The sequence below is a fragment of the Wyeomyia smithii genome, chromosome 2, assembly GCF_029784165.1.
Source record: "Wyeomyia smithii strain HCP4-BCI-WySm-NY-G18 chromosome 2, ASM2978416v1, whole genome shotgun sequence".
NCBI lineage: Eukaryota > Metazoa > Arthropoda > Insecta > Diptera > Culicidae > Wyeomyia > Wyeomyia smithii.
Genome location: NC_073695.1, coordinates 19858988 through 19971696, shown reverse-complemented (window position 1 = coordinate 19971696; position 112709 = coordinate 19858988). Strand labels below are relative to the sequence as shown.

Sequence of the window (112709 nt, the reverse complement as noted above, 5' to 3'; positions counted from 1 at the left end):
GGTATTTGATAAGCGCTCTTCTTATATCCGGAATAGACCTGGATTTAACAGGGATTAAAGTTCCAAACCTTGAGAATTTATCGACAGCTGAGAGAAATATACACGGCTGTGATATGAAAACGTCCATATGGACAATTTCCAATGGTTTCTTAGGAATAGGCGTCTCCCCTAGTCGGATGCGATAGGGCTTCCTTTCGTATTTCATTTTGTTACACGTCTCACACAAAAGCACATATTTTCTAATTTTTGCTTTCATTCTGGGAAAATAATACCTTCTCAGAATTTCTGCTTGATTTTCTTTGATTCCCCGATGTGAAGTTTCATGGGTTTGTTCAATTAGTAGGTTTTGTTCAACTTCGTCAGGGATATCGATTAATATGCTCCGAGATATTTTTGCTCGAAATATTCTGTATCTACTGAAGTAATCTCTATAGACTTCTTGAACTGAAGTTAACATTGTTTCGGGACACATTATGCAATTTTGTTTTTTTGTATCCATGTAGTCTTTGAATATCTTAATTAGGGCAGGGACTTCGAAGTGAAGTTTAGTTATTGTTCGACGATAAACCTTTGGGAAAACAGTTTCGAATACTTCTGACTCATCCTCTCCTATTTTGAGAATAATTTGGTTATGAAAAAAATTTAATGGTCGCTCAGTACATTCAATGAGGTTCGGCGGACCTGAGTTGGCGGAATACAAGGAATTCTCGTCCGTAGAATCCTCTTCGTTCGCGTTAACCTCGTGGGTAATTCTGGAAAGGGCATCAGCTACCACGTTTTGCTTCCCTGGGCGATGCTTGATTTCGAAATCGTATTCTAGAAGCCTCAATCTCCACTTAACCAACCTGGTGTTAGGCGACTTCAGGTTCAGTGCATAGGTTAGTGGCTGGTGATCTGTATATAAGGTAAATTTCCTTCCAAACAAGTAGGGTCGGAAGTACTGCGTCGCCCAGACAATCGCCAGAAGCTCTTTTTCTATGGCGGAGTACCTCTCTTCGGTCTTAGTTAGTGTTCTAGACGCAAAAGCAACTGGTCTGTCTCTTCCTACACTGCCTTGGGATAGAACTGCTCCGAGGGCAAAATTACTTGCATCTGTGGTTAAGACGAAAGGTAAATTGAAATCAGGATATTGGAGGATGTCGCTTTGCGTGAGCAATTCCTTGCACTTCTCAAAAGTTTTGACGAATACTGGTGTATGCTCGACCACTTCTCCTTTACGTAGTTGAGCTGTAAGGGGCTTAGTAATCTTGGCAAAATCGCGGATAAACCTCCGATAGTATCCCAGAATTCCAAGAAATCCTTTGAGTTCTTTTTGATTTTTTGGCAAGGGCCATTTTTTAATACTTTCAATTTTATCGGGGTTTGGTTTAACACCCTGGTCTGTGACTATGTGGCCTAAAAAAGCGACTTCTTTCTTGAGAAACTCGCATTTGTCAAGTTGTAATTTAAGATTCACCTTTTCAATAGCTTTTAGAATTTTTTCTAAATTCTCTATGTGCTCCTGGAGGGAGGTTGAAAAAACAATAATGTCGTCCATGTAAATTAGACAACATTTTCCAATAAGCTCTCTGAGCACATGGTCCATAACACGCTGGAAGGTAGCCGGTGCGTTCTTAAGACCGAATGGCATACGCAGGTATTCGTATAAGCCATGTTCAACTTGAAATGCAGTTTTCGGTACATCTCTGGGGTTCACTTCAATTTGATGGAAGCCAGAGGCTAGGTCTAATGTACTAAAATATTGGCACTTGCCCAATTTATCCAATATTTCTGTAATATTCGGCAGAGGATATTTATCGTCTACAGTTTTGGCATTCAACTTCCTATAGTCGACGACCAGCCGCCACTTTTGCTTGCCTGATGCATCGGCCTTTTTCGGTACAATCCATATGGGGGAAGCCCACGGCGATGTACTCGGTCTGATGATGCCTTGGCTAAGCATTTTGCTGATTTGTTTCTGCACTTCTTCCTTGTGTATGAAAGGGTATCTATAATTTTTAGTATATATTGGTATTTCATCACAAGTATTTATCGAATGTTTAACGATATTGGTGAAGGAAAGGCTATCGTTTTCTTTATAGAAAACCTTGGGAAATTTTCGGAGTATCTGGATTAATTTAGAGCGTTCCTCTACGTTCAAGTGATCAGATCGCACCTCGTCTTCAATCCGCCAAATTACTTTGGTTGCTTCGGAAGGATATTTAGATGGAAAAGTTACTCTCTCGAAATTGTTTACCTCGGCCAATATGCTTCCATAGTCGATGGTTGCTATTGTGGGTTCCCGGTTCACATTGACAAAAAGCAAGTTCGCTTTACCTTGCTCGATGCTGTATAATCCAGACGGAACAAAAATATTGGGATTAATTCTCAAGTCATTTTCAACGAAGAAATCTCCTGAGTTATCAGGCATAGGGATTTGTTGAATAGTATGTGATGATTCTTGAAAATTCAACTGTAACGTATCGGGAAACTTTTTTTTTAGAGGTATGACGGTGTTGTCCAATATGATACTATTAGTTGATGCGTCCACGATGCATCCTAACTCGTGTAGGGTTTGCATACCAATTAGGCCGTCAAAGAACCTGTGGAATTTGAATAAGTAGAATTTTTGACAGGCAACGTCCTTACATTGTTTAGAAAAAGGGTTGAAGAGTGTGTACTGTTCTATATTGTAAGAGCCAATTAAATTTTTAACTTTCTGAGAGGGACCCAGTCGCACTGATTTTAGGGGTACGAACTCTGGGGAAATATAGTTTTGGTTAGCTCCTGTATCGATCAGAAGCTTAAGCGGAGGACTGGACTTGGAGAGAATCTCCAGGTAAGGAAGAAAACTCATTCTATCTCTTGTTGCTCTAATTCCGGAGGAAAATTTAGCTCTTCTCCGAGATACTCTGGTTTATTTCCTTCTTCTGTGTATTCTTCATGTTGTGGATTAAAATATTCGCAATGCATATTTATTTGTGGGTTATTATTATAATAGTTTGATTTAGTCTGACGAAAATTGGGAGGAAGTGCTTTTTCCTGCTTAATGGGAGGGAACCGTGATCCGGACTGATTATTTGGGTTAAATAATTTCGGTACGGGGACGTTATTAACTGGTGGTTGTTGTTGGAAATATGGCCTATTTGCTACAACTTGACGTCTTGCTGCCCCGTATTGGTTTTGCGTCAAATTTGGTTGATATCGAGCATTACTCGGATTCATATAATTTGATTTCCTGGTCCTTTCTTTTCGTCTCTTGTAAGCATTGTCTTGGTCTAACGCATTCTGATAGGCAGAATACAGGCTGGTAGGTCTACTTGTTCTCGTTAATGACGATATTGAATCGTCCAGTCCGTCGACATAGGCATTTGTTACCATGGTCTCATAAGTTTCCATGATGCTCACCGCACAAGTTTTCAATTTATCATCAAGCATAACTTTCGCTCTAATTTCGGATAATACTGCATCACACTGGTGATAAAAATTTTCTACACTAAGATTTTCCTGTTGCAAATAAGGGATTTTGTTTAAAAGAGTGGATAAGTCTTGTTTGTCTCCAAAACGATCTTTTAATTTCTTTTTAATCGCGTCCCAAGTGCAATCTGTGTTGCTTAATAATAAAGCCTCATTAGCTTTTCCGCTTATTTTGTCCCTAATAACTGATTCCCAAATTGGCAACATTAAAGGAGTTTTGTCTGCCGGCACTAATCGTTTTGCGCACTCGAGTTTTCTCTCTACGGAGTCCAGCCACGCTGGCAATTCTTTTTCGACACCGCTGTATTCCGGGATCATTTTAATCACGTCCGGAATCCTGGTGAGATCGAAATTGTCTCTCGGTTGCGAGACAGGTATTGATCTTTGCGACGCATTCTGCAGCCTTTCGAGTTGCAAAGACTGTTGTTCGACCAGGCGCTCGAGTTCACTTATTTTTTCTGCCATTTCAGACATTTTGCGTGTTAGCATTAACTTTTTTGATGAAATTAAATTTTAGAAAAATTAGAAACTTTCGTTACTATTTCTGGCTGATTTATTTATTCACAACCGCACACGCGCAATTCATACACACTCGGTCTTAATTCTAGCACCGATTAGGGTAAAACTAGTTTTAGTTAAAAAAAAAAAATTACTTACAAAAAGACGATGTTCTCTCGTCTGAGTTGGAGGTAGTGATTGTGTTTGGTGTCGTCTCTACGGGTTTGTCCTCAATCCTTCGATAAACCGTCGATGGCGTCCTTGGCGATTCCGATATTCCCTCGGAGAAGCACTGCTGACAGGAACAAACACACGTGAACGAAATCAAACACAGTTCTTAAACCGACTGCGCCAGTTATAAGCTTGCAACAATTAATGTTCGGATTGACGTGAGGACGACCTGCTACGTTTACGAGTTAAAACAATAATGATTTATTTTACTTATAAAATGCTACACTGCTCGCGATTGTCGTCGTCGCCGTCGTCGTCGTCGTAGCTGTCCAAGGGTCATTATGCCCATTCTGCTAAATCGGCACTCTCGGTGCTATCGCATCGATAGGTAGTACGCTGAGTTCTGCTGCAGAGTGGAAGGTTTTGTTATTGATGATCGCGCCGGGTTGGTTGGCGTGGCAAAGCATTTAACGCAAGAATTACAGGTGGCTTCAACTGTACTTGCTCTCGATACAACTCGCGGAGTGCGAATAATCGTAGCACGTTGTTGTTGTTGTTATTGTTGTTGTTAAACTTCCATCGCAGCCAGGGTTGCTGCGATTTGTTGTTGTTGGGCTTTTAGCTTCTCAATCGCGTTCGTAACTTATATATAAATATATATATATATATATATATATATATATATATATATATATATATATATATATATATATATATATATATATATATATATATATATATATATATATATATATATATATATATATATATATATATATATATATATATATATATATATATATATATATATATATATATATATATATATATATATATATATATATATATATATATATATATATATATATATATATATATATACAGTCGGTGTACGAAAATGGTTGGCAAGCCACCACAGTTCAACAATCTAAATTCCGTATCATCAGATGTATCAAATTTGCCAAAAAAGTGAATCTCAAGGTGATCCAGACCATGACGGCGAAGGTTCCAGGACGGCCTTCATTTGAACCTCTAAAAAGCTTCAATAAGAACTTAAAAAATATTTATAAAGTTTCATAGTGATTTTTTCGAAGTCCGTCTTAATAATTATTTAGGCACTAGAGGGTTAAAGATGAAGAGCTACTATCTATCTAATTGTTCAACATCACTGTTCAAACGCAAATTAGTACCGAATAAGATCTTAATTTTTGGCAAAACACAGATCCAAATAAGTCATTGTTAAAAAAATTAAACTTTCATAACTATTTTATACCTTTTGTCGTTTATATGGAACATAGATAAATAATATGTTTTAACTAGCTTCGGTAGATACTTTACATGGGTATCTTTTACCTCTCAAAAGAAATAAGAAACAAGTGAGTTTTGGGTTTTTATGTTTACTTCGAAACAAATTAGCTCAATGATTGATAAAACATGTTCCGAAAAAAAATCAAATAATTTGATTTCAATTCTACCAGAAAATCGAACTTTTTGATATTGCATTTTAAAATATTGACTAAAGGCGGAAGTGGTATTTAGGGAAACACATCTTCAGTGTTAAGCTTTTGTGTATAGTACGTTTTGTTAATCGCCTTCTGATTTTTTATGTTGTTGTTTGACGTTCCCAGTGAATTTGAAATTAATTTATGTCAAATCTCGTTAATGGGGCAACTAATAAAATATTCAATTGGGTATTAGATTACCCAATAACACAAATTTAAACTACAATAAGGACATTATCATCAATTCAATATCAAAAGTAGCTACCATGGACATTCACGGAGTCGTTTTATTAAACATTAAAGTAAAATCACGTTGCACACCAGCTTTCGACAAATTTCCGGTGCGCTGCAGTTTCGCTCAGCGACAATCACTTCCACATAACGCATCCATTGTCTTTGCTTAATGTTTCCCATCAAAACACTTGTTCAGCAGCAGTAAACAGCATAACGGCATCGTACAGTCGCACCAACATGTACAACAAATGCAGAATAGGTCGCACCTAATTGAGCCACTTAAGCGCCCAGTGTCGAGAAACTCAAACTGCAAATGCGCGCACCCATACACACGGTTATCGTTCTACACACAGATGTAAGCTCGTTATTACTTCCGTTACTCTCCGGTCAGTGTCATCCGGTGGTGTGGCTGAATGGCCCTGAGCGAGATCACTTTGCGTCCCTCGCCGAGCACCTCGCAAATGATGTCGGCAACGATCGCGAAGGCGCCGAGCAAGAACTTGAGCACGCGTCGCAGAACACTCATAGCGTAGCTGACGAATGCGACTAATTTGATCGTCAGTAAAATATGAACTGATACCGACTAAGGCTCTGCTACTGCTGTGATCATTTGGCAGCTACTAAAGAGCTTATTTGTGAATGTGACGAGCTTTTCCAGCATCACTAGTAGAGTGGCTGTTTCCCACAGTAAAATACGCAACATTTACAATGCCTCGCGGTTTTGGTGACAACTTTAGGTTAAATTGAGAAGCGCACACAACGCCGAATAAACTGGATTTCCGAGAGAAATTGCGCACAGATATTCGTACAATCTTGAAGAAAATGTTCAACATCTGTAAAAGAAAAGTAAACATTGTTGTTCTTTTTCAGCCAGGTTCAGAAAATGCTGCTATTTTCTATATTGGTGAGAAAGCCATTGAACCATTCTAGTGTTCAACCGATGCAACATGTAGATGCGTAGAGCGTATACTAGCTGCGCAACTTTCATGAAGTTTGAGATGTTTGGATAGCTGATGTTTGATGTGTAAAGTACAGTTACTACTAATACGTAAATTGCTACCGCCGCGGACCTTGATCATGATATTGACCGTCAAAATATACTATTTACTTTCAATTATTGTGTAGACGTTTAGGTTAGGCTAGTGATATTTGCTCGCTCTATAGACTATTGAGAAAAATATTAAAGCATGCCTCTTTAGTTGAGACAGAAATTGGGATTTAGAATATTTCTATTCAGTATAGATTGTTCTAGATGTTTTAGATCAAATGTTCATTTTTTTAATTCGTCAAATTCTGCACAGAATTTACAGGAGTTCTTTATTGCATAGTATAGGTATCTTAAGGTGGCGCTCAAGCTACTTTGTTCCAGATACAGGGAACGGGGTTCAGATTAAGATTCCTGGGTTTGTATTTTGTGGATTTCGATTGCAAATTTCAAATATTGCTTTTATGAATCAAACGATTCAGAATGATGATGATTACAAATTTTGAAACTTTTGGCTTTCATGTCTCGGATTTCATATCTTGAATTATTACATTCAGATATCAGCTTTTAAATTACTGATCTCCAACTTCAATCAGTAAACAAACAAAAGATTCAAAACTTATTTCCGGGCAATTTACTGGATCTGTTAGAAAATGAGGGATGTGATTCGTCATCATTCCAGCTTTTTTTATTCTTACAGATTTCACACATTATTCTTAGAAAAAAAGTAACTTTTTATTTAGGTACATGTTTTTTTTTTCATATTTTGGCAAAACTGCGAGTTTATACCGTCACTTTTAATGACCGTAGGTTGTTCTAATGTTAAATAGCTAAAAACAATTTCCTGCATATTAAACGGATATTGCGTCAGCTACATGGCGTGTATAAGAACTGTAAATATCCTAAACAGATAAAGTGACATTGATCGAATATCATTCGAAAATGATTCATTTTTATAATTGTTGGTTCGGTTTGGTGTTTGTCTTTATTATTCGATGTTTCTCATAAGCATGAGCATGAGCATGATTGACCTCCCGCGGTTGCTACTCCGTTATTGCCAGATCAGCTGTAATTACACAAAGAACCAACAGATGATGTTTGGGACCAACATGCATCCACAATGTGTAAAAACAGGTGACCTGATATTAGGCAATACCAGCGCCGGCCGCATCCGAATGCAGGTCAAAGAAGGAGTTTGTATAGGAATATGTTGACGTGATACTCGCTTTATTGGAAGCCGAGAACACCTCTGCACTTCCATGAGAAATCACTGGGATGTTGGATAAAGGGGAAGGTATACAGCAGGGTTCGTTTTGGTAAACGATGCGCTAATGTCGGGTTCTTCAGAACAAGTGCCGCGTCTACAAGTTTATTACATCCGCCACGATATTCATAATGTGATTCGAACTTATTTAGTTTGACAATGTAACACCGCAACAATAAAACGTACGCGAGGATACAGGATTTTTGACTAAACCGAGACAACTTAAAATTACCGTATATCTCCTCGTAAGGTGATGCTCTTAATACCTAAAACTATTGCGCGTTGTTGATCCATCTGAAGATAATGCGACCTCATGGAAGGTACCGACGCGGGGGTTGAAATGATATTTATCGACTTAACGAAATCTACTTCGATTTCCGATGTAATAATTTAGATGCAACGCGCGAGCAGTCTCCGACTTAACGTTGTTGAAGATAAAAGAGATATGATGAAATATCTGGGTTCACTTCGCGAAATCACCACAGCCGGAAGTCCATATATCAGCAAAACTCGCCCGGGCTGAAAACGCGTTTACACCGAAGCGTTAAGAACAACCGCTTTAATCCCCCCGGCCGACACATACGCGCAGGAACTCGGCGTTTACGTCGATTATCTCTTAACAATGTACGCCTAATACGCCTAATAAATATGAAAATTGGCAATGTTCCATGCATCCAAAGCCTCAACAATTTAATAAAAGCAAATATACATATAAGCCTGAATATATTTTTAAATTTATTGACAAAGTGCCGAACTAGTCATAAATATAACAAATTATGTAAAACAACTGGTCAAAAGCTAGAACAATCAAAAAATCAAAGCATATGATTCCTGAGAAACACATACTCCAAACTCCACAAACCACACTAACACTTTGTGGACAAAAATAAAACTTGTTACTGAAACCCTGCGGAAAAAAATACCGCGCACACAGTTTCAACGATGAAATCAAAATCTCTCTGTATCTGTTTTCTCACATAAAGTAAAACTAGAAACAAGCATCAAAATATCACTTTACAATACAGACAAGACAAAACGTATACTTAGCTTTCATCTCTTCATTTTCCAGTTGTTTTCATCGTTTTTGGACTTTTCTTTAAATGGAAGTACAGTGGCAACATGCGTGTATGCCTTCACACACTCGTTTAATCCATACAACATTTTATTCGTTGAAAAGAGATAGCACATAAACACTGTAAACGGGGCGATGCATGGTTTTGATCTTATTGGCAAATTTTCACTTCAAGTTTGATTAGATACAAGCCAAATATAATTTGCACTATGCCAATGAATAAATCCCTAATGAGCATTCAATCACTATAAAACTATGTGGAGCAGCTGCTCGAAAAACACTCTCCTTAATGTATGTAATAACACCACACACTCCACACTTTCAAACCGTCGCCAAGACAGCGATAGAAAAAAAAACAAGAAAAAATAAACACTTTGGTGAATCTAAAAAGCAACGCAATAATATTCAATTTTCACAATTAAATTCACTTTTTTCTGTGGAATTTCACACTTTTCGCACTCAGCACATTTCAATAGAACACCTGTATATATGTTTAACAATTCTTTAGGTGTAAAATAACCGAAAATCACCAAACAATGTGATGATTTCAAAGCAGGAACCAGCTGGCCAATCTTGATCACGGCCTCGCACAACCATCCGCGAACTTTTCCAAGAAAAAACAATTTTAAATTTAGAAAATAAACTCACTCCGCGATAACATCTATAACGAACATGCACAACTAAATTAAACAATTTTTTTCCGATATAACATGCGAGCGAAAAATTTTTGCGTCCGATTTCGGTCATGGCTTGCTTCGACCTTCTTTATTATTCGATGTTTCTCATACACAGTAAATATTAATTAACATGTGCGATGAGAAAAAAAGAACGTTTCTGTTAATAAATACTTAGGGACGAGAGGTAAAATATTTGCCTTCTAAATTATCGTTTTATAATAAAAAGCAAACATCTCAAAATATTCGTTACTAACAATGGCACGGTATCAAAGATTATCTCATTTTGGCAACTAGTTTGGCAACATCCCAGGAAGCTGGTTTCCACTGTTGAATGTAGCAGCTGAGTTGTTCGATTGATTTTATAGCAGGAAGCTGAAGATTATACGATCTCGCTTAGAGGTGACTCAAATATTCGTGAGCCATGGTCATAGCTTAAGCTTGACACATTTGAATTTAAAAGGTCGTTCAAAACTTTCGTTTTTTTCTGAAAGCTAGTTTAACTGGAATCAAATCTAGCCTTCGTGTAGGCTGATGGTTGTTGGAAATGCTTTCTCCTGATCTGAAATCACTATCAGCATCGTAACGTTGTTAAAATCGTAACTACAACAAACTATGAATAAATTTTCAAAGGCTTCATGTTCTGCGAATGTGCAAAATTTTGCCGAATTTAATTTATTATATGAGAAACTCATTTATTATTCAAACTGGAGCGAATACAATATCTTTGTGTTCGCATTGGCTTGGGGTGCATGCAGTCGACCCATACCATGAGTTTGGAGGTCTTAGCTGGCGTTCTTCCGTCTTAAAGATCGCTTATGGAACCTATCTTCTCGTATTCTTATCAAATTCGAGGTTTTGGTCCGTTCAGTAATAGAAAATTTTGAATTGTTAGTCGAACTCAATTCCCAAACTTATCAAATACTTCTGATTCTACTGTGTTTTTCGATACATCCATGATAGAAGAAATCGAATCACGGATCATTTACGCGTGCAGCTGATCCGCAAAATTTTTTCCAATACATATAAAAACTTTAACTGTGACAACGTGTCCTATACTAACGGGTCACTGGCAAAATTCTTGGATCAGAGGGGACTGGGAAGGTGGTTACATTCCATTAATTCCAAAGCATCGACGAACCCGTGGTTCAAGGGCTTGGATGTAGGTCGGGATTTCATTTGCGTGATGTCTCGGCTCATGTCCAATGGCTATAGATTTGACGCGCATCTCCTTCGTATTGGTCTCGAGGAAAGAGGCATCTGTGTCTGTGGTGAAGGTTACCACGACCTAGAGCACATTGTTTGGTCATGCCCTGTCTAAATTAGTAGCTTCCCTTCAGGCCGAAAGTAGGAAGCCGGCTGTTCCTGTTCATGATGTTTTGGCGAGCCTTGACCTACCCTACATATCCTTTATATACGTTTTCCTGAAATCCATCCATGCCTAAGTCTAGCTTCCATTCCCTTGCCAATCTTTTTGACAGGCCAAAACTCAAAATTGGTAAATAATTGAAAAAGTTAGAAACATTTCATTTGGGTGGGCACTCGGATACCCTGCGAGCAGTTATGGGGTAAAAAAAAATCAAATCTTTTGACTTCCCTTGCCGCTATAAACAGATGATAATGGAGAATGGTGTATTCCCATTAGTGAGGAGCACTCTCTGAGTTATAGCTGGCTTAGTTGAGGTAAACCTTGTTTTTTAGCGCAATAACGGTTAGAACATTTTGAAATCAATTCGGAAAACGTTTTTGAGTTATACCAGAATCCCTAAGAAAAATAGTTCAGAATCATTTTAGAACAATTCAATGAAGCGTTGTGAAATTAATTTGAAATTACTTTAGATTCATCGACAATTATTTTAGAATTCTCATTGATTCATTTTAAAATCATTTGAGAATCATGTTTAAATTATTTTAAAAGCATTTCTAGAATTATTCTAGAACTGCTCTATAATCTTTCAAAATTATTTCAACACATTTTAGATTCATTGTGGAATCATTTTAGAATCTTTACTTATTTTTTTCGAATTTTTTCGAAATAGTTTCATTTTATAATGAATTTTATAATGGTTGGTTAACGGCTGGGCAATGCGTACCAGCAGTACACCCGTACTAGGTGGCATAAAATAGACCCCAGTGTGGTCCATAGCATAATGCCCAGCAACTCCTATTCCTACCTCCACGTGGTACCGACTGGGATACGAGCAACCAAGGGAAGATCGGTGAACCGGTGGGAACTTGGTCGTATGCTGACAGGGAAAGGGAGTTGTTCTCCTTGGAGAGCAGCTTGCCTGAGCGTCTGTTCCTCAGGTCAGGGGCGGCTCAAACAGCGACTGATCTGGAGCGGACGGCTGAACTATGAAATGCGGTGTCTCGCCAGCTACACCCAAGACGGCAGCCCCGTCGCGAGACTAGGCATCGCAGCCCTAGTAAGGCAGTATGCTGAGAATAAACATACTACGAATAATCCAGAGAATAATAGGAATCGAAACAATCGGCAAACGAAAAAGGACAACGATTGGAAACTTGGTACTTGGAATGTTAGGACTCTGCTCGAACCGGCACGTGCGGGCATCTTGGCCAGAGAGCTACGGAAGGCAAAAGTGGAGGTAGCAGCCATACGAGAGGTGCGTTGGCCTAAAACCGGGGAACGTGAATTCCGGGCGGTCGATCCGACCGCGGGCACTTCTTTCAAGTATCACATCTACTACAGTGGCGGCGGCGGCGGAACGGAGCGTCGGTTTCGAACTACTTGGAAACCAAATGAAGCGCGTTATTAGGTGGAGGCCTATTAATGTCCGTCTATGCGTATTGAGGATCAAGGGCAGATTCTTCAATTACAGCCTTATAAACGTGTACGCGCCAACGACAAACGATAAAACCGATGACGTAAAGGAGGAGTTCTATGAGCTCCTCGAGCAAACGTGCCTACAGCACGATATAAAGATCGTCATCGGAGATACGAACGCACAAGTCGGACGAGAGGAGTTCTTTCGTCCCGTTATTAATAGGGAAAGCCTTCACTCTACCACCAACGACAACGGCTTGAGATTAGTGAACTTCACCGCGGCCAGGGGAATGGCCATCTGTAGTACCCATTTTGCACGTCTGAATATTCGGAAGCACACCTGGAGACACCCCAATGGAGAGGCCTGCTCTCAGATCGACCACATGCTGATCGACGGCCGGCACTTTTCAGACGTCATGGATGTGCGGTTCTTTCGAGGGCCAAACATCGATCACTATCTCGTGGTAGGCAAGATTCGCGCCCGGTTGTCCAATGTATTTAAATCGAGATCGGCGAGAAAGATACATCTAGACATCCAGAGGTTATCAGTGGAAGGAGTTGCTGCAGAGTATACTCGGAAAGTTGATAGACGGATCGGTGAACCAACTGGAGTGGACCTGAACGAGCAGTGGAAGCACATCCATGATGCGGTCAGCAAAACAGCGCGAGAGGTGATAGGCATGACAACGGGAACCACGCGTAGTGGGTGGTTCGATGCTGAGTGCCTAGAGGTGACGGAGGAGAAGAATCGAGTGTAACGCGTCAGATGCGGGAGAAATACCGGGAGGCAAGAGCTGCCGAAAAGAGGCTTCATCACTGTAAGAAACGTGAGCACCACGATCGTGTCCTCGCGGAGGCGGAGAATTGCTTCACCAGGCACGACACGAGGAGCTTCTATAGAACGATCAACGGAATCAGGAACCGGCCATGTGCAATGACATGGAGGGGAACCTGATTACCGATTAATCGCAGGTGGCCAGGCGTTGGAAGCTTCTAAAAAACAACAAAGCCGCTGGAAAGGACGGCTTACCGGCTGAACTTTTCAAAGTTGGGAGCGAGCGGCTGTGTAGTGCAATTCACCAGATTATCCTAAGGGTATGGTCTGAGGAACAACTACCTACGGACTGGTTGGAAGGACTCATATGCCCTATCTACAAGAAGGGACATAGACTCGAGTGTAGTAATTATCGAGGCATTACCCTCCTCAATTCCGCTTACAAAATTCTCTGATCCTCTCGGTGGCGCTCTACGGACATGAATCGTGGACGTGGAAGGAGGCCGATCGACGAGCGCTTGGGGTCTTAGAGCGTAGAATCCTGCGATCAATACTCGGAGGCAAACTAGAGAACGGGGTGTGGCGCAGGTGCATGAATCACGAGCTGCACGAAGTATACAAACACGCTGATATTGTCAAGCTAATGAAACACGGCAGGTTACAGTGGGCTGGCCATGTAGCACTGATGGCAGATGAGCGACCGGCAAAGATAATATTTAGTAGAGAACCGACGCATCCTAAAATCATGCTAGAAAAAATTAGAATCATTAGAGAATGACCTCGAAATCATATTTAAATCATTCTAATTTTTTCATATGAATTTTCGTGTGCACTAGAATATACGGTAAAGTCTCAAAAGTTTATACGAATATTAAAGCGTGTTTGAATTGCACTCGAAATAATTTTAAAATTTCGAACTTTTTATGAATCACGATATTGTTCACAAGTCCTTCAAGAACCATTTTAGAATTTTTCTAGAACTGTTTCAGAATAATTTTAGAATAGTTTTAGAATCAATTCAAGATTGCATTCTCGATGTAACCTATAAGCTATAAAACATTAGCTTGTCTTACATTCACACATTATGTCAAGCAAAAGAGATTGGGTATATGTTTTCATAATATTTTTTGGTCTTTATTGAGCATTGAACAAAATTCCTATTCAAATTTTATTACCATGTTAGTATACTATTATTTCAACTTGGAAACTTTTTAAACTGTTTTAACTTGGCAACCTACATTACTAAACGCGTCTAATGACACCCCCAATTATTGTCTTCTTTTCCGAACGCTAGTTTTCCCATAAATCTATTAATCTTGTGCTGCAATAATTAACTATCACTGGTTAGTTTCAAAGTTTTTCTGAGCCTTTAACGATTGCACTTTAAAAAAGTAGCCTGTATAGAAACATTATGCTTTAATCTCCGAGTCTAGCTGTATAAAAAAGTTGTATATTATTGTCCACCCCATAACATGTTATTGTCAATCGGTTCCATCCAATTGTTTCTATCATTCGTTCACGAATCAGTCCTTCGAAGTCGGAATACATCGTTGTTCCTTAGTTGGTCTTCTTTGCCCGTTTAGTTTGCTTTTTAATAGGGGTATTTGGATAAATGGCGAACAGCGCGAGCTGTATTGCTCCCAGGGCCAGGGCCAACAGATTCTGTACCTATAAGTTCAATGAACAATAATTCAATCACGAGAAACATTGTTTGAAAATAATATTAATGATTAGCAATAATTTATTCATGTTTAAACACGAGAAACAATCGAAACGCTAGTCTATGTACTCACCACGAGAAAATTGCTTCTGAGCACTACCCCGTACAGTAACCACGCAAAGGACACTATCGACCCGGCCAGTATGATTGGGAACGGTAGTCCCTCGGTGCTCTTGTTCCTGATGATTTCTCCCTGCAAAGTTCCGAAACGTTAGAACCCACTTTATACAACTTGCGATTAATCGCAAATACCAAGCCTAACAGCGGCATTCCAACAAGCAGCAACAGCACAGCCGTCAGTATCAGTCCGAATCGAAACTCGACCACCTTCGGATCCTCGTACTGCACATAGGCAATTATTCCGACGGCCACCGCTCCTGCAGCTCCGGTTTGTCCCCAAACCTTCGCTTTGCCGTAACCGGGCGCCGTGTACATGTAGAACGCACAAACGTACACCACATTCAACGCCAGCCCAATGAAGTTTACCTTAATCATGGCGTCATCCTGCAGCATCTGACCGAACTGGATGTTCAGCAGACAAAACACGGCGCCACCGAGAAATGGGCCGGCGGAGAAACCTTCCGTATTTCCCTTCTTTCGGATGTCTTTCACCACAAACACTCCACTAAAGAATTGCAGTACCGTTATGATGGCTGCCGACAAGCCCACGGTGTTTTTGTGCGGTTCAAGTGCCACGGCTAAGGCCTCCATTTTCGTCGCGTTCAAATTGCTTTCCTCGGCACAGTGAGTAGAGAACAAATCAGCGGATCTCCGTGTTGCAGTGCTCTGTGATATTATGTAATTATTTACCTTTGACACTATTCGTGTGTCTAGTTGAAATGAACAATTCAATCAGAAACTAAACAAATTTATTCGAACTGATAAATGACGGAATGTGGAAGCATGGTGTGTGATTGGTGGTACACAAACACGATACGCACCAGGCTAAACTGAAAACCAGCTTTCTCACATCGAACGGATGCCGATGTGGCCGAAAATAAACGTAAACAATCGTAACTGAGCTAGTGGTTGTGCTGCATTTCAATATTTACGAATAGTGTGGGATCACGTGGTAAATCTGGTGAACTTTTTGGGTTGGGAGGGTGGTAGTGGGGTTTTGGGCGGTTGCATATGTTTGGTAACAGGAAGCTTTCGGGCGCCCATGCAGAGTAACGGTTGCTAACGGTTGGCATCATTATTTTTGGGATAAGTAAATCTTTGCGATTTTAATTGAAAATTTAAATTATCTCAAAGTTGTTTTTTCGCTGAAAGTTGGACTACTTTCCTGAATAGAATAGGCAATAATAATAATGTGCAAATAGAATAGTAGAGGGAATTTCACTTATCTCATGTGAATCTTACGAAAAAACGAAGTGAACTATTTTATTCAAGCGACCAATTACATTGAAATTGTATTTCGAATTCCCTACTGATTTAACATCGACTACAAACTGTATAATTTTTATGTTTAGCATATTACACTGATTTATAATATTTGCGTACATAGTTTTATCAGTTAATATTGCAATCAAAATTGCCTCTGCAAGTTAAACATCGCATTTGCGGTACGGAATTCACTAGGAAGTACTGTGTGTTATTATATATGGGAACTATAACGCTTTGTAACGTCAACAATGCGATCGTGCAGACCGACACGGTGAGAAATGTTTTGCTGTAAATCACTATAGTTTTTTTTTTAAGTTTTCATCATTTTTATTTCCTGTACTATTTTCAAAATTTTTATTTTAAATATCAAAAACCGAATGCCTTTTTTATAAAATTAAAAAAATACATCACGTTATTTCTCTTAGTGCTCTCGTCTTTTATTTTGACAGTTTTTCCGTCTTCGTGCTTTTGAGTTGCGTGATTCTGCTGGAGTACCGGGTTATTGTGAAAAAAGTACATTTTCTTTTGAAATAAGCAGTAAAAACAGAAGCATATAGTTTTAAAATGTTAACACGTGCCGGATCCATACTTTCGAGAGGCGGATTATGTGGAAGAATTTGCTTAACTTCTGTAAGTACGATCAACACCCGTTTCATCGTTTGATTTCATAACCACAACATTGTACTCGCATTTACAGGAAACACTTGCTTTGCCTGCTGAAAACCACCGAAATTACCATATCGCTTGCCTGAACGACCATCGTCACATATTGCGTACCAGCCAGACCGTAAGATTGCAGAACAAATTCTTCACTCCTCTGACTGCGTCGGTTTTGGTGAGAAACATCAGCACCAATGACGCAGATAAAAATTTACTGGAAATTATTCCTGAGCCACCGGCGATTCCAGAACCGACGGTGATTCCGGCGGCACCGGAAATATCAGATATAGTCGCAGCTGGTGCAGAACCTACATTCGCTTCGCTTGGCCTAGGAGGCTGGAGTCCTGTGGGGATAGTACAAAACTGCATGGAATTCCTGCACATAAGCTTGGATCTTCCCTGGTGGGGGTGCATCGCCATTGGTACAATTTGTGTGCGAACTTTGTTGTTCCCGCTAGTCATTGCAAGTCAGCGTAACGCTGCCAAAATGAACAACAACATGCCCCAGATGCAGCTTCTGCAGATGAAAATGACTGAGGCCCGGCAGGCCGGTAATGCGATCGATTCCGCTCGTTATGCACAGGAAATGGTTCAGTTTATGAAGGAAAAGAATCTTAACCCGTTGAAGAATATGCTGGTGCCATTGGCACAGGCTCCAATTTTTATTTCGTTTTTCGTGGGATTACGGCAAATGGCGAATGCTCCGGTAGAATCCCTGCGGGATGGAGGACTATTCTGGTTCACGGATTTGACTGTTTGCGATCAGTTCTATGCTTTACCAATTATTACCAGTTTAACTATGTTTCTGACGATCGAGGTAGGAACGGATAGCGCACGGATGTCGGCCCCGAACATGCAGACCGTGAGATATGTTCTGCGCGCGATGCCACTATTCGTTTTTCCTTTCACTATTAACTTCCCAGGAGCTATCCTTTGCTACTGGGTGTGCAGTAATTTCTTCTCACTGATACAAGTTGGTTTCCTGCGAATTCCAGCAGTGAGGGATTATTTCAAGATAGAACGATTGGTTCAGTTCCAGCCGGATGCGTTGCCGATTAAGAAGAAAAAGTTCACTGAAGGTGTCAAGGAGTGTAAGTTTCTTTATTTTTATGAGAATTAGAGAGAGCATAACAGTTTCTGCTTTCAGCTTGGTCAAATATGAAAATTACGCGGGAACTCCAGGAACGAGCACGAATCGACGAAATAACCTTTCAAAAAGCTGGCCGAGGCCCACTGGTTAAAACATACAAGTACGATCCCACTGCTGCTAGACCGGCGACAGGAAACACAATCAACGCTAAGAAGCGGTAATCAAGTATGTAATGTGCGACGCCATTAAACACAAAACTTAACATTTAAATACAATAGTTTATTATTTGGTTATTTATTTGGAACCGCTATGCACTGGTTGATGACCTCAATAAGGTGCGTATTCTCCAACGCGGCTGCCACTCGTTCTTTATCAGCCAGTTGTTTGTTGATGGCATGTTCAGATGCGTGCGTGCCGGGATTTACTTCGACTGATACCTTGAACCGTGGGGGAAGCGCTCTTAGCAGCTTCACTCGAATCGAAAGACCAATAAGAGTGGCCATGCTGCAATGCGGAATAGTAGGTGTGAACAGCACTTTGACCGTGTTGTTCTTATCGTCAACCGTAATGAGGCTCTGTTCAAGTACGTGTAACTCTTCCAACGTTAACGGGTGCTCTGGGTCGCTTATGTTACGAATAAGATCTGAAACAGATCGAAGCGTTAAGTATGCCCACTTTTGAGTTTCACTGCATGGATTTAATTGCTTACCAAATATTTCTCGTTCATCGAAAGGATCTGTAACGTTGTCATCTTCTTCATTTTTGGTAATCTTACGATCGTCGCACTTTTTGTACACGCTTGGGTTTATGTTCTCCAACTCACTCATCCTTGCCTAAAAGTTAAGTTCAGATCGACGTAAAAACTGAAATGAATTTCGCAATCAGCAACAAACAACGCAAACCGAAACAACTCGGTCCACATTTGACGTTTTAATATCATGTGCTTGCATATCGTTACAGCGGTACCGTAAATGTGTTACACTGTTTCATGAAAGCTTCCGAATACAATTTGGACAGCGTTACGAAAATTGCATGCAAGCAAATATTTCCGAGGAAACGCATTGTAGTTTACTCACCCAAATCCGTGATTGTGAAAACCGCAGAAGTTTCGTATTTATATGTAAAATATCGTTTCAACCCCTTTGTAAGCTGTATTTTGAGAATAAAATGTAAATCAATAAGCTAATGAAAATCAGCTGCTAGTAGCAATCATCAAATAACAATCTATGAACTTGTATCAACTGTTTGATGCCGACGAATGGTACTTTATGTTCCTTATTTTCCCCTTTTGATTGGTTATAAAACAATAAAGCCGCTTACCGAGAGGACACCATTTATGTTTTTATTCTGAATCGTATGTCAACACGACAAGAAACTCCTCCGCAGAATATAGGCAACTGGTTCACGATGTCGTGTCCTGTCGTGTCGTGCCGACTGACGCGGAAAAGGTAAAGCTCGATTCTTACCTTGCCGGGTGAATAACAACACTCCCAAACCCAAGTGCATTTTCTGCATCGGCAATGTCGGCGGCCTACAATTGAGCTGTGTGCGGCCAAGTCAAGGGTTATCACGGCGACAACTCAAGGACGGTGAGCTTCCACACTTCCGCCCACCGCCGAGTCTGGTATGTGCATTTGGGGCCATCAATGAATGTTACGGACGGTGGAGTTTTGGATACCGCAAATGGTGAGCAGCTTTTCATTCCAAATTTCGAAACCGTTAGGAGTGCGCGTTAGGTGTGTGATTCCGCTAGGTTGCCTGTTGACTAGTAGAAAAGAAATCGAAGTGGGCCATTGTTTTTAGTTTGGCGTGGAAGTTTTTAAGTGTTTCTCTTTAGATTTTTTTTCGTGAAACTGAATTTAAGTGAATTAAATTTTAAAATTCTAAATCAGTTTAAGAAAGATGCCGGCTCTTAATGTGGGACATATAACCACACCGGAACCCCATTACATTCCAGGGTAAGTTGTAAAACCAAATAATTCAATATGAATACTTACAGTTGTGAATGTCAGGTGTTTTTTCTATATTTTAGTGATACTCCAAACTTATTTCTACTCAGTATTTTTTATGCATAATTAACTCTAAGACTAACGTACAAGTAGATGAAGAAAAAAAACTCTAAGACTAGCATCAGGATATTAACCATCTTGGTGGAATTCATTTTGATTGCGAGAAATTTAGATGTCATTATAGTAACCTTTGAACTCTCTCTAGGCTTTTGTATCAGGACTCAGATAGTGAAAAAGTCAAGAATTTGTTTTCGTTATCATTAACTATTCAGTTTGTTTTTTTTTTTTGTAATAAAATATGTTGACAATGTGTTCGATTTTTGTCTGCAGGAGGTTCTCTTTAATTGTAGGTATACTTTAACGAGACCCTATTTTTCCATACTATAGACCAACCATAGCTTTATAGAATTATTTATAGAAATGGAATACGAAATGATTTCCAACTTCAGCCAGTATTTTGACCTTTCCAATATATGGCACGTAGAACCCTTTCAATTTTTGATTGCATATTCCATAGACGGTAGGCGTCAATGTACGTGCAATCTAATTCTTGTCTTGATTGAAACAAAAAAAATAAATCGAGTTCACTGCAATGCAATAACACCCCCAAACTTATGTGAGGCCATACGTCAATCCTTGCACTTCCGGTTTTTCGACATCTTATCGAATGCGGTTGAACTTGAAAGTGCAATTTTATTGATGCAGTAAAATATTCACTATGTAGGTATTGATCATATCAAACCAGAGAAGGAGGTAAATTGGTGATTTACATGAGCTTAACATGCACAAAAGGTGAAGTTTCCGAGACCAATTTCCTGCTGGACGACGCCGTTGTTCTATTTTCCCACATTAGTTAACACCTACCTGTCTACAATTATATCCGAAAGAGGAATCAAACTTGCGGCATGGTAGCAAGGCCAAACGTACATTACCACCCGCAAACAAAATACGTTTAGATTGAGGGAAACCAACTCTTATGGATCAACGTAATGGGCAACAGATAGTCACGCATTGCAAATAAATGCCATACTTTTGATGTATGCAAATGTGTGAATTTTTGTCAGCATGCAATAAACCTGTCCTGGTTTACCACTTGTATGGTTTCGTTATGATGCTGCAAATACCGTTCACGTGAATTTATGGATGATACATTTTTTTCTATTGTTTCAGTTATACCGGATATTGTCCCCAGCTGATGTATCGAATTGGCAATACGTACTCGTCACTGTCTCACAAGTTGCTACTGGATCCATCAGTGGCTCACTCGGAAAAGTTGATACTATCCAATCGCTCAACCGATGAATATCAGGTCATATCTAAGTCCTCAAATCAATTCAAACCGTAAACAAGAACAAACTTTACGTTTTTTAAAGGTGCACCGTCCAACTCTGAAAGAGATTGATGCCACAGGAACTATCATCCCTCGACATGAAGATGAAGATTTACGTGATACCATCTACCAGAAGCCTCTGATGCCTGGCTACGAAGGATATATCCCGCGAACGCAAAGCAAATTTGGCCGACGGTATGCCGTCGTGACTAGCGAAGGATTGAACGAGTTCGAACGGGATTGGCTGCACACCAGAGCCCAGATGAAGAAACTACGCCATCGGGTGGCACAACCTATATCGACTATTTCTGAATTCAGCTCAGGGGAAAGGATGAAGGTATTACCGGTAGAAGTTTATTATCGCGCACTTTTTATTTTATTTTACAGTTCCATAAAAACGATTACCGTTTCCCGCTGGAGGCCACCAGGCCGGATGCCCTAGGAGTTTGTAAGGAGGTTCCCGTGGAAAATCTGCCACTGCTTCCAGCGCTGCCGTATAGCCAACACACCCCGCCACATTTTATGGAGAATGACAACGAGCAAAAGTATACTAAATTAGGTAATCTAGCATGAGAATCAATTTATTTCTTAACGCTTCCCAAAAAAAGTTCAATAGCCACACAAATTTAAAAAGTTCCAACTAGTGCCATCTGTACCCAATTTCAATCTCGCGTAAACAAATATACACTTTGTGTATAGGAATTCAACTCGTCCTACAACTGTAAAGAGTTCACAATCAAACGTTACGCGAAGAAATTGAAAACGGTAAACAGTTGCATTACTTTACATTGATAATAACGCTACAAAACAGTGTTTGGTCGATAATGACAGCGAATTCCGTGAAAAAAAATACCCCAGATGGTTCACCAGCTGCATCATCCGTTTTGAAATGTCCTACGCGATTCGTCCGTTCCGGTTTTTCAGTGTTTGACAGAGTATGTAATTATTTGCTTTTCCGTTCTACAGGTTACACCGGTCACAAACCGTTTTTGTGGCCACGCTTTGGCGAACCGAACGTAGCGCTTACGAAAAAAGCATTGTGCGACTTTACCAACAGCTATCAACACCGCAGAAGCACCGAATGGGTACCGATTGCCCCTGCAGGCACTGGAACCTGTCAGCCGAGTGCTGCCGTGCATGAGATCTATATGAAAAATATTGGATTGGTGCCTAGCTACAAGGGACACGTACCAGGAGCGATGTTCAGGTCAGTAAAGTGATCAACTGAACTGCTGAGGTCCCCGTCGCGCTGTGGTTAGCGATGTCGGTCGGCTAGTTCTCCCACACGGTTGTGATATCGGGTTCGATTCCCGATCGAGTCGAGGATCTTTTCAAGCTGGAAACTTTCTCGACTCATCACTGAGGCACGGTATATCGTTGTACTTATCCTACTGATGCAAAATGTGCCAAAATAACAATATAATATATAACGAATTCTTTCAACTAATCTAGTTGATCGAGACCGCTATTAGCCCCCGCGATATTGTATTGTCCTGAGGCGAAAATTGAGACTATAATCAAATTGTTTCAAGTTAATTGACTAATATTTATTAAGTTACAGGTTGAACTACTTTTAATAAGATGAGTAGTTATTCCGTATCTTTCCGCGGCGTTAGTAGGAGATTAAGTTTAAATTTACACTATCCTATAGAATATCCGGAATAATTGCCACTTTACTATCCCTGTGCTTGTTCTATTCAACTCCTTGTATTATATATCCGATGCCAATAATCAAAATTGAAAAGTAAACATATTTTTCATCTTTTCAGATATGGCAAAACATTTGGCAATGATAGCAAGAATGCAAAGAAGTGCTTGAAGAAATGCTATGATGATTAAACAAAAGACCGCTCCAAGAGCTGCCATCTGCATAAACGTAGTAATGTTGAGTTTTAATAAAAAACTGACCAGTTATCAAACGTGTTTACTTCTGTGCAGTTCTCTACGTTATTCCATATTGTTTAACACAACTTTCTCCCTCTCTCTCCCTTACTCTCTCTCACTGTCTCTTTTTTTTTTCTCTTTCTCTCTCTCTTTCCCTCTCTCACTGTCTCTGTCTCCCTCTCTCTTTTCGCTTTCTCTCTCTCTCTCTCTTTCTCTTCTAGGTTCTTTAGCGAACTCAAACCTGAATATTGTGCTCCTGTCAATCCAAGCAACCATGCAATTTGTGTAAGATTTCTGAATTTCATAAGATACGAATGCAAAATGAACCATTTATTCGCCGTTGACTTTTCAACCAATGACACCTTCTCCATACAGAATAGACGACGTGATCGCTATCCCGCCTTCTATTTTGTATGGAGAAGACGTCATTACGCCGTGTGTGTATTTAGACACTAATCGAGATTTACCCTGTCTCTTGTCCTTCCCAGATAACATAGTAAATCGCAGCAACCAGTGCATTTGAGGGTAATACGGTGACACTTCATTTTAAAAATTTAACTTTCAAGTTATAAAGCTATTTACCCACGAGAAGTGTCGAAATTTTGTTCGCGTTTTATACTTCCAAGAGAAAAAAAGGAATCTGCGAAGAGAATAGGCAAGCGGTGGAAGAAAATGTTCGTTTCTTACTTTCTGCCTATGAATAACGAAAATGAATAGTAAGTGGAATGTGATCTGCTTATTTTCAAAGTACTCATTACTGATGCACAATTTCCGAAGCACCGAGATGTGGACCTCCACGACTAAAATAAGACAATCCACAGGTGACGTTTTTTTGCTTGTACGTTTGTTATTGTTGCTGGTTTTTCAAGCTGCAAAACCAAAACACGACCAAACCCGAAATCTGTCATAAGTTGAAAATCTGTCATAAGTTGAAAACAGACTGAAATCAGCTGATCGCATCTGTCTCGTGGGTTGCCTTATGAAAATATTTTGATCACCATGAGTAAATAATCAGGATACTGAATATTCATGTGCAGCAAATGCAACTCTCAATGCAGCATTCAAAGATTGTAATGATTCGTATCCGTTACTTTTATTTCACTTGTAAATAACCGAAAAAGCGCAAGAGGTGAAGCCTATATGCAACTAACAGTGCTATGTAAAATAATTATCAGCATTGATAACGGGTTTACAATTTACTAGTGTGCGTAAGTGAAAAATCAGAGGGGATTCACTGCTGTCAAATTTCATATATGTGTGCGTTATCGCACACATTCAATGAAAGTTTTTCGCAACACATTCATGAAAGTTTTTCACGGTTTTTCGAGCTTGATAAAAAAACGTTCCAATTCTAAGTACTAAAAGGTCGAAGCAATGAGCTGCGATGATTTACAGTTTGAAGGAAACAAAAGCAACTCTACACGGGTTTACACATTCACTAGTGTGCGTAGGTCAAAAGTCACTTATCTCTATTGTTCGTATTGTTGATCATTGTCAATTAGGATGGAATTCTTGCGTGGGCCTCTTCACGCATACTAACACATTTCGGAAATACTTCATGAAATAACGTGAATGATTAGGCTTAACTGCAATTATTTATGACTAAACTGCTACTACAGCACCAGAGCATCTGCTATTATCATATTGCACTTTTAAATCTGTCGCAACGCCTTCGAAACTCTACTAAATTGCTGATCTTCACACCACTGATACAACTTGTTAACAAAATTTTATAATTTTTGTAAGCGCCACACCTACAGAACTGGCAACACCGTCAAAAACGCTCCTCTTTATTTTCACCAGCTCTTTAATAATGATATCGATTTCGTATTGTGACAGTGGGGTTATTTCGATCGTTTTAGACAGAACTGTCACAACCTGAAAATTTTCTGCTGAATCCTCAGAAAATTTTTCGTTTAGTCTTTCTAGTGCCATCGGTCGGGTTCGGGTTATATGTTAGTTTGACGGGACCGCCGTAGAAAAAAACCAATCCTACTAGTTTGGGATCTTTATGTCTAGCTTAGGAACATAATTACTATCAGGTTTGTTGAACGTAATATAAGTGGCAGGCTTTCGCAAAAATCTTGCAATTTTGTGTTGCAATCTGTTAAAAAAGAACAAACAAAAACAATACAAGTACAAGGTACGGTTTATGCCCAGTTTGAGGATGATTCATAGCCCTTCCTAAATTGCTGAAAGTTTATCATCAGCTTTTTTCTGCTAACGTGAATGCCGATAGTGTGATTAGTGCGATTTCTTGCGTATAACACCAAGAACAACGCATTTACTGCTACCATGACACATAAAAAGGTTTAAAAAGTGGCATTTGACAGTAAACTTGCTGCTAGAATAAGGTGTGAAATTGAAAAAAAAAAACAGTTTCGTAACAAAAGCAGTAAAGTCAAATCAACAGTGAAACAACTGAAAAAATTAACCCCGCAGCTTCACCTCTCCGACCAACAGCGCTATGACCTCCTTCTTCAATGTTAGCGCCCTAGGAGGCAATCCTTTCTCCACACCAGTCGGACAGCGGATAGGTAAGTGTTTAGATGGGCTAATCAGTGTCCAAATGATATGAATTGTAAAAATAATCCGTCATTGATTCCGCTGATAAGATTTAGGTTTCATTCTCACGTATACTATGGACATAGCGTAACGAGTATTTTTTTCAATTAATTTCTGAAAGGTTGAAGAAAAACAAATTGAATTGATGTTGCTTATGCAAAGAAAACTAATGAACGATAAACATTAGCTTATCGTTTCTGGTTTACCCTATGCATTCACACATTGAGCGGAGAAAGCGGTAAGAAAAAAAAGACTCAGCTCAAGTTTACGCTTTACGGTTTCCCTAGATTTTCATGACTATCGAACTGCAAAAGGAAAAATATAATCCATAGTCGTTCGATCTCCATTGCTACGTATGTAGCCTTTCTTATGCTTCATCTTCATAAATTTATTACTATGATGAGGAATATTATATATTTTATAGTCTTTTTTCAACGTTGAATGACAATGTGTTAAAAAAAATTAATTCTTAAACCGAAGGTTTATTTTCAAAGCGATACTGTGACGTTTTCTCGTTTGGAAAAACAAAAACCTACGCTCATTAGTTGTACGATAAACTCTACTAACTGTACTGTAATTTACTTACGGGTACCGGTGGTTTGTTCCACAACAATAATTCGGATTTCTTTTGCGTGAGTTCTACTTCATAAAATACCGCACAAGCGTTAAGAGAATGAAATTACGATTACGGTGCAACGTTCCAGATCTTTAAATAATTGAAGTGTTATTGTCCGTGCACTACTGACATCTCTAAATATAGAAAGTTCTTCATATTTTAAATTGCCAACGTTTTTCAAATTTGAAAACAGATCGAGGTACTTGGACAAAAAAGTAGATAACGACTTGGTTTGGTGGCATTATCTTATCACCCAACAAAACCGAACTTGCTTCGAAATGATTCACGACTTGTACGGAGTTAGGTTATCAATTTTATCGTTTTTTTTTTCTACCTTTAACAGAACAAGCCACCGATGGCAGCCTGGCATCCGAAAATTGGGCCCTCAATATGGAGATATGTGACATGATCAACGATTCGTCCGACGGAGCCCGTGATGCGATGAAAGCAATTCGCAAGCGGCTGACGCAGAATGCCGGCAAGAATTACACCATAATAATGTATACGTTAACCGTGCTGGAAACGTGCGTGAAAAACTGTGGCAAAGCTTTTCATGTACTTGTTGCCAACAAAGAGTTTATCCAGGAGCTGGTCAAACTGATCGGACCAAAGAATGATCCCCCACCTATCGTTCAGGAGAAAGTACTCAGCCTAATTCAAATTTGGGCAGACGCCTTCCGCTCGCAACCGGATCTGAATGGAGTAGTCCTGGTATACCAAGAATTGAAGAATAAAGGCATCGAATTCCCCCCAACCGATCTGGACTCTCTAGCACCAATATATACACCACAGAGGGTGAAGTTCAACACTCTAACTAATAATGATTTATCGGTTTATAATATCTAAATTATGTTTTTTTTAGAGTGTACCAGACGGTGCTGCCACTGAGAGCAGTATATCCCTTTCACCACATCATATATCTCAAACGCCTAATTCTCCCGCTGTAAGTTGATATATGGCTCAAGTTTGGCTCAGTAAACATTTTTCTATGTTCAGTTACAGATGCCTCCACCGTCGTTGATGTCACAGGAGCAAATCGCCAAATTGCAATCGGAGCTGGATATTGTAACAATGAATATGACCGTTCTAGGTGACATGTTGACAGAGCTCAAACCCGGCAATGAAGATCCATCAGATTATCAGCTGCTAACAGAGCTAGCAACTACTTGTCGGTATGAAAAATTAGTTGTAAATTCCTTAAATACATGATAGCTGATTTATTCCTTCTCTAGAGAAATGCAAAACCGCATTGTGGAGCTGATCGGCAAGGTTAGCCACGATGAGTTAACAGCTGAATTACTGCGACTCAACGACGAACTAAACAACCTTTTTCTGAGGCATGCTCGGTTCGAAAAAAGCCGCGATCCCAAAACGGCAGCTTTGACTACTCCGTCAGCGATTCTGGGTGCAGCTATGGGCGTTCCTCCGTCTGCTAGTGATACAACAAATTCCACCGATAAGAAAGAATCACTGATCGATCTTAGCGACGAAGCCACCGGTGGTGGTACTGCTGCCCTCGGTTCACAGCTGGCTGGCCTTAGTATTGGGAAGGGTGTCACTACCACTTCACAGTTGTCCCAATTGAACAGTGTATCGGCGCAATCAGGAGGAGCAGTTAACACGAAAAAAGTCCTCCCACCAGATGTGGTGTCTGATGAGTTCGATATGCTTGCACAATCGCGGACCGGGTAATGCTAAAACGCAATTGAAGGTCAGCGAGTGTCTTTTCATTGTATCGGTTTGTTTTCCTTTTTAGAGATGGCGTGAAAGATTCTCCAAAGATGGACTTGCTGGGATCAAACAAGGTGACTTCTCTGGTACGTACGGGTGTGGGTATAGCTGTGAATATGATTTTATCCATTGTTTTTACGAGTTTGTGTTTCGTTGTATATTTTGTATTGCGTGTGTTTGTTAATATTAAAAAGAATGGAGGGTAATAACCTGGTACATGGACGGAATAATAGTTAGATACTTTTGACAATAACATTAGATGATTATATCATTCGAAGATTTGAACGTTAATAATTTGAAAATTTAAATGATTCATAATATTTGAAAACAATCAGCAAAGTTGGAAATAATCGCAGTAGTACGCATTGAACGCATTTCAGCAATTTAACATTCTTATGGAGCAAGAAGGTTTTGAACTATGTTGAAATATGATTAATTGCTTATAACGGGTTAGAATCGCTTGAACTTTATTTGTTTATTTATAGGGGAAACACATTTTTTAACACAAACACACAATAAATACACAAACATAGAACATACACTCTACAGAACGAAACATAGGGTGAACCGAGTAGATACCTGTAAATATTCATCATTGCGCTTTTCGTTTTCTACCTTTTTGGTGGCGTATTTCATCACCTGTGCAAAATATATGTCCGCTCTTCTGCCCGATCATGCCTTTCATCTCAACATTACTCGGTTAATCTGACACCTAATATTCAGAATACACGTGACACCGAGTTCGATGAAATGGAGAAATGGCTCGGTAATCCGGTGAGTCAAAATGATTTACGATCGCAAAGCTCTTTGCCTTTGCGCGCTCCGGTAAGTTAATAGGTTTTTTTCATTCACCTCTCGCAGGAAGACATTGACACGGTAGAGCCAACTGAAAATGGTGGTAACGTCGGCGTCGGTGGAGCAGAAGAAAGTCTAACCAGCAAGGAGTTTGAGAAATTCTTAGCAGAGCGAGCGGCAGTTGCCGAGAACCTGCCATCGATCTCCAGCCAGATTGGCAGTGGTAATAACAACGCAACGAAAGATCGCAAGAAAAAAGACGACGACGAAGGATTACTGGCACTCTGAATGATATACGTCAAAGTTTTCACTTTTCTTCAATGGACGGGGCTTATTGTATGTGATAGATGTTTATTTTATTAGCAACTCAGAGATAGGAGACATTTTCAGCAGATATATATTAATTTATTTTCAATGGACATTGTGACGCTGCACAGTAAGGACCCGCCCATTGTAACAGATATATTCCTGCATGGGCCTTAACTGTGGGCAAGCGCCAAACTCTATGCCGTGTATGATGATTGTATTTATATTCTTTACTTTTTACATGTTTTAGTCTAGTGATTATCGTAACAAATTTAACCATTTTTATTTAATAGGCATATATCTATAGTTGTGCTTACTAGTGGTTAAAAGATCAACAAGTATAACTTGCCGCAAGAGAGGAAATTAACGAGAGTTTCTAGCATTTTCTTTATCTTGAACACTACTAGAAACACAAGCTATTGATTTATTGCAACACATAAACAAAAATAAGCTACGATCTATAGTTATTGATTGAACACAAACAAAACTGCTAGTGTAAGCATATTCTAGGCCAAAAAGTCATTCAACCTGTTTAGTCATTTTATTAATGCAAAAAAAGTTGAGAGAACTCAAAAAAAAGGACGTCAAAACAAAAACAACCCAACAATTGGTGTTACTTAAATCATGTTGTTTCTTACGAACCACAGAAAAAAGTTTAGTTTAGTTATTCTCAAAGGAGGATTGAAATATTTTAAACCAAAAACAAATATTCTATTGCTACTTTTCCACCTATTTATGTAAGATCAAGCCATTCTACTTTTTGGTAGCAGTGCAGCCATATTAAGGTCATAAAATTTATAACTTTAAGCTTTAAATCTAGTTTCAATTGTAATAAAAAAAAAGTATAAAATTTGTCAAACGTCATTTTGGTTCTATCTTTTTTTTAAGAATCAAACCTTTTTCATCTGCCTATGGCCAGCATAGACGAATAATTTAAACGATTGTTGACTTCTGTGAAAACCAGAACTGTTTTCATTCGATAAAGTTTCTGCAAATTAAAAAATAGCACCAAAAGCACCAGATATGTTGCGCATTTGTGTCAATATGTTTTAAATGACTCCAGGCGTTTTGGTATAAATTTTTGAAATAGGTTGAAAGAGAGGGTGTATTACTAAATGAATAATTAAATAAATAATAAAAAACCTCACTATAATAAGCTCCGGTGTGTTGTTTATTGTGAGTTACATTGAATATCACAGTTGACCTAAAAGTTATTGCCAATATTCCAAAAAGTTGAGTTTTTTTTTGTTCACACAACATTTATTTGACACGGCACAATACAAATTAATGTTTTACGGAGCCAATTAAATCTAATGCCTTATGGTCTAGAATATCTTATAATCTGAAGGCAAATTCTTTACCCTCGCTGCTGACTACGAGCTGAAACTAAATCTAATACTAAAACTAACATGTTTTTTTTTTGTTTCGCTGTTAAATTGGCACCTTGATGCTCTTCAAGTAGCTATAAACATGTAGCATGTATATTTTTCTGCTTGTTGTGTGGCTTATAAAAAAACACACTGTAACACCATTACGTGCAATTAATAACGAGGGGGGTATACAATTTGTTAATTCATAAAAATTAAATTATCACAATGTAGCATCCATTATATTTCAATCGTTTGAACCCTTCTAATGCATCCACAGGGTGTATCATCGCAAACGTTCGATAGAAACATCGCACGTTGAAATGTCAACAGTGTCAAAACAAATTCGCTTGCCGTATGCAAAATTGGTAGTGTGATTCGCTGGATTCGTGTGAATACGGTGAATACTAAGCCGAGTAAACCCAAAAGGAATTGCGATTAAAGCTAAATACGGATTCTCGCGTCATCTTTGTGCTGATATTAGTGTGCGGAACAGTTCCTCCTCGTGCTCACCAAACTGTTGTATAAGATAAGAATCCACTCCCCCGTGTAGGTATGTGAAATCTGTTTTTTCACGTAATGTTCCAGATGCTCATGATTGAAGTGAATGAATATGTTTCCCTATTCCCATTCTCCTCGTAGACCTGTTTCAAATTTAACGCGTCAGTCGTCAGGCTGAGGCCCAGTAGAGAACAGCTTCAACAGAAAAGGTGGAATTTCGTCGAAGTGTGTGCCTTAGTTGCAGATCTATTAGAATGTCTCTCTCACAATGTACCAGCAAGGTATTCACTACATTTCGAATCAACCAACGGACGTTTGAAATCACAAAGGTATGTTTAGGGTAAAATTTTTATTAAATCAAAGAGTTCACATTTAATAACGTTAGGCCGGTCGCAGAGAAAAACATCTCTGATTGAATCAGAGCTTGTTAACAAAAATAAGCGGTAACCAAATCGACTCGTTTCTAAATTTACACGCACTAAGAGAGAAATTGTTCAATTGACGTGGTTCTTGGTGTGTTATAAGTAGATCGTGTGCGCAAATTTACATGAAGTACTAATCAAAGCACATTAAATTAACTGCTATAAAGTTACAATATATATATGTAAATACAATATATTAAGACTAAGTAATTCACTCATTTAGTTTCCTAATTTGCCATTCCACAGCAGCTGTTTAACGTCATGGTTTTTTTTTTCGCTGGCGCGTGCAGACTATTTTTTGTCGTGCGCTTTTTTATCAATTTAAACCTTTTAGTGTGCGTCAAGGTCATGCATGCAGGAAGTTTGCTTACCTATCTACCGATTTAATCAATCTACAAAGTAAGAACAAAAAATAGAACGAGAATACTTCAGGCCCTTAGACATTCCCGTTTGCATCTGCAGAATTAACTGCGTCATACACCTACCTAGTGATGTGTTTTTTCTCACTAATAAAATTGCACTAGTCTTTCAATAGGCAAGCAGATAGCAAAACTTGTCAGTGTCGGCAACAATAACAACATAGTTGAGCCCGGCCTCTCTGAGTGCAACTAAGCGCACACTACTTGATTGAATAACAAAAACAAATTTGTCGAGCCCTCGTCTTACGTCCCGTCACTGCATATCAACACGCCTCCAGGCAAACCTAACATCTTTTTCTTCCATTGATTTCCCGTGTAGATTTTGTCCTGCCGTTACTCCACCAAAAAGCGATCCAAAATCTATAATAGTGCAGACGAGGCCATTGACGATATACCGAACGGCGCCAAGCTTCTCGTGGGCGGCTTTGGTCTATGCGGAATCCCGGAAAATCTAATTGCAGCATGCGTGAAGAAGGGGGTTAAAGATCTGACTGTGGTGTCCAACAATGCCGGTAAGCACAATGTTACATAAATTGAACGGCTATTACAATATTCATTAGAGGTAAATCGATTGACTGCAACTAAGGCAAGGTTAGTGATAGGGTCAAGAACTGTAAACAGCAGATTTTTTAATGAACCGCATGATACTCACGTGTGGGGTTTTTATTGCTCGCTCATATGGTTTAACGATGGCGTTGCGAAGCGGTCTGCGAGGATGTTTTTGTGTGCGAATTTTAATCGCTATCGCTCTTTTGGTCGAAGTGAAACACCGGTTAGTTTTATGGTGGTTGCCTTAGGAAAGGTATTGAGGTCACACCCGCAGAGAAATAGATTCTATCAACAAACTATGGTTCCAGTTCATAATATTTAATTTTTATAATTTGTGTTTCTTTCAGGCGGTGGTACGTAATTGGCAAAGTTGTCTTTGGCTGGTCTAAATTTATGAGATGGTTTCATTTTTCAAATTATTTTTTTTATGTGTAATCATTGCTTAAGCATCTTCTGGTTAATCGAACCTGTTGAATTCTCTACAAATTCAAAATTTAGGTAACATTAATTTCGACAAATTTGAAGTGATTTCAACGTGTTTATTAATGGTGATGGTCTTTTTATGACCATAGTTTCATGTTCTCATTGTATCAGCGCGAAAAAAGTTTAAATTTCAACAGCATAATTTCGTTTGTGATCATTTTCACGTTGCCAAATAATTGCTTTATTGGTAATGAGCCCTCCTAGTTGAATAGAACAATGCGCCATATGACTGTCGGCAACCATCGTCTGTACATGGGTGCTCGTCGTTGCCATTGAGACTAATATTTGTACCAGTATATGGATCACGTCTGCGCGTGAGCTTCAGTTGTGACATAACTTTGTGTTCTACGCACTTTAACTCACGGAAGAGACAGATTTTTCGAAAAAAAACCACGCTCTACTCCATTATCATCTTTTTGTGGAAATGCCGGGGTTGACACTTAGATCATAAAACTGTGAAAAGTAATATGTTGTTTGGAGACTTTATTATTAGAGATCGCTTTCACTATCATTAAAAATCTGCAGATCTGTGTGCCGATTAGAAATTTATCGCACACGGTAACTTGCCGTGGTATTGTAATGGTTTTTAGTTATCATTAGCTTGTCACTTAAGTCTGGTCATGCCATATGGAACATGCATGATAACAGTATTTAAAAATAATAATCATATGAATGAACCGAAAGGTTCGTCGCACCACCCGGTGTATGCATGATAAGAACTGTTGGAACAAAAAATGGAATCATCTGAATTAGGCGGAAAGATCCACTTCAGCAATCGCTTTAATTTTCTCGGTGTGAATCGCTGAGGCCAAGCGAGCATTATTACATCTACCAGTTTAAACCAGTTGATGAGAGCACGGATTTAGTAGGTGCTAATGAATCTGTAGATCTGCGACAGAAGGCAAAAAATACTGTATATTTGCATGGCAAATATTTGGTACGTCGACCGTTTCGCGGTAGACGTTCGACTTTGTGTGCTAATTAAATAATTTCTGAAACATGGTGTCAAATCACAGATAGGCTGTTCGGTCGAAAGGTTGCATACTAATAAGGGTATGCACCGGTATACAAGGAGAACAAAAATGTGATGATCTCTTATGGGTATGATTAATTACTTCATAGTAAAAAAGGTTTCATTGATTATTCACAAACCTTTCGTCATTGTTATATGCTGAAAATATATTAAGAAAATTCATTTTAGTTACCTGCAGTTGCAAAGTCTTAATAAAATAAGATGTTTAAAGCTCACCAAGAAAACCTAAATCACTATCTTACTAAAAGTCCACAATAAGAAAGAATTAAAAGGTGGTGATACAAATATCTGTGTAAATATTTGAATCACCACCTTTTAATAATTAAAAATTACATGAAATAATTACAAAAAAAAAACAACAAGAATTTAAAAACTGACAAAAATATGCCCAAATTTAACAAGATCACTTTGAGAGTTCAAACAAAATTTCATCTTGATGAATATATTGATGAAATTTGTCTTGTAAGCTTAGCTTAGTTCTTACTGTACATATCAATGGTTGCTACTGCGTTATGACTTCGAGCCACTAAAGATGCACAAAAAATCAACTCAAAGAACAACTGGGAGTGGTCATTCCTCCTAACCATGCATCGTTCAATAACTCAATTTTTATAGGCCAATAAGAACGCCGGACACGTCCTTACGATTAGGTGGGAATATTGTCGGTTTTATGTAATACCGGCACAGCCCAAAATTGTGAAATATCTGAGATTTTAATCCAAAAAAAATTCAGAGCTAGTAGTAGATGTGTCTTTACAATTCTAATCAAAAACATTTTTTAAAGGGCGGTAGAGAGATATTTACTTATATAACTTGTTCATAATATGTACGTAACAGACCCAAACTGGTTAGATAAGAATGGGGAGTCTCGGGATGGGAATCTAAAAAGTGTCAGAAGAATTTTGAACACATTTTTTTCGAAACTATGAAACTATGAGCCGTACCAGTGTTGCACGAAAGCGACGATAGTCTTTGCTTATTATTAACCGAGTGTACCTCTGAATACCTACAAAGACCACGAAAGTTTTTGTCAGTGGGCTAGGTTTAGATCAGTAACAGATTTCACTATGATGAGGGATATGACCATTATTCAATTACAACATATCAATAAAGCTTGATGATTTGGTCACACAAAATGGAACATATCTTCGTCAGAATAACATGTAGGAAAAATCATTTCATTATCATTTCGCAGCTAAATTATTGACCTTTAGAGTATAAATACAGAAAAAAAATATTCGTCTGAGTTTTGAATGACTACGCACTTTTCGTTTTATACCACCATCTTCTGCATAGTGGAACTGTCAACTCAATCCGCCATTTTATTCCACCAACAACAATATCGCACGCTAGCCTGGAGGGCTCATAGTGGTCTCGATCAACTAGATTAGTTGAGAGAGTTTCTAGCACCATGTTGCATGTTGTAGGATAAGTACTAAACGATACACCGTGCCCCAGTGCTGAGTCGGGAAAATTTCCAGCTCGAAGGTCGATCCTCGACCTGATCGGAAATCGAACCCGACATCGGAGAGCTAGCCGAACGACAGCGCTAACCACAGAACCACGGGGACCACTTTTTCTTCCACCATCTGTGTAAATTAGCTGGGTTTTTATTGTTCTGCCACTTTTCTTCAACTTGCTCTTGGCCCAATATTTTACAATTGGACAATTGAATATTTTACAATTGGACGAAAATCTGGGCAATTTGGTTTGGTGGGTTGATAGCTTTTTCTATGATATCAATTCCATTTTCCTTGTACCAATCCATGACTTCCCGGCTGTAGTGGCAGCTGGTCAAATCAGGCTAGAACTTCACCGGACCATCATATCATTGGATAAACGGCAAAGTCCACTTCTGGAGGCACTGTTTCTTGTACACCTGGCCATTCATGGTTGATCCGGTGATGATTTTTTTTTGCCACAGCTGCAGATCCCCTACCACACCATGAGCTTCCGAGTGAACTTGTCAGCAAAAACGAATTTAATTTGTTGGCGTGGAACGACCGCAGGCCTTCACGCCGACAGATTCGTCGAACAGTGCTGTACGGTGCCCAGAACTTCTTAGCCAAATCGCGCAGGGTGATCCCAGGGTTCATCCGTACTGCTCTGCAGACTTTCAAGCTGCTTATTATTCGTTCCACTTCTGCGGTTACTGTGATCAGCGCGGTCCAACGTTAGGCTGATGACATACTGAGGCGTAGAATAAAGCGAAGCTTCGCGCGCGAGAGAAATGGAATAAAAAGAAGCTTTGGGTGAAACTTCCTATGACATAATGGAGCGTCGTCCGCTGAAGAATTTTTTGCTTCTTCACGTTTTACTAAACATAGAGATTTTTCTGTGAATGTGATGTTATATTTATGAAGTGTGTTGTGCTAATAGAGGCAGTAAAAATATAAGAAATAATAATATTTTTTCCCGATTACCCAAAAATTTTTTTACAGAAAACAGTTTCTAACCGAAAATGAATTTTATTTGGCTTTTTTCAATTACCAAACCAAAACAATGCAAATATAACGCAGGTGGCGATGGAAACTTTAGTCTGAACATGGTATTACCGCGTACGTATACGCGCGTCAAAACACTGCTCGTTCTGTTTCGCCGCCTCTACCGACGCGTCGTTGCCGTTCCATTATGACCGTTTCGAACGTCTCACATTGACGTTCTACGAAGCAGATCAGACGCGTTTGCGGCGCTTTTTGCTTCGCTTAGTTTTACGCCTCAGTACGTCATGTGTTCTCGAGGTGACCGAAGACTTGAAGAGCGTCGTAGGAATGGTTCCCGAGACGATGAAACTCGTGCACGACAGTGTTGGTTCGATGATTCGAAAATCTCAGGGAATCTCGCTGGGGAGTGTTTTGAGACTTCCGGTGTCAAAAAATAAACTGAAGTGGTTCGACAAGTTCAGGTGCGACGAACTCTTGCTTCAGTTCGCCCAAGTAGGATTTCGGCAGATGACTTAGGGTGTTGAACGATAGCACATCAGAGATTTGTCGAGTGCTTCGTCCAGGTTTTACCCTTTGGCCTGAATTTTCTTGATCGTCCTTTTGAAGCTGTCAATGAGGCGTTCCGCCTATCGCCACTGTACATCAGAACTCTATGCAACATACAGCGAATCTCGACGTGCGATGAATTGCTGAACCTCTATTGTTCCGGAGTGATACTTGGTATCACCTGGCCAACCCTTCTCCATGAACCCGAAGAGCTTCTCTGCCGTGATACAACATTATGACATACGTCCATTTGATCAGTTTTGCAATACGGCCCAAAAACGAACGGGTTACTCGTCACTTTTGTATTGAAATGCTGCATACGTCATTTTGTTTTCTTGATTTTATGTAACGTACGAATGAGTAACAACTAAAAGAAAGATACCACAAGATTGGTCTTCGAATAAGGAACAATTTGGCATAAGAACCCCATATTTGAATAAATGGCGTGTACGTCAGTCTGCGAGATTACGGCAGTTCTGCAATGTTCGTTCCTAGATGGTCACTTCCGCAATTGTCTTGTACGTGATGGGGAGCTACTCGATTGAATGACAAACTATATGCAGAGGCGTTTGCGGACTCAGTTATTCGAAGTCAAGGGTTATAGTGCGACAGGATCAGCGGCGAGTGAAGGATTTCCTTGAAGCAGCTTTCCGTATCAAGCAGCTGGCCCAGGTACCTAACTTGTCGCATAAAAAATCGACATTTTTTCAATTTGACCGTGAACCTGACCTCTTTAAGAAACTACAGGATACAGCTCAAGTCCTGCCTGTACTCCACGGCGGTGCGGCCGAAGGACGTGCATGTGAAGCCATTGAGCACGGCGTCTATTATCTGTTGAAAGGTGCCGGGTGCGCACTAGGGGTGGGTGAAACGGCTTTTTGCAAGAGCGGCTTTGAACCGCTCACTCACCGTTCCGAACCGACTCATATGAACGGCTCATGGTTCACAATGGTTCACGGGCGTTGACAGTTCGTGTTTTCTCGGTAAACTTCGGGCTCACGCGAACCCATCATTTCTGGTGCGCTCAAAGAACCGTGGCTCTTTTTTGTTAGCCGTTCGTTCTCTCGCTTTTTTCTAAGAACCGGTTAATATGAACGGCTCATGAGCCGTTCGCCCATACCTAGTGCGCATTGGACACCGGGGGAGAGCCGATACAGGTTTTTGTGAGTGTTGATGGCAACGAATTTTCTGCTTTCCTCGTCGAACTCAACTTGCAGGTAAGCATCCGAGTGCTTTTTTTTTTTTTTTATTCTCGCTTATTTTCCGTCGGTCTAGTTCCGCCACTGTTGTTGTGCCAATCACCGACGCCCGGGGAGGCGACTCCACCCAGGACCCTAAATCACGACCCGTTTATTAACGGACCGGCGCCAACGGCTTTACTTCCTCATGCGATGGAAGGCGTGATCCCAGAGATTTTTCGCCTCAGAAAATCTCTCGGTGTCGGCTAGGATTGAATCTAGGCCAGTTGGGTTGGTTGTGAGCGGATCACGCCACCTCACAACCATCGACACCTATGTCGGCGGTGGGATTCGAACCCAAGCGTCGAGCGTGGTTGGCAGAGACGTTACCAACCACGCTAGGCCCCCGCTTTCATCCGAGTGCTTAATGTGGCTAAACATAGTGTAATTCGCCATCTGATTGAATGTATCCTCCAGGGGTGAAAAAGGGTAGTTGTTCGAGCCCGAGTCCAGCTGCATTTCGGTTGGAACTCCGTTGATCACTGCCTCCACACAGCGCTGGTTGCGCTTAACATTATTGACGATCACAATCCTTGTTGCCTGGTAGTTTTCGTTTTTCTGCTTCCTCTTGGATGGCTTCTGATTCTACTTGGATGTGAAACAGGTCCGTACGGCCACAGTCGCGGCGTTTCCAAATTGATCATGATTTTGCACTTCTCTATAATCTTCTCTAGGGTAGTGTCCTGGGTTTCGTTTATTTTTGACCTTAGGTAACCTCAACCGGTACACAAAAATCAGAGCTTTGATTTGCTTGACTTCTTTCAGCTCCTGAAGCTTGAATGAATTCCGCACATGATCGTCTATCTCGACAGGAGTAGGTTATAAAATCTTCATTTTTCTCCTTCGTCATCTGGAGGCACTGGTACCGACGGTGTAAGGTGGATACCGGAGTACTGAAAATGGTTTTTAATTTGGAAACCGTCTCCTCGAAGAAGAATTCTATCGAGAGCTTTGGAACGATGAATGACGTGTATCTTTCGTATACTGTGGGGTTGAGCTTTCGCAGCAGTAGCTGCACCTTCGCGTCGTCGTCGAATTTAAAAGCGTCTTTCTCGAATGGATCCGCATACCTAGCAACGCACACTCGAACGTGGGTGGCGTAAGACGTAACTTTTTCAAGCGGATTTCACGAGAAAACGTCAAACAACCGGCACGGCTTCTTTTACAGCCTCGTCGCCATTTTGTTAAGAAGTGAGGGTGCTTGTAGGCATGTTTTTAAGCTCTCTCTTCGTTTTTTTTTTGTTAATTTCTCCTCCGTTTTCGCGACAAAATTGTTGGAATAGATCTTCAAGTTTGCCCAGAAATTCTTGATGGGACGCAGCTGAGGGACACCACATCGATTTTTAGCAGCTCCATCTCCTCCAACGGTCGCTTCGAGTAGTGAGACGACGCCAAATCTGGCCAGAACACCGTGTCTTCGCCCTTATGGTATTTCTAGATGAACGACGCAACTTCTGGCAGGCACTTCGTACTTTAAATTCCCCCTTACACGGCCAGCCCGGAACGAAAGAAGAGCGGCTTTGACCGCTTTCTCGCTGATTGTCAGCCACAGCCGCACCTTCTTGGGGAACTTGATGTGTGAAATAAATTTCACCTCGGAGCTCACTTCCTTCGTGGGAGATGTGAAATACGAAATACCCTCCCAGTCGTTGCCATCCAGGGTGAGATAGGTCTCGTCGTCCATCACCACTGCCACGTCGCGATTCGCCGGGAAAATCGACTTGACCATCTTATTCAACCGCCGTCGCTACGTCATTGCCTGCAGCTCCGAGACCAGTGGACGGGACTGCCGCTTCCTGACATGTATATTAGAGATGGTCGGGTACGGGTATTTTTACCCGATACCCGTACCCGACAGGTTCGGGTCGTGTTTCGGGTAACACCAACAAATATTTTTCGGGTTCGGGTCGGGTACGGGTAATTTAAAAACCAAGGCTTCGGGTTCGGGTCGGGTACGGGTTTGAAAAATTCTCAACTCGTCGGGTACGGGTAACTCGATTTCCGTGTCAAAGCCGGCTTTCTTTTGAAATTTGAAAAATTGCCTAACCAACTTTTGTTTTATGTAGCGACAGTTTTGTAATTATTACTCGGGTATCAAAAGAAATCAAAAAAATATCTTTTGGTAACAACTTCATCACGGTTGAATGCTGAATAAATCTTTCAAAAAAATTCTATTAAAATTTTTATTAATCTCTCGAAAACAAAATAAAAATTTCAGCAGTTTATATGAATCATACGTATGCGTACAACATAAATAATTGAAATCCCAGATCAATTTTATTATGGGGTAACTAACAGGAAAAATGGAGCCCAAATTCTCCGTACACAGTTACGAATAGATATTATGCTGCGTGATAAAATGGTCAAATTTTTCTATAACAGACGAGCGGACGTAATCAGTGACAGATGCTACGCTGGATTCTAGGTGAACCAATACCAGGGTGGCCACTCAAAACCCGAATCGATTTACATCTCAAAATGCTCTAAGTCACTTCTTGACGTGTTCAGCCTTAATAAAATCAAGAGATATAGTCGCAAAAAATCGAAAAATGCGACGGTTGTTACCTTTCCGAGAGGAGATGTCTACATTTATCTTATAAACAACGCATATTATACTCATTACCGAGAAATTCTAGGCCAAATTAAGTTTGAAGGAATCGTTTTTACCTCAACCAGATAAGATTCAATATATAAAAGGATAATATATAAAAGATTAATATATAAAAGAGTCTTTTCATAACACTTAAAACACGTTACTTCAGCAGCTCACGCATCTCCCCATCAATATCAATTTCGTGTCCTCTCCCGGCAACCTGTACTGTATCGTACATCAAGCGCTGCGCTACAAGTCTGTCCTTTTCCAAATTCATGACTACGCACTCCTTGTTCACGGAGAAACCTCGCTCCAACGTTGCATTGCCATGCGATAGAATCAGAATCTTCTTAATAAACACAGTAAAGTTAGGAAGTTTCTTGCCTGAAGCAGCGCTCTACAAAAAGTATCAAGGAAGTCAGCAATGCCTTCGTCGAATGCATACTCAATAGTTGTGAGTATTCTTGGCGACATCTATCAGCTACAATTCCCGCGAGATTATCGTTGTGAACCATTTGCTCTAGGCAAAATTCGAGCCATTTGAATGCTTCCAAGTTAGCTTCCAAGAGGAAGATGAATAAAAACAAAAACTGTTTTATGCACCGTAAGATATGTCAGCCATCTTTTCCGGGTCACAGGACAAGTCTTTTTTGGTTGAGTATTCGAGGAAACTTACTTAAGAAATTTTGGTCTTGTGATCGGTTCTAGCCTAACTCCGGCCATCATCTCGAGAAACCACATCTGATAATCAGTGTATAAAATGTGCGAGGTAACCAGGTATTTAAAAAAAATAAAATAAAAAAATATCCAAAACGGGTCGGGTACGGGTCGGGTATCGGCAATTTCAGGGCATTTTTCTTTCGGGTACGGGTCGGGTACGGGTAGCTAGAAAAATATTTTTTCGGGTTAGGGTCGGGTACGGGTATTTTAAACAAACCTGACTTCGGGTTCGGGTCGGGTACGGGTTTGAAAATTCTCGATGAGTCGGGTACGGGTAACAAATTTCCCATACCCGACCATCTCTAATGTATATCCATACTTTTTCATTGTTTTACCGCATACACCAACCTCCCGGCCAAGTGCACGTCCTCTTCAGCATCCTTTGAAGCTTCTTGTCGCTCAGGATCGTTGGTCTTTCGGAACCGGACTTTTATTTGATGCTCTCTCTGATCGTTGTCCAATAGTGTCAAGATGTTGTAGATGCCGGAACGGGCATACCCGGCGTCCATAGAGTGGGCGCGTTTTTGACGCGGCGGGATACCGTTCTTTGAACGCGCACTTTCAGAGCTTCACTTTTTCCGCCATCATAATTAGAGTTTGACTGATAGAGCTGTCAATTTTTTTTTTGGCTAACTCATGGGTTACTATGAATGATGATGCATGAGTAGTTCCGTCAGTGCGATTAAAGGTAAACCCATGAAAAATCGGCAATTTTTGTCCATTTTTTTACCGCAAACGTTAGGATGAAATAAGAAGATCACCTGCGACAAAGCGATTTGGAACGTATTGAAAATTTTTGGTCCCTCTTGGAAATACATAAAATCAAAAATATTGTCACCCTATTTTAAGGCTGGCACCCTAATAAGCAAATGAAAATATACGGGTCTTTTTTTCTGGGCACTTGGATTTATTTTTTGTCGTAGGATCGCTGTCTTTACAACAGTATGGTTGATATAGGTATGAATGGTTGCAGAATATTTATTTTAAGAAGTACAATGGAAGTTGTTAACAAGTTATTCGGTAGTACCTTACAATGTTTTGATAAGCTTCTATTTTTATTGTTCTATTGTTCAATACATAAAAATGGCAATATTTTTTTGTCTTTGTAGGGCTTTTCCATTTTTAAGCTGTTTCTTCTGGGTTTTGTGTTGGTGTGTTTTCTTTTTTTAATCTTCTAATAATCTAATAATCTTTGCATATGCTTTTCAAAGATCATCTAAATATTGTCTAGCTGATAGATTTCTTTGATATTATTCCAACATATTTTTTCCAATCTGGTCGGTCAAAATTATCGTATAGGTCTGGGCATCTCTTTCTACACTTTCAATTCAATCCTCAATGACACGACGTTTGTGTTGAGCAGCATTCATCTATATACTTCTACCTTGAGAACATTATGTGCTAGAATTTCTGTATCTTCGTATCAGTTTCTGTGAAATTTATTAACTGTCCGAGGCTCTGCAGCAAATTGACAACTTGACTGGAAATGGCAGAAAATTGTAATGTGTGATTCGAATTCGAATTTGATATACAGGTACTTGAAATTTTTGAAAAATTGATGTTCGGCTGTTTTCACGCATTTGTGAAAGTCTGTTTAAACGTTTTTCAAAATATACCTCGGTCTGGTGGTTTGTCGAGTGGCGGCAGTAACTAGAAATAGTTAATTGTAACTAGACGGTATTATTCCATATTTTCAAAGTACGTACCTGTTTCTTCGGGCACATCAGCATTTCGATTTCGAAAAATGACTGCTGGAAATGCATTAAGCCTACAAGAAGACCCTTCATATCCATTTTAACTGCTCAAAACTATAACCAATTTTCTCGCAACATCCTCGCAATGGAAACTGTGGCTTTTTCAGCACAATTAGTGACAACGCCATAACAATTGACTGCACAACTGCACATTTCAGTAATCTTTTCATTTTTGGCAAGGAATAAATTTTATTTTTAATCCATTGCTATTTAATTACACTTTAGCACTGCAAGAATATGAAACCCAAACATTGGTATGACATAGCACCTTTTCGTAGCAACGGTTGTGTAAATAACATCATAGTAGTTTTACACATGATATAAAAAAATGTAGATGTAGATGCAGAACTATGTTACCATTGCCACACCCTATATAAACCATGCTGTCTATACAAAAACATCTTCTACCATATCTCCGGAACGCCTTGATAGATATTCACCAAACTTGACCTCTTGACAGAAATAAACCCCTCTCACAATTAAACTGGTCAGACGGCTTTTCAGTTGAAACCTCTTTAGGGATATGTAATTGGGGATAATATTGGCTGGTGGCAGCGAGGCTCGGAATAGTAAGCGTAACATGTGTATACCCTTCCTATACACACGAGCGAATCAAAATAATCATATCACTTATCACAAAAGATCTATGTTTCTGGTCGCAGTGACGAGTCCATACAGGAAAAAAATAGTATCCGGTTAGATGACAGCCGCAGGGATTGCGGTGCCGGGGTCGCATCCCAACATTTATGTTTACGATTAGTTACTTGATTATAAAACAGATTCCATTAATTAGTCATGAACCTTTCGTCATTGAAATATGCTAGGGAAATGATAAAAAAAAATTCATTTCAATTACCTGCATTTGCGAATATCACGAAAATGAAAATTCCCAAAATAATGAGATATTCAGAAGTTTTGGAAGCCCATTAGATCAGCAACATTCAACTTCAAAGCCATTTCGGCGGCCAAATAAAAAAAAAATAGCACTTTTTAATAAAATTGCGCAAATCGGGGTTGATCATACGGCTCTATTCAATAAAATCGAGGTGCAAAACATCAGACTTCTAACTACTATCAATTTCAGAATTTTAAACCATATTTCAAGCCTGTTTTAAAAATTCATCTAGGTATCCTGAAACCAATATTCAAATCTAAACGTTACTGTTATATTTCATCAGTTGTCCAATTACTTCTGAATTGGATAGTTTTATGGTTTTCATTTCGTTTGAAGTATCAATTAATAACATATTGCACGAGACTCAGATAACGAATGCAATATGTTCATTTCGATTGGCTTATACAGCTCACATTTACTCGCATTTTTATCGCAGTTCATGAAGACTGCTTTGTGGTGCATCCGCGTATATTAACGATAGCGAGATTCGTTCTTATTGTTATTGCTGTAATTTTAAATCTAGAACAACTTTCATGGTACACTGGAAACAGACTGATTTAACAATAATGATATAGTGAATGAACTTACTATTTTAATTTGAATATTAGTTTTGCAGCATTCTTCGACGTATTCATTTTCATCATTTTTACTGCTTTTACTTCCACGTTTTAACTCCCAAATTTAATTTGGGATCATCTATTGTCCAACATATAACATCATGCGTGCCATTACCAATAGTGCGTTCTTCGATAAGTTTTCCTTGTTGTCTAGCGTTTCCGTTCATGCTTGCAAAATCATTGTTGCAAAAATTAAAATCAAAACACGCCAATAACCTCCGTTTATCTTCCACAACACATCGCAGGTATCGACGCGTTTGGTCTCGGTCTATTCCTGAAACAACGTATGATCAAGCGTATGATCGCATCGTACGTTGGTGAGAATGCTGAATTCGAGCGACAGTACCTGACCGGGGAATTGGAGCTGGAGCTCACACCACAGGGCACCCTGGCAGAGCGGTTGCGTGCCGGCGGGGCCGGTGTTCCCGCTTTTTTCACCCCAACTGCCTACGGTACGCTGATTCACGAGGGCGGTGCCCCGATCAAATACGGCAAAGACGGTTCGGTAGAAATTGCCAGCGAACCCCGTCCCATGCAGATGTTCAATGGAAAACCGTACATAATGGAGGAAGCCATCACCGGTGACTTTGCTTTGGTGAAAGCCCACGTAGCCGACGAATCGGGAAATTTGATTTTCAACAAGTCCGCTCGGAACTTTAATCCGACCATGTGCAAAGCTGCTAAAACCACCATCGTTGAGGTTGAGGAGATTGTACCGGTTGGCACGTTGAACCCGGATCAGGTCCACATTCCTAGCATATTTGTACACCGAATAATTAAGGGTTCCAAATATGAGAAGCCGATTGAGCGGTTACGAATTCGAGATACTAAGAAGGCAGGATCGGTTGTAGCATCAACACCAGCTGCGAAACAGCGTGAGAGAATAGTTCGGCGGGTTGCACTGGAGTACAAAGACGGAATGCACATCAATCTGGGCATTGGTATACCGGTATTGTCCTCCAACTATATCAAGGGTATTAATGTGTTACTTCAGTCGGAGAACGGCATTCTGGGACTTGGTCCGTTCCCAGAGAAACACGAAGTTGATCCTGATCTGATTAATGCTGGAAAGGAAAGCGTCACCGTCCTACCCGGAGCGTCTTTCTTTTCGTCGGATGACAGTTTCTCGATGATCCGTGGAGGGCACATTGATATTACTGTACTAGGGGCGATGCAGGTTTCGCAATTTGGAGATTTGGCTAACTGGATGATTCCCGTGAGTGTCGTAGATAACTTCGTGGATACAATCCAAAATGTTTTTCCATGTTCTTTTTATTATACAGGGACGTCTGGTGAAAGGAATGGGTGGAGCGATGGATCTGGTTTCAGCCCCGGATACCAAGTGTATTGTGACTATGGAACACAACGCCAAGGATGGTTCGCATAAGATCCTTGCTGATTGTTCACTTCCAGTTACAGGCAAGAACTGTGTTGACTTGATCATAACCGAGAAGGCGGTATTCAACGTGGACAAAGAGCGAGGCCTAACACTGATGGAAGTTGCCGATGGTGTGACAGTGGAAGAAGTAATCACCAGCACCGGGTGCAACTTCGAGGTTTCACCTGATTTAAAACCAATGGGACAAGTGCCTGAGTAGAGTCGAATAATGCGATAGAAGAACATGCAACATGAATCACTCAGGAAAGGGCACATTATTTCTGTCTGCGGTTGTTTTCACTTGTCGTTTGCCACACTAAGATTACTAGCATTAGTGTACGTACACTATCGTGTAAGTGTATAAAGCTATTTTTGTTAATGCGATGTTACATTGAATGCGCGTCGTCAAGTCGATTTTAATCTGAGTATACAATGTAATAATAAATAAAATTTTGTTCCGAATAATAATCGTTGTTACTGGGCTTTTGAAGATTTCCTCCTTAGGATGCAGTACAGTACAGCAAAATTAAAAAATAACGATTTTTAAAACCTTAGTCTGAGGCACGATTGCGTTGCAGTCGTAGGACTAAGCAAGAATATTTTATTTTCTAAAAAGAGAGTTGATTCGAAAACCACCTTCTTTTTTTTTTTCTAACAATAAAGAACTCTGAGAGATTACTCATTGAGGTGAGTGAGGAAACTTATTATATTTCTATGCGTTAAATGCAAAACAACATTTATTTTATTGTTTTGCGACCAGAAATTCATACAAATACAAAAAGAAACGAATGGTTTACAAAACAATGCAACATTGATAACACTAGTAAACACAGGTTCTGCCCTGGAGCTCAAACTTGAAAGAAAGAAAGATTATAGCTTTTAACCATTCCTGTGAATTTCGTGGCCCTGGCAAAGCTAACTTTTTCAGTGATTACAAACTCGACGAGCAATTACTCTGCGGCCTTTTGACGCACTTCTAATCGAACTAACATTGATGGTTATCTGATCATAGAGAATTGAGAAACAGAAACGTTTACACTTTCTTCTAAACAGAAAAAAATGTAAAGTCAGAGCGTTCGGAGTATTTTTTTTTTGCTGTTTGTTCTCAATTGTTATTTTGAAAGTTCACCGTTACTATTCTTTCCGACATATTTGTACCATTTCTGTGATTGCAAATTTTAGTATTTTGTGTGATTCCGGAGTGAATTTTTTTTGATACTCCCAACAATCGAGTCCGATGGAGTCTTTATTGAAAGAATAGCGTTTACATAAAAGGAAAGGACTTTTTTCGGATGATGATAATAAAACTAAGACAGATAATTGAGTTTGATAAATTTCCCATTGAAGGTAATTATATTAGCTACAAAAAAATCTACGCCCTTGCGAGTGGTTTTCCGGTAGCTAACCGGAACATCCGCCATGACGGACGAAAACATGCGAAAAGGTATGTTTTTGAGTTCTTTTTTCGTTTGATTTATCAATTTCTTCTTTAAATTTGCCCAGAAATTCTCGAAGGGACGCAGCTGAGGACGTTGGGTGGGTTCGCCGACTTGAGTATCACATTGTTATTCAGCCAGCCACTCAATCTCCACCAACGATCGCTTCGAGTAGTGCGACGACTTTATGGTACATATTTCTTGATGAACAACGCAACTTCCGGCAGGCACTTCGTACTTTGAATTTTCTCGTTCACGGCAAGTCCGGAGCGAAAGAAGAGCGGCTTTGACATCCCCTTCTCAAAAATTAGCAACCACAGCAGCTCTTGGAGTACTTGGTGTGTGGAACGAACTTCACCTCGGAGCTCGCTTCCTTCGTGAGAGAAGTAAAATAAGAAGTGCCTTGCCAGTCGTTGCAATTAAAGAGTGTCCACGATGAAACTGCCACACCATGAAATTGCTCTAACTTTTTAACCGTTGGGTAGAATTTAATGAAAATTTGGGTGGATTTAGTTCATAGTGCATTATTTACATTCTGCAAGTTTTAAAGTCCTGTGATCAAAACTCGCGGAAATGGAGTCGAAAGAACAGCTCGTACGTGATAAAATCTTGCGCATTCATCACGAGAACAAGGATCGTTCCATCGTTAAAACGTTGGGAATCGTGAATTCCACGGTGTCGCGAGTGATTAAGCGGTTGGAGGAACGATTGACCACCGATCGGAAGCCCAGAAGTTAAGGAAAAAGTATTCCGTACAACACCAAAAATCACAACCGCGTAGTTGGGGCCTTCAACCGAAACCCGAACGCCTCCGTTCGGAATGTGGCTAAGAAGCTGCACCTAAGCCGAAGTTTTGTCCAGAAGGCCAAAACCAAGTCTGGGTTTCGAACGTTCATGGTACAAAAGGCCCCTTGTCGCGACGAGAAGCAGAACAAGTCCGCCAAAACCCGTGCCAGGAAGTTGTACCTCAACATGCTGACGAAAGTTGAATGCTGCATCATGGACGACGAAACATATGTGACGGCCGACTTCGAACAGATCCCCGGCAACCTGTTTTTCACGGCTAAGCTCAGCGTTCCGGAGCATGTCCGCACTCAGAAGATGTCCAAATTTGCGAAGAAATTCCTGGTTTGGCAAGCCATCTGCACGTGCGGGAAGCGGAGTGCACCTTTCGTGACTCAGGACACGATGAACGGACAGGTGTACATGAAAGAGTGCCTCCAGAAGCGGCTGCTTCCTCTCCTGAAGGCCCACAACGTCCCAACAATCTTCTGGCCGGATTTGGCCTCATACCACTACTCCAAGGACGTGCTGAAGTGGTATGCGGACAATCAGGTCAATTTCGTGCCGAAAATGTTTAACCCTCCCAACACTCCAGAGCTCCGCCCCATCGAAAAGTACTGGGCGATTATGAAGCAGCACCTTCTTAAACAACCTAAGGTAGTGAAGACAGTCGAGGAACTGAAGAAAGTATGGGTTTACATGCAAAAAACTGTTGATTCATAGGTTGTGCACAATCTTATGGCCGGGGTTAAAATATGAGTAAAATGGTAAAATGAAGTTTAATAGTTATTTTTCAATCCCTGAAAATTTGATGGCAATCGGATGAATACTCGAATTTTGCGAATCAATTTTTGTGTGGCAATTTCATCGTGGACACCCTTTAAGAGTGAAATAGGTCTCGTCGTCGCGATTCGCCGGGAAACTCGACTCGACCATTCTATTCACCCGTTGCGTCTTTGGTTGCAGCTCCGAGATCACTGGACAGGATTGCCGCTTCCTGACATGTTTTCCATGTCCGCGAGGTACTTTTTCACTGTTTGGCCTTTCTCACAGAATTCAGAAGCATTCGTCGGCTCTTACTCTTTTATAAATTTGTATTTTTAGGAATTTACTTAATCGGCGTTATGACGGTCACGATTATTTGGTGATAATCGAAGATAAAATGAAATACAAATAACTTATAAATTATAACCTTTGCAAAAATGTTCGATACTTGTTGAGAAGTTTATAGTTTTAATGGTAACCACAGATGAACAGCATTGCAGTTTTTCCTCAATTGCACATCGAAAGAAATCTTGTACCACTACAATGATAGACGACGAGAAACCAGCGGCGCTCTGCTACACATTGTCTTTACCAGCATGTATTCTTTCAAGACATCAGTTTTCGTTACGCTCTAACAGCAGGTTTAGAAATTGTTCAAGAAAAATGATTATTTCAAACTTTTCGAGAAACTTGTACTTTTAAGACATCAAATAAGTCTAAGTTCATGGAAGCAAACATAAATTGACCTATTGGAACGGGGAAACTCTGTCAAAGTTTTTGTTTTGATATTGATACAGAGAATATCACAGGAAATTGTTGGTATCTATTCATGTCGTCTGTGCTAGAAATGCTCGCATGTGATTGGATAACTTTTGCGTAACTTTGCCCTTGAGGCTTTTTATCAATTTTTATCGCTGAGCAATGAAAAAAATAATTATAACTAGCATAGTACAAGATTGTCGAACTTTTTCTCTATCCAATAACATATTGGTTATGGTTATCCATCATGTAGTTATGCTATTATTGCCGTTTGAAATCTGACGCAACATTTACCAGTTTCAGTAAAATACAGTCATGGAGAAAATAATAAATACACTTGTTGTGTTGGATAATTTTTCGTATTTGCGCACAGATTTTAATTGTTGTATGATGTTATGTTACGTCATCATGATCCGCAGACACTCTTTTTCAAAGAGGCACGGAGAAATGACGTGATTCCGAAAATTTTTTGCGTGAGTTAGTGTTTTTAAAGTGGCGACAAAAATAAATACACTATTGAAATATATATACAAAACAATCCAAATTAGCTTCATTTCTCTACATATCGTTAGCAAAGTGACCTTTAACGTTACAAAACTCACTTTCAAAATTTTGTGGCTTGTCCTCTGTTTTGTAAAGCCATATTCAATCTTCCGGGTATGTTTTCCACCAGGTTTTCACGAGTAGAAGTTGAACTAGCATTCCACGCTGCCTGTTCGACGTTCCATAAGTCTGTTTTATTCTTTGGATGATGCTTTGCAACCTAGACTTTCCATAGAATTTCATATTTTCGTGTGAAAATCATCTTCTTGTTTTCAAAGCTGTATGTTTGGGATCGTTACTCTCCAACGAAGAAGCATGTTTTCTTTGGCATACGGAAGCATCGCGCTACGTAAAATATCTACACAGTCGTTAGTATTCATAGTCTATGTTATAAAATCAATGGGTTCCATACCAGCATCAGAAAACAGTATTACACCGTTTTGTGGTCACTTCCAAATTTTACTACGTTCGTGGTTAATTGTGTTAAATTTCGACTCATCCGACCAAAACACGATGTGCCATTTAGTTGCACCCTAGTCTAAAAACTTTTTAGAAAATTCATTTCTTGCCAAAATGTGTCGCTTTTGAAGTAGAATAAAGTTTCCTGTGTACCTGTGTAGGTGGTCGATTTTGCTTCCATATGCCGAAGAAAACGTGCCACTTTGCTGGATCTCTATGCAGTATAACGATCCTAAACATAGAGTATTGAAAACACGAAGATGATTTTCAAACGAAAATATAAAATTATTAGTTTCACCAGCGCAGACTTTTAATTTAAATCCTTCAGAAATTCTATGGAAGATTGGAATAGTCTAGGATGCAAAGCATCATCCAAAGAATAAAACAGACTCATGGAACGTCGGACAGGCAGCGTGAAATGCTAGTTCAGCTTCTACTCGTGAAAACCTGGAGGTAAACATTCCACGAAGATTGAATATGGCTTCCCAAAACAAAAAAACAGGCCACAAAATTTTTAAAGTGAGTTTTTTAACGTAAAAAATCACTTTGCTAACAATATGTAGAGAAATAAAACTAATTTGGATTGTTTCGTATATATATTTCAATAGTGTATTTATTTTTGTCGCCACTTTTCTCGGAATCACGTAACGTAATGACGTAACACAACATCATACAACAATTAAAATCACTGCGCAAATACGACAAATCATCCAACACTGCAAGTGTATTAATTTTTTTCTCCATGACTGTAAATTACCGAGATTTCAACAGCTGAGATCTCGGTAAAAAAAACTCGGTAATACATACATTAAAGTACCGAGATTCGGTAAAACCAACAATTAACAACTTGTTAAACTTTAACGAGATCCTCGGTAATATTTTACCGGGCTACTCATGAAATAATGCCGAAACTCGTTTTAATTTACTGAACAGAGCAAGATCGCGCCAAATGACCTATGGTCGAATATCGACCATTTTTGATTTGAATGAAACTTTGCACACGTATTTGGCTCAGCAAACTGAGCATTTTTCACAGATAGAGAGATTTTTTACACCCATGAGTTATATTCTAAAAAGGCGTATGCCTTTTGTCATAGGTTTTATTCGAAGCATTGTAGCCCAGAAGCCGTTGGTTGTATGGAAAAACTGTCTGAGAATGAATTGTAGGGAATTAAAAATGCATCATTAAAAAAATATACACTGTACAAAAAAAATTTTTTTGACTAAAAAAAATTGAAAAAGAACACCAAATTTCAATTTAAAAAAAAGAGTTGAATTTTTTTTTTATTTTTTTTTAAAGAAACTTGACGTTAATACGCAACTTTAAAAAAAATCCAGGATGGAGAAACGAAAAGTATTTTTTTATGGTATATTTATTTTATTATAAAAATTCTAATTCAAACATTTTTCGAAATATTCGTACTCTGATGATTTGAAAAGATGCAGAGAGTCATTTTGAATCAAAAAGCTCTTGGCAGTTAACATTCTAAAGGCATCGGTTTTCGAGTTATTTTGAATTTAAGCTCGAAAAATTGTTAATATTTAGGAAAATACACGTTTTAGGAAGGAAGTGAGCACCGAGGTGAAGTTTAGTTCACAGACCAAGTTCCCCAAGAAGGTGCGGCTGTGGCTAACAATCAGCGAGAAAGGGATGCCAAAGTTGCCCTTCTTTCGCTCCGGGCTGGCCGTGAACGGGGAAATTTATAGTAAGAAGTACCTGCCAGAAGTTGCGTTGTTCATCAAGAAATACCATAAGGGCGAAGACACGGTGTTCTGACCACATTTGGCGTCGGCCCACTACTCGAAACGATCGTTGGAGGAGATGGAGCGGCTGAATTTTGATGTGGTACGGAAGTCGACGAATCCGCCAAGCGTCCCCCAGCTGCGTCCCATCGAGAATTTCTGGGCAAACTTGAAGCGCAAGATCTATTCCAACAATTTTGTCGCGAAAACGGAGGAGGAATTAATAAAAAAAAAAAAAACAAAAAAAGAGCTTAAAAATATGCCTATACGCATGTTTTCGTCCGCCATGGGTTAGTTTTTTTTTCATCACCATCTGAAAAAAGTCAATTTTTTACCGCAAACGATGTTGGGACTCAGCATTAACTCTGCCAAAACAAAGTACATGGTAGCTGGCAGAGGGCGTGGGAGATTGATGGGAAGCGGTTTGGAGCGGTTGATAAATTCGCTTGTGATATGTGACAACGATATGAGCCGTGAAGTCAAAAGACGTGTTGCACCTGCGAATAGGGTCTTTTACGAACTACGTAACCAGCTAAGCTACTGTAGTTTGCAAACTCGCACAAAACTAGCGCTATGTAAGACGCTGATTTTCGCGGAGGCTCTTTACGGATATGAACAACGGACGCTGAAGTAAGCTGATCGACAAATGTTCGAAGTTTTGGAGCGTAAAGCTCTGCGATCGATACGTGGTGGTAAATTGGAAGATGGATTTTAGCGCAGACACATGAATCACGAGTTGTATCAGGTATACAAACATGATAATATAGTGGAGGTAATACAGCGCGAGTCCCTCCCAGCTGGCCTCGAGGAACGATGCTGGCCTAACAAGCCAGTTGTCTGTCGTAGGTTCGAGTCTCGGCTCGGGAGAGACTGTTAGTGTTAGTAGGATCGTAGCGCTGGCCCCGCAACTGTCCTGTACACTTAACAGTTGGCTGCGAAGTCTGTGTATAAGAAACAGAAGGTCGAGTTCTGGATCAGAATGTAGCACCAAGGATTTGCTTACAGCGTGATAGGCTTAAGTGAGCTGGACATGTAGCCAGAATGCCAAGCAAGTCGCCAAAACTTCCTTTAGCAGGGAGCCAGAAAGAGGTAGTCGACTCCTCCGTGGTAGCCCTTGCATTCGGTGGATGTGTGCAGTGGAAGAAGATGCACAACCTGCTGGTGTAAAAGCTGACTAGAAAACGGCTGCTCAAGACAGGAGAAGCTGGACATCTCTAATTCGTTCGATCTTAGACCCGTATGCGGTTTATCGGCCAACTATGTAAAGTAAGTAAGTATAAGTAAGCTATCAGAAGACGCTTATTTAAAATGTAGAAGTCCCATTGTCACTAGGTGCTGGATGAGTTTTTGCGTATTTGTTCATTGATTACAACAAAATGATCACTAGGGTGGGACAAAAAATAAATGTTAGCTCCCATGCACTTTTCGTGTTCCTAATGGGTCCCATAACAACTGTGTAACTTTTCAGATCGATCGGTGAAACGCCCGATTTGCGCCCGATTTTTAAAGTTTCCATACCATACGATTTTATATGGGAAAATCCACTTTTTCGAAACTTATTCTCTAGAGATATCCAGTTGGTTCTTAAAAATATAACGATACATGATATTTGTAGGAAATTTTCCTGGGAAAAACTCTTCTGAATACCGTAAGACGCTACGATGCTTGTAGTAAAAGTTAATCACCCCAAACTGATTGAATGTCTGACGAACGGCTCACCATTCAAATTTTCCAGCAACACTGCTACAGCATGCTGCTTTTGCAGACTTGCTTAAGTATGGGAAATAATTTTGCGTGGAATTAATTTTCAAAGTGTGATTTTTGCTCATAGTATCTTCGGGGAAGCCTCCAAGATAAGTTTGAGCGATATCATTTTTCATCACATGGTTGAATTTGCAACAGCAGCATGCTGCATCAGTACTGCTAGTAAAATTCAATGGTGAGCCGTTCGTCAGATATTCAATCAGTCTGGGGTGAATTTTTTTTTCACAAGCAAGGTAGCGCCTTGCGGTCTTTAGAAGAGTTTTTCCCAGGAAAATTTTCTATAAATATCATGTATTGATATATTTTCAGGAGCCAACTGAACATCTCTATAGAAAAAGTTTTGAAAGTGTTTCTTTTCATATAAAATCATATGGAAGCTTCAAAAATCGGGCGCAAATCGGGCGTTTCACCGATCGATCCGAAAAGTTACAGTTGTTATAGGCCCCATAAGGAACACGAAAAGTGCATGGGAGCGAAAAAATAACACCATCGCTTTTTTCCTATTTAACCATGTCCCAGTCTAATGATCACCTTTTTTTATTGCTAGAGTAGGCTTTGAAAAGAAAACTTTAAAAGTTTATTAATGCTCTAACAGCCAAAACGTTAAAAATGTAAGAGTAACAAGGATTACCGGGTATGAATAGTCGAAATATAAATAAAAATACTTCCTTTACTTTACTTTTACGGCAACACACCGATTATCGATCAAATGCCGAATACAGAATACGTCGCCATGTCACTTGGTCTTGGGCTGCTATCTTCCAATCTCCCCTAACACCTATTTCGCGGGCATCCTCGTCGACAGCACACATCCAACGAGTGCGGGGCCTACCTCAAAGTCGATGGCCTCTATCGGAATTTCTACTAAACATAGTCTTCGTTGGTCGTTCTTCCGGCATTCTAGCTACATGCCCAGCCCACTGCAACCTGCCGTGTTTTATCCGCTTAACTACATTCGCCGATTTGGTACACTTCATGGTTCATGCGTCTGCGCCAAACACCATTTTCTAATTCACCGCCAAAAATTTAACGCAAAAAATTCTACGCTGAAAAACACCAAGAGCTCGCCGATCGGCCTCTTTCAACGTCCATGCTTCATGGCCGTAGAGGGCCACGGAAAGAATTAGTGTTTTGTAGATGAATAAAAACAAGTAATTCAAAAATTAAACAAAAACACGACACTAACAAAAAACTGAATCAATAGATCACAGGTGTTAACGTTTAAAATTATATTAGAGCTGATCAATAAAAAAATACCAAAAATTGTGCAGAACAAGTGCTTTACCCATAGACATTAAAAAGTCAACTGAGCGCCTCAAAGACCGGAAAACGACCGAATTGGGGCTAGGAAACATAATTTTAAAAAATCGTCAGAGCACCATCCGAAAAAATCAAAAAACATTGAAAAAAGCTACACATTATTTAAATTTAGAACAAATATTAAGATACTGATAATCTTAATCAAACTAAAATTTCGAACTTTTGGTCGGTGTGCAGCCGAACCGAACCAAGCCAAAAACATTGAGCTCTATTACAGAAGTCGAGCCGACTCGACTCGCTCATTTATTTCAAATGGGACGAGTTGCTCATTTAAGCTCAATATTTCTAGTAGATGGCATACAAAGTTTTATCCCCTCATATGTTTTCTGCAAGCTGTTACTGAGAATTTTTGTTATAATTATCATTATAAAAAAATGGCGCTTGGTTTTGTTTGGTCTCGTCCCGACCATTTATAGAAGTACAGATTTTTTTTTTGTATTTAATTATTTATAATTTTTTTTTATATTTTTTTATTTATATACACAGCACCTCCATACTATAAATATTAAAAAAATTGTATGAGTCATTATTGCCAATGATGGGAATATCGAAAACATGTTTTGTTTTAATAATTTAAATGTTAAATCGATTTTTAATGACAGTTCACGCTTTATTCGCGTTCCTTTTGTTTCAATAAAGTTCGGTGTTTTGCAAGGTCCACAATGCGAATAAAAAAACTTTTCACAAGACCGGTTTAACCAGCTCGAAAAAAAAAACAATAATGCACTAACGAAATACGCAGAAAAAAGTTTTTTTATTTCCAACGCAAAACTAAGTCTTGGAAGAAAAAATCATGATACCGGTAACAGCATGATTTTGTTGATAAACCAAACTTATTTTATTATGACATTGTATAAAAATTAAATATGTTTCCAGTAAATAATCGCTGCTATTCCCGCCAGGACAATATCCATAACTCAAACTCAACCAAAGATTGACATTAGCATTCTTTGTCAAATTTATAGCATTACAAATTTTTCAATCATCGTCAGTTGGTTAATCTCACTTTCTGGAAACGATGAGTGGCCTTTTTACATAACAAGCGCACCGTTTCTGACCTTGAACTAGTAACTGAGAAAAAATACCACCTACTGCAACACATCTGCGATGGAATTTATTTTCTCCGTCAATATGCTAATCTATTCCAAATGCTAGACGTGGTGTAAAAAATTCATCCCATTAAAGCTGATAGAGGCAGGCGACATGAAACCAGACACCTATCGAACCAGGTTGAAGTTGAATGTCTTATCTTGCACCTTTTCGACTGGACCGCGCGACAAAAGGTTCAGCATATTATCAATCGATGCTGCGTGTTGTGCTGTGTGTATCTATATCGGGAGGGGACAATGTGAAGAAGATACATTTGCACATAAAACATGACAGAAAACAGGGGGAGGAACATCGTTTTGGGCTGAAGATTCGCTCAGATAAAATGCCAAAAACAGAACGCAAGACGAAAGTTTACATCAGTCCGTAACTAAACGTGAGTGCATAAACCTTCCTAGTCCTAGCTAGAAAACACTTAATTCGTGAAAATGTATAAACCAGTGGTGAGTTTTCATAGTTATCCATTTCTGAAGTGTATGCGCACAACAGTTTTATCTCGAACAAGTGATCGATTAGTGATTAATAACGGATATCTCTCATCAAGCATGAGTATTATTGATTCTTTAAAGTGAAGAAAAAAGAGACACTCAATTCCAAAGTTATATCGTTAGTCAAGTGTATAACAAGAACTTAAGTTAAATATAAAATTCGCTGTTGTAGTGAACAACTAAATTTAAACATGGTAAACTGTCTAACGGAATATTGATCAATTTCAACCATTCTCCCTACTTTTCGTACAGTTCCTTGTCCTGCTGATAGTTGGAATAGTATCAGCTGCACGGATAAAACGATCCCCGGTTAGTGAAGATGCAGACGCGACCGTTCTCAACCAAGACTTGATTCTCAACGGTGATGGCAGTTATTCTTTCAATTACGAAACTAGCAATGGCATAAAAGCAGCGCAGCGGAGCGAGGATGGCATCAACGTCAAAGGCGAGTTCTCTTACAGGGGTGTGGATGGAAACGAATATCAGGTTAGCTACGTTGCTGACGAAAGGGGATTCCAACCGAGAGGAGCTCATCTACCGTTAGAACCGCCGGCCCCGGACTACGTGATCGAGATGTTGGAAGATTTACGAGCAACCAATAACGAGGACTTCGATTTAGCTGCCCTGGACGCGGCGATCGCGAGGTTGAAGGCTACGCATGCTGCAGCGTGATGAGGGGCCAGTTGTTTTTATTAGGGTTTAATTTTAATTTTTTCGGGTTCTGCAATTCTGCGGCTCGTTTATGTCTAAAGAACGCAATGTTGCCTATTTTTTAAATAAAACGAGGACATTTTGGACATGTACATTTGTCATGGAGTGTTTCATGTGTTTCATTCGATTTTTTTTATTTTCCTTTGTTTATACTCTTGTCCTAAATTGCTACTTGTTACTAGTTTCAGTAATTGAAAACAGAGAAAAACATACGAGTGCATATTAAAACTAAGCAAGAATAAACAATTCCATTCAACTAAAACATTTGTTCAATTAATTTACTTTAGTTGCTACAGTAAACGATACTAAGCTAGTCTACACAAATTTTCTTGATATTCCATTCCACATTGCCTACACATACTTGGTTTCTTGATATATCTAAATTATATTTTTTTTTGCTTGGTGACCTACACCCAAATTCTTATATAATTTCGGCGGACTTAACTGTGGAATATGACTAAAATAATTACACTGCGATAATAGTCAATATGTTTACTGAATGCTAATAGTACAACTCAATCGTTTTACCTTCTGACTACCTTAGCATAGTACTTAGAGCTAGTTTTGTCGCATGTTATCTGGTCACTTTACTCAATTGAACTAACTAGCTAATAATTTACCTTTACTCTGCAATATTTATGTGTATATAATATGTGAGTGGTATTACGCATTATTTATTTTCAGATTTGTAAAGTTAGTTATTGTTTTTTTTTTATTACCGTTTAGCGATAGCCTTCGCCAAACTAATTTTCATTAGTTTATTCTTATTCGTGTTGATTATACTTTTTACTATACATTCAATTTGTTATCAGATATATCCGTCAAACCGGACCCGCTACTATTTTACACATTCATCCTTCTGTTACCCGTTGCGAAAACCGCACAAACATTCAATTTCGCGTTCCATTCCAAAAGATGCCCAAGTTTTTTATTGACATTATTCCCGTGTAATGTCTTGTACAATTTTGTGTTACTCTACCTGATCAAATTGGTCACACGGTGCTGCTGGAACACACTCATCCGAATTGGGTTGGCGCTTTTTACACAATGTTTGCTCAAATTTGTTGCGTTAAAATTACATGTAATAATTAAACCGTTAACTTTTTGCTTTCGCACACGTTTGTCACTTAATAATTTTTTTTTTACAGTTACTTCTCTCTTTGTTTGTCTTTTGTTGGACTCTCAAGCTCCACCTTTAGCTACACCGTAAATCATTCTCTGTCGTAGCGAAACAAGATCAATAATTCTCATTCTGTCTAATCGGTTGATATGGTTTAAGGCATAATCCTTTCGGAAGGCTATCTATTATTTTTTCTTTTGTTTTTCGAAGTTGTTAAGTTGAAAACTTCGTGTGTCCGATAGAATGTGTTTGGAATTTCGTGATGATGCGTATATTCCATCCTCCTCTCAAGAGGATATTTTCTACACGATCATGTGCTGAATTTCTATGTCGACGTTGTTGACCATCGTTCGATAAAAACCTAAACTTTGATAAAAACCGAACTATGATATCTAACTGTTTCACGCATACTAACTACATCGGTTGTAACCGTAATCCGGGTGTCAAGTGTTTAGGCGCTCGCTATCAAAACGCCAACATAAAAACTACTGTCATGTTTACAAATCTGTACAAAAAGAGAATTTACTGGGTGCATTTGGCATTGCGATTTATTTATAGTGGGTTTCTGGAAAAGCTAATATTGCATTATGAATTTGGATCGCCTAACAAATGACCATCAATTCTATATAATTTGTATGGGGAATGCAACAAAAAGTTTACCGTTTTGTACATCTCTAGAATTGATGGAAGTTTGAAATTGAAGAGAGATTTGACGAAATGACAAAATTGCATTGAAAATTGCACAACAATCCATAGCTTTTTTAGCAATGTAAGTCTAATTTAGTACGAATGTCAAAAATGTAAAAAGTTTAAGAAACGCATTCAGTATATATTCGTGGAAAGTGAAAAAAAAACACCAACCGTCAGAAGTTAGAACCAGATTGAAACAAAAAGTACAGCAAGGCGTTACCCGATTGTCGTACATTCAAAACCCTTTGCATTCTTCTTTTTGTGTATGTGTTACCTCTATTATACGTTGCGGTGAGAGGATAAAATTGGTGCATCGTTTACTAAACAGTTTGGAATTTATCCACTTTTGTTTCACTTCGCGTACACAATGGATGTATGTATATTTCATATAACAAGTCTAATAAGTGCACTTAACGGCGTATTTATGTCTTATTATCCCTTTGATTTAAGAGATGAGCATTCAAATTGAACCAAACAAAAAAGGTTCATGTTTAATGCTACATGAATATCAAATAAACAATGATAATATGACAGTTTACAGAAAACTCGGTACCAGTGTACAAAACAAGACTCCTAGTAAACATAGTTAACGGTTGGTCTTATCCGCTTGGGCCGCCGGCACGAGTTGTCCTCTTCGATTTTTCGTTTGCGTGAACTTTGTAAAGGACTAATTGCCAAACTGAGGGTGATTTCCGGGGGCTGCGGAAGAAGTTGCTCTGCTTCTTCGAATCCACAAAAATAGTAAATATCGTCCAGCTCGAATCCAAATTCAATCTTCTCAGCGTCGATTGATGTACGCAGACCGGCAAGCAGTGATTCCTCTGAACAAGACGACAATAGATGAATGCATGAATCCTCACTCATTACTAGTTCTGTTTCCATTGTAACAAGATCATTTTTAGGTCGTATAACAGCAGGGTCCTCGAGAGCGAAAGGAACAGTACTGCTGCTGGTTTCGCTACCGCATGAATCATTCCTTTGTGACTGATTCGAAGATTCGATATCTCTTTGCTTGACCTCCTCCTCTTCAACTATGTCTTCGACATCTTGTAAAATTTGATCTACCAGAAATTCATCCATTTCATCCTCCTCTTCCTCACCCGCAGCATCAGATTCGAGCTTATCAACATCGTTATTGTTACTTTCCGGCGCACTCTCCCGATCTATTTCATTTGTTTGCTTTTCGTCTTCTTCTTCCTCAGGATCAATGTCTTGTTCAACGTGATCACTTTCTACTTCTTCATCTATGATGACCACTTCAGAGCTGTTGCTGGAAATACTAGCCGTTCGATGGTTATGATCCGAAATAGAACTACTCTTGCTGGACTTGCTGCGCCCAATGCCACTTGAAGTGCTTTCCTCCATCGAACTACTATACTGGCTTTCGGTTGATTTCTTGGATTTGGTCCCATTGGAACGCCGCTGATTGGTACTGGCTGGTCTGCTAACTTCTCGGAGTCGAAAACCTTCCTCCTGAGCTCGTTTAAATGCGTCATAGGTGTTCCGCACATTCTGTTCCAATCTCCGTAAACTCTGCTGTGGATAGACAATTTTCAACTGTCTTCGTACACCAGCCGTTCGGTTGAGATCAAGCCATTCGTGCACTAGGAGCTGTTCCATCGTTATCCGCCGATCGGGATCTACTGTCAATAATCGCTTCACTAAGTCTTTGGCCTCTTCGCTTACACACGCCCATGCTGAGGACGCCAAATCAAACGAACCCCTGCGTATTTTGTCCATAATGATCTCCATTTGCTTGGCGGATGAGGCAAGATTGGCATGACCAAAGAACTGCCGTGGCGTGAACGGTGCTTGCCCGCAGAGCATCGTGTACAGTATCACCCCCAATGACCATAAATCACTCGATTCCAAAGCATATGATCGACCTTCGAACACCTCCGGCGCGGAATAACCGAGCGTTCCTGTAGTGACACCTGGAGAAGAAAGCAAACAGTTGTTGTTTTCTATATTCTTGGCAAATCCGAAGTCTATGAGCTTCAGATGCTCGGAATTTGGTGCTTCAAAAAGCATATTCTCCGGTTTGAGATCACAGTGGGCAATGCCTTTGTGGTGCATGTAAGCAACCGCTTGAACCATTTGGCGAAAATAATGCCGCGCCTGACTTTCGGTAAAAGTTTTGCTCTGGTTTATCCGGTTTAGCAACTCATTTCCCTCTAGTAGCTCTAGCACTATATATATGTGATGAGAATCTTTCAACGTTTCTATAAATTTGACCACATTTGCGTGACCTTGGCAGGCTTTAAGGGCGTCAATTTCTTGCCGTACGTATGCGGCTAATTCCGGATGATTGAAGAGTACTTTGACGGCGTAGTATTTGCTATTACTACTACTAACATTGTTGCTGTGGTGACCATTAGTACTGTTATTACTACTACTGCTGCTGTTGATGCTATTGCTAGTGATGGAAGATGCGGATAAACGACGACACTTGAGACAGGTTGAAAAAAGTCCATCGCCGATTGCTTGTTCGCTTGACAGTTCATACTTTTTGTAAAACGGGGAACTCTGAAAACACAACGCAAAAACATTAATCGAATTGATCTGATAGCTAAAATAAAGGACACTCACTTTACTGACGAACCGTCGAATAGATGTCTCACTCGGTCGAGTATTCTTGTTCTTCATATACTTGTTTCTATCGACGACTTTACCCGACAGTAAACTAGGTGAAACGTACGAATAACCTGCCAAGAAGGAACATTTTCATTATTTTCTGCACTATAAAATATGATTTGGTAATAGACCTCTGAATAAACGCTCTGAGTTAGGTGGAGCAGACGCTGGTGTATCCACAGGCGTTTGCCTCGTGAATTCATCGCTGAAATTGTTAGTATCCAATTCGTCCTCAATCACTGGCTTGAACGGGGCCGCAACCTTCTTCTCTGCCAGCAGTCGCCAATTGATCGATTTGAAAAAGGTGTGCGACTTAAGCTCCGAAGCGTCTGCCGTTCCGCCACCTAATCGTCTGCGCGGATCTTTGACTAGCAGTTTTCGGATAAAATCTTTCGCTTCACGAGAAAGATGCTCCGGAATGATTGCCTCGGTGTTGGTAATTTTCTTCGAGATTTCAGTCTGAGTAGCCGGTTCGTCCGAGCTGAACGGGGAACTACCAGTCAGTAACTCGAAAGTCAGCACCCCAACGGACCACCAATCTACGGACGCGTCATGTCCATTTTGGTTGGATTTCACGATTTCCGGTGCCATGTACTCGATGGTACCACAAAAGCTGTGTGCTCGCTCATTCTCATACACCAGTTCTCTTGAAAGTCCAAAATCGGTTAGCACGATATGGCCATCAGCATCGATTAGAATATTCTCGAGTTTGATGTCACGATAAATTATTCCCAGCTACGGAAAAATTAAGAATCTTAAGATCTATATTGCGCAAATATCATCGATACGAATTTACCTTGTGAAGCTGTTCCAGAGCAACTATAATCTCGGCAATGTAGATCCGCACTTCCTCCTCGGTGAAATGCTCTTTATTGTATAAATGGGTAAACAATTCGCCGCCACTTACGTAATCCAGGATGATATGCAGCTTAGAATCTGTTTGAAAGGCGTAGTGCATTGTCACTAAAAACGGTGATCGTTTTATAGATTCCAGAACCTGTCCAGAAAAGAAAAATAGGATACCATTTATGTATTTTGCTTAGTAGGCGTAGCCAATGAGTGACAAATTCAAGTTCAATATATCGATTTGTTTAGTTATATTTGTAGATTTACAATTCAGATGTTCGAAACAAACTGACAGGAAAATGTCTGTAACTCAACAAACTTCCACGGTGTCACTCCAGTAAGTAGTGATGTTTGTTCACGGTTTTAAGTTATAATATATCTTTTTTGTGCAGAAACTGTCCAATATGTTTGGAGCCAGTGCAAGATCAGCGAAAGTTTCTGGCCTGTACTCATCTTTTTCACGCGCCTTGCATCGACAAATGGTTTACCATTAAGGAAATTTGTCCCATTTGCAGAACGCAACATGGTTCACAGAAACCAGTTGCTCCGCTTACCGAAACGAGTACACATATCCCGTTCGAGGCGTTTGCGATTGTTACATCTACGTACACTCGGTCTGTGCAAAGTCGTCGTAGGGAGAGACGAATACAACCTGCTAGAGGTAGCAGCCGATCTCGTTCCCGGCGGAGGTGAACGTGCGACCAATCATGCGCTATCAAATTTTATATTATTTTGGGTAAAATCAGAGCTAAATAAAATTATATTTGTGACGGGTTATCATTAAATTTCATTTTGTCCCATTTATTTAAAAACCTAAGAGGTATGGAGGCTCGCGATGGATAAAAATATGCAATTGTCCTTATTTCTGACCTTTTCTAAGTCAACGCTGTGGACAGCGGTCAATAACTATAACGTAAAATTCAAAGGTATCCTCATAAATACTGTACAGTGAGGATGAGGAAACCTTGAATTGGTGTAGGTATATCAAGATGTCAGGAATCAGCGAATATGCTGTATGCTTCGAATCTACCTGGATGGAACGCCAGACCAGATGGAAAATGATCGGATAAGTATGCGGTGTTCCCCATATTTGAGGAGGGCATAACTAAAACAATAGAATTACGTTGTATCGGCAGTTTCTAAAGTAAATAATATTGGGGTTACAAATAAAGACTAGTCACATCTTCAATAAATAAAAATTTTATTTAAGTAAGTGTTAGGTGCAGTGTGGAACGGAACAGGTCACGATATCATTGTGCCATCTTCAAAATTCAATTGTAATGAAAAATGGTAAACTAACAACCAAAAAATCTGGTTTAATGATGAAAAAGACTATTCAACAAATATTGACCATTTAAACTCAATCAATCGATTGTGTTTGGCGTGGTATTGCTTTGACGATTTGTGGTGAAAAAACAGAATCTAGTTCAGTGAGCAATTGCGGGGATAACGGACAACGTAGAGCTACAACTTAATAAACTTACCTGACGCTCGGTTTTCGTGTGCTCGGCTGTTTTCTTCTTTTGACATATCGTCGCCTTCTTCAGCACCTTCATCGCGTACAACTTGTTGTTATCAACGCCGCCAAGTTTGCGCACCAGAAACACCTTGCCGTAAGCTGTAAAGCAATAGAAAGGGTACAGTAATTTCACACATATTCGCAAAGCAATGAGTTGTTTAAGCTACTCACCACCAGTCCCAAGAACTTTAAGCAGTTTAAAGTCATCGATGGTTACCTTGTCCTCTTCGCAGAGTTTTACTGAAAAAATAAACGAGCAACAAGAAATATTGTAGTAGGATGACATTTTGCTTAAACAATAAGAAGATTAACTTTATTAAGTACATAGTTTATAAAATTCTTAATGTTTTTGATCGCAAAAAAAGTGTCCAAAGACATAATTGAAAACAAAATACGCATCAGTTTAGTTTACGCACGCGCGGTAAAACTCGATACCAATTAAGAGTGAAACCAATTAGCGCAGGCTAGCAAACGACGAAAAAAAATGATGTGGGCCACACGAGTTTAGTATGCATTTCATAATATATAGATAGTTTAATATGTATACGATGAAAATCGAATGATCTTATGACAATTCCTTACATCCCACATATAATAACATGAACACGGAACATAGCCTGTAGAAGAAAAAATGACTTCATGAAATGATTAATAATGAAGAAAAATAATTATTTGTCTGTAGCTCTCTTTAAAGTTATCAATTTCTAATCCAGCCGGTAATTCGGCGGCCAAACTGTAAGTCGATTGCACCAGTTTCATGCACATTTGCCTGTTGGCAAATACCAGATTTAGGCCATGGATTGCGGTCGTCATAAATATCATATCACGCAAGAAACAAAACACGGTTTATTCGTTTTGTTCCGTACAGAACGTCGCGACACAATTAACAAAAGTTAGCTGACCTACATTTCACCGTACACCACTAGTAGGCCGCCGAGTCGAATACACTTTTCTGCCGCCGCTTGTTTCTGTTTATCTGTCTGTCTCTGTGCCCACAGTGTCACGTACCTACATAGGCGGCAGGCGGTTTGTAACATATGAATAAATTATAACTCACCCACCGCCTCCAATGCAAAGGCTCCAAACTCTTAACGTCTTCCTTTTTTGCTAGCTTCTTCTGCTCGTCGAAGCGTGTTGGCAACATAAAACCACTCAAACGAAAGCAATTGCAGAACATATGATTCTGATAAACACACACAATGGGACCTGTACCAAAATCCCCAAAGCCATGCTGTATTGATTGTGTTAGTGGGAGGCCTGGTTTGGATCGGTTAGAACCACCACTAGCAGAAACAGTGAATTTCCTCGTAGTGAATTGCCGGTTTAGCGGCCTTCACTTGTGTTGCTTACTGCGTCGATGTAGTGGAGCGGTGGGAGGGGGGTTGTTTTCCGTCCGAGCGGCATTGTGAGCGTAGTTGTAACATTAAGTATACAATGTCTACACTGCTTAAATTTTCTCATACGGATCCCAAGATGAAAACACACTAGGTACAAGTATTGCCGTTTTTATATAACTGCACTTTCACACTGTGCATTCCAATACATGGCTAGTCGGCCGCTCAAGCTACCGTTTTATCAGACTCAATCGCCAGTAAAGAGGGATTCCCTAGCTATTCACCCGCTTGACACCTGTAGAACAAGGGGAAGTATGTGCGCTTCTTCGCATGTTATGCACAGCAGCCGTTTCACGTCCGGCTGGCTCAGATTTCTTGTTGTTTGTTACTTTACATTATAACATAGATGTGGCCTTTGAATAATAAATGATACAATAATAATTCAAAAGAAACACATTGTATGGTTAGGGGTTAGCATGTTCAAACCTTAGCAAGCCTGGACAAAAAAAAAGTATAGTCTGTAAGTGAACAAAATATCTCACGGTATTAGCCTTCGATTGTATTTTCATAGTGTTTTGATTATATTCATGGTTATTTAATATAAAGTTCCGATTTCTCAATTTGAGCAATGTAATTTTTTTACCCACGGTAGCGATTTGCTTATTAGAAAGGTAATCTAAAAAAATAGTGGCGGGTTTAAACCAGCTAGCTGGCATCTCTATCTTATTTGCTTTGCTTCATCGCAGCTAACATCGCAGCGGATCCGCGATTTGCGGGCCCCAATGACAGATGCTATGTTATGCGCATGGGCGACTCGTCCATAGGTGCAACCTGTGCAATGCACATGGGGACTTCAGGCAAAAAATGAATCTAAAATCCAAATTCATGCTCTTATTTTCTTATTTTTTATTTTTATTTTTGAATAATAACAAAGGGAATTACTTGCTTTTATTCGCGGATAAAATTGTAATTACTTCCCCAAACTCTGATTATCAGAATTTATAGTTGAACAGGTAGGTTCAGCAGCCACGAGTCGCCCCTGGTTATGCGAATAAGAAGTGGCAGTGATATGCTATCTCGTTTACACACACGCTGAGATGTTAGCCCACGAAACATGGCGGGATGCCAGCTAGCTGGTTTAAACTAATCCTGTGACTGCTAACCTGGTCAGGACAGTATTGTCTGTGTATAAAAATTGGTTTTTTCGTTACCTTACCGAGAAAAAAAATTAAAAATATGCCGCATCGATGTAAAGTGTATTTATGAAGAATGAACAAATTTTATGACATCTCCGCTAAATATTGCATTACATATGGGTCATTCCATACGAAGTGACCACGAAAAAGCACAAACTTGGACACGACCATCACAGATTTTGCTCAAAGTTGGGAGAATTATTCATCTACTGTCACTTTAGAAAAATCCCAAATTTGATGTCCCCCCGCTCTGTGGGACACCCCTGTTTATTGCAAAGTCACGCATTTTTCGTTCAAAATCTATTTTTTCTTTTTCTTACAATTCATAGACGTAAGATGTCCGAAAAATACTGATAGATGATTTTTGAAGAAAATAAACCAAGGAATCCAGAAAAAATATAAGATTTGACCGGAAATGTTGCCAGATAAATTATTTTTGTATTTGAAAACTAAATTTACATTTTTCGGCAAATGCAGCCATTTTGATTTTAAATTTGATAATTCCATCGTATTCCTTGGAAAATTTCACATAAGAAACAACTATCATCTCGAGGTAATATGAGCCAATCTCGAGATATAACAATTTTACGAAAAAAGTTGTTGTAATTATTTTTCTTTACAATTTATAGATGTAAGACACCCGAAAAATACTGATAGATGATTTTTGAAAAAAATAAACCAAGGAATCCATAAAAAATATTATTTTTGACCGGAAGTGTTGCCAGATGGACTATTTTTGTATTTTGAAACTAAATTTACATTTTTCGGCAAATGCAGCCATTTTTATTTTGAATTTGATAATTTCAACGTGTTCTTCGGAAAATTTCACATAAGAAACAACTATCATTCCGAGGTAATAAGAGCCAATCTCGAGATATAGCATTTTTACGAAAATAGTTCTGAATTTCGTAATTATTTTTCGTAAAAATGCTATAACTCAAGATTGGCTCAGATTACCTTTTAAAAGCAATTTGTTTGGAAATTTTTTTCTTTTCAGCGCTAAAGCTTTAATCTCAATACGTGAACTTTGAAGAATGTTCTGCTGAATGGTAGACATTCACATCTAGAACCCGACATGTTCCGCTCTGAAAATCGCAAAAACACTGAAATTTTTCAAATCAGCTGTGTGTGACATACTCAAACGTTTTCCAGAACGGATTACCGTGACCCGCAAGGATTAACATTACCGTAAGCGCAGTAGTGAAACATACGATCGGCAGCTGAACTGGACAAATAAGGTAAACCCAGGACTCTCGGATCCGGATATCACCAAAATATACGGGGCTAACAGCTGTATCGTGCCATTCATCAGATTCTGCTGAAAGTTTGGGCTAATGAAGAGTAACCCTCGGACTGGTTGGAAGGTTTCATATGCCCGAACTACAAAAAATGCCACCACTTGTACTGTAGTACCTGTCGCGGCATAACTCACGGTAGTCAACATGGTATTGTACAAAATTCTCTTCCGAATCCTGTTTCATCAACTGAGACGTTGTAGGAAACCTTTGTTGGCGTAAGACTCAGTTGGTAGAAAATTCGCGAGTATGGTTTTCCAACAAAACTAATTAGACTAATTCGTGCCACCCTTGACGATTCCGCATCATGCCGCAGGGTAGTCGGTGAGCTATCGGACGCTTTCGTGACGTTAGATGGTTTGAAGCAGAGTGACGGGCTGTCGAACTTCTTGTTCAATATGGGTGCTATACTGGCGTGCTTAGAAGTGGTACCATCATAACGAAGTCTCACTTGATCCTAGGTTTTGCGGACGATCATTGGTATTAACCGTAGAGCGGTGGAAGAAGTCTTTAAACCTCTCAGGAGGAAAGCAGCGAGAATTGGGCTTGTCATAAACTCTGCCGAAACGAAGATGGCTGGTAGAAAGCTTGGTGACCCGTCGGATGTTGGTGCTGCGGTGGTGATAGATGGAGAATCATTTGAAGTAGTCGACGAATTTATTTACCTGGGTACATTAGTGACGTACGACAAGGACTTATCATTCGTAGGGATTTAAACCTACTTATCAAGAAAGGGAAGTAAACTTACAACTAACTTAATTGCTAACTTATTGGCTTTAAAGAGAGCTTATCGTAGCAATTGAGGATTGCAACGATTTTTGTCATAAATTGTTAATTTTATTTGACATAGATTCTAATGTTTCAACACCAGTAAGTCTATGTAATTCGAGTGTACCAAACCAAGGAGGACGTTTCAAAATCATTTTCAGAATTTTATGCTGAATCCTTTGAAGCGTTTTCTTGTTTGTTAAACAACAAGTTGACCAGATCGGTACAGCATAAAGCATTGCTGGTCTAAAAATTTTTTTGTAAATCAATAGTTTATTCTTTAAACAAAGTTTGGAATTTCTATTAATGAGAGGATATAAACGTCTCGTATATTTGATGCACTTTGCTTGTATACCCTTAATGTGCACTTTGAAAATATGTTTTTTATCGTAAATCAGTCCCAAGTACTTAACTTGTCAGACCAACTTAAAATAACCCCATTCATCTTGATAAGGTGATTAATGTTTTGCTTGAGGAAAGAAGCCCTAGTCTTATGTGGAAATATTATCATTTGAGTTTTAGAAGCATTGGGAGAAATTTTCCACTTTCGCAAGTAGGAAGAAAATATATCTAAACTTTTCTGCAATCGATTGCATATGACACGAAGACTTTTTCCTTTTACGGAAATGCTTGTTTCATCGCAGAGAACAATGATTTTGTGTATCCTGGAGGCAAATCAGGAAGATCTGAATTAAAAATGTTGTACAGGACTGGACCCAAGATTGAACCTTAAGGCACATCTGCTCTGAAAGGAAATCTATCAGATTTTAAATTCTGATCAGATTTTGAATTCTGACAACCTGCAGAGTTCGATCAGCAAGATAATTTTTTAAAATTTTGATTAGGAATTTTTTTTTTTTTTTGAATTGGAAAAAGGTTGCAATCTCGCAATCAAACCTTTATGCCAGACACTGTCGAATGCTTTTTCTATGTCTAAAAGAACAGCTCCAGTGGAATAACCTTCAGATTTCTTAGCTCGTATCATATTAGTAACTCTGAGCAATTGGAAAGTAGTGGAATGCCCATGGCGAAAACCAAACTGTTCATCTGCAAACATTGAATTTTTATTGATATGTGACATCATCCTGTTAAGAATAATTCTCTCAAACAGTTTTCTTATTGAAGAAAGCAAACTGATTGGTCTATAACTTAAAACCTCAGCTGGATTCTTATCCGGCTTTAAAATTGGAGTTATTTTTGCATTTTTCCATAATTTGGGAGGGTGCATCTTTCTTTAACAGTCAATCCTGTCATAAAAATGAACACAGAATAAAGAATAACTACATCAGTTTTCCACATTCTCGCGAAAAACTGAATGTGGAAAATGTTGATACTAACAAAGTTTTTATTTTTTATATTATTAATGAAGATATTATCCGAGTTTCCGTACCGTGGCGGACGAACGCCACGGCAATACTTGTTCACGGAAAATGTGAATGGATACGAAGAGAAGACCGTTGCAACATTTTCTTCAAAAACCCGAAAAAATATGTTGCCTTACAGCTGTTACGAAACAGCAAAATACGCTTATCCGGCTCGGCTGATCAATCAAGTTCAACGCAGGTGGTACAGACTTTGGCTAAAATCAACAACCAGCTTTTCCATAACCGGCAGAATCAAACTAAGACATACAAACTAAGCATACAAAAAAAAACGGGTTATCGGGTTTATATTTCCTTAGAACTGGTTTAACAAATGAAGCTGAATATATGCAAAAGGATGACTATCTCGATGTGAAGCTTAATTTCCCGGTGATTTGAAATTCCCATCTTTTTCCCGCTTTTCCCGTTTCTCCTGGTAGAGTGGCTACCATGAGGTTTACCAAGGTGTTGTTTAGGGAATACCGAAATTTTCTTTGCAATATCGCTATCGAGTAAAACGATGTAGTATTTCTTATTTTGTTATGTTTGTATATCCTTGTTGCTAACCGAGCCCAATACAAAAGGCCGCCGTAGAACGACGTCCCTAGCCACTAACTTTTTTCAGGGACTTAAACGAGTTCTCGTAAACATAACGTTGAAGCGACGAATCCGGCGAGCAATTACTATGCGAACTCTCACGTAAGTTGACGCGTTCTGGTAACGGCTAGGGGCACTATAATTCATAGGAATCTCTGTAAACTTTGCGTTTGCAAAATCTTCTAATTTTAATATTAATTCTTTTATAAATTTTTAGTAATTATAAAAAAAAATAGTAACTATAATAGAATCATGTCACAAAACTTATGTACACTGCAAGATCGCTGCTATTCAGATAGCAAGCACTGATTGTAATCGACTTTAGCTGTGTTATTTTGTTTACATCAACTCCGTAAAATTCGTGAAAGCATATAGATTTGTTATCAACTGCATTTTAATTATAAAATGCTGTTGGTATCACGATTAAGTATGGTACGAAACGGAAGCAATATGGAAAGGTGCGGAGAATAGGTATTGGTATAAAAAATAAGAAATATATCTAGGTCTGCTTACAGATATGGGTTATCACAGTCGAAACAATCATAGTAGTGTTTTGGCCTGATGTCGCATCTTGCCACAACGCCAAAGTCGCTTGTAAATCGTTTGAAAAATAAGTCAATCCAGAGACATGAAATCTCCAAAGTTGAAGCTGTTCAAGTATTGAAAAAACAAAGCAAAGCCTTGGTGCTACATTCCGATTTGGAACTTGACCTTCTGTTTGTTATACACAGACTTCTGGCCAACTGTTTGATGTACAGAACAATTACGGGGCTAGTGCTACACAATCTTACTGACACTAACAATCTCTTCCAAGCTGAGACTCGAACCTACGCTACGACGACTGGCTTGTTAGGCTAATGACATACTGAGGCGTCGGATGAAGTGGAGCAAAAAGCGTCACAAAAGCGTCTGAGCTACTTCTTCGAACGTCTATATGAAACGCTCAAACCTGTCATACTGGAGCGGCAAAGACGCGTCGGTAGAGGCGGCGAAACAGAACGAGTAGTGTTTTGACGCGCGTATACGTACGTGGTAATACCATATTCAGACCAAATCTTTCATCGCCAGGTGCTTTATATTTACTTTATTTTGGTCTAAAATCATAAAAAAGGTCGTCGGGAAAATAACACTGGTATTATTGATTGATATTGTTGAGTTTTGATTCGAATGGCCAGGAATCTATGCTGAGCTTCTTTGGTCGCGAAAATGCAAGCCGCTGAGTAACTAGTAGTGCTCACATGGGTTACTCAAATCCTAACAGATATCTACTATATAAAAATGGAATTCCGTAACGCCTGATCTTATTGATATTATTCCCTTCGTCTTTGAGGTGTACAGGAACTACGTAAAACATGCACAATTATGACTTTTTGTGCTGAATTTGCCTCTAAATCAAAATCTAAAGCGATGACATATGATTCCTCTTTGATTAAAATGTTTGTCAATCTTCAAAAAAGACTTTCGAGGAAAAATTATTAGTATCTGATCACTAAAACTTGAGATATTATTCACAAAACTACGTAAAACATGAAAAACTATGACTTTTTGTGCTAAATTTGCCTCTAAATCAAAATCTAAAGCGATGACATGTGATTCTTTGTTTATTAAAATGTTTGTCAATGTTCAGACATTTGAAGAAAAATTATTAGTATCTATTCACTAAAACTTGAGTTATTATTCACAAAACTACGTAAAACATGCAAAATTATGACTTTTTGTGCTGAATTTGTCTCTAAATCAAAATTTAAAACGATGACATATGATTCTTTTTTAATTAAAATATTTGTTTATGTTCATTAAAGACATTTGAGAAAAAACTATTAGTATCTGATTACCAAAACATGAGATATTCATTCACAAAACTACGTAAACCATGCAAAACTATGACTTTTTGTGCTAAATTTGCCTCTAAATCAAAATTCAAAGCGATGACATATGATTTTTTTACACTAGAATGTTTGTTAATGTTCAGGAAAGACATTGCAGGAAAAATATTTAGTATCCGATCACTAAAACTTAAGATATTATTCACAATACTTCGTGAAACATGCAAAATTATGACTTTTTATATTTAATTCGTCCAAAAATCAAAATTCAAAGCGATGACATGTGATTCTTTTTTTACTAAAATATTCGTTTATGTATAAGAAAGGCATTTGAGGAAAAATAACAGGTATCTGGTTACTAAAACTCGAGATATTATTCACAAAACTACGTGAAACATGCAAAATTAGGACTTTCAGGGTGGCCACTCATATTACATTTTCGAGTTCCCGCATTTTTCCCGACTTTTTCCCGCATGATTGCAAGAAATTCCCGATTGTCATAAAGTGTAACTAGGTTATGTTCTATCGACGGCTGAACGTCAATTTTGGACCCTAAATCCGAAGTAATAGCTCATATCATTTCTTCCGAATTTGCTCGGGATATCTACACAAACAGTTGATTAGTTACATAAAATGCAACCTTTGCCTTCCCATGGTAGACAGGTTAAATACAATATTTGCGGTTTTCTCAAATTTGCAAATCTTCCATTAAGCAGTCAATAATCGTGTTAGCTAATTTGTTTATTATATTCATTATGTTTGTCTATCTGTCTCCTAAAAATATGATATAAGCACCCTTCTCTCAACGCATAACAACAAGGGGAACAACAACAAACCAAACAGCACTTTTCGTACAAACTTTTTTTTTCGTTGTTCAAATCATCGGGAAAAGTCGTGGGAAGTTAAGGGTGAACAAGAAACTACTTAACCTAAGAGTAATGAATATTTTGATTGAATTGATAATTTAGGGAACAAAACTTGTGACATGGATTTGCTTTTTTTTTTTTCAAATTAAAGATATTTTTTTACATTAAGGAAAAATACTGCGATTTAACTGTATTTCGTTTATCACGCATTACATAGATTCTAAAAACTTCAGAAGTGCATTCACAACTTTTTCAGTATTTTGATTTGCTAGTTCATCAAAGTTGCATCTCGCTGGTTATCTGCCAACGACTTCAACTTGTTTGCATCCAGCGCTCAAAATAGCTAAGCTGATAAAAAAAAATGATATTAGGGGCCAACATTTCAAAATAAGTGATTTCGAAACTTAAAAAATAACCTGGAAATCAGGAAAATGATCTCAAATTATTATTTTTCAAATTAAACGGCTGCACAAACTGTCTTGCAGAAACCGTTGAAAAGGGAACAAATTTATTTTTAACTTCTTTTAAACTTTTCAAGAGAAAAAATGTTTCCCGAAATTTTCCCAAATCCTTATTAGGATTTTTTCTGAAGAATTTTTAGTTTTTGTTTCTCCATGATCATCAATAAAATATTTTTCAAAAATCAACTCTTTGAAATGTTCAATTTAAAATATTTTTAATACTCAACTACTGCCAACAACTTTGTCGAAAACATCGCACCAATCAAACAAATCGTTCTGGTTTCGAAAAAAAACTTTCAGAAATTTTAACTTCTTCCGTGTTCAAATAATCAACGTTGTAACATTTGGCAACTTTGAACTCAAAGCTTTTTGAGATATTCAATAATTTTTTTTAATAGAACTACTATCTAAAGCTTTGCCGGAAACATCACACCAATCAAGCTTATTATTTTGGCTTTTAAAACATTTAAAGTATTTTTGTTTATTGGCCACAGATTTAGCAGCGGTGCACAGGGCGATTGCAGGGCTAGCGCTACGATCCCGCAGACACTAACAGTCTCTCTCGAGCCGAGACACGAACCTACGACGACTGACTAGTTAGGCCAGCATCGTACTCTAAGGCCAGTTGCAATACGAAAAGCATGTAAAAAGTCGTAGGAAGAAACAAATAAAATAAATAAAATGTTTTCTTGAAAAATCTCGAAAACCATAATATTGTTTTCTAAGGGTATTTACATCAAAAATAGTTTTTTTACAATCAAATTGTATAATTTACAGAAAAAAAACGAGCTTGAAATATGTACAAAAATTAGTTTTTCAAAAAATTTCAAAATAATGTTTGCTTTATTTTGTGGCAAGTTTAAAATGTTTTTTTCAATTAACTGCTCCGCATAGCAAGTTCGTCCCAAATTTTCACCAGCATTGAGTTTCTAACCGGGAAAGGTAGCTAGTTTCGCTAGAGTTCGCCAAATACTTCTTCTAAAAGACTAGCTGAAATAAAAATCTATTTGAAAAACTGGAGAATCAGAACTGTGTGCCACATATTTTATCCTCAATTCGTTCATTCAAACAACTACTAATAACTGGTAATGTTAGTAGACTGTACAGTGAAACTTATTTTGGATTGCTCTTAGAAATTGAAACAGATTCTATTGTACATATGAGAATTTATGATTTATTCTCTCACTAGAATCGTTTTCTCGACAAACTGGCAACTTTCATTCCCAGACTGCGGACCGATTTTCGACCCCGGTTTCAATTCGCTTTACCATTTTGAGAAGTCCCACAGAGTCCATTCAATTTTTTTGGATACCACCAGATTTCGACATTTAATGCTATTCTAAGACATTTGGTGTCAACATTTATTTCATTTGAAAAGCAGGACTGCTTAAAGTTTTTTTTTTTCGTGTTGGGTATTTTCGTCACTGCGACCAATTTTTTGATATTTTGTGACATATTCCCCCTTTTTAATTTTGCTTAGTCAGGATAACGTATCACTATTGGAAGTGGTCGTTATAGTCTGGCCAATAGCATTAGTCCAGTCCGGTATTATACTTCGTATGAAGCGCACAACCGTACTGGGATTTGTTCTCCAGATTTCAGAGGGTTCCAGAAGACCTCTCTCGAAGAACTTATATCTTTTGATAAAAATTGCCGGACATCGGCATAACAGATGTTCCGAGTCTTCTTTTTCCATGCCACATACTCGACATGTATCATATTGAAGTTTTTTCATAACCTTCAAATGATAACGGTTCGGACAATGCCCTGTTATTAAACCAGTATACGTGCTTAGATCTTTTTTTGAAAGATCCAGTATTTTACGAGTCATAGAAACGTTCGGAGTGATGAACCGTTTCGACTGCCTACCGATGAAGGTGTTTGTCCAGTTGGATTCCACTTTCAGAGTTTCCCATGCTTTTAGTTCCATTCCAAGGGAACAAGCGGATAGACCACAGAAGGGTTCTGGTCCTATGAACTGATGAGACGATCCAAGTCTTGCCAATTCATCGGCCTTTTCGTTCCCATCTATTCCACAGTGACCAGGAACCCAGTATAAGTCTACTTGATTATTACAACCCAGTGTTTGGAGTGATTGAACACACTCCCAAAACTGCTTAAAGTAGTCAGCTGGTCAGCGGGTCAAAATAAGTAAGTTTAGAGACTTTTTGGTCAAAAACTTGACTGCTAAAGAAAAATGTAGCTTTTAAGGGACCAACTTGAAGTTCTGCACTTCCAACTTCTTCATCATTTGTAATTGCATCATGTACAATACTTCGAGAAAATCTTGGTAACAAAATCCCGATCAAATAAAAAAATTCCCGACTTTTTCCCGCATTTTTCCCGATGTAATTTAATTCCCGACTTTTTCCCGCATTTCCCGTTTTCCCGATTGAATGGCCACCCTGGACTTTTTAAGCTGAATTTGCCTCTAAATCAAACCCCGAAGCTGTGATCTGTGATTTTTTCTATAATAAAATGTTCGTTGATGTTTAAGAAAAATATTTGAGGGAAAATTAATAGGTATCTGATTATTTCAAATTTGAATATTCTTTAAAAAACCACATGAAAAATGCAAAACCATGATATTTTAAGCTCAATTTGTCTCACAGCTATGATATATGATTTTTTTTCATTAAAATGTTTGTTTATGTTCAGGAATGACTTTTGGGTAAAAATAACACCATGTAAAACATGCAAAATCATATATATTTGGGCTCAATTGGCCCCTAAATCGAAATTCAAATTTATGATATGTAATTGTTTTCCATTTAAATGTTTGTTAATGTTCAGGAACAACATATGGGAAATAGTAATAGGTATCATATTGCTAAAAGTTGAGATGTTACTTTAAAAACTACGAATGTTTTAGGGGTGTGCGAAACTGGCTTTTCTGGTGTCGAAACGAAACGAAACGAAATTAACCCTTAATTTCGGTTTCGCTAAATTAGTCGAAACGAAATCAAGGTGGATTTCGAGTTCTCGAGACGAAACGAAATTGGTCTCTAAATTTCGCGAAATTTCGAAAAATAAAAGAATTGTTTCTCAAACATAGCATTACAATGATTTGAAACGTTGGAGCGTACGCTAACGAAGTACCCTTCAGCAGCTGATCGCAAAGTGCTTACCTGGTTGACGAAGAGTAACGTAGGTATTCAGATATCGATAAACCGACAATGACGAGAAAATCAAAAATGTTAAAAACTAAATGCAACTATGTTTAAAATGGTAATCCTTCTTTCATAGCACTTTCATCATTCAAAATCCAAGTTTTGTCCTAGAGCTCGAACTGGAAAACATAAGAGATGGTAGGTAGGTTTTCAACCATTCCTGTGAGTTTTGGTGTCCCTAGCAAAGATAACTTTTCCAAAGAGTTTTTCCCTATGCAAACGTAAAAGCGACGAATCCGATAAGCAATTCCTCGGCGGCCTTCTGATGCATTTCTGCATTCTCTAAAAGCAGCAAAATTCACAGGAATGGTTAAAAAGCTGTAAAACCTCTGGAGGGCAACCATTTTGAGCTTAAGGGCCACTTTTTTCGCTCTTGTCGACCAGTGTTATAGAATTTTTTTTAACACCGTTTAGTCAGACTAGACTAAGTGACATCTTTATCAATTCGAGAAAAACAAAATTTAAGTTAACTATTATGTAAACTTTGATGTTTTCAATATGTTTGCACATTTTTTAATATAACTCTAAATTACTTTTTAACTGAGCAGTTCCACAAAAAATGTCCCAGTTTCAATATTTTTTGTCATTTTTGATTTGGCATAAACGTTTCTATAGGCTGAGAAGCTATTTAAAATGCTATTATGGGAGGATTATTGTGATTATAAATATTTTCAGAGCCAAAAGTTTTTTGATCAGTGTGACGTCTCTGGAAAAGTTTTAGATAGTAATTTTATCCTTTCGATAGAAAAAAAACTCAAAAAAACTATTTTTTTAATGTAAAAGAAACATTAAAATTAATATAAAAAAAAACCAAAAAAAAAAAAACTTTACAACAAATTTAAATTATTTTTTCAGCTAAAACGGTTTGTTTGACTGGCATAACTAGTGTCTCTGGTAAGATTGTAGAAAATAATTTTGTCCTAAAAAAATATGCCCTGTGAGTTTCTGCGACACCAAAAATAATAAAGTGCATTTGAGACCATTCCTAAACTACGTGGTCATATTTTGATCCCTTTTATACCCTCTTACTCCCCCGTAATCTTTCGTGGTCTTTTGTATTGTGATCTTATTCAAATATATTACAATAAAGTATGAAAAATTTATAAAAAAATTAAGGTTTAAGAAAACTGATTATTAGTTATTGCGCAAATTGTAAATAGAATTTTCAGTAATATAATTTCCTCAAAACCAAAATAACAAATAGATAATGGTTGTTTAATTTTTAATAATATTTCATTGTCTTTAACGAATATAATAATTTCCTTACCTGAAAAAATTTAAAATAGCGTATCTGTATATTCAAAATGATTTTTAATTTGTTGTTGGGTATCAAAATAAATAAAATTTGTTTAAGCAGTTTGATCATCTACGATAAATTTTTCGCTTATAGTTATGGTAAATTGTATACTCATCTAGAAATCATCTAGAAAAATATTTAGTTGATAATAAGTGAAACCTTACTTTTAGTGATTTTCAGGCATCGGATTTGTAACTTAGTTTTTTTTTAATAAATTACAAAGTTTTTAAATGTCGAACAATAATAAAAAACATCTTTCTTTCTTCCTTCAGTTCACGAACATCCAGGTCTTATATATTGTTTTTAAGACCAAAGCGTTGATTTTTTTTACCGGTCGTTGAGTATTGAAATATACTTCCAGGAAAAATGTCATAAATCTCGACGCATTGCAAAATATAACTATTACATAGTGCAACAAAAATTGACTTTTATTTCTGCCTTGGTTTCTATATATAATTTTTTTGTGTATTTTTATGCTGAATTGAATTTCCCCGAGTTTGAACATATTTCAACTTAAGGGGCAACAATGGCGCCATTTTTAATTTTTGAGAAACCGGTAATTTTTGTGGTATTTTCGACGCCATTTTGTTTAGAGGCCAAATATCAAAATTCTAAGAGTTTGTTCACATATTAGTATCATTTTACCCATCTTTTGAAAAAAAAACAGATCTTAAATCGCACAAAAACTGAGCTCAAAACGGTGATTCTACAAAACCGGGTTGGGCATAGTTTCAGTATATTTTTCACAAAGCAAAATAATATCGATTATTTTTGAGCATTAATGGTAATTCGCTAATATCTTAAAGTGGTAGTCAAATTATATCTTATTTTGAGTAAAAAAGTCTCAGAAATCGAATGGTAGGTGTTTGATCCACGTAAAATGTCAGCAGATAAACCTATTTTAGTATTGTAGGGGAATTGGGGCAAAATCGACATTTTGCTGACATTTTACGTTGATCAGTCACCTTTTCGTGGTTTTTTGATTTGATATTTTAGTATTGTAGGGGAATTGTAGGGTATTGATATTTTAGTATTGTAGGGGAATTGGGGCAAAATCGACATTTTGCTGACATTTTACGTTGATCAGACACCCTTCCGTGGTTTTTTGATTAACCCCCCCCCCTCTTCTCCCTATATATGACTACGTGGTTTGGGAACGGCCCCTTTTGAAACAAACCAAAAATTATTTTTCTTTCAACCAATCAACAGTTAGAATGGAATGTTGTAATGCAACAAACAAATAGTTTTCTTTTTACTCAATTAAGTTATTCGTAATCATCCTCGTTTTCTTATTTCTCGTTCTTTCTAACCTTTCTTTTCTTCTACCTTGTATATTCGTCAAGTGCAAAGTCAGAATCTCTTTTATGCTATAATCTGAGCTTGTTTTTGACATTGTAAAATTTTGTGTCCCCTAAAACAAGAGTAACATTTCTCAGTTATGTATTCAACGAGAGCGAACCATGTACTTTTTATTCATTCATTGATAAAGTATACTTTTTTGGTAACACGTTTAAAATATTTTTGATAAAGTACCTGGCAATTTCGAAACCTATGCTCACTTTGGAGTCAGAGTGTTTTGAAACAATACTAAAAATTCAGGCAATTACAACTTTTTCTGCTTGACACATCGATCACTCTGTCTGCACACTATAAGGCATGATATCTGGTCAGCCTAGTGATAGCAATGAACTATCTGAAAAAATACATTTAAATACACTACGGTGTGCGAAGAGGAGTCCTCTAACACAGATAAATCCGAAAAAACGCTTAAAAATTTTTAAAAGTCGAGTAATAGAACATTTGGCCTGTAAGATAGAGCTTCAGAGCTTTAGTTTTGACAGAAATTGCTATGCCCTCCTAAACGAAAGACAAAAAGTGACCTTGTGCGCTGCAAATATAACCAGATTTTGATGTACGTAAAAGATGCGTAAAATTTATTCCTACACACAAACAGTGATGACATGAATTTTATACTCTGCGTGAATAAAAAATACCTCCCGCATGATGTTACGGTTTTGTCTTTAAAAACAAAAAATACCGGCTGAGAGTTTATTCTTCTATGTCTGACTTAGTATACCAGATATCTGTTGAGATATATTCAATTTAATTTATAGTCGCAATGAGCACAAACCAAAATAATGTAATGATGTGCATCTGAAATTTGGTCCGAAATTTCGCGAAATTTCGTAATCGTCGAAATTGGAAGTTTAATTTCGCGAAATTTTAGGCGGAATTTAGCGAAATTCAACGAAATTTTTCGGCAATTTCGCGAAATTTCGGGAAATTTCGAGTTTTGCGAAATTATACGAAATTATTCGAAATCTCGCACAGCCTTAGAATGTTTAAAGATAATTTTGTGCTTAAAAAACATTAAAATAAACTTTTTGAATTTTATATATATATGTGTATATATATATATATATATATATATATATATATATATATATATATATATATATATATATATATATATATATATATATATATATATATATATATATATATATATATATATATATATATATATATATATATATATATATATATATATATATATATATATATATATATTATGCATATAATGCATACTGTTTGTGCATAAGCTCAATTCGCCTCTAAATAAAAAATTCTAAGCGATGACATGTGATTTTTTTTTCAATAAAATGTTCGCTATTTCTTCAACATCTGTGAATATTTTCTTGCAGAAAAATCCATGTTTTGATTATGTGCGAGTCAAGCAGAAGAAAAATTACATTTCTGATGTTTTCGTAGTTTTATGAATGGTAACACATTACGGGATTCGATTTACTTTTTTACTTTTACCTAAACTAGATCTTGGGACATTTGGCTGGAGGAAAGGCCGCATTAATTTTCATTAATTTTAACATCGATTAGGAGGCGACTTATGCATTAATTTTTTTAAATTTCTACGTAGTTTTGTGGATTGAAGAATTAACTTCTTTTCAGACGTGTTTCTTAGGACACCAACAAACATTTTCGTTATGAAAATTCACATGTCATCTTTTTAGATATCATTATAAAGGAGAACTAAGCATGAATGGTCATTCTGTGCCGAACACGCATCAGTACTGGACGTGTTTGGTGATCGGTCCGATAGAGTATAAAACAAAAGACGTGTGAACAAGTGTTGGCATTGTTTGCCTGGTTAAGTGAAATAAATCCGGGTTCAAGGTCGTGCCTTTGTGCAACTGTTTCGCATCGTGACTGCCAGCTGGTGCGTAAGCCGATTTGGCTGCTGGCTGGATTGTGCTACAGCAGTGGACGAGACACAAACGAGGAAAAAGAAGAAGCCATCAGTGTCAGCGAGTTGTATCGCTGTGTGGAGTGATCTCACACCTGGCTCGCTGCTGGTGGCTGTTTGGTGCTGCTGTATTGGTGCTGCTGGCTGTAACGGCTGCTACTTCGAACGATCGGACAACCAACCTTACTGGAAGGGAGAAATAAAAAGGTACGTGTTCTTGTCAGCGCTAGTGCGCTAGACTTAGCGCGATGGATGTAGATCCCTCGCCTCCCGCGCCACCATCCCCGAACCCCTCTGACCCAGACCCTTCTGTTACCCCCTCCCCTGTTCATTCTTCAGTCCCCCCTCGCCCCAGGCTTTACCCAGACGGAGCCCAGGGCAGCTATACTGTTTATTTTCGGCCAAAGGCAGGACCGAAATCGAAAAAGTTGAACCTCTTGCAGATTTCTAAAGACCTGACGAAGGAGTACAAGGGCGTGACCGAAATTTCCAAGGTCCGGCCTAACAAGCTCCGTGTCGTGGTCGGTAACCTGAAAGAGGCCAACGATATAGCTTGCTCTGAGCTCTTCACACGCGAGTATCGCGTTTACATACCCGCACGAGACGTGGAGATCGACGGTGTCATAACCGATTCGAGTCTGTCCGTCGAGTGTATACTGCAAAGTGCCAAAGGGTGCTTTAAGAACAAAACGTGTCCCGAAGTAAAGGTGCTCGACTGCAAGCAATTGCGGTCAGCATCGATCATCGGTGGCAAAACAGTATACACTCCGTCAGACTCGTTTCGAGTTACGTTCGCCGGGTCTGCACTACCAAGCCACGTCTCGATCCACCGGGTTCGTCTCCCTGTGAGGCTCTACGTGCCCCGCGTCATGAACTGCCTGAATTGCAAGCAGTTAGGCCATACAGCCGCCTACTGCTGCAATAAGGCACGTTGTGGCAAGTGTGGGGAGTCTCATGCGGAAGATTCTTGCAGTGTTAACGCTGAAAAGTGTATTCACTGCGGAGAAAATCTGCATGAGCTCTCGACATGTGCGGTGTACATGCAGCGCAGGGATAAAATAAAACGGTCTCTCAAAGAGCGTTCAAAGCGTTCCTACGCTGACATGCTGAAGAAGACCGTTACCACTTCTCCCGTTACTTCGAACCCCTTCGATCTGTTGTCCTCTGATGAAACCGATTCTGACGATTCACCAGCGGGAGCATCTTACGCCAATCCTGGGGAGTCTAGAAAGAGGAAAAAAATTTCCTCTCCTAAACTTCCCAGAAAAGGTCCTAAGATTTCTCAAAGTGAAATGAGAGTTACAAACAAACCAAACAGTGCTGCGGAAAAACCGAAGCAAACTCCTCCTGGGCTGGCAAATTTAAAGTCCCAGAAGGAGTTCCCAGCACTGCCAGGAACATCTAAAACCCCAGTTGCTCCTTTTACACTCCCAGTTGATGAAACAAACTCTGGATTAGTGAAATTTTCTGACATTGTGGACTGGATTTTTGAAACTTTCAATGTACCCGATCCAATTAAAATTTTTCTTACAGCATTCCTCCCAACAGTTAGATCATTTTTGAAGCAGTTGACTGCCCAATGGCCTCTCCTTGCAGCGATTGTATCCTTCGATGCCTAATTCAATTGCGTATATGAAGGATTCTATCTCTGTCTTACAGTGGAATTGTAGAAGTATTTTACCAAAAATTGATTCGTTTAAAGTTTTGATAAATAAAAACAAATGCGATGCATTTTCCCTTTGTGAAACTTGGCTTACTTCAAATATTGATCTCAACTTCCATGATTTTAATATTATTCGCCTTGATCGAGACACCCCATATGGAGGAGTACTTTTAGGGATTAAAAAGTGCTATTCTTTCTATCGTATTAACCTCCCCTCGATTCCAGGCATCGAAGTTGTCGCATGTCAAATGACAATACAAGGTAAAGAGCTTTGTATTGCCTCAATATATATTCCCCCCAGAGCACAGGTTGGGCAACGGCTGCTCTTTGATTTAATAGAACTTCTTCCCTCGCCACGTTTGATTTTGGGAGACTTCAACTCTCATGGCGTGGCTTGGGGTTCCCCATACAATGATAACCGCTCCTCTTTAATCTATAACCTTTGCGATGACTTCGACATGACTATTTTAAACAACGGTGAAATGACACGTATCCCGAAACCTCCAGCGCGCCCAAGCGCTTTGGATCTATCCTTATGTTCGACGTCGCTACGGTTGGATTGCACATGGAAGGTAATCCTCGATCCTCACGGTAGCGACCATCTGCCTATTCTTATTTCAATTACTAACGGGTCAACTCGCATGCGACCAATTGACATTCCGTATGACCTCACACGAAATGTCGATTGGAAGTTATACGAGGAAATGATTTCAAAAGCGGTCGAGTCGATTCAACATCATTCACCACTTGAAGAATACAACCTCCTCGCGGGCTTGATTCTCGACGCCGCGTTGCAAGCCCAAACGAAGAAATATCCCGGCGTAACGATCAAAGAACGGCCTCCCACTCCGTGGTGGGACCAAGAGAGCTCCGATGTCTACACGCAAAGATCCGACGCGTTTAAGGCCTACCAGACGGGAGGTATACCTGGCGACTATTTACGGTATTCGGAGCTTGATACCAAGCTTAAAAGCTTGGCTAAAGCAAAGAAACGTGGATATTGGCGTCGGTTCGTGAACGAGACGTCGAGGGAGACATCGATGAGCACTCTTTGGAACACAGCCCGAAGAATGCGGAATCGCGTAACGGTCAACGAAAGCGAGGAGTCTTCAAGTAGGTGGATATTTGATTTTGCCAGGAAAGTATGTCCGGACTCTGTTCCTGCGCAAAATATTGTTCGCGATGCGTCTCCGGGCCACGACGCGATAGAATCACCTTTTACGATGGCAGAATTTTCAGTTGCCCTCCTGTCCTGTAACAATAACGCGCCTGGATTAGATAGAATCAAAATAAACTTGTTGAAGAATCTACCCGGCAATGCCAAGAGGCGCTTGTTGAACTTGTTCAATAAGTTCCTGGAGCAAAACATTGTACCGCAGGATTGGAGGCAAGTGAAGGTGATCGCCATCCAAAAACCAGGGAAACCAGCTTCTAATCACAACTCTTATAGGCCGATTGCAATGCTATCCTGTATCCGGAAATTGATGGAAAAAATGATACTCCGTCGTTTAGACCACTGGGTCGAATCAAATGGTCTACTATCAGAAACTCAATTTGGCTTCCGCCGTGCCAAAGGGACGAATGATTGTCTTGCGTTGCTTTCAACAGATATTCAGCTGGCGTATGCTCGTAAAGAACAAATGGCGTCTGCGTTCTTGGACATTAAGGGGGCTTTTGATTCCGTTTCTATTGACATTCTTTCGGGTAAACTTCACCGACAAGGATTTTCTCCAATTTTGAACAATTTTTTGCACAATTTGTTGTCCGAAAAGCACATGCATTTTACGCATGGCGATTTGGCAACTTTTCGCATTAGCTACATGGGTCTTCCCCAGGGCTCATGTTTAAGCCCCCTTCTTTACAACTTTTATGTAAATGACATCGACGAATGTCTGGCAAATTCATGCACGATAAGACAACTTGCAGACGACAGTGTAATCTCTGTTACAGGAGCCAAAGCTGCCGATTTGCAAGGACCATTGCAAGATACCTTGGACAATTTGTCTGCTTGGGCTTTACAGCTAGGTATCGAATTCTCTCCGGAGAAGACTGAGATAGTAGTTTTTTCTAGGAAGCATGAACCTGCTCAGCTTCAAACACAATTAATGGGTAAAACGATTTCTCAGGTTTTGGTACACAAATATCTTGGTGTCTGGTTCGACTCTAAAGGCACCTGGGGTTGTCACGTGAGGTATCTGATGAAAAAATGTCAACAAAGAGTGAATTTTCTTCGTACAATAACCGGACAATGGTGGGGAGCCCATCCAGGAGACCTTATAAGGCTTTACCAAACAACGATATTGTCTGTTATTGAATACGGGTGTTTCTGCTTCCGCTCCGCAGCAAACACACATTTGATCAAACTGGAGCGAATACAATATCGTTGTTTGCGTATCGCCTTAGGTTGCATGCAGTCGACCCATACGATGAGTTTGGAGGTTTTAGCTGGAGTACTACCATTGAAAAACCGCTTCTGGAGCCTGTCTTCTCGTATTCTAATCAAATGTGAGGTCTTGAACCGTCCCGTGATTGAAAATTTTGAAAGGTTAATCGAACTCAATTCTCAAACCCGTTTTATGACATTGTATTTCAATCACATGTCCCAAAATATTAACCCTTCTTCGAATATTCCAAATCGTGTCGACTTATCAAATACTTCTGATTCTACTGTGTTTTTCGATACATCCATGATAGAAGAAACTCGTGGAATCCCGGATCATTTACGCGTGCAGCAGATCCCTAAAATTTTTTCCAATAAATATCGAAACATCAACTGCGACAATATGTACTACACTGACGGATCACTTCTTGATGGGTCCACTGGCTTCGGTATCTTCAATAACAATTTAACCGTCTCCCATAAGCTCGATAATCCTGCTTCTGTTTACGTCGCAGAATTAGCTGCAATTCAGTACACCCTAGGGATTATCGAAAAAATGCCCACGGACCATTATTTCATCTTTACGGACAGTCTCAGTTCCATTGAGGCTCTCCGATCGATGAAAGATGTTAAGCACTCTCCGTATTTCCTGGGGAAAATACGGGAACATCTGAGTGCTTTATCCGAAAAATCTACTCAGATTACCTTAGCGTGGGTCCCTTCTCACTGCTCGATACCGGGTAATGAGAAAGCGGACTCTTTGGCTAAGGTGGGCGCAACAAACGGTGATATTTATGAAAGACCAATTGCCTTTAATGAATTTTTCGCACTTGTACGTCAGAATACGATCATCAGTTGGCAAAATGCTTGGACCAGAGGGGAATTGGGAAGGTGGTTACATTCCATAATCCCCAAAGTATCGACGAACCCGTGGTTCAAGGGGTTGGATGTAGGTCGGGATTTCATTTGCGTGATGTCCCGGCTTATGTCCAATCACTATAGATTTGACGCGCTCCTCCGTCGTGTTGGGCTCGGGGAAAGTGGTATCTGTGCCTGTGGTGAAGGTTATCACGACATAGAGCATGTGGTTTGGTCATGCCCTGTACACCGTGACGCCAGGTCTAAATTAATAGCTTCCCTGCAGGCCGAGGGTAGACAGCCGGCTGTTCCTGTTCGTGATGTCTTGGCGAGCCGTGACCTATCCTACATGTCCCTTATATACGTTTTCCTGAAATCCATCCACGCCCCAGTCTAGTCCCGTTCCCCTCCGTCTACACCCAACAAAACGACAAGAACACGTTTGAACCTTAAGCACAAAACCAGCAACCAGACCCCGCACAATAGAACCAGGACCCAAGGACTACGAGCCTCTGTCCCAACTCACGACATCGTGGCTCAGCAGAACGAATCCATACATGCCATTCGACGATTATCAGACGACCATTGAACAACAAAACACTGATTAGAAATCCCATGCTAGTTTTAAGTTAGACTTAATTTCAGCTCGTAGTCGGCAGCGAGGATAAAAAATTTGCTTTAGTTTTTAAGTCATCAGATATAATTGGCGCCGTTAAACATTAAATTGTATTTGTGCCGTGTCAAATAAATGTTATGTGAAGAAAAAAAAAATAAGCATGAATGGTCATGCTCAATTCTTATTACTTCGTTTCTTTCTTTCAAAAATCACATAAAAGAGGTTTTACTGTAAACGATTATCGAATATTCGGACATCACCCGAATTTGGTATATTCGGAACTGGGATGACCCCACACAATATTTTCCAAAATGGCGAATTCAGGAAAATAACCTGAAGTGGTATTTGGCCAACCATTTCAATACTTTCGAAAGTGGAACTCTGTACGTCTGTACGTTAATATCCGAAATAGCGACTTCCATTTTCTGTAAAACAGCCCAAAATCACAAAATGCAATCCATTATGAGTGTTTCCGTTCTTTGCGTTCTCTGAATGTTGAAGTACTTAAAGTGATGAAGGACGTATAAGATGTGAAATATTTTTAGAGTGAGTTGTGTTAATAAAGCAATGAATTATATAAAATGATTCCTAATTTTGAAACCTTTGATCCCGAGCATCGCCGGGAACGTTCAACTAGTATAATATAAACTAGTTGAACGTTGCTCGGGGTCCGGGATTAAAATTTAGAATAATTTTTTTATATATTTTTACTACGTCTGTAGCGCAACTCACTTCAGAAATATTATTCTATTTCATAAAAAAATCTCTATGTTTACTAAAAACGTAATTTACCGTGATTGAAGAAGCGAAAAAATCTTAATTGGACGAATTCATATTTCCTTCAAACAAAACTGTACTGGAATCTAGGAATATGACAACGCAACACATTTGCGACGCTCGCTCCAGTATGTCATAGGAAGCTTCAACCAACGCTTCTGTTTATTCCGCTTCTCATACGCTCAACGCTTCGCTTCATTTTACGCCTCAGTATGTCATTAGCCTTAGGCCCGCATCGTACCTTGAGACCAACTAAAAAGTCTATTTCAAGTATTAGTGACACCTAATAAAAAAAAAAAAAAAAACAAAAAACAAAACTCACAAAAATTATAAACTGAATCATCGGAATGCCTATGCAAATTAAGTCCACTGCCATCTGGAACTAATAAAAAACCTCTTTCTGATTAAATTATCACCGTATATAAAATAGTTTGGAGGATACTATTCCAACCAAAACAATCAATGAAAAAATTGTGCGTGATAAATAAAAAATAGATTTAATAAATGCTGTGGCCCATTTCAAGATGGCTTGACAAAGTATTTTTTTTAATTCTTTTAGCACCAATATTTAGTGGTTAATTTGTGGTTTAGAAATCCAATTTGTGGTAATTTGTGGTTGAGTAATTTCTGAGAAATTCTAAGAAAACTGAGTCAAGCCATCTCTGAAAATGATTTTACTTCAAATGCATCGGACAACGATGATATATACATCAATCGAAAGCTCTTAATTTGTGGTTCACGAAAATGTAGTTGTTGTAGGCATACTTCATAATAAAATAATTAAAAAACTATTATTAAAAATTTTGAACATTGTTTACCTCTTGTTGTCAACACCGACCGTACGCGGCGCTGGTAGACCATCAAGATGATTTTTTCTCAGAAAGCTTTCGTGTAGCGATGAGTATGGTGAAACTAGAGATACTCAGAGGGAGAGATATGCGGTTAGCCAAACGAACCTGCAAAATTGGAGCCAAACGAACAAGAACGAACACCACATTGAGAGGTATTGCAATCAGGTACATAAAAGAACGTGTTCATTTCTATACGATTTTTTGTTCCATTGCCAATGAATGAGTGATTTTCACCCGGAGTTCTACAAACCTTGTGTATAGGTAACAAAATAAGTGAAGGTGTATAAAATTAAACATAAGCATAAAATATATCACCTTAACATTTTTCGCGAAGCACTTCACTATTCTTAAGGACTTTCACCGTCACCACCGATTATACAAGTCGAATGTTAGTCAACATTGCGCTTTGAGAAGAGATCTGGCACCTCTGACATATGAAACCTAGTTGCCGAATTGGCGATTTTTTCACCGCGAATCTCTTCCTCTGAGTATTTCTAGGTGAAACAGTAGGTAAACAGCAGGGATACTATATGTGCAGATTTGCTGCGAAGTGCAAATGTTGATCAATTAGCAGATATTTGTAGTTGACAAGCCTACGTGTGTTTTACGTAAATTTCCTTAAAATGAGTGAAGTTTTACGTAGACATGCGAGCGTAATTTTCTCGATCTTCGGTCGAATCATTTCCGGAAATGTAGTTTTGCCGTTTACCGATTGTTTGAAAAAAAAAACCTAAATTAATACACCTAGGGGTGTGATCTGGTCTTTCTCATACAAAATCTATTATATGTTAAAATCTATTAGCACATACGTTTTAACTCTTGGAATATATTACAGCCTGATAATAATAAAGAACAATTTTTTGTTTCGATAGATATAATAATATTTTGGTAACCAACTACGCAACTGTATTCGACTGTTGGGTATTTTAAAAACCGGAATGATGCCTGAAGATCGGGAATGGGCCTTAGAACTGTAGGGAACGGTTGAAACGCATGGTAAATGCCCAAAGGTGTGAGTCCTGACTAGAATTAAAATTCGATATTTTCTCGTCTCAGGAATATGCTACTACAACTACCCCCTGAATAATAAAACAAAAAAGCTTTCAACGGCAGCGACAACTGTATGTCGTATACAGTAAGGTCGCTTTTTACGCGGGTTGCTTTCCTCCATTACTCAAAAACGGTACAAGATATCGACCTCATTTCAATCACGTTTTCCGTTTAAGGCCACGAGTGATCATATATCAGTTTAAAAAAAAAAATCACAATTTTTGGTGTAAATACTCAAAATTTAAAATATTGAATTTTGGTCTCTAGATTGGCCACTATCATATTCAAACGAGGTTTTAACGTTTTAGGACGGTTTTCTTTGTTACATTTGCAACTCAAAAAAGTCGTTTTTTACGCGGACCCATACAAATTTGGAACACATCCCCCGCGTAAAAAACGACCTTAGTGTATATGAACGACTTTCGATATGTTCTAGATAACCCACTAGCACTAACATCGGCAGGTGCCAGTACTATGTTCATCCAACGCCGCGTACGGTCGGTGTTGACAACAAGAGGGAAACAATGTTCAAAAATTTAAATAATAGTTCTTTTATTATTTTAATATGAACTATGCCTACAAAAACATTTTCGTGAACCACAAATTAAGAGCTTTCGATTGATGTATATATCATCGTTGTCCGATTCATTTGAAGCAAAATCATTTTCAGAGATGGCTTGACTCAGTTTTCTGAAAATTTCTCAGAAATTACTCAACCACAAATTACCACAAATTGGATTTCGAAACCACAAATTAACCACTAAATATTGGTGCTAAAAGAATTTAAAAAAAAAACTTTGTCAAGCCATCTTGAAATGAGCAATGCTGTGCATTATTTTATTTTTGTTGTCAAGTTATGTTATATACCAAACAGAAACTAATTCGCATTTCTATTTGAGGGAAGATTAGGCTTCATCCCACTATTACACCACAGTCGGATAACGTTTACGCTCTACTAACGCACATTAACAGACACTATTCATCCGATAGAAAATGTGTTGTATCATCAAGCTCGGCGTTCCTACTTCCAAATAAAGTGGGGCGGAAGCCAGCAGTTATGTCACACCGAAAACTCGCAGTCAGTAGACAGTAACGGTACGAAAACAAAAATGACGGATGAAAGTGGCTGGCTGAATCAATGGCGCTCATTCCCACCTTCGTCTGTACCATCGTCGTAACAATGCGAATTAGAAGGTGATGTCCGAATACTAGCAGAATTGGCACTGTGTTTTTTTTTTGCTGTTCCTTCTACAGTCACGTTTGTCATACTTTCAAGGCGCAACTGGTGAGGTTGGTAGACTATGCGAGTGTCCGAGTGTCAGTATTCAGATATCCGATTTGTTTTATATTAGAACACATTATCAAATGTATAAAACATTTTTGGATAACCTAAGATTTAAATTTTGTTCAAACATCTTATAGTTTTTAAAAAGCATATCGTTTTCAACAACTTACTTAAGAACAAAGTCCTCACCAACAGTCCAATCCAACGATGGCGATCGCCACAAAACGATAAACTTCTCGAGCTATAGGTCGAAGTAGCTCAAGGTTACCACAATATCAATGCGAATACTACTGCCCTCGAGAAAGCTCACACTCAGGTGTACTTGCGCGGTTGGGTACAGCAGCCAGCCAGTTTCTACAACGAACTGCATACTGTTGCTTGAAACCAGTAACACGTCCAAAAATGAACAATCATCATAGGGGATGCAGTCGCTAGTGCTGATATGCGAAAAAAAAACTACGCACAAAAAATTGTTCATTTGATAGAACAATTGTAACGTACAACCACGCAAAAAATATGACGCTATGGTGCTAGAAGTACAGAATGCTGTTCGGCGATTCTAAAAATGATCGCAATTTTGAATTAATTACTGTTCATTGTTAATTTATGAAGAATTTCTGAACATCATATCTTCTCGATGATGATTAAGTTACTAATATTAAAACCGTAGATATATATTGTAAGTTTTTGTAATGTGAGAGAGAGTCAACATTAAAAACAATAAAATCAGGAAGATACGAGATTAGGACTCCGTGAGCCAGTCAGAGATCATACATTTGTCCAGAAAGCGCAACGGGAGAGCAAATGCCGTTCAGTCCCTACCCTTCCACCGAAATGCAAATCGGAAGTGAAGCGAGAATTCAAACCCCAAACGAGTTCGTGCTAATTTCAAAATATAGCTGCGTGTACAACAAAAAATAAAATCCATTTTTCGTTATTCAGGCGAAGTGAATACCTACGTTTCATTTGGCTAGCCATCAAAATTACCGAATGGCTGGCTGGATTGGCAGTCTAGGACAGTTTGCCTCTATAAGGTGCTAAAATTGGCATATTCGTCGTAAGGGCGGGACCGCTAGGAAACTCCTGCAATTATAATGGGTTGTCCAAATTTGTTCATCCCTGAATGATTCATAAAGAAATGTGTAATATGTTTGTATGTCCTAGATATTATTCAAGGGCAGTAAAACTGTGTGCAGAAGAAAATCGAACCAACAGTGATTCATTGTTGGGTAGGGGAAATCAAATTAGGTGAGCCAATTTGAGGATATTATAATAACTAACCCCATAATCTAGTCTAGGTTTTACATAAAACTAGAGCTTTAAAAGTGGTAGAAGACAACCATCAGAGCACAACATATATCCAAAATGAAATAGATTCGTGTATTTAAGGCTACGGGCAGATTTTACAATTAAAAATGCATTTCAACGGAATCACATAAGCTAATTGAAGGCGCCATAAAACCACCAGGTACCAAGTGCAGCGCACGTGGCCTGGACAGTTCGAAACACATGACCATAAATGCGTCCGTGTAATGATGGCACAGCAGGTAGAAAATAAGCTGACAGAAGATAGGCGCCTTCCATTGATAAACAGTTAGCTTGTTTATAACATTTGAAGGTCGATACCACCAGACCACTAGGGCCTCAACTTGCACTGTGCACATTTACTACGCCTCTACTGTGGGACACAGGAATTCGTTTGTTTTTAAGCATGTGTGTTTTGCATTACACTAAGCAAGCAAAAACACGTAGCTGTTTTTGTTTACCGCATTTCCAGAGGTTTCACTGTAGATTGTTTCAACACGTACGTGAATGTGTTTATGCTTGCTAGTCAAGTTCATTGGAAAGTTTTTGTCCTCGCAAATATATCGCTTAGTCGATAGCGACTGTGGAACTTTTCAACTACAGCGTGAGACATAGCGATAACCTTCGTGCGGATAAAGTATAGTAGACGGCTTCGCTTCTAATGTTACCTCATAGCGCAAAACTCACACAAACAGATTTTTCATGTACAGACTAGAATATACCGAAAATCAGAATGCTTTCAAGCAAAATTCTCGGATATAGACACCAACACCAGTGATAACTACACTTATCGTTGGCGGTCAATGAACGCCCTCGAACTTGCCCATAGGTTCCGCGTTTTAAGTGACTGCACGTCGTTAGTGATCTACTAGGATAAAATCATAAAATATCACCACCCGATAGCGATAGAGCAGTAAACTTTGTCACGGTCATCGGGCATAATTTTATAACCGAAGATTTCAGTTGTTAGACTCTATTTTAATTAATATCCATTCGTGATATTTAGGATAAGCGAAACTTTTCCTCCGAATTATACCGATGGTGATGGACACATATGTTGCACAATAATGTTATGAAATCTCGTAGAAAACGTTCATTTAAAATGGAGCATGTAAGAAACAACAATCAAGCTAGGGAATCAGACAGCTGTTTCAAATAAAACATGGCTACTTTCAGTTTCAAGCTATACTTCCGTAGTTCGAACTGAATAATAAAAATATGTTCAACACCCAAACCGCTCATTCAATTTCGGAAAACAGCACAGCATGAAATTTTCCAACACTGTCAGGAAAAATCCGTGCGTGCACGTAGATTGATAATTCACGTGGCGTAACATTCGGAATGTAACAACACTAGCACAGACAACAGCAGCCCCAACCAAGACCGTTGGCCTGCCGGAGAGCTCAGTTTGCTTCACGGCGGGCGCGATTACACGCAAACAGTCGCAACTAGCATCAACACATCAATCGAAGACGGAGGCCCGATTGCTTGCAGTGTATTCGATCGCGGACCGTGGAAAGTGGTATTTATAAAAATAACAGTTATTTTCACTTTAAATTCACTCGGAAGCAGCTTCAGGACTGCTATTTGGCGATGATTCTCAGGTTTTGGCAGTTGTTTCATTTCCTTGTAATCCGGTTGCCGGTAGAAGCAATTGATCTCAACACAGTAGCAACAGGAAAAACACTTGTTTTCATTACATTTAAAAGAATGTGCATGTTGCAGAAGATAGATTGGTGTAATCTTTGTACACGAATCTAAAGTAGTAAATAAAAAAAATTGAAATATTGAACTACCTTGAGATAAAAATAATGCCTAATTCAGATTCATCAATATTTTTAATCAAATTTTCTCTTTCGAATAAACCACTGGCGACACTGATCGTAGTCAGTGAAATGGTCTCGCTTGTCTTCCCTCGCATATCTTCGCATAAATTCCATTACATTTTTGTCTGCTTTCCGAGCTGATTCGCCTTTTTAACAAACACACGAATGCAATCGTAGCGGTTTGTTTAACTTCCTGATTCGATTTGCTTATACGCTTCCTCCTACCGCTTACTGCAAGTCGAAAGAGATCAGTAGCAGAGAAGTATAAACGCGCCAAGTTACCGCGATTGGGCGAAAAATTTTCCGTAAAGCAACAATGCTCGCGCTTTAGCAGGTTTCCAACCGAACCCCTCTGTAACGGAACGGAAAGAAGACGGGCGAGAGTTTTCGGTTGAAAGTGTAAGCGATGTTTTTCTTCGATTTCGCTTTACTCGATCGTGCAGGAAACTCCCATCGGGGCTATTTTTAGTCAACCTTTAGAATATGGATTTCTATGAGCGCTTTATGTTGACCGTCTGTTTCGAGATGAAAACAAACGAAATAAAATAGGCATTCGATATAACGGCATATTGAGTTCAGTTGTATATACACTTTGTTAATTTGTTGGTAATTGTAGAGAAGCATTAAATCGTTTTCAACCCGGTTTGAAACAAATAATTTACAGAAAGATTTTTTTGACTCACCTTTGGTATTAATGGTAGAGATTTTAATCATCTCCAGACCATCCTTATCGACGATGGTGCCGTTGTAGATAACACTGCTGCCACTTTTTTCACTTCGCTTCTTCGGTGAATCCTGCTGATTTTGCTTTTGTTCTTCTTCATCCTCGTCACCTTCATCATCTTCTTCTTCTTCGTCATCTTCAATACCGTTTTCATGTTTCTGTGAAGGATGCTGCTGATCTTTGCCATGGGGACGAGAATGGATTTGTTGACATTGCGGATGGTCATCGCTGCTGCTTTCATTACCACTGACAGCTCCAGTGTCGGATTCTTCCGACTCCATAATAACTGCTGTCTCTCGGACCTGGTTATACTTGGTGTTGTGGTTATGACTGCTGCTACTGCTTACAATTGAATGCTGTTCTAATTGTTTCTTCCTGGCCGCAGCTTGCTGCTGCTGTTGTTTACGCTGTTGGTCTAACACAATCTGATTAATCAGATCCGGAGGTTCGATGGAACCGCAAGCATCCTTGCGTTTCTGTTCTAACGACTGCTGATGATAAAACTTAAGATTTTCGTAATACGCCGGGTAATCCGCTTTCAACGGACGGTGTTGGTGTCTAGAAGAGTGTTTGTTGAAACTACTACTACCGCTACTGCCAGAACCATTGCTGTTACCCGAAGAAATCTTCAGATCCTTCAGCAGGCTATGATGGCTCGTGACGGAAACCGCGGAAGAGGAAGACAAGAAGAATTCCTCGTTATTTTTTTTCGATGTGGACGTCGTCGCGCCACCTTTGGCGCGATTGCGACTCATTGCTGCTACAAACTGACACGATTCTTAAGCTTTTATCGGATCTACACTCGGCACTATGCACTGAAGACACTATTTTTCTACCTCTCACGTAGGAATCATTCGTACACCTCAAAGCACTATCATTGTACAGAATATTTCTGAAGGGATGCGAAAACTTTCACTGCGATTTTTAAATATTCGTATATTTGCTTGTAAATTTGATCCTCTGTGATTAAATCTGTAAAAGAATACAAATAACAGTTAGTTAAGGAAAAAAATACATTTTTGGTTCTACGCTTATGTTTGGAATTAATGCTAACACCAACCAGAGTGCAAAGATAAATAGCGGAAAAAACTATCAACGCTCCAATCATATTGCGACTGAAACAATTTAGCACAGACTTTTCCAAGACAAGTAAAACGAACCCAATTAAAACACTGAGCCATATTTTAATAATGTAAAAAAAATATAATAATAACATAGCATGAATTTTTTTCACAACAAAGGTGATTCAAATAACTCGATATCTTACCAGCTATTGAAACCAATGTTGCAATTCCACAATCTATTTAAAAAAAAAATCTTCACAGATGCGATTGTATGCAGCGCAAACGGTATTACCTCACTAAATGGAAAATCCCGCATTACTTTATGCTTCACTTGCACAACACTGTTGAAATCGCGCGCGTGGCACCCGACAAATAAACAAGAGAACCGTCTCGTCGAATGTAATAAATGCGAATAACTGGTAGTAGCCCCATCCCATGGTCATCGTGATTGCGGTGTGCTGTGTGTATGTAAAGACTGTTGTACGCCATCTGTGGGTGTAACGTGTGCAGTGTGTCTCTCGGTACGTCAGCACGCGTTTCAATTATGTACCGACTGAGGAAGAGTGGAGAGAAGGATTAGCTGTGTGAGTCTGTTTGTCTAGTCACTCACGTTCACACCTATACACGTACGAGTCATTCTCACCACCCCCTGGGAGTAATTCCATTCAAGATTTGTTAGTGCACACGCACCAAACTTTGAACCAGAGCAGTGGTTGCCATCGTTACATGTGAATTTTATTGATACCAACGTTTTTAGACAAAAATATATGTTGGTACATATTTGCAAATCAACAACACTGCATGTCAACTTAATCGAAGTTACCGGAATTGAAAAGACCATTTCGAATAACATCAAATAATCTACGAAATTGTGTTGTTTAAAAAATATATAGACTTCACTAGTTTCTGTTAGGTCTCCCCTACACCATTACTGCCAAGCAGAATTCCCACTCCCAAGCGGGTAGCGTTAAGCTACTCCGCAAACATAATAAACTACTACTGAAGCGAGTAGCTGAAACAATTGCTTGGTGAACAGACGGTTCACGGTTCGCACCAACTTGTTCGCAAACGCAGCGCTCTTGTTTTGATTCAATACACTAACAGTATTGAATGCCATTCTCTGCTTGGTACGTACACCAACTGTGCCGCACACATCCATCAAAACCGTGCGATCACAGCTGAAGGTCTGTAGATACTGAGGCCAGCTTACACAGTAGATATTCGATGTTGCACTACCAATGACATTGCCATTTTTTTTTTGTTTTGCATTTTAAAGTTAATTGTACTCAATGGAAACGGTTGAAAAAAATGTCATAAAACTTTTTAAGAGCAAGAATTAAAGTTAAAGTTGAAACTTCTAATCTTCTAATCAATGTCGATTGTATTTTTTTCTGCGTTTTTACAGAAAGTTGAACACAGAATTCTGTTATTGAGTCTAGATAGTTTTTCAGCATATAAGCTTCCAAACGTCAATTCCAAATTTAAGAAGCAACAATTACACCTTCCTTTTCATTACTTTTTCAAAGACTCCTAGCTCGGGATCGTTTAGTTGAGAACTCAAAAACAGAAAGGTGATCGAGACGTTTGGCGTGAAATGTCATATACCAATAGCATCGTATCCTCACCGTAAACCGTTTGGTTGCGTCGCCTTCCCACGTGATCGTTGGTCGACTCTACAAATATGACAATTAAGAATAGTCATTGCGGTTTACTTTTCGAAAAAGGGGAAAACGGAATTGCAAAAGTATTCGCTGCGATTTGAAACCTTTTTTGAATCGGAAATTGGCCGAGAATTTTTTTTTCAACTTCGTATAGCTTCTGCGTTCACGTACAAAACTAAACTCACTTGATTTTCTCTGTCAAGCGGCATCTATTAATATTTACAAAATTTTTGCCAAATGATGAAAATTTCATAGAATTTCAATTTAGTTCGGAAAATCTTAAATGTGTCAAATAATGCCATATAGCATTATTAGGATGATTCTCATTAAAAGTAAAAAAATTATTACTACGTACAATTATAAATTTCCATTTGCTTAGGAGTAAACGAATTTTGCCCCAAACCGATCAGATATTGGCAGTACCCTCTCAGAATTTAATGGAACATTGTGGATGTGTACTAAAGTGCCAATCACTTGTATGGGAAAAAGTGACCAGAACATTAAGAAAAATCTCTATAAAAAATGTTCACCTGCCCGAAATAACACCCTGTGCAGAAATGGGGTGGCAAACACCTTAAATTTTTTGCCTGGTCTCGGTAACTTATTGCCGAGAACGGCACCACTGAATGCTCGGTTAAAAAAATAATGACAGCTGTCATATTTTTTCGTAAATCTCGGTTCACCCAACTGAAATTTCGGCACATAATATCCGAAATCTCGGTAGTAATATTTTGTGCCGAAATTTCAGTTGAACCGGGATATACGATAAAATGTGACAGCTGTCATTATTTTTTTAACCGAGCACTCAGTGGTGTCGTTCTCGGCAATAAGTTACCGAGACCCGGCAAAAAAATTTAAGTGTGCACAAAGTGATTGAAGTTTGGCCTTTAGAAATTCGAAAAATCACTCAAGATTTTTTTTTTTCAGATGATACCAGATCTCGAAGCTTCATACATTTTTACGCCATCGGGCAGCAAAACAAATTTCTTTGCGTTTCTTTACTCTCTTTGCTTTGCTTTGAACTTTTTGTATTGGGATTTTAAAAAATGCCTGGGTGTTGGCACCCTAGTGTGTACTGCCGCCTCTAGTAGACAATCCGAAGACAGTGTCAAAAACTGAACAGTCGAGAAAAACGCGATTGAAAGTGTTTCGATTCAAGAACACCGCTCAAAACGAGTTTTGCCCTAGGGGCCGTCCACATTCCACGTATATAGAACAATCGTCATTCAAGAACCCCCGTCCCTCTTATGGACACTGACAAAACTACCCCCGTTCGAAAACGTCAGTAAAAATGTGAACAAAAAATAACACTGATAAATTCAGATTCAGCCCAAAATCACCTAGAGCAGTGGTTCCCAACCGGGGGTCCGCGGCCGGCAAGGGAGCCGCGAGGCTCGTTTAGGGGGGGCGCGAAGCTCTTGGTAAATTTGACAAGTGATTAAAATTTCTTTCTAGATATCTCAATGAGAGCAGATTTTCAACTTTTTTACGTACTAGGACCAAGACGTGAAACAAATTAGACTTGCAAGTTCATATAAGACTGAAACACGCAACCTCGTATAGCAAAACTTGTATCTAAAGTTCTTTTGAGGGGTAGCGAAGCTCTCTGTGCTACACAAAGGGAGCCGCGGAGCTCTTTGTGTTTAGCAAAAGGGGCCGCGGAGCCAAAAAGGTTGGGAACTACTGACTTAGAGCAAAAAAGCCATAAATGAAAAGAATTTTATCAAAACTCAGCCTGAAAGGGCTGAGAAACACACCAAAAGATCAGAAAAGGGTGAAGTAGAAATTGATTCCAAATTTTGCTGTAATTGGTTCTGGAATTGGAAAAAAAAAATCAAAAATGATTTCGTACGTTCCAGTGATTTTTTGTTATTTGAGCGTCACAAAAAAGCCGAATCGAAAATTCATCCTAAATTACCCTCAAAAACTAATGTTCCTTGAAGGTAGAAGAAAAGAAATGAAATTTTTTGAAACGGTTCGAACCTGTTCTTGAACTTGAGCTTACGCGTTCGTTTCGCAGTTGCTCCTCCGTGATGGTTCTGGACTAGTGAAAAGGTACAAAGGACCAAGTATATGGCAACTTGGGATTAGCTTACGGTCCTTACGGTCGATAAGGTGATTAAGGATGTTGTGAGGAAGGGAGTGTAACAGTCGTTATTGTTGGAGACCGAGTTTATCTCTGCATCTCCACGAATGGGATGGAAAGGAAAAGTATGTGTCACCATGGTAAGTGACCACGCGCACCATGGTAAGTGACGTTGTGCGCGAAGTTAACTCATTACGATGACGAACGATGAGTATCTCTCTCGTCAAACACCGCGAACTTATGTGAGCGACGTGCCCGAATACCATCCATATATTCCATAGTCATTAAATTAATCGACCGAATGAAACCTACTCCGATTTGCGATGCGCTTTCATAAAAGAAACGCGCGAGCCATTTCCGGCTACATGATACTGCGTCGAAATGGAATGTTTTTGCAATTTTGTCACCTTTCTTGTCTAACGACATTGAAATGGTTTGAACCTAATTTTAACAAAAAAACAAGTTTAGTTAGTCCAAAAAATGGAAATTACTTTTGAAAGACAGTTGGAACCGAAAACCGAAAATAATAACAGAGCAATAAAATTTACATATCATCCACAAATGGAAGCCGACTGCTATTTCCAAAATGTTCATAAATATTATCAAACGCATTACAAATTTTAACTTCGGAAACCAGAATAATCCGAATTCAGCTGGAAATAATTTAAAGCATTTCAAATAACCAAAACCGTTCAAAAGAATAGAACAATTTAAATTTAACTGAAGCGCTCCTGAAAGCAATAGACTCCACAAGACAATGAGGTCTGGCTTTGCCCCCGTACCAAGTGCACCATGTACAAGAAGCTCATAAGATCGGTAGTCCTCTACGGACATCGGTAGACCTCTACGGGCACGAGACAATGCTCGAGAGGGAGTTGTAAGCAATAGCCGTTTTCGAACGTCGTGTAATTATTCGGCAAAGTATGTGAGGATGGCGTATGGAGGCGAAGAATGAATTACGAAGTGGTGCAACTCTATGGCGAGCCCAGTATTCAGAAAGTCGCTAAAGCTGGAAGGAAACACTGGGCGGGACATATTGTAAAAACGCCGAATAATAATTCCGCAAAAAGGTCGATACAAGACGTAGAGGCGCGCTTGGTGGTTGGACCAAGTGGAGCAAGATCTTGGAAATGTGGGACGCTCAAAAAACTGGCAATAAGCTGCCATGGACCGAGTACATTGGTGTAACATTGTGACGCAGGTGAAATCCTGAGGGGATTTTCAACAGGAAATTAAATAAGTAAGATGTAGCTTTAAACATCTAAAAACACTTCGAAAGGCCTGAAAGAAAAAAAAATCCGAGGTTGCGAAACGTCTCTAAAGGCTTAATAAAGCCAACACTGAAAAAAAAAAATGGTTTGAAAGGTTTTAATTAGACAAAAAAAAAAGTCAAAATAAAATATGATGAAAACAACGAAAGGGCTGAAAATGCCTCTTAGACACAAAAAAAAGAAAATAAAAATTCGTCCTAGAATATAAAAAAAATGAAAAACCTTTGCAAAAAAAACTACTAAAATGATACTGATTTTATCTAAAATATAGCTGACAATGGCTTTCAAACCAGAATATTCGGGGAATTTTTATTATACCTAGGCCACTGTAATTTTTGGCAGATTTCCATTTTTTTGGAAAAAATATTGTGTCCATTTGGACATTATTATTCTCCCTCCCGTGAGTATATGTAATAGTGTTGATATGTCACCGTTTGTGGCAGAACACACAATATAAATTCTGAATAAATATTAGTAAATAATTAATTCATCACAAAACTTCCCTCTATTAAAAAAAATCCCTCCCGTGAACAAGCATGGATATTTCCATACTCCATATTCGGTAGGGGGTTCGCCACACAAGGCAGAATCACGAAAGGCAGAAGCACGAAAGGCAGAATCATGAAAGGCAGAACTCTATGACCGTACACACAAGGCAGAATATTTCAAAAGGCAGAATTTCGAAGGGCACGAAAGGCAGAATCACTGGTAGCAAAACCTAACTCACGATAGCCAAATGCGTGATGACAAATTGGTGCGAATCCTGGTCACGGTATCAAAGCTGCAACTCTACCTTTATTATTTAATATTATTTGGTAACCAGACATAATAACTGGTCACAAGCAATGACCAGTTTTGATGGGAGGTGCAAATCAAGCCTAATTAGTAGATCAGAAACGCGCAAACTGGTTTCGCTCAGGTCCTAAAGAGTCTCACGGCATCGCGGAGAGTAATTTTTCGATGGTAGGTATAACTGACACTAGTCTCAACGGCTAGTTGATTATAATTAACATAAAACAATTCATGCGACGAAGACGCATAATCGAGGGCAAGGAACCGAGGCAGCACAAAGCCGCCGTGGTTTCCGCGGTCCGAGCCGGCCGCCGACCCGCCGTCGGAAGCGGCGGCCTCGTCATACAAACAACTGATCTACTGGTTTTCTAGGATTATTCAAACAGGTTTTCTTTCCTTTAGTTAACACTTTAGTTAACGCATACACTTGGACAATAGAGTCGGCCAAAGGCCGCGAGTGTGTATTGTTAAAAAGAAAAAAGACCATTTTTTGATTCTACCATTCGTGCTTTTTTTTATTCTGCCATTCGTTATTCTGCCTTATGAAATATTCTGCCTTTCGTAATTCTGCTTTTCGTGATTCTGCCTTTTGATTTTCTGCCATTCGTAGGAGACCCTCGGTAGGTTATCCGGGTACCCACTAAAATGAAATACTTCCAACTTTTTCAAATTCCAATTTTGGATCTTGACCCGTCAAACCCTGGGACCACATTTGATTCCTGTATATCCAGGTCTTCGGGACCATGTTACGGTGGGACAAATTAGTACATTTGTCAATGAAACCGAACAGCATTGGTATCAAATGAAATCACTTCAGGAGTTGATTTTTATTCATTTTGAGTCCATCTGATGAGTTGTCTCCGAAATGGCCGTTCCGGAGCAGATTCCCAATATGGTCCCAGCGATCCAGATTTACACGGGAACCATAATGGGACCATCGGTTATTTAGGTTCTGTATACTATGAAAAGACAGATTTTCCAACATTTAGAAAATCTATGTAAAGTTTGATTGTTTTTTTTTACCGAAGTAAGTCAACGCTTGTATGCTCGTTGTAGCACAAAGACTTTACTTTTAGTATACGGGGCATAAAAAGCCGTTGTTCCCCATGTGGTTCCCGTGAATCCGGATCGCCGAGACCATGTTCAAGATCGGGAATCTGCTTCGAAAAGGCTACTTCGGAGACAACTCATCAGATGAACTTCTTAAGTGATATCATGAATTTTTATATCAATGTTTTTCAGCGAATCAACAAACAACTATAAGTTAAAATTGGGGTTTCAAACCTACTACGGTTCACTAGACTTAATTGCAAATTTCACAAACAAAATTGGGTAGGCTTTGCTAGGATATTGACATAGAACTTAATTTTTAATGTCAAATTCGTTTTTGTAACGGTGCTAGCACCGATTTTGTAGCTACACTCAATTTCCATTTGTTTTACACGACATTTTGTTGGTGTTTTTGAAAATTTTTACCCAAATCTACACGATAATTATAAAAAAACGAATTTTAGTAAGCGCAAATTAATCTTCGAACCCTACCTGATCCTATCTTCAAAATATAAACTAAAATCAGAGCTTAAGTCGCCGGTTGGTTTCGAAAACTCGGATCCGTGCATACATAATTTCCAAACTTGCATTTACACGCAAATATACATATAAATACACAAACATTGGCAAAAAAACACTATTATTAGTTTGGCAAAACACAAAACTGGCATTCAACATTTACAAACCAACAAACTAATTCCACTGATTACACATTTCTTCTAACACATGGCTCTGCGAAGAGCTTTGAAAATGGTATTTTCATTTTGATTAGGCTATATAAGGAAGCGTTCAAACGTTCGAGAAAGATTTCTGATAGGTTCTTTCATATAAAAACGAAATATGTAGGTACTTTCATGTGAAAACGAAACATGCTAACAATAAAATTTAAAAAGTCATCAGTTTCCTAGATGAACATTTTCGAAATAATAGAGCCCAATCAATATCTATCTTATTACTATACCACCACAATGCTTAGACACTCGATTAGTTCCGCATTGGATAGTTAATGTTGGATTTCGAAGTCCCGTACAGACTACTAATACAGTGACTATAATATGCATACATACAAACACATTTGTATACCTGACTTAGTCGATTACAATAGAAAGTAGAAGAAATACTTAAGAAAAATGTTGAGATATTTACTAAGCTTTTCCGCTGGGGTTTCCCTGCAGTTCGACGATTTTAATTTACCTACTGTCATGTTGTCAGTAGACTTTTGTACACCATTTATGGTACTATGGATTTTTAGAGGAATCTTTTGAAAATAATTACGAACAACAACCATACTTTTGTTAAAAGTTATCTAATATAATTCAATAACAATTATAAAGTATGTATTAGCCCAGAGAACCAGTTTTAATCCCATCTTATGAGTAGATAACATTTGTAAACATCGCATAACCTCACATATGCGAAGGACTGAACGAAATCGATCTATAAAACCGATGGTTTGAATTGCAATAAACAAGGGCTAATTCAAGATGTACATTTGTTACAAACTTACCAAATTAAAGATTTCGTCGCTTAAATACACGTAGAAATATTTGGTTAAAGTCAGCAAGCGCACCAACGGAATATTTTTTCACAAAAATTTCCCAAACAAGATTGCGTGAACACGTCCAAAAATGGCGATTGCACTCTTTGCACCCGTTTTCATTTTCCACTGAAAGAAGGCTTTTTCTGCGAAAACGATACAACTCATTCAATCACTATCTTGTTAATTCAACCGCACTTCACGAATCACAAATTTTGAACTGCTGCATTCAACTATATTTCACTTGAGCAGTAAAAATATGGAAAATAGCCACAAAACTTGGTAACCCGTTCGCACTTCTAACCGTAGTCAATAAAATACAACGAATACAACGGAGTGGGAAAAGTTTAATTTTTTTCGTCTCGCACTTCACTTCTTTCAAATCGTTTGTTTCGCTTTGGCTTGACACGTTCACTGCTTCGTTACTGGCAGCAAGCGTACAAAGTACAGAGACTGCACACTACAGAGCAGACAAGCCACATCAAAACGGGTGTGTGCTGTATGATCAATCTCCGTTTTGGGGTCACATATGCTATAACGTTGAGTGTTTTGTCGGCTCTGTACTATACAGTTTGTGTTCAAACTTTTCTATCTGTTTCACTCGCACTTACATGTGCGACTCAGCGGCAGCAGCAACACGAATAGGGCTAGCATTAAATCAAGATGGCGTAGCGCTATAAAAGTTTGACAGTTCGAATGCCATAAAATGTTCGCTGTGCAACATACCATGTTGCCAGTATGGTAAGAATTGAATTTTTGTGTTTTTTCGTTTCTTGGGTTACAGATTACGACAGACGTCTTGCTGAAAAAAATTAAATGTACGCTCAAAGTTGTGGGATATAGAAAAAGCTCGTATTCCTTTTTCCTATTGAATGAAAGTAGGCTAATGTACATGATTATAGAGTTTTTTCATGTTTCAATATATTTTACAATTTATTCAAATCAAAATGTGTGTTATATCGATAACCTTGATGTATTATTTTATTAGACACATTATTTTTAATTTGTATTTCAGTTTAGTATTTTACCAATATACGATCAATTGGTTTGCGCTTAAGATCAGGTACGGTACAATCTTCGGCCGCATATCCTATGGGAAGCAGCACCAATAATTTTTCATTTGTCGGTCGACCGAGTAAGGATCTCAACGCAGGGCCACAATTCAATGGAGTGGTTACGAGTGAACTTAACCCAGCGGCCTGCAGTGCACAAAGCAGAATTCCAACTGCAATCGATGTTGAAATTTCGTTGTAATAATGTTGTTTTTTACTCCCATCCGCCTTGAAGCCATACGTTTGCTTGAAAATCAGAACCAAGCAGGGTGCGTCACTGAGGTACTGTTTCACGTGATTCGTTCGTAAGGGTTTCAAATCGGTGGTCCACTGTTTGGACATTCGCTGCTGGTAATTAACGAATTCTTCTGCCTCGATAATTTCACGTATTTGTTCCTTTATATTCTGATCAGAAACTAGGCAAAAAGTCCACGGTTCGGTGTGAGCACCACTAGGACTGCAACCTGCTGCATGTATGCATTTCTCAACGACAGTAGAATCGATTGGACGCGTGCTGAACGAACGGACACTTCGTCTGTCGTTGACAATTTCGTAAAAACGCGCGGCAGCTTTCCGAGGATCGGCGTCCAGGGTCACGGTAGCCCCCTTGAATGGAATATGTTCTTTTTCTTCTAACACTGGGATAGGATCGAACTCGTACAAATCAATTTCTGGTAATGGACAGAGATACAACAAATTATTAACATGTTTCATTTATTTTAGCTGGCAAAGCTATTTTAGAATATTTCAATAATTTTTCTTAGCATTTCAATATAATATAATAAACTTCATTTGAAAATTTCATTTCACCTCAAATTTTATCTTTCTTCAGAAATAACTTAAAAGCTGAAACTTAAACGGAGTTATTGTTGAAAAGTTTTCAAAAAGCAATATCTCAATGCTTTCAAATTTAATAATAATATTAACGACAACGGCAATGATTTTTCAAATAAAAGAGCTTTGCCGTGATCTGATTTAAAATACTTTTAATCTTGACAAAATTCAGGTGCGTGTTGTTGCTGTTTTTGATAAGACTATGTAGAATATAACAAGACAGCTAGCGTATCATGATAGATAAAATAGATAAAACTGCTTATCTGATATTATGTTCCTTATGAAGACACATTCTATCCACTATATTTTTTTTTTTTTTTTGAAAACCGAAACCGATATTTTTTAAATATTTTTTGATTAGTGAACGTTGTAATTAAGTATTAATGCTTCAATACGTAACATTTTTAGGTAATTGATCGGGAAACAATAAGCCTGCCGATCTGATCAGATAAGATTATTAGACTTTTTTCATCCAATATACTGAATTACATTAACTTGATAAATGCATAAGGTCACATGTCACTGAGTATGCACGTACATAAACCTTATGTCGATGTACAACAATAAAGAATTACAACTGGACCACTATTCCAAAACGTACACACTTACGATAATTTTTTGTATATGTATAGTAAACTTGAGCCGCACATATTGTAAATAAAAACATTATTCAAATTATTTTCATACCTCCAACATATTCGATGCCATCTATTTTTTGCTTCGATTCAACAACGGGAGCTACTTTCGTTTTTTTTGAACCATAAAGATGTTTGTCGTAGAGAAAAATAATTAAATAGCAAACCACTAATACCGGAAAAATATATTTCCAACAGTTTACTATTAGCGACGTGTCGAAACTGCGAATTATTTCGTCAACGAAACTCATTTTTGCAGAAATTACTGTTTTTACTACACAAACTGTTTACACTTTACACTAGCGCTGCATTAACGTAAATGCACAGCAAGTAGCCGCTAGATCTTAACAACTGGCGATCGCAAGTCGTGTGAAGGAGTTACACCTTCATATGCATACGTAGGTTCATTACATATCACGCTACAAATGGCACCAGTATTAGAGTCGTTTATATATTAATTGCAGTCTTGCTGCCTCTGCTGTTAGGGGATTTACTCAGTCGGTTTGTAATACCTACAAGAGTTATGAATGTACAGTGAACTTGTCCTATTTAGAAGATAAGACAATCGTACTCGATTCAGTCAAATGACCTCTGGGCAGACACATTAACATCATTTGCGCAAAAAAGGTTGTTTATTTTTGCTTATAGTTTATAGAGGTTTTCGGCGGAAAACATTGTTTTATGTAAACAATAAAAGGATTAATTTAAGCAATACATTAAATCTATGTACAACGGATTAAAATATATCAAACTCGCCGTGAGGGTGAGCAAGCTCTACGTCAATCTTCAACAACTTAGCTCTTACTAGACGTTCCTGCTTTCCTTCTGCTGCCAGCTGATCTGCCACTTCCACTTGAGCATTTTTTCCTACTGCTCTCTTTATTATCGGCTTCGTCTGTTTCCTCGTCGGAGCTTTTCAGTAGTTCCGCAAGATTGACACCAACGAGCTTATCCGATTTGGCTTGTGCTTGCGCTAGAAACAGTTCTTTTAGAAATTTCAGGTCCTTGGTTTGATGTTTGATTTTATCTTCTAAGACTTTATTTTTCACCCGCAGATCGTTCACCGTTTGTTGAGTTTCCTCGGTGCGTTGTTTGGATTTTACCCGACTTCGTTTGACTGCCTGCAACGAAGGTCGAAGAACATGAATAGTGCCGTATACAATAATACACGTACAGAGTACATTGACGTACCTGATTATTCCGATCCCGTTTCTTCCGGTACTCGTCATCGTCCTCATCCGTTGTGGGAGCTTTCCGCTTAGGAGGCATTTCGAAGTGATTTCTACTTGAGAACAATGATAAATATGCGAAAACACAATAATTTGAAAAATTGTGCAAGAATAGTAAATAATACACTTTGTTTTTGGAACACTAGGAAAATGGTATTGTCATCTGTCAAGAAGTTACCCAATGAGGTAGTGGGTATACGAATGAACAGAGCTTCACGAAACCAGACTTATACACTAAGAAAAATTTGCCAAGCAAACACGTAAAAACAACGTAAATTGACTAAACCTGAATGTTTTTACTGCCTTAGGTAAATAATACGCATAAAAATCGTTGAAACAAGTTTTGAAGTAGAATACTTCTCTCAGGAAGTTCGGCTACATAGGGATGTAAAATGAAAATCTAAAACCGAAAAAAGTTAAAAATATGTCCAATTTCAAATGCTAATAAATCAGTTAGTATTCGATGGATTTCCTTCGTTCTTGCAGCAGTAGATTGGAAAATCATCTAAGATTCATCCCAAATGAAGATGATTGTAATTTTATTATTCAAACTATTGTATTATTGAAAATAGTCAAGCCTTGTCAAAACGCAAAATTCGACCTCTGATTGGTCGTTACATGATTGCTTCCCAAGCACGGTCGACAGAATCATATACCTTGCAATTGAAAATATGCTGGTTGGCCTATATAAGAGCCTGTTTGCATTTATGCAATAATTGAATGAAAATTTCAATTGCAGCAATCGACCTTTTTCAAGGCTTCTAAATGTTTTTGGAAGAGGTGAGGAGAACTGAGGTTTTATGCTGCTGCAAATACACAGCAGTGTGATGTTTATTACGATTTGTTGATACTGTGCTTAACAAGCGGTATATACGAAACCAATCCGATTTCAAAATGACTGACACGCAAACAGCCGGGTTATCTTCCTTGTAAAAGTATTCTACTTCAAACTTGCGGTCGTGGCTTTGCACACAACCCTCCTGTGGTTTTTTTGTATTGATGTTGATGATTGGCATTTAATTTTATCTAATGATGACTTGAATTCAGGTACTTCAAAGTAAGTAAATCGCATTTACAAACACAGTGCAATAACGTAGGCGCGTCTAAGAACTGCACTGCTGTGAAACACATATCAGTCCCATCTGCATTTTCGCCAATTTCACGTTATGGCCACCTGCGGTTAGAATCGTCAATGCTTTTCAAAATAAATATGCAAAGCAATATAGTTTGTTCTGTAAAATTTGCAAAAAATATCAGGTCAGTTGTCCCATCTAAAAAGTAATTACATACCACTTCCATAAAGGATATTGTTAAAAATAACGTTTGTATTCAAAGTTTGAATGCTTTATTCTACAGCATTTTATTCTTCTTTGATAAACGTTAAGTAAAACTACACGAAAATCAAATTAAAAGTAGAAAATAGCCAGATCAAAACCGAGACAAGCTTCAACGGAGCTAACGGCATGCACGTAACAAGCACGTATCAGATCTTAGGAAGACATTTTGCCCAAGATTAAACACTATTATCACACTTTAAAAATCATTAACTCCCAGAAAAACAATCAACTTTGATAACTGTAAACAACAAAACAATTTAAAATAAGTTATAATAACCTAATCATATAGTGTAAATGATGCTCTTACAAGGAATTCTATTTTTGTCGCACATGTAATCAATTACATTTCTTGTCTCTTACGTTTTTTATCATAACGTAATTTTTAAATAACCCCAAGACCCATACATTTCAAATTCATTTATGCCACTACCGTATACACGCTCGTGAAAAGTAACACGGCGAATGAATTAGTTTTAATTCAATTTCATAAGTTGCATGGAAACGTCAAAAAATGAATACCGCATTTGGTGATTCTGTGTAATTTTTACACTGATTTTAGAATAATCTAGAATAACTCATTTTTGAATTTACCACTATAACTCAATTTTGAGTACTAAGCATGAAAAAACGACGCCATTATTTGACACGAGTGAAAAGGCGGCACCATGATTCAACATTTGTGCGCCATTATTTAGCCTTTGCGGCCGTGTTATCTGTTCTTGTGGCTGTTTGAGTGATTCCAAAAAATGAGAAAATCGCTGAGAAGGTGGTCACGGACATTTTAAAAAGCTTTAAGGTACACATATAAACTTTTACAGTTAGCGCTCAACCTCCGAGTAGAGCAGACGCGAATTTTTTGCGATACATCGGAAGTCGTGCACGAAGTTTATCTGAAATCTTTTTCCAAAGCTAAGAGCTCTGGCCACTACCGGCCCCAGCTGTTTTATTTTCACCCATACCGCGTAAACGCGAAGAGCTAAACAACCATGAGACGTCGCGAGAATACGTTCCGCATTGACTATGCTCATGTGCCACGAAAACCGTCATTCGAAGAATTACACGAGTTCGTCGATACAGTGCTAGAGTTAGAAAAAGATCAAGTTGTGCGAATCCAGCCCAGTCGTAGCTTACAATGTGCCTTCGTAAAGGTCAGTGAACTGTCGTTGGCCCAAAAGATAGTCGAAAAGCATGACAACAAACATGAAACGGAGATTGATGGTAAAACGTATAAGATACGCATTAGGATGGAGGACGGAGCAGTAGAAGTAAAATTGTTCGATCTATCTGAAGATGTGTCCGACGAATCAATTGCTGATTTTCTCCGCGCCTACGGAGAGGTACTCTCAATACGTGAGTTGATGTGGGACGAGAGGTTTACGTTTGGCGGAATCCCAAGCGGTGTACGGGAAGTGAAAATGATCGTGAAGGAGAATATACCATCCTACGTCGTCATCGACGGAGAGACAACTGCCTTGTCTTATTACGGCCAACAGCAGGCATGCAGGCACTGCAATGAGTTCGTTCACAGCGGAATATCCTGTGTCCAGAACAAAAAACTACTGGTCCAGAAGCTTGACTCTGATCAGTCATATGCAAACATCGTGAAGCAAACCAAACCGAAACAGCTCCGTACGTTGACGAGCAAACCAAAGCTTGCCAAGTCGAAGGTTAACAGCAACCTGGCAGGACCGAGCAATACAACCGTCTTTTCACAGCAAACAGTAAGCACTATCGAGATCAACGCAAGCAAGCCAGCACTCCAGTCACAGGCAGCGGCTTTACCCACTTCGCAAGAGCGAAACGAAGACTTTAAACTGCCATCGCAACCACCCCGTACCGACGAACCGAACCGAAAAGTTACGACTAGCGAACGAGATAGAGAGGGAGACGAAACTGATCGCTCTACAACCTCGTCAAGCAGCAGAACATCTCGTAGACGTCCACCGGGTAAAAAGCTACGACACGACGGAACCAACGATTCGCCGGGAGAAGACATTCTTTAATGGAACTCACGAGTTACAAAATTGCAACAATAAACATCAACACGATCACTAACGCTACAAAACTAAACGCTCTACGGACATTCGTACACTCACTAGAACTTGATATTGTTATGATGCAGGAGGTAGAAAACGAGCAACTGCACTTGCCCGGTTTCAACGTTATTTGCAATGTAGACAATGCTAGAAGGGGGACAGCGATCGCACTAAAGGAACACATACGATTCTCCCATGTTGAA

At 38.8% G+C, this 112709-nt stretch overlaps 9 protein-coding genes and 3 long non-coding RNA genes across 18 annotated transcripts; 6 read left to right on the top strand and 6 right to left on the bottom strand.

Moving 5' to 3' along the window:
* Window positions 1-14524: 14524 nt before the first annotated feature.
* Window positions 14525-16188, bottom strand: LOC129721916 (sugar transporter SWEET1). Its single transcript, XM_055675032.1, has 3 exons — window positions 15389-16188; window positions 15210-15329; window positions 14525-15084 (listed from the first exon to the last, which is right to left on the bottom strand). The coding sequence occupies exons 1-3, from the start codon at window positions 15845-15847 to the stop codon at window positions 14974-14976; spliced, it is 690 nt and encodes a 229-aa protein (XP_055531007.1). The 5' UTR covers window positions 15848-16188; the 3' UTR covers window positions 14525-14973.
* A 498-nt stretch (window positions 16189-16686) lies between these two features.
* On the top strand, window positions 16687-18569 carry LOC129721913 (mitochondrial inner membrane protein OXA1L). Its single transcript, XM_055675027.1, has 4 exons — window positions 16687-16793; window positions 16972-17152; window positions 17220-18273; window positions 18330-18569. The coding sequence occupies exons 2-4, from the start codon at window positions 17087-17089 to the stop codon at window positions 18491-18493; spliced, it is 1284 nt and encodes a 427-aa protein (XP_055531002.1). The 5' UTR covers window positions 16687-16793; window positions 16972-17086; the 3' UTR covers window positions 18494-18569.
* Window positions 18257-19228, bottom strand: LOC129721917 (MIP18 family protein galla-2). Its single transcript, XM_055675033.1, has 2 exons — window positions 18982-19228; window positions 18257-18915 (listed from the first exon to the last, which is right to left on the bottom strand). Exons 1-2 carry the CDS (start codon window positions 19097-19099, stop codon window positions 18563-18565), a joined length of 471 nt encoding a protein of 156 aa, XP_055531008.1. The 5' UTR covers window positions 19100-19228; the 3' UTR covers window positions 18257-18562.
* A 761-nt stretch (window positions 19229-19989) lies between these two features.
* On the top strand, window positions 19990-23530 carry LOC129721915 (UPF0605 protein GA14893-like). The gene is made up of 6 exons (XM_055675031.1): window positions 19990-20230; window positions 21452-21590; window positions 21655-21948; window positions 21999-22170; window positions 22578-22818; window positions 23381-23530. Exons 1-6 carry the CDS (start codon window positions 20175-20177, stop codon window positions 23448-23450), a joined length of 972 nt encoding a protein of 323 aa, XP_055531006.1. The 5' UTR covers window positions 19990-20174; the 3' UTR covers window positions 23451-23530.
* Window positions 23531-25348: 1818 nt separating this feature from the next.
* LOC129721910 (TOM1-like protein 2) lies at window positions 25349-30664 on the top strand. Of its 3 annotated transcripts, none has more exons than XM_055675024.1 (8): window positions 25349-26032; window positions 27020-27471; window positions 27539-27619; window positions 27679-27848; window positions 27909-28364; window positions 28433-28493; window positions 29131-29181; window positions 29269-30664. In XM_055675024.1, exons 1-8 carry the CDS (start codon window positions 25963-25965, stop codon window positions 29488-29490), a joined length of 1563 nt encoding a protein of 520 aa, XP_055530999.1. In that variant the 5' UTR covers window positions 25349-25962; the 3' UTR covers window positions 29491-30664. The 3 variants fall into 3 exon arrangements, with proteins under 3 accessions (XP_055530999.1, XP_055531000.1, XP_055530998.1); XM_055675023.1 differs by having other exon boundaries at window positions 25350-26032; window positions 27673-27848; XM_055675025.1 differs by lacking the exon at window positions 29131-29181 and having other exon boundaries at window positions 27673-27848.
* A 551-nt stretch (window positions 30665-31215) lies between these two features.
* LOC129721911 (succinyl-CoA:3-ketoacid coenzyme A transferase 1, mitochondrial) lies at window positions 31216-46935 on the top strand. Its single transcript, XM_055675026.1, has 5 exons — window positions 31216-31428; window positions 31518-31705; window positions 32537-32729; window positions 45335-46305; window positions 46373-46935. Exons 2-5 carry the CDS (start codon window positions 31631-31633, stop codon window positions 46685-46687), a joined length of 1554 nt encoding a protein of 517 aa, XP_055531001.1. The 5' UTR covers window positions 31216-31428; window positions 31518-31630; the 3' UTR covers window positions 46688-46935.
* LOC129721921 (uncharacterized) lies at window positions 31232-32932 on the bottom strand. The gene is made up of 3 exons (XR_008727510.1): window positions 32870-32932; window positions 32284-32798; window positions 31232-32190 (listed from the first exon to the last, which is right to left on the bottom strand). It is a non-coding gene; the product is annotated as an uncharacterized LOC129721921 (long non-coding RNA).
* LOC129721920 (uncharacterized) lies at window positions 42927-43813 on the bottom strand. Its single transcript, XR_008727509.1, has 3 exons — window positions 43530-43813; window positions 43362-43473; window positions 42927-43303 (listed from the first exon to the last, which is right to left on the bottom strand). It is a non-coding gene; the product is annotated as an uncharacterized LOC129721920 (long non-coding RNA).
* Window positions 46936-56954: 10019 nt separating the features above from the next.
* On the top strand, window positions 56955-58590 carry LOC129721918 (cuticle protein CP14.6-like). Of its 2 annotated transcripts, none has more exons than XM_055675034.1 (2): window positions 56955-57589; window positions 57887-58590. In XM_055675034.1, exons 1-2 carry the CDS (start codon window positions 57575-57577, stop codon window positions 58304-58306), a joined length of 435 nt encoding a protein of 144 aa, XP_055531009.1. In that variant the 5' UTR covers window positions 56955-57574; the 3' UTR covers window positions 58307-58590. The 2 variants fall into 2 exon arrangements, with proteins under 2 accessions (XP_055531009.1, XP_055531010.1); XM_055675035.1 differs by lacking the exon at window positions 56955-57589 and adding an exon at window positions 57705-57828.
* Window positions 58454-105719, bottom strand: LOC129721909 (ribosomal protein S6 kinase alpha-5). 3 transcript variants are annotated; one of them, XM_055675020.1, is made up of 8 exons: window positions 105354-105719; window positions 95882-96894; window positions 65326-65394; window positions 65120-65253; window positions 63586-63786; window positions 62921-63524; window positions 62745-62860; window positions 58454-62681 (listed from the first exon to the last, which is right to left on the bottom strand). In XM_055675020.1, the coding sequence occupies exons 2-8, from the start codon at window positions 96675-96677 to the stop codon at window positions 60729-60731; spliced, it is 3873 nt and encodes a 1290-aa protein (XP_055530995.1). In that variant the 5' UTR covers window positions 96678-96894; window positions 105354-105719; the 3' UTR covers window positions 58454-60728. The 3 variants fall into 3 exon arrangements, with proteins under 3 accessions (XP_055530995.1, XP_055530996.1, XP_055530997.1); XM_055675021.1 differs by lacking the exon at window positions 105354-105719 and adding an exon at window positions 97190-97427; XM_055675022.1 differs by lacking the exon at window positions 105354-105719 and adding an exon at window positions 97279-97384.
* On the top strand, window positions 63850-64420 carry LOC129721919 (uncharacterized). Its single transcript, XR_008727508.1, has 2 exons — window positions 63850-63972; window positions 64028-64420. It is a non-coding gene; the product is annotated as an uncharacterized LOC129721919 (long non-coding RNA).
* Window positions 105720-106279: 560 nt separating the features above from the next.
* LOC129721914 (iodotyrosine deiodinase) lies at window positions 106280-109297 on the bottom strand. 2 transcript variants are annotated; one of them, XM_055675028.1, is made up of 3 exons: window positions 109096-109297; window positions 108710-109025; window positions 106280-107106 (listed from the first exon to the last, which is right to left on the bottom strand). In XM_055675028.1, exons 1-3 carry the CDS (start codon window positions 109171-109173, stop codon window positions 106400-106402), a joined length of 1101 nt encoding a protein of 366 aa, XP_055531003.1. In that variant the 5' UTR covers window positions 109174-109297; the 3' UTR covers window positions 106280-106399. The 2 variants fall into 2 exon arrangements, with proteins under 2 accessions (XP_055531003.1, XP_055531004.1); XM_055675029.1 differs by lacking the exons at window positions 108710-109025; window positions 109096-109297 and adding exons at window positions 107957-108416; window positions 108476-108703.
* Window positions 109298-112709: the final 3412 nt, after the last annotated feature.

Coding starts and splice junctions, on each gene's coding strand:
- LOC129721915 (XM_055675031.1), top strand. CDS start 20,175: ATGCCGGCTCTTAATGTGGGACATATAACCACACCGGAACCCCATTAC. Junction 20,231..21,451: donor GAACCCCATTACATTCCAGG/GTAAGTTGTAAA, acceptor CTATTGTTTCAG/TTATACCGGATATTGTCCCC. Junction 22,819..23,380: donor GTACCAGGAGCGATGTTCAG/GTCAGTAAAGTG, acceptor TCATCTTTTCAG/ATATGGCAAAACATTTGGCA.
- LOC129721916 (XM_055675032.1), bottom strand. CDS start 15,847: ATGGAGGCCTTAGCCGTGGCACTTGAACCGCACAAAAACACCGTGGGC. Junction 15,330..15,388: donor GAATGCCGCTGTTAGGCTTG/GTATTTGCGATT, acceptor GGAACTTTGCAG/GGAGAAATCATCAGGAACAA. Junction 15,085..15,209: donor TCAGAAGCAATTTTCTCGTG/GTGAGTACATAG, acceptor TTGAACTTATAG/GTACAGAATCTGTTGGCCCT.
- LOC129721917 (XM_055675033.1), bottom strand. CDS start 19,099: ATGAGTGAGTTGGAGAACATAAACCCAAGCGTGTACAAAAAGTGCGAC. Junction 18,916..18,981: donor CGATGAACGAGAAATATTTG/GTAAGCAATTAA, acceptor GATCTGTTTCAG/ATCTTATTCGTAACATAAGC.
- LOC129721913 (XM_055675027.1), top strand. CDS start 17,087: ATGTTAACACGTGCCGGATCCATACTTTCGAGAGGCGGATTATGTGGA. Junction 17,153..17,219: donor GAAGAATTTGCTTAACTTCT/GTAAGTACGATC, acceptor TCGCATTTACAG/GAAACACTTGCTTTGCCTGC. Junction 18,274..18,329: donor CACTGAAGGTGTCAAGGAGT/GTAAGTTTCTTT, acceptor TTCTGCTTTCAG/CTTGGTCAAATATGAAAATT.
- LOC129721911 (XM_055675026.1), top strand. CDS start 31,631: ATGTCTCTCTCACAATGTACCAGCAAGGTATTCACTACATTTCGAATC. Junction 31,706..32,536: donor GGACGTTTGAAATCACAAAG/GTATGTTTAGGG, acceptor TTTCCCGTGTAG/ATTTTGTCCTGCCGTTACTC. Junction 46,306..46,372: donor TGGCTAACTGGATGATTCCC/GTGAGTGTCGTA, acceptor TTTATTATACAG/GGACGTCTGGTGAAAGGAAT.
- LOC129721914 (XM_055675028.1), bottom strand. CDS start 109,173: ATGCCTCCTAAGCGGAAAGCTCCCACAACGGATGAGGACGATGACGAG. Junction 109,026..109,095: donor AACGGGATCGGAATAATCAG/GTACGTCAATGT, acceptor CCTTCGTTGCAG/GCAGTCAAACGAAGTCGGGT. Junction 107,107..108,709: donor AAGGAAAGCAGGAACGTCTA/GTAAGAGCTAAG, acceptor GTCCATTACCAG/AAATTGATTTGTACGAGTTC.
- LOC129721909 (XM_055675020.1), bottom strand. CDS start 96,677: ATGAGTCGCAATCGCGCCAAAGGTGGCGCGACGACGTCCACATCGAAA. Junction 63,525..63,585: donor CTCTGGAACAGCTTCACAAG/GTAAATTCGTAT, acceptor ATTTTTCCGTAG/CTGGGAATAATTTATCGTGA. Junction 62,682..62,744: donor TTCGACGGTTCGTCAGTAAA/GTGAGTGTCCTT, acceptor TTGTGTTTTCAG/AGTTCCCCGTTTTACAAAAA.
- LOC129721910 (XM_055675023.1), top strand. CDS start 25,963: ATGACCTCCTTCTTCAATGTTAGCGCCCTAGGAGGCAATCCTTTCTCC. Junction 27,472..27,538: donor CAATATATACACCACAGAGG/GTGAAGTTCAAC, acceptor TGTTTTTTTTAG/AGTGTACCAGACGGTGCTGC. Junction 27,620..27,672: donor AAACGCCTAATTCTCCCGCT/GTAAGTTGATAT, acceptor TTCTATGTTCAG/TTACAGATGCCTCCACCGTC.